General features: G+C 44.1%; 2 protein-coding genes across 6 annotated transcripts; one reads left to right on the top strand and one right to left on the bottom strand.

Annotated features, from left to right (window-relative positions):
- Positions 1 to 29,524: 29,524 nt before the first annotated feature.
- On the bottom strand, positions 29,525 to 99,386 carry ELMO2 (engulfment and cell motility 2). 4 transcript variants are annotated; one of them, XM_077251664.1, is made up of 22 exons: positions 99,201 to 99,386; positions 63,538 to 63,666; positions 63,106 to 63,146; positions 62,204 to 62,276; positions 61,928 to 61,978; positions 60,925 to 61,106; positions 58,369 to 58,468; positions 57,722 to 57,873; positions 57,538 to 57,616; positions 57,348 to 57,383; positions 57,096 to 57,146; positions 56,397 to 56,519; positions 53,204 to 53,338; positions 51,553 to 51,657; positions 40,254 to 40,362; positions 32,883 to 33,019; positions 31,895 to 32,058; positions 31,386 to 31,498; positions 31,190 to 31,297; positions 31,031 to 31,113; positions 30,857 to 30,934; positions 29,525 to 30,469 (listed from the first exon to the last, which is right to left on the bottom strand). In XM_077251664.1, the coding sequence occupies exons 2-22, from the start codon at positions 63,613 to 63,615 to the stop codon at positions 30,269 to 30,271; spliced, it is 2,199 nt and encodes a 732-aa protein (XP_077107779.1). In that variant the 5' UTR covers positions 63,616 to 63,666; positions 99,201 to 99,386; the 3' UTR covers positions 29,525 to 30,268. The 4 variants fall into 4 exon arrangements, with proteins under 4 accessions (XP_077107779.1, XP_077107780.1, XP_077107781.1 ...); XM_077251665.1 differs by lacking the exon at positions 99,201 to 99,386 and adding an exon at positions 98,983 to 99,124; XM_077251666.1 differs by lacking the exon at positions 57,348 to 57,383.
- Positions 72,585 to 77,260, top strand: LOC143765219 (protein kinase C delta type-like). 2 transcript variants are annotated; one of them, XM_077251669.1, is made up of 6 exons: positions 72,585 to 72,861; positions 73,942 to 74,192; positions 74,387 to 74,449; positions 74,617 to 75,168; positions 75,295 to 75,338; positions 75,489 to 77,260. In XM_077251669.1, exons 1-5 carry the CDS (start codon positions 72,616 to 72,618, stop codon positions 75,317 to 75,319), a joined length of 1,137 nt encoding a protein of 378 aa, XP_077107784.1. In that variant the 5' UTR covers positions 72,585 to 72,615; the 3' UTR covers positions 75,320 to 75,338; positions 75,489 to 77,260. The 2 variants fall into 2 exon arrangements, with proteins under 2 accessions (XP_077107784.1, XP_077107783.1); XM_077251668.1 differs by having other exon boundaries at positions 75,295 to 77,260.
- Positions 99,387 to 131,257: the final 31,871 nt, after the last annotated feature.

Below are 131,257 nucleotides of genomic sequence, written 5' to 3'. Positions count from 1 at the left end.
GCACAGAGGCTCGGGGGGCCCCTGCAGGCAGGGCCGGCGTTAGGGGCAGGCAGCTGCCTAGGTCCTCGCTCCCCCAGGGGCCCCCAGCTAGCGGCACATCACGCAGCTGCTATGGGGCCCCTGTGAGGCAGGGGGCCCGCCTGCCGCCAATGCCGACTCCCCCGCCGCATTTAACTATACCGGTACAGTTCAAAGCAATGATGGAGGAGAGAGCGTCAGCTGACGCTCCCTCTCCCTTCATCCTCCCCTCAGCCTCTGACAGACACTGCCGCACACTCACTGTGTGCCGGCAGGAGCAGGAACTGGAAGCAGAAGCAGCGCGGGCACGAGGAGAGGTGAGGAGTGTGCTGTGTTGTTGTTTTTTTTTACTCTATAACAGTGACTACTGGACTGTGGGGCCATTCTGGGGGGGGAGAGCTGCGCTGTATACTATGAGGCTGCACTGTATACCATGAGGCTGTGTGCTGTATACCATGAGGCTGTGTGCTGTATACCATGAGGTTGTGTGCTGTATACTATGAGGCAGTGCTGTATACCATGAGGCTGTGTGCTGTATACCATGAGGCTGCGCTGTATACTATGAGGCTGCGCTGTATACTATGAGGCTGCGCTGTATACTATGAGGCTGCGCTGTATACTATGGGCTGCACTGTATACTATGAGGCTGCACTGTATACTATGCGGTCAGTGCTGTATACTATGCAGGCTGTGCTGTATACCATGAGGCTGTGTGCTGTATACCATGAGGCTGTGTGCTGTATACCATGAGGCTGTGTGCTGTATACCATGAGGCTGTGTGCTGTATACCATGAGGTTGTGTGCTGTATACCATGAGGCAGTGCTGTATACCATGAGGCTGTGTGCTGTATACCATGAGGCTGCGCTGTATACCATGAGGCTGCGCTGTATACCATGAGGCTGCGCTGTATACTATGAGGCTGCGCTGTATACTATGAGGCTGCGCTGTATACTATGAGGCTGCACTGTATACTATGAGGCTGCACTGTATACTATGCGGTCAGTGCTGTATACTATGCAGGCTGTGCTGTATACCATGAGGCTGTGTGCTGTATACCATGAGGCTGTGTGATGTATACCATGAGGCTGTGTGCTGTATACCATGAGGCTGTGTGCTGTATACTATGAGGCTGTGTGCTGTATACTATGAGGCTGCGCTGTATACTATGAGGCTGCGCTGTATACTATGAGGCTGCGCTGTATACTATGCGGGCTGTGCTGTATACTATGTGGGCTGTGTTGTATACTAAGGTGGGTACATTATACGTTATCTTCTATGGGGGAGGCTGTGTTATATACTATGGGGGGTGCATTATATTCTATGGGGAAGGCTGTGTTACATACTATGGGGGCTGCATTATATTCTATGGGGGCTACATTATATTCTATGGGGAGGTGGACTGTATTATATTCCATGGAGGGCTACATTATATTCTATGGGGGGCTGTATTAGATTTTATGAGGGAGGATTGCATCATACTCTTTGATGGGGCTACATTATATTCTATTGGGAGGTGGGCTGTATTATATTCTATGGGGGGGTTGTATGTTTGGTATTTTTCATTACCCCTGTTCGTATTATCTTGTTAGTCTGTTTGCTATATTACGGTACACTATTAATCACCTTCTTCCTGCGTGCGGTAAGGGTGCAGACTGAGGGTGGAGCTAAGGCAAGGTATGTGGCCACAGCATCTTCATCATCAGAAGTAACCTGGGGAACAGGGCAAGCTAGGGGCCCCTAGTGCTAGGGACAGGGAATGAGCCCCTGGTCCCAGGACACCCGACAACAGAGTTGTGACAAATACACTCCTCAGTTCTCCAAATAGTATAGTACACTAATTTTAGTCCTCAATATTGCATAATGCACCCCCCATAGTCCTTCATGTAGTGCAATCCACCCCATAGTTCTTCATATAGTATAATGCATTCCCCATAGCCTTCCATACAGTATAATGCAGGTTCCATATAGTGCATATAGTATAATGCACTCCCCATAGTGCGATAGAGTGTAATGCAGCCCCCATAAAGGATAATGCACTCCATAGTCATAGTCATTGATAGAGTATGATGGAGCCCCCTCAGAGTATAATGCATCCCCCCCTCAGAGTATAATGCAGCCACTACATAGAGTATAATGTAGGCACCCCATAGAGCAGTGTTCCCCAACTCTGGTCCTCAAGAGCCACCAACAGGTCATGTTTTCAGGATTTCCTTAATATTGAAGAGGTAATAATTGCATCACCTGCACAGGCAATAATTCCATCACTTGTGCAATACTAAGGAAAACCTGAAAACATGACCTGTTGGTGGCTCTTGAGGACCGGAGTTGGGGAACACTGCCATAGCGTATAATGCAGCCACCCCATAGAGTATCATGTAGCCCAACTGTCCTGCAGTATTATGGCTGCACGTACTCACTAATATATGAAAAAAAATACAATACTCACCTCTCCTCCTAGTTCCCCCGCTGCTGCAGAGTGTCTCAGCAGCTCCACTGCCCGGCATAGCATGGTGCGCGATTAATTGACGTCATCGCGTACCCACTGCGTCAGAACTAGAGGGGAATGATGGGAGAGGGAGCTTCAGATGACCCTCTCTCCTCTATCATTGCGTTCAACTGTATCGGCATCCCCTGACCCACGGATCCCATAGTGGCCTCATGGTGTGCCGGTATTAGCGGCTGCGTGGTATGCCGCTATTAACGGTATACCACTGGCTGGGGGCCCCTGGAGGAGTGAGGGTACTAGGCAGATGCCAAGTCTGCCTACCCCTAATGCTGACCATGGATCTATGAGAGCTTTATGGCACCTCTGTAACAGTGGTAATGTGAGGGGATGTGTCATTACACCATGTACTGTTCAGGGTGTATGAAAGCTTAGTGATGTCCCCTGTAGGAGCGACAATGGCGGCCATTTTGATTGTCATCCTTTATTTCCACATACAGATCACTAGGAAATGACACAAAAGCTGTTACTATCACATCTCTTGCTGTGGACGCCTCTCTGCAGGGGATTCTCCTTCATTAATCTTTTCTGGAGGATCTAATCAGACTGGCTGTCTATGATATGGGGGTCTGGTATAGGAAACCCATTCTTCTCTGTCCTGTTAGGAAGTTCTGAGGTAATAGAGGATGGAGCGGCTCAGTGTTCTCATTTATTTGCGGAAATGGAGAAAGGCCCCAGAGTCTCCTGCTCTGGACCTGACACTCCCAGGAATCAGAGCAATTTCCTGATTTATCCCCATTGGATATAACGATATCGGGGCTCATCCAGCTTTATCTCATGTGTGACATTGATCCCCAAACTCCAGTCCTCACGGCCCCAACACATCATGGTGTCAGGATTTCCTTCATTTTGCACTGAGGATGGAATTATTATCGAGGCCTCAGAAGCTGCCGCAGGTTCTCTCCCCCGAGAAATACAAAGGAAATCCTGACACCATGATGTGTTGGGGCCGTGAGGCCTGGAGTGTGGGGGACACTGCTGTATGCGCCCACCAGACATAGGGGGCAGTATAATAATGACTACATGGCCGAGCAATGGAGTAAAGACAACACAAAGGTATAGGGGTAAAAAGAAGATTTTATTTATAGATGAGGTTATTATATATTATATATCATGTATATGTGTAAATTATTCATCTATCAGACTAAATCTATCTATGGGCCGTGTTGGTCCAGAGGAAGGCGAAAACCCCCTGTGAGGAATCGCCCAATTATCCTCATATTAGGGGGGAAAATTCCTTCCTGACCCCAAATATGGCGATCAGAATGAATCCCAGGATCAAGGGCTCATAGCTAATGTGTATACGTAAGTTTAATGTAAAAAATATATATTATTTAAAATTATTCTTATATTATTATTATATAAATGTTTATTATATAAAAATATAAAAGTAATTTCTATTTTTCGGCTAATTTACGTTTATATTTGTGTCGACTATATTATTGTAAATCCAAAATATTATATTATTATTTTACATAAATTATATATTTTTTATTATAAACGTAAGAAGCTACTTATTTATTCTATTTTCCTAAACCTATCTATGGGCCGTGTTGATCCAGAGGAAGGCGAAAACCCCCTGTGAGGAATCGGCCAATTATCCTCATATCAGAGGGAAAAATTCCTTCCTGACCCCAAATATGGCGATCAGAATGAATCCCAAGATCAAAGGCTGATACCTAACCTGTGTAATGTACCTAACCTGTGTAATATACCTGTCATGTAAAATAATATATATGTTTCTTTACTTGGACTAATTATTATTTATAGGAACTATTTTTTCTTTTAAAGTAAGAACATTTTATTTTATTATAACTTTTTTGTGCTACTAGTGTGTGATTCTACTTATTAATCTATTATACTAAACCTATTTAAGGCCGTGTAGATCCAGAGGAAGGCGAAAACCCCCTATGAGGAATGGGCCAATTGTCCTCATATTAGGGGGAAAAATTCCTTCCTGACCCCAAATATGGCGATCAGATTAAATCTCAGGATCAGAAGCCGATCTATGTCCTACATCTATGTGCTGATATGTACTGTGTGCTACGTGTGTGCCTGCACTGATGATGTAGTGTGGGGACCTGCACTGACCATGTAGTGTGGGTGATGTGTGATGGGTGCGATACTTACCAGGCCTGTGCTAAGGTGAGTTCAGGGATAATGGCCGCTCCTTACATGCTGCTGCTCAGCGGCCCCAGGACTGAAAGGTGCGACTATTGTTCCTGAACTCACCAGATGGAAACTTAGCACAGGCCGCTCCTGGGGTAGAAGATCTTCGGGCTGGAGGGATGTTAGATGCCAGCCCAGGAGGTCAAGGGTCTGGGGCAGCAATGGCAGTGGTCCAGCATGAAGATGGTATAGAGAGAGATGATGTTGAAGGGCAGCCGAGGTGATGTACAGCAGCAGAGACGTGAGGCACGGGTCAGGAGGCATGAAGTTCTGGGCAGTTGGCACGGGCTCATCCTGCAAGACATGAGGAAGACAGGAAATCTATCTACCGGATCTTATGTTATATTAGGGGAATGGTCTTTATAATGAACCATTCTGCTATATAACATCAGATACAATGTACTGACATAATAGGTGTCCTGTGTGTACATCGGTCACTCACCAGATGGTCGTGAATTCTTTCACAGCCCAGATCTTTTCATCCACCTAAGAAAAATAGAAACATAAAGTCACTGTCAGAAAAAGTGAAAAAAGGTAAGATCGATGATGATGATTACCACAATGAGAGAACAGCACCTGATGAGTGTTATCCACAGAGGAGGAGATACTTACCGGGTCCAGCTTGGTGACACGTACGTAAATCCGGCCACGGGGTGAAGGACTGTGTGCTCCGGCCACTGCAGATGGTGGTTCTCCAGAACTGGCCTGAATGGTGTAAATGGTGGCTCTACTCTCCTTTCCTCCAGATCCTCCCAGCCGATGGTGGTAAAGAATGGATGCGCATCTCTGATGTTCCCGCTCACACCCAGGCGTGTCTGAGGGTCTTTGCGCAGCAGCTTCTTGATGAGATGTTTCACGTCAGCATCAAGCCAAGTTGGAAATTTGGGCTTCTCGTTGATGATGGATTTGAAAGCCATTTGCTTGACGGGGCCGTTGTAAAATGGATATCGCCCTGCTGCCATCCTGGACACCACAATCCCCAGGCTCCACCAGTCCACTGCTGCGCCATACCGTTTTCTACGATGCACCTCAGGGGCTATGTAATGGAAAGTGCCCGTCACTCCAGAGATGTTTTTGGAGGAGGAGACGCCATCTTGGGCAAGCCCAAGATCGATGATACGGATGTGGCCATCTGCATCCAACATGATGTTATCCGGCTTTATGTCACTGCAATGAAAGAAGAAAACAAAATAAGAAATCTGTCCAGTGATACAAGAGATGGAAAATGGGTCACTACAAAATACGGCAGAATAGGCGGCAGGACACCAGGGAAGCCGGGGGCCATATCTACAGCTTGTAAAGGGGACAGAGAGAAGGAGGAAAGTTCTGCTTACCGGTGGACGATGTTGTGTCCGTGGAGGAACTGGAGGCCACTTACCATCTCTGCTGTGTAGAATCTGATGGAGAGAACAGAGTGCAGAATCAATGTCATGAAATCCTTCTCTGGCAATCCCCAAATACCATGGCACCCCACCTCCTGCTTCCAGCACCCTAAATATATGCCCTGCCAGTGCTCCCCTAGCTGCACCCCGACCTCAGGTTTTTTCCCTTTCTCTTAGTTCTCTTTTAGGTACATTCTCTGCTTTCTCACCTCACATTGCCGATGTTCAGGCAGCCGCACATCCTGATCAAGTCCTCCACGCTGCCACCGGACAGGTACTCCATGATGAAATATGCCCTGTGCTGAGACTGGTGTGCGGCATAGAGGTGGCACAGGAATGGGCAGTGTCTGGCCGCCAGGAGTATCCGCCGCTCTCTCAAGATGGTGTCCTCGTTGTCCCTTTTGGTGATCATTTTGATGGCCACGTTGATGTTACTGCCGGGGATAGATTAGATAGATGCATTTATTTGCACGGAAGATCATTTTGCAGAAAATGCACTACAGAACTGATTCAGATGAAACTTTGACAACTGAAGCTGAAAGGGAAGCCCTAAGGTGTCTAGAAGAACTTATTGAGGAAAATAACCAGGAAAGTTTGGGTAAGTTTCCTTTGCACTTACTGGGGAAGTCAAAAAAGTTCCCCAGCCTCAGCACATGCTCAGCAGTGGATATTTTTGTGAAGGTAATGGTTGAGGAGATTGAGAACTTGCCATTTGTACCTGGCTGGGTATCGAATTTAAATGCGGATGAAAATAGAGCATTGAGGGAACTGCAGTCTTGGGATGATGTCGTCATCAAACAGGCGGATAAAGGGGGCAATACTGTGTTATGGCCCTGTAAAATGTATGAAAAACAGGCATATAAAATCTTACATAACACTAGTTGTTATAAAAAAGTTCATTATAACCCGTTGACTAAGTTCCAACAGAAATTGGTCAACATATTAGAATCTGCCTTTGATGACGGCATCATCCCCAAAAGACTGGTTGAAGTGGTTTCTAAGTTACAACCGAGAATGGCCACATTTTATTTACTACCGAAACTGCTAAGAATCCATTGGACCCACCAGGAAGACCCATTGTAGCTGGCAATGGAGGTCTTTGTGAAATTGTTTGTACGGTCATTGATTACTACTTGCAGCCATTGGTATTAACCTTGCCCGCTTATATCAAGGATACTACCATGATGTTGAAAAGGCTTGACTCTATACAATTGGAGGCAGGGGCAGTCTTGGTAACAGCCGACGTTGAGGCTTTGTATTCCTCAATCAGGCATGAGGACGGTTTGGAAGCTGTGGCTCATTACCTGTATGAAAGTAATTTGGAGCCAGATCTAATTGAGCTTCTTCTGGCCCTGCTGAAATTTATATTGGAGCACAATGTTTTTTTATTTAACAATGAGTTTTTTATACAACAGCAAGGGACGGCCATGGGGGCCACTTGTGCCCCGGCGTATGCGAATTTATTGATGGGATACTGGGAGCGAACTGTTTTCCATGACGATGACGGTGATATTCATGCCATACAAGGATGGAGTCGTTACATAGACGACATCATGTTTATATGGGAAGATTCTATAGACAAATTAACTCTGGTCATGGCAAAATTAAATCAGAACAGGTTCAACATTAAATTAACCTATAATTACGGTAGGAAAGTTGAATTTCTGGATCTAAATGTCACGGCATTGGATGATGGCAAAATAATAACAAATGTATTTAGAAAACCTACAGCAACTAACACTCTGCTGCACGCTTCTTCTGCTCATCATAGGTCTACCATTAATGGCATACCCACTGGCCAATTCCTCAGAATTAAACGAATTTGTACGACCGCAGATGATTATGATCATCAGGCATCTGATTTAGCTAGAAGATTTGCTGATAGAGGTTACAGCAATCGTCAAATCAAAAGAGGTTTTAAAAAGGCTGCATCTATCCCAAGAGATGAACTGCTGTATGGAGATAAAAAACATAATGAAGATAATGGTAAAAATAATATACGATTTATCACAAGATTCAATAAACAGTGGCCGGAATTAACCCATTTGATGAAGAAGCATTGGAAGATTTTACAATCAGACCCGATTTTGAAAACTGTATTGCCGCATCGTCCTCTTATGGTTTCAAGAAGATCCAGGAGTCTTAAAGACATTCTTGTACATAGCCATTACTCTGCTGGGAGCTCAGTATCCTGTAGATCTGGAGGTAATGGTTTCTTTCCTTGTAAAATGTGTAAAGGGTGCCAAAACATGTTTATAAGTAAAACCTTCAGTAACCATGATGGTTCTCGTAGTTTCGAAATACGCAAGAGACTCACGTGTTCATCTAAAGGCGTAATATATCACGCCCATTGTCCTTGTGGTAAAATATACGTGGGTCTCACTACACGTGAGCTACGTGTCAGGACTAGAGAACACGTGAGGGACATCGAGAAATCTGTAACAATTACTGATGTTAGTCTTTTAAAAACCTTACCTAGACATTTCAAATTGCACCACCATTCGGATCCTAGGGGGTTAAAAATTCAGGCAATAGCCACCCCCTCATACTTACCGATCCTCCCGAAGTCGGTCCGTCTTCTCCCTGGGCGCCGCCATCTTCCAAGATGGCGGGCGCATGCTCAGTACGCCCGCCGAATCTGCAGGCTGGCAGATTCGTTACAGGTACATTTTGATCGCTGTGGTAGGTTCTACCACAGCGATCAAAATAAAAAAATAATAAACCCCCCCCTTTATCACCCCCATAGGTAGGGACAATAATAAAATAAAGAAAATATTTTTTTTTCTTTTTCCACTAGGGTTAGGGTTAGAACTAGGGGTAGGGTTAGGGGTAGGGTTAGGGTTACGGGTAGGGTTAGGGTTAGGGGTAGGGTTATGGCATGTGCACACAGAGCGGATCGGCCGTGGATCCGCAGCGGATCGGCAGCGGATCCGCAGCGGATCGGCAGCGGATCGGCAGCGGATCCGCAGCGGATCGGCCGCGGATCCGCAGCGGATCGGCAGCGGATCCGCAGCGGATTGGCCGCGGATCCGCAGCGGATTGGCCGCGGATCCGCAGCGGATCGGCAGCGGATCCGCAGCGGATTGGCCGCGGATCTGCAGCGGATTGGCAGCGGATTGGCCGCGGATCCGCAGCGGATCGGCAGCGGATCCGCAGCGGATTGGCCGCAGATCTGCAGCGGATTGGCAGCGGATTGGCCGCGGATCCGCAGCGGATTGGCAGCGGATTGGCCGCGGATCCGCAGCGGATTGGCCGCTGCGAATTCGAAGCAGTTTTCCATCAGGTTTACAGTACCATGTACACCTAAGGAAAACCAAATCTGCTGTGCCCATGGTGCGGAAAATTCCGTGCAGAAACGCTGCATTGTATTTTCCGCAGCATGTCAATTCTTTGTGCGGATTCCGCAGCGTTTTACACCTGTTCCTCAATAGGAATCCGCAGGTGAAATCCGCACAAAAAAACACTGAAAATCTGCTGTAAATCCGCAGGCAAAACGCAGTGCCTTTTACCTGCAGATTTTTCAAAAATCGTGCGGAAAAATCTCACACGAATCCGCAACGTGGGCACATACCCTTAGGGTTAGGGTTGGAATTAGGGCTAGGGTTGGAAATAGGGTTAAGAATAGGCTTGTGGTTAGGGTTACGGATAGGGTTAGGGGTGTGTTGGGGTTACAGTTGTGGTTAGGGTTGGGATTAGGGTTACGGTTGGGATTAGGGTTAGGATTAGGGTTGGAATTAGGGTTACGGTTGTGTTGCAGTTAGGGTTGTGGTTAGGGGTGTGTTGGGGTTAGGGTTGTGATTAGGGTTATGGCTACAGTTGGGATTAGGATTAGGGGTGTGTTGGGGTTAGTGTTGAAGTTAGAATTGAGGGGTTTCCACTGTTTAGGCACATCAGGGGTCTCCAAACGCAACATGGCGCCACCATTGATTCCAGCCAATCTTGCGTTCAAAAAGTCAAATGGTGCTCCCTCCCTTCCAAGCCCCGACGTGCGCCCAAACAGTGGTTTACCCCCACATTTGGGGTACCAGCGTACTCAGGACAAACTGGGCAACAACTGTTGGGGTCCAATTTCTCCTGTTACCCTTGCAAAAATAAAAAATTACTTGCTAAAACATAATTTTTGAGGAAAGAACAATTATTTTTTATTTTCACGGCTCTGCGTTATAAACTTCTGTGAAGCACTTGGGGGTTGAAAGTGCTCACCACACATCTAGATAAGTTCCTTCGGGGGTCTAGTTTCCAAAATGGGGTCACTTGTGGGGTGTTTCTACTGTTTGGCACATCAGGGGCTCTGCAAATGCAATGTGACGCCCGCAGACCATTCCATCAAAGTCTGCATTTCAAACGTCACTACTTCCCTTCTGAGCCCCGGCATGTACCCAAACAGTGGTTTACCCCCACATATGGGGTATCAGCGTACTCAGGAGAAACTGGACAACAACTTTTGGGGTCCAATTTCTCCTGTTACTCTTGCAAAAATAAAAAATTCTGGGCTAAAAAAATATTTTTGAGGAAAGGAAACACATTTATTATTTTCACGGCTCTGCGTTATAAACTTCTGTGAAGCACTTGGGGGTTCAAAGTGCTCACCACACATCTAGATAAGTTCCCTTGGGGGTCTAGTTTCCAAAATGGAGTCACTTGTGGGGAGTTCCTACTGTTTAGGCACATCAGGGGCTCTGCAAACGCAACCTGATGCCCGCAGAGCATTCCATCAAAGTCTGCATTTCAAAACGTCACTACTTCCCTTCCGAACCCCGACGTGTGCCAAAACAGTGGTTTACCCCCACATATGGGGTATCAGCGTACTCAGGAGAAACTGGACAACAACTTTTGGGGTCCAATTTCTCCTGTTACTCTTGCAAAAATAAAAAAATTCTGGGCTAAAAAAATATTTTTGAGGAAAGGAAACACATTTTTTATTTTCACGGCTCTGCGTTATAAACTTCTGTGAAGCACTTGGGGGTTCAAAGTGCTCACTACACATCTAGATAAGTTCCCTTGGGGGTCTAGTTTCCAAAATGGAGTCAATTGTGGGGAGTTCCTACTGTTTAGGCACATCAGGGGCTCTGCAAACGCAACCTGACGCCCGCAGAGCATTCCATCAAAGTCTGCATTTCAAAACGTCACTACTTCCCTTCCGAACCCCGACGTGTGCCAAAACAGTGGTTTACCCCCACATATGGGGTATCATCGTACTCAGGAGAAACTGGAAAACAACTTTTGGGGTCCAATTTCTCCTATTACCCTTGGGAAAATAAAAAATTGTGGGCTAAAAAATCATTTTTGAGAAAAGAAAAATTATTTTTTTATTTTCACGGCTCTGCGTTATAAACTTCTGTGAAGCACCTGGGGGTTATAAGTGCTCACTATGCATCTAGATAAGTTCCTTGGGGGGTCTAGTTTCCAAAATGGGGTCACTTGTAGGGGAGCTCCAATGTTTAGGCACACAGGGGCTCTCCAAACGCGACATGGTGTCCGCTAACGATTGGAGCTAATTTTCCATTCAAAAAGTCAAATGGCACGCCTCCCCTTCCGAGCCTTGCCGTGCACCCAAACAGTGGTTTACCCCCACATATGAGGTATCGGCATACTCAGGAGAAATTGCCCAACAAATTTTAGGATCCATTTTATCCTGTTGCCCATGTGAAAATGAAAGAATTGAGGCTAAAAGAAATTTTGTGTGAAAAAAAAGTACTTTCATTTTTGCGGATCAATTTGTGAAGCACCTGGGGGTTTAAAGTGCTCACTATGCCTCTAGATGAGTTCCTTGGGGGGTCTAGTTTCCAAAATGGGGTCACTTGTGGAGGAGCTCCAATGTTTAGGCACACAGGGGCTTTCCAAACGCGACATGGTGTCCGCTAACGATGGAGATAATTTTTCATTCAAAAAGTCAAATGGCGCTCCTTCCCTTCCGAGCCTTACCATGTGCCCAAACAGTGGTTTACCCCCACATGTGAGGTATTGGTGTACTCAGGAGAAATTGCCCAACAAAATTTAGGATCCATTTTATCCTGTTGCCCATGTGAAAATGAAAAAATTGAGGCTAAAATAATTTTTTTGTGAAAAAAAAGTACTTTTTCATTTTTACGGATCAATTTGTGAAGCACCTGGGGGTTTAAAGTGCTCACTATGCTTCTAGATAAGTTCCTTGGGGGGTCTAGTTTCCAAAATGGGGTCACTTGTGGGGGAGCTCCAATGTTTAGGCACACGGGGGCTCTCCAAACGCGACATGGTGTCCGCTAAAGATTGGAGCCAATTTTTCATTGAAAAAGTCAAATGGCGCTCCTTCCCTTCCGAGCCCTGCCGTGCGCCCAAACAGTGGTTTACCCCCACATATGAGGTATCAGCGTACTCAGGACAAATTGGACAACAACGTCCGTGGTCCAGTTTCTCCTTTTACCCTTGGGAAAATAAAAAAATTTTCGCTAAAATATCATTTTTGTGACTAAAAAGTTAAATGTTCATTTTTTACTTCCATGTTGCTTCTGCTGCTGTGAAACACCTGAAGGGTTAATAAACTTCTTGAATGTGGTTTTGAGCACCTTGAGAGGTGCAGTTTTTAGAATGGTGTCACTTTTGGGTATTTTCAGCCATATAGAACCCTCAAACTGACTTCAAATGTGAGGTGGTCCCTAAAAAAAATGGTTTTGTAAATTTTGTTGTAAAAATGAGAAATCACTGGTCAAATTTTAACCCTTATAACTTCCTAGCAAAAAAAAAATTTGTTTCCAAAAGTGTGCTGATGTAAAGTAGACATGTGGGAAATGTTATTTATTAACTATTTTGTGTCACATAACTCTCTGGTTTAACAGAATAAAAATTCAAAATGTGAAAATTGCGAAATTTTCAAAATTTTTGCCAAATTTCCGTTTTTTTCACAAATAAACTCAGAAATTATCGACCTAAATTTACCACTAACATGAAGCCCAATATGTCACGAAAAAACAATCTCAGAATCGCTAGGATCCGTTGAAGCGTTCCTGAGTTATTACCTCATAAAGGGACACTGGTCAGAATTGCAAAAAACGGCAAGGTCATGAAGGGGTTAAAGTGGCCACTTGCAAGTTGTTCTCCTGTTTGAATCTCCTCTGAAGAGTGGCATCATGGGCTCCTCAAAACAACTGTCAAATGATCTGAAAACAAAGATTATTCAACATAGTTGTTCAGGGGAAGGATACAAAAAGCTGTGTCAGAGGTTTAACCTGTCAATTTCCACTGTGAGGAACATAGTAAGGAAATGGAAGAACACAGGTACAGTTCTTGTTAAGGCCAGAAGTGGCAGGCCAAGAAAAACATCAGAAAGGCAGAGAAGAAGAATGGTGAGATCAGTCAAGGACAATCCTCAGACCATCTCCAGAGCTGCAGCATCAACTTGCTGCAGATGGTGTCACTGTGCATCGGTCAACTATACAACGCACTGTTTTTTTGCCGCCATGCATAACGCCTTTTTGTATTACCAAACAACTCAATCTTGGTTTCATGAGTCCACAGGACCTTCTTCCAAAAAGAAGTTGGCTTCTCCAAATGTGCTTTTGCATACCTCAGCCGATTCTGTTTGTGGCGTGCTTGCAGAAACGGCTTCTTTTGCATCACTCTCCCATACAGCTTCTCCTTGTGCAAAGTGCGTTGTATAGTTGACCGATGCACAGTGACACCATCTGCAGCAAGTTGATGCTGCAGATATCTGGAGGTGGCCTGAGGATTGTCCTTGACTGATCTCACCATTCTTCTTCTCTGCCTTTCTGATGTTTTTCTTGGCCTGCCACTTCTGGCCTTAACAAGAACTGTACCTGTGATCTTCCATTTCCTTACTATGTTCCTCACAGTGGAAATTGACAGGTTAAACCTCTGAGACAGCTTTTTGTATCCTTCCCCTGAACAACTATGTTGAATAATTGTTTTCAGATCATTTGATAGTTGTTTTGAGGAGCCCATGATGCCACTCTTCAGAGGAGATTCAAACAGGAGAACAACTTGCAAGTGGCCACTTTAAGTAGCTTTTCTCATGATTGCATACACCTAGCTATGAAGTTCAAAGCTCAATGAGGTTACAAAACCAAAAAAAGTGCTTTAGTAATTCAGTAAAAAGTAGGTAGGAGTATTTAAAACAAGAAAATGATAAGGGTGCCCATACTTATGCACCTGTCAAATTTTGTTTGAATGCAGATTGCACATTTTCTGTTAGTACGATAAACCTCATTTCAAGGCAGAAACATTACTGTGTCCAACAGTTATTAGATATATGAAACTGAAATAGCTGTTGCAAAAAAAACCAATTTTTATAAAACATTAAGCTTAAGATTAATAGGGGTGCCCAAACTTTTTCATATGACTGTATATAACATAGCCACGTAGTATATTGTAGAGCCACGTAGAATATTGCACAGGCACGTAGTATATAACACAGTCACGTAGTGTATTGCACAGCTACGTAGTTAGTGTATTGCACAGCTATGTAGTATATTGGTCAGCGACGTAGTATATAACATAGCCACGCAGTATATAACAGCCATGTAGAATATTGCACAGTTGACGTAGTATATAACAGAACCGACACAGCCATAGTATATTGCACAGCTACGTAGTATATAACACAGAGCACGTAGTATATTGCACGGCCACGTAGTATATTGGACAGTCACGTTGTATATTGCCCAGCTACATAGTATATAGCACAGTGATGTAGTACATAACAGAGCCCACGCAGCATGTAACACAGCCCACGTAGTATATAGCAATGTGGGCACTATATGCGTGGTTAAAAAAGACTTAAAATAAAAAATAAACATATACTCACCTTCTGAAGGCCCCTTGAAGTCCTGGCGCCTGGGTGCGGTGCACGCGGCAGCTTCCGGTCCCAGGGTTGGTATGGGCGCAGGACCTGTGATGACGTCGCGATCACATGACCGTGATGTCATGGCAGGTCATTCTCGCATAGCATCCTTGGCACCGGAACCTGCCGCTTGCACTGCCGAGGAGAGCTTGCGACGTCGGAAGGTGAGAATAACCTTTTTTTTATTATTATTATTTGTAACATTAGATCTTTTTACTATTGATGCTGCATACGCAGCATCAATAGTAAAAAGTTGGTCAACCAGGGTTAATAGCTGTAGCTGCGTTAATGGAGTGCGTTACACCGCGGTCCGTTAACGCTGGCCTGTGTGAGCGCTCAGCGCTGACTGCAGGGCAGTAAAGCAGCGGCCATTTCGCTGCCAGACTATGGCCATCGCTGATTGGTCGTGGCAATGGTCGTCGGCGTTTTGCCACGACCAATCAGCGACTTGGATTTCCATGACAGACAGAGGCCGCGACCAATGAATATCCGGGACCGACAGACAGAGGGAAGTGACTAGACAATTATATAGTAGATTTTGAGTAATCAAAAGCCCTCACTGACATATAGAGCTCATTTTACCTAGAGGCAAAAAGAGTGTCCCTTTGGCTACCATTGGCCATTATGCACGAGTATGTTTTATCCCTGCATTGCTGAATAGTGTATTAGACTTTACTACTTTATACAAAGGCATACAGCAAAATAAATATATGGTGCAGCATATCGGACATGATTGGCTCTGTTGATAAACAAAGCTGTCCTATCAGAAACCCTAACATTTGAGAGGGAAACAAAGGCAACGGTACTCCTCCATCCTGACATGCCCCGGAAGAAGTAAAGCAAAAAGCGCATCGGGGTAGAGGAATGCAGTATTACCTTTAACTTGGAACTCTGCATGACCTATTATATATTATCCATAGTGTATTTACCAGGTTTACTAATTTAGTCAGTAGCTGTCAGTTACTGTACCTTATGTACTGTATTGCTTATAAACGTTTTCTTACTGCGTGTCCTCTTGGCATGAGGTACCTTATTTTTATTTCTCTATTGTGTATTTGTATGACTGTTAATAAAGAATAATTTTTTAATATTTGTCACGATAATGTAAATATGCCATGGTCTGAGTCATTTTTTGAGAAGGTCCCATGGTTCCAGACACACGCTGCGATTTCACTCCCCGTCCCTCCCCCTCCCTATACAGCTGTAATGTGAGACCAGCGTGCCAGCAACCTTCACTGAGGAGTTTTATGGCTTCAAACTGAAAGTACAAGTAGAAGCACATGGAAAAACCAAGGTTCCTTTGTCCTTGCAAATGTAAATATCATAGCACCGATTAATGAAAGAAGTGGGACAAATACATTTTTGACATGTGCCCCGGTAGCAGTACCAGCCAGTGAGTTTTCTAGGCTCCAGAACCAGCACAATTGAGAAACGGATTACTATGTAACTGGGTCACACAGCTACCCCATGTCTATACTTAAACCAACCCGTGTCACGCTGAGCATAACGACACAGGTGTCATCTTTCTATGAGGTTCATACGCCGAGATATGCAGGATGATGGTTTTTCACATACTCAAGAAAGAGGAGTGCATTCCATAGCTCTGCCCACCCTATGAGGTCATCTGGGGGGGGGCCCTTAGTTTTGGGCAAAGGTATAAAAGTCCAAGGCCCAAACAAGGAGGGGGGGGGGGGTTTCCGGGGGATTCAGCTATGACAAGCTGTTCTATATGACCTGAAGATTTTGGGGAAGGTCCCTTCCCCCTCAGTCACCACATAAGGTACCATTGAATGACATGAAAGAGCTGTAAGTTTATTTCTTCCGTTAATCCCTGTTTATTTGTAATTGTTTGTACATACGATACTTGTCTTCTTTTAGAATATCTTTTTACCCTTTTGTAAAACACTGCCTACCTTTTAGAGTAAAATATATAAAATTATTATTATAAAAATTACTAGCTTCGTTTCTCCTTGCTCTCTAACGTACTGTCACGTCCTCTGAAGTGAAATACGCTAATTTGGGTTGGCTGCGGGCCCGTTATTAATTGGAGCTGGTGGCAGCTGATTTGTCCTGAGCATTTGGGGAACCTGGTAGCGACGGACGGTGTTATTATTGTTCCCGCCTGAGTGGGAGTAGTTATATCGCCCTCGCTGCAGTGTGCCCATTAGCCAGGTCAAAGTAAGGCAGCCTTTCTGGCAAACAATTATCCTAGGAGCAGAACCCTGTCTGACCTGAGGGTAAGGGGGGCGCCAGAGAGCTACAAGTTCCAAACCGGAACTGGAAAGTGGGATATAGATAAATTGCCTTCAGAAAAGAACTGGGCAATCAAACAACCCCGGTTCATGACTTATTAGTGTGAGCGGTGGGGATGATAAAGATATCCTCCCGGTAATTCGTGACAATACTTAATACATTTCTGTACACTTCTTGATCCTGATACAAAAATTGTCCTTGGAGGTTATCAGGTTTCTAATGATTGGCTCCATCTGCAGCTGCTTGTGCTCGTCCACTAATCGGACAGGTGCAGGAGCTGCCTACACATGGACCTGAGGTTCGTGTGTAAAATAGCCCTTGTGTTCAAGCACTTAAGCTAATGGGGATGTCAGATGGCTGTTTAAATAGGACCAAGATGGGAACGCAGTGCACGGATTGGCCAGCGGTTCTCCTGATAAAAGCGTGACAGTTTCATGTATTCCTATCAGTCTATTTACCAAACTGTACAGCATGAGGACAGAAAATATGTTCATATGAATTTGGTCTTAGGCAGGTTAGTCGAAGAAGAAACTTATAAATACCCAAAAAGGGCCAAAAATTTAAGGGGATACTCCCAACAACTATATAAATCCAATAAACAATGGAAGCAGAACATCGAATTCAAAAACAAAAATAATTTTAAATTATTTTAAATTACCGGTATGTCACCCCTGAAGAAGCTGATGCGAAATGTGCGTTGGGGTCTATACTCTACTTCCCCCAGGTTGATACGTTCCTTCATTAGTATATACAGTATACTACACTGTGTTCCAAATTATTATGCACAAAGAGTTTAGGAGGGATAAGGTTAGAATTTTTTTGTTTGTCATTTAAACTCATTGATGGTGATGTGTGTCAGGGCACTTTATATCACTGAAAGCAATTGCAGATACCTGTGCAAATTAGTTTGGCAGGTGTGTCCAAATAAAGGCAAGACTACTTAAGAAGGCTGTTCCACATTATTACGCAGCCTACATTTTTTGCCAAAATGGGAAAGAAAAAGGATGTGTCGGCTGCTGAGAAGCAACAAATTGTGGAGTATTTAAGTCAAGGCATGACTACAGTCAACATTGCCAAGACACTTCATCGTGATCATCGCACAATCAAGAAGTATGTAGCTGATTCCCAGCACAGACGTGTGCGTGCTGATAAGGAAAAATTGAGGACTCTTTCCAACAGGCAATTGAGTAAGGTTAAAAGAGCAGCTGCAAAAATGCCTGGTCATAGCAGCAGACAAGTTTTTGAAGCTGCTGGTGCCTCCAACGTCCCCAGAACAACAAGATGCAGGGTCCTTCAGAGGTGCGTAAGCCATCCTGTCGACCACTGTATCCACTGCACACAAGCAGAAATGGCTCCAGTGGGCCAAACGATACATGAAGACTGACTTCCAACCTGTTTTGTTCACTGATGAGTGCCGTGCAATGCTCGATGGTCAAGATGGATGGAGTGGAGGATGGCTGGTTGATGGACACCCCATGAAAACACGGCTAAGGCGCCAACAAGGAGGAGATGGAGTAATGTTTTGGGCTGGAATCATGGGAGAGAGATTGTCGGCCCCTTTATGATCCCTGAAGGGGTAAAGATGAACTCCATAATCTATGTGGAGTTTCTAAAACAACACTTCCTGCCATGGTTCAAGAGGAAGAACCGTGCTTTCCGCAGCAAGATCATTTTCATGCATGATAATGCACCGTCTCATGCTGCAAAAAACACATCTGCATCTCTGGCTGCTATGGGCATAAAAGAGGACAAACTTATGGTGTGGCCACCATCTTCCCTGACCTCAACCCCATTGAGAACCTCTGGAGCATCATCAAAAGGAGTGTCTATGATGGCGGGAGGCAGTTCACATCTAAGCAACAGCTCTGGGAGGGTATTCTGTCCACATGCAAAACAACTGAAGCAGAAACCATCCAAAAACTGACAAATTCAATGGACGAGAGAGTTCAGAAGCTTCTTTCCCACAAGGGGTCCTATGTGCAAATGTAACATCACCTAGAATAAAGTTTTCACTTGAAAAGTGTTTGATTTCATTTTTTAATAAGCTGATAATGCTTATAACTTCACAATTGACCTTTTTTTGTTCAAAATAAAAAAAAAGGTTGAAAATTCTGCTGTGCATAATAATTTGGAACATGCATTTTAAGTGTTTATTTTTTTTTTTAAAGATACTGTTTTCATAGGCAGTTTGTTCCAAAACATTGCAATTATACTAGAATAGTAGATGACTGGAAAATAACAATGACTGCAAGTCAGATAGATAATTTAGAGAAAATATGAGGAAATATTATTTGCATAATAATTTGGAACACAGTGTATATTTCAACTCGTCTTTTTAAGCTTATCTGTATTTGCAGTCTCATTGTTTGGCTTTTTTTATCTACTGCCTTGAGACATCTAGGTGTATGTTTATTCTGTGAAATTCTGATCCACGTTATTGCTGCCACTTTTTGGCAAGAAGATGCACATCATATAGACCTAGATCAATCAAGTCATTTTACCTGTATGTCTCTTTATTTTGTAATTCTGTTTTTTTATCTTAGTTTTATCTACAGTGGGGAAAATAAGTATTTGATACACTGCCGATTTTGCACATTTTCCCACCTACAAAAAATGGAGAGGCCTGTAATTTTTACCATCGGTACACACCAACTGTGAGAGACAGAATCTAAAAAATAAAAAAACAGAAAATCACATTGTATGATTTTTAAATAATAAAATTACATTTTATTGCATGAAATAAGTACCGTATTTTTCCGACTATAAGACGCACTTTTCCCCAAAAAAAATTGTGAGGAAAATGGGGGGTGCGTCTTATAGTTGGAATTATTATAGCAGGCTTACCGGCAGTGTGGCGGCGGCAGAGGTGCGGGGATGATGTAGCGCGGTGAGCGGTATGGCGTGAGCAGGGTCCCTTCCACATTTGAGGTGACGCTGTGGCCCGGTATTGAAGGAGAGCAGCAGAGCTGGGTGAGTCACGGCTTTCCCGATGGCGGCGGCCATCTTCCTGAGGCCACGCGTGCGCAGAGTTTTCTGCTTCCCGGGGCTTCAGGAAAATGGCCGCGGGAGGCCGCGAGTGCGCAGATTCAGACCGCGGTGGCCATTTTCCTGAAGCCGAGTTCGCAGTTTGAGATCACCTCAAATGTGGAAGGGACCCTGGCCGCCGCCACCTGAGGAAGTGAACGCACATCTGCCGCCGCCACAGCACTGCCGCATCCTCCCCATGGACACGAGGCCATGGCGTCGCCCACCTAAGCAGGAAGGGACCCTGCTCAGGTGCAGGCCGGACCACCCACCGCGCCTCAGCATCACCGCACCTCTGCTGACACCATGCCTCCTGTGACCCTGCTCTGCCACTGCCTGCCTTCAGATAAGAGATCTTAAATTCGGACAATAAGACGGACCCCCATCTTATAAAAAAATCTTTTTTTTCTGCAATTTTCACCTCAAATTTGGGGTGCGTCTTATGGTACGGTGCTTCTTAGGGTATGTGCACACGTTGCGGATTCTCTGCAGATGCGCAGCGTTTTTTGAGGTGCAGAAATGCTGCAGATCCGCAAGTGATTTACAGTACAATGTAAATCAATGAGAAAAAAAATGCTGTGCACACTTTGCGGAAAATCCGCTGCGGAAACGCTGCGGTTTAAAAGAAGTAGCATGTCACTTCTTTTTTGTGAATCTGCAGCGTTTTTGTATCCATTCCATTATAGAAAACCGCAGGGATAAAAAACACAGCAAATCTGCAAGAAAACCGCAGCAAAAACGCACAAAAAACACTGCGGAACCGCATAAAAAACACGATAAATCCGCAGGTGCATTTTCTGCCAGGAGAGGCAGAATCCGCACCAGAAATTCCTAAGCCTAATCCGCAACGTGTGCACATAGCCTTATAGTCCGAAAATATGGTATTTGATCACCTACCAACCAGCAAGATTTCTGGCTCCCTCAGACCTGTTAGTTTTTCTTTAAGAAGCCCTCCTACTCTGCACTCATTACCTGTATTAATTGCACCTGTTTGAACTCGTTACCTGTATAAAAGATACTTGGAACAAAATTGTAGACCAGCACAAGGCTGGGATAGGCTACAACACAATAGGCAAACAGCTTGGTGAGAAGGCTGTTGGTGCAATTATTAGAAAATGGAAGAAACACAAGAAGACTGTCAATCTTCCTCAGTCTTTGGCTCCATGCAGGATCTCGCCTTGTGGGGTAAGAATGATTCTGGAAAAGGTCAGAAATCATCAGCCTAGAAATAAACAGGATTAATGACCTGAAGAGAACTGGGACCACAGTCTGAATCATTACCGTTAGTAACACACTACGCTATCATGGATTAAAATCCTGCAGGGCACACAATGTCCCCTGCTCACACCAGCAAAGGTCTAGGCCCGCTTGAAGTTTGCCAATGACCATCTGCATGATCCAGAGAAGGCATGGGAGAAGGTCATGGTGAGACTAAAATAGAACTTTTTTAAATATCAACTCCGCTCGCCGTGTTTGGAGGAAAACTGATGAGTAGTGTTGAGCATTCCGATACCGCAAGTATCGGGTATCGGCCGATACTTGCGGTATCGGAATTCCGATACCGAGTTCCGATACTTTTGTGGTATCGGGAATCGGTATCGGAACCATATTCATGTGTAAAATAAAGAATTAAAATAAAAAATGATGACGTCGCGGCTTCTGATTGGTCGCGTGACCGCTCACGCGACCAATCAGAAGCCGCGACGTCAGCCGCGACGTCATCGAAGGTCCTTCACGGGCTCATTCTTAGGATCGGAGGCTCCCGATTACAGCGGTAAGGTCCAGGGGCCGCCGGAGAGGTGAGTATATGGATATATATGGATATACTCACCTCTCCGGTGGCCCCTGGATCTTACCGCTGTAACCGGGAGCCTCCGTTCCTAAGAATGAGCCCGTGAAGGACCTTCGATGACGTCGCGGCTTCTGATTGGTCGCGTGAGCAGTCACATGAGCGGTCACGCGACCAATCAGAAGCCGCGACGTCATCGAAGGCCCTTCACGCGCTCATTCTTAGGAACAAAGGCTCCCGGTTACAGCGGTAAGATCCAGGGGCCACCGGAGAGGTGAGTATATCCATATTTTTTATTTTAATTCTTTATTTTACACATGAATATGGATCCCAGGGCCTGAAGGAGAGTTTCCTCTCCTTCAGACCCTGGGAACCATTCCGATACTTTGCGTCCCATTGAAATGCATTGGTATCGGGTATCGGTATCGGCGATATCCGATATTTTTCGGGTATCGGCCGATACTATCCGATACCGATACTTTCAAGTATAGGACGGTATCGCTCAACACTACTGATGAGTAAATCCCAAGAAAACCGTCCCAACCGTGAAGAATAGTGGGGTAATTCTCATACTTTGGAGGTGCTTTTATGCAAAGGGGACAGGACGACTGCACCGTATTGAAGGGTGGATGGATGGGGTCATGTATCGCAAGATTTTGGCCAACAACCACCTTCCCTCAGTAAGAGTATTGAAGATGGGTCTTGGCTGGTTCTTCCAGCATGACTATGACCCGAAACACACAGCCAGGGCAACTAAGAAGTGGCTCTGTAAGAAGCATTTCAAGGTCCTGGAGAGGCCTAGCCAGTTTCCAGACCTGAACTCAATAGAAAATCTTTAAAGGGAACTGAAACTCAATGTTGTACAGCCCGGAAACTTGAAAGATCTGGAGAAGATCTGTATGGGAGGAGCGGGCCAAAATCCCTGCTGCAGTGTGTGAAAACTTAAAGAATGGGCAGTGTATCAAATACTTATTTTCCCCACTGTAGTGTGCACATACCCCAAGTATTCAACCTACCTGAAGAAAATAAGTACCAGTAAAGCTAAGGAATAAGTCAGATTAACACAATCAGGTTCTCGGTTGCATAGATTGGCTGCATCTCTGTGCCCTTGCCTCCTCCTTCTCCTCCATCCCATATTGCGCCCACGCTCAATTCAGGCACAGTTCCTTGTGGGATTTCCTGTATACCCAGGTTCAGGTTGTATGAAATCTTCTGACCCCTGCATTTAGGGGACACCTTTGCTGTTTTTTGGCAGAAGTTTTCCCTGATCCAAAGTAGGGAATACCTGCACCTGTATTCTTATGGGTATGTGGTGCATCGGCGCTATGCATTTATATTCTGGCTCTCTATCTTTATGTAGTATTTCTTCCAGAGATTTAGTCATCTTATTCTGACAGCACTACTCTGTGTTATCTGAACATTTTGCAAAGGTGCTAGTTGCATTAATATTCTTGTAATCATTCGATATAAGGAACACTGTTGTTGAATTTTGGGAAATACTGTGTTTTGGGGGGTTGGCAGGGACATGACCTTATTGTAGGTCCGTGTTAAATTTTGTCTGTATTATGCAGTTTTAATTGTTTTTATCTTTTGTAGTGCAGTGTTGTCTTTCTAATAAAACAATTTTGGATATTAATATTTTTTTGGTGATCCCTGATAATTGCATGCTACTTTTCATGTTTGTCTTCATATAGATTGGCTGCAAGTCTCAGGAGGCTGTTGAGTTTATGTTGGGAGACTCGCAGTCAGTCTGTGAATCTACAGACCGTGAAACACGGATGTGAGGGGTAGAGGCTTTTTAGACCTCATCTGGCAAATTCACATGGAAATTTATTCTGGATAAGAATAGCCACAGTACAGACATTAACCCCTTTACGACATGCGCCGTACATGTACAGCACATGTCATGTCTCTCCCTTTGTTGTGGGCTCCGGCTCTGAGCCAACATTTTTTTCCGGCACATGTCAGATGTTATGAACAACTGACGTCTGCCCCTAACAGCTGCGGGTGGAATCGCGATACACCCTCGTCTGTTAACCTGTTAAATGCTGCTGTCAGAGATTGATGTAATGTGATCGACCTGGAAGTGCGTCACTAATCCTGCCCATTGGTGCCTGTGTCACATGACCGCGGGTTGCCAATGGTTTGGCATGACAACCCGGGGTCTGCAGCAGACCCCTGTGGTTGGCATTGCCAAATTGCTATGAGCATCGCCCAGCAATCGGCGCACATAGCAAGTGAACATTTCTGCTACACACAAGCAATTTGGTCATCGCCTGTGTGCTGTTCCTTGTAAGTTATGTTCTTCAATTTTATGTGTATTTTCATGCTACTGTATGTATGTTCATACATTTCTGCTCTGCTGCCACCCAGTGGCCTTTTTTCGTATGGCAGTTTATTTATTTATTCTTGTGGGCATGTCTTTCATATCCGGTTCAAGGGTTAGGTCTTCTGCTTCCTGCTGGCAGCCATTTCATTTTTAGTTTACATGCTGTTGTGAGAGGACACACTTGATCCGGGTTTAGGAAGGCATCAGTCTTTCGACCTCTTGCTGCTCACTTGCTGTCACTAATACACTTTCTGTACCTTACTCAACTCTGGAGAAGTTACTGTATACCATCCTACACTGTATGTCCAGATTTCAAATAAACAAGTCTGGATTGCACAATCCCTGGTGTGCATCATCTGTCCGGACGCTGAACAGCATTGGTCCTGTCTGCCCTACAGTGAAGAAAACTGAAGGTACGATTCTCTCTCACAACCCTTATTAGTCAAATACACCTCCATTTGCCTCGTGGGGAGAGAACAGCCTGTGTGTAGCAGAGGCGATCGGATTATCGCAGCTTCTAGTCTCTCATGGAGACTATTGAAACACGTCAAAAGTAAAAAAAAAAAAAAAAAATGTTCAAATCACCCCCTTTTATCCCATTCAAACTAAAACAATTAAGAACAAAATAAAAAAATAGCGTATATACTCGTGTATAAGCAGGGGTTTTCAGCACATTTTTGTGCTGAAAATGCCCCCCTCGGCTTATACACAACTCATTGTCCCAGTTTATGGGGGGGGGGGAGGAACGGTGGAGCAACGGGTCACAGGAGGCAGGAACTGGCAGCTGCAGCTAAAGCCTGTGCCCGCTTCTGAAGAGAAATGAATATTCACTGCACTGGCAATGAATATTCACTTCTCTTATAGTTGCAGCCGCAGCCGTCGGGTTCCAGAAGCAGTGGGATCTAACAGGTGCCTGCTCATTAAGGTAATGAATATTTACCTCTCTCCACTCCCATAGGCTGGAGAGAGGTGAATAACAATGAGCGGGGACGCGTGATCGCCCCTGGACGGAAGAGCTGCTGGAAGCCAGAACCAGATGCTGCGAGGGCGCACAGGGAAGGTAAGTAGAATGTTTTGGGTTTTTTTTAATGCTTTTCTCATGGGGGCCATACATACAAAGATGGGGATGAGGAACCATACAGGCAAGGATGGGAATAAGGAGACACGCATACAAGGATAGGGATAAAAAAGCCACGCATAGAAGGATGGGAATAAGGAGCCATATGCATACCAGAATAGGGATTAGGGGAGAATGCATACCTGGCTTATACTTGAGTCAATAAGTTTTCCCAGTTTTTCAAGGCAAAAGAAGGTGCCTCAACTTGGGTCGACTTATACATGAGTAAATACGGTACACATATTTGGTATCGTCGTGTTCAGAATCGCCTGATCTATCGAGATATAAAAAGAATTAATCTGATCGGTATTGAAGAAACACCGTGAGCACTACTGAGATAGGTGCCAAAGTAGGTTCTCACACCGTACATGAATATAGAAAAAACCTTGCACTCGACTTTGTGATGAAGATTTATTTAATGCAGTCCAGAAAGTAGTACACAAAATGTTTCGGTCAAATTAACCTTCATCGGTTACCGACTGCTGAGTGAATGGTGGATAGAGGAGATGGTAAACTGTATCCTCCCGTATGAACCAGTGGTGGATGCCACGAAACGGGAGGATACGCGTGCACACTGTTATAAGATACTGTATAGCACTGGCAATACCCTGGTGTACCAAATATACACTTTAAGCGGATACTTACGCGCCTTGGTACAGTTTACCATCTCTTCTATCCACCATTCACTCAGCAGTTGATAACTGATAATGGTCAATTTGACCGAAACATCTTGTGTACTACTTTATGGACTGCATTAAATATATCTTCTTCATTACAAAGTTGAGAGCCAGGTTTATTCTACAGGTCCTTCTCAAAAAATTAGCATATAGTGTTAAATTTCATTATTTACCATAATGTAATGATTACAATTAAACTTTCATATATTATAGATTCATTATCCACCAACTGAAATTTGTCAGGTCTTTTATTGTTTTAATACTGATGATTTTGGCCTACAACTCCTGATAACCCAAAAAACCTGTCTCAATAAATTAGCATATTTCAACCGTCCAATCAAATAAAAGTGTTTTTTAATAACAAACAAAAAAACCATCAAATAATAATGTTCAGTTATGCACTCAATACTTGGTCGGGAATCCTTTGGCAGAAATGACTGCTTCAATGCGGCGTGGCATGGAGGCAATCAGCCTGTGACACTGCTGAGATGTTATGGAGGCCCAGGATGCTTCAATAGCGGCCTAAAGCTCATCCAGAGTGTTGGGTCTTGCGTCTCTCAACTTTCTCTTCACAATATCCCACAGATTCTCTATGGGGTTCAGGTCAGGAGAGTTGGCAGGCCAATTGAGCACAGTAATACCATGGTCAGTAAACCATTTACCAGTGGTTTTGGCACTGTGAGCAGGTGCCAGGAAGCATGAAGTGCTCCAAAATCTCCTGATAGCTAGCTGCATGGACCCTGCCCTTGATGAAACACAGTGGACCAACACCAGCAGCTGACATGGCACCCCACACCATCACTGACTGGGTACTTGACACTGGACTTCAGGCATTTTGGCATTTCCTTCTCCCCAGTCTTCCTCCAGACTCTGGCACCTTGATTTCCGAATGACATGCAAAATTTGCTTTCATCAGAAAAAAGTACTTGGGACCACTTAGCAACAGTCCAGTGCTGCTTCCCTGTAGCCCAGGTCAGGCGCTTCTGCCGCTGTTTATGGTTCAAAAGTGGCTTTACCTGGGGAATGCGGCACCTGTAGCCCATTTCCTGCACACGCCTGTGCACGGTGGCTCTGGATGTTTCCACACCAGACTCAGTCCACTGCTTCCTCAGGTTCCCCAAGGTCTGGAATCGGTCCTTCTCCACAATCTTCCTCAGGGTCCGGTCACCTCCTCTCGTTGTACAGTGTTTTCTGCCACATTGTTTCCTTCCAACAGACTTACCATTGAGGTGCCTTGATACAGCACTCTGGGAACAGCCTATTTGTTGAGAAATTTCTTTCTGGGTCTTACCCTCTTGCTTGAGGGTGTCAATGATGGCCTTCTTGACATCTGTCAGGTCGCTAGTCTTACCCATGATGGGGGTTTTGAGTAATGAACCAGGCAGGGAGTTTTTAAAAGCCTCAGGTATCTTTTGCATGTGTTTAGAGTTAATTAGTTGATTCAGAAGATTAGGGTAATAGGTCGTTTAGAGAACCTTTTCTTGATATGCTAATTTATTGAGACAGGTTTTTTGGGTTATCAGGAGTTGTAGGCCAAAATCATCAGTATTAAAACAATAAAAGACCTGACAAATTTCAGTTGGTGGATAATGAATCTATAATATATGAAAGTTTAATTGTAATCATTACATTATGGTAAATAATGAAATTTAACACTATATGCTAATTTTTTGAGAAGGACCTGTATATTAATCCAATCGGTAAATGGCATAGCGAAAAAAAAAAAAAGTCAAAACACCAGCATTACGTTTTTTTGGTCACCTCAACATGGCATTAAAATGCAATAGCGGGTGAGCAAAAGATCCTATCCACACCAACATAGTATCATTAAAAACGTCAGCTCGGCACTCAAAAAATAAGCCCTCACCTAGCCCCCGATTACAAAAAATGGAGGTGCTACGGGTCTCGGAAAATTATGCAATTTTTTTTAAAACAAATTTTGGATTTTCTTTTTCACCACTTACATAAAAAAAGAACCTAGACATGTTTGGTGTCTACGAACTTGTAATCACCTGGAGAATCATAATGGCAGGTCAATTTTAGCATTTGATGAACATGGTAAAACAAAATTAAAAAAAAAAAACAGTTGTGGAATTGCACTTTTTTGTGGAAAAATCAAAACGTTAAGGCTCTGTGAAGAAGGGAGCGAAAAACAGAAACGCAAAAACGAAAAAGGACTGCATTTTGAAGGTGTTAAAATTTAGGGACACAAGACACTAAATATAGGAAGTAGCACATATCTGCTTCACTTGCACTTCAGCCATCATTGATATCGGGCTCAATGTCAGGACTCAACCAAACGTCAGTGATTTTTATGGTAAGCAAAAAAAACTGTCGAGAGTTTTCATCAGTGTTTTGGATCAGAGTTTCATCAGCGTCAGTTTTTACCATCAGTGATCTTCTTATATGAATACAAAAATAAAATACAAAGCTTGCCATATTCATTGTATTGATCTGGATAGCGCACAGATTGCACACTGATGCCATTCATGTGCTGTCCATGATTTTTCAAGGACTCAAACATATATGGGACATTTTGATCTGTGGCCCAGGTCAAAAGCAGACATGTCTCCATGATTTTTTTTTATATGATGATATCCAGTGACCAATTGGATTACTCCAAACATTTTAGTTTAACCCCCTCCTTTAATTCCTCCTCAGCTGACACTTGGGGCTGATTTTCACGGATTTTTCACAGATGGCACTTGTACCTGTGATCGTCTATGGGGCCGTTCACATGTTTGATTTTTTTGCAAACCGATCAGTCTGTAAAAAATCACAGAGACAGGTCCGATTTTGACCCAAGGGTTGGATCATAATTGGCAATGGAAATCAATGGGTCTGTGAAAAATCGGAAAGCAACTGGATGACATCAGAGTGCGGTCTGATTTTCTCAGACTGTCAGAATGGAGGTGGAGAAATTGTTTTTTGTTTTTAAATTTTTCCACATACAAGAAAAATCTGATGACACCAATACCAAACTCTCATCAGAATAATCAGTCTGTTTTTGTAGTAGTGGAAAAATCAATTGTGTGAATGAGCCCATAGGGTGAATTTACACTGTACGAGTATCAGGGTTTCTAGAATCACTCATTTCCTGACGATTGGGCTGTGTAAACAGGCTGCCAGACACCTGATGAACGAGCAAAATGCACTTATTTTTACGTCTGCTTACAAACCATTGTTCTTGGCAGCACATAGTCAATGGAGACATAATAGAAATTTTACTGTAAATCTTTTCTAGCTTCATTAGAAAATACATGCATCTACCACCCACAATACTTATATACTGGCATGTTGTGAATACATATTCTTAATGCAATCTATGTCTTCTTATTTCTTTACAGTGGTGCTGACATAACTGGGAATAACCTGGAGGTGTACTTCTGATGGACTTACAGAGCGCCAATAACATGGAGACTCACATGTCAGTCAATGATTTATTAGTAACATTACATTACATATTATTTTGGATGTCAGCCTCCTGTACCTTGACATATCCCCAAACATTCAAATTCACCATCCCATTGGTCATTTACAGGTTTATGGGATGAGATTCGTACCTCGTGAAGAAGGCTTTTGTACAGAAATGAAAAAGTCCTCCATGTTTGCACCAACTTCTTAACAAAGAGGAAGGTATGACAATAAAATGAAAGGCTCGCTGAAATCCTGGTACAAGACAGAAAATGCCTCACTGGCAAAATGAAAGAGGAGAACCGATTGTGCTTTGACGAAGCGCATTGTGCACAAATGCCTGTGATTGTGCCACACTCCATTATGGAGGGGATGATAGGGAGCAGCAATCTGATTGGATAAGCAATCTCTAATATTAAGGCAAATATGGAATTCAACCGATTTGGACCCTACAGAACTACTGACCATAGAACAAGCAGCATCTTTCAGTACCTAGTAGAAAATGGAGCTGGAGAAACAGGGCAGCTGGTAGTTGGGAACTGTAACCCAGAATTTCATGGAAGACCCTCACTGCTCTTCTGCAGACATCTGTCCAATGGGAGCTCTTCTGAGGACTGGGCCTGTAGCTGGGTGGTGGGCATGGATCTGTAATACATAAGCCCCCCTCCCTCAGGGCAGACCTGGTGTGTAACACAGCTTGTTAATGAGAGGTGTCTCCCTACATAGGTGTGGACGTCCTCCATGCTGTGGTCCGGATCAGCCATAGTGGTAGACAAAGTCATAACTGCTGGGCTCTTTGGGGATTGGAGGAGGCACCTCAGGAATCTGTATGTTCTCCAGATCCAGCAAACGCAGTTTCATCTCCATACTCAGCAAAGTGTCCATGTCACTGCGGGTCAGCTCACTGCTCATCTCTCTGCCCAGGAGAGCATTCACTCCATCAATCCAGATGCAGTACTAGTGAGAACGAGAGTTGAAAGGTCACATATTTTGTCACAAAACAATTCTAAAAATGGGTATAAAAAAGGCAGTCCAATTATTGGGAAAACGGATTTCAGGACTCCTATTTTTCAAGCCAAGATAACCTCCAGTCTCTGTCTACAGAGAGGACTAAAGAGAAAGGTAGACAAACGTGCACAGTGCTTTCCAGGTCTATAGAAGTTAGTGAAACAGCCAAGCATATATGATGAAATGACAGTCACAATAGTTGTAGACCTCCTATAACAGCAGAGGAGCAAGCCAGGGGACCACCATTTTCCATAGGTTAGACGCCAATCAGACGTTTTTGGCATGAATATGGTGGATAAATCTCTTTAATTGAAGAGTCAAGACACAACCACTTACCTCATATTTATTTGGTGCAATGAAGTTTAACGTCTCGTCCGGATCGTACACGATGGAGAAAGCCAATTCCAACACCTCCTACAAAAAGGGAATAAAGTGATGTTGCAAAAATGTGTGTGAGAACTTGGCCTAAAGCAAGAAAGTCCAAATGTATAACTATACAGCAGCAGCCACCTTATTCTGCTTCAGGGCACTCTTTTCCTTCATGTGCGGGCAGTCCTTTCCTGTGAGCACAGCCTTAATATCAGCAACTGGGACTGCAAGGAAAACCATATTAGTGAGAATATGATGAACACTTCTGATCTAAGCAAACCAGCCTTTCCGGAGTCTTACTCTTCTCCTGCAGAGATTCATATGGCACCTCTCCTTGTGCATTCTCCTCTAAGTCTCCGTAGTGCAGAACCTTATGATTTAAGGCCAAACGGCAGAACCAAAACCTCTCTGTAACAAAAGTAGTCATTAGCCAATAGCCCCCAAAAAACCTGTCAAATATGGAGTTAATAAATCTGGATTTGACATTTCCAATTACCTTGCCTCCGGCGGTTGCCTACTTTGCGGAAGCTGCTTCCTTCACATAAACGGTTCAGTCGCTGCTGTTTGATTAATTCCAAAATTTCTGGTTGGATTTTCTCCCGTAACTCACTAAATGAGAAAAAAGACATTTGGATCCCATCCTTGACAAACTCTGTAAATATGTTGCTTTCCATTTGCTGCACTGTGCTTGAGTTGCAGGGGTTGTCAAGCATTGCTCACTTCGGCTTTGGGAGGCGAGTGGCACATGGAAAGTCACACCTGCATAACCCTGCCAGCATGAATGTACAATCAGACGCATGTTTCCTTATAGGTATGAGCAGACGCAGCATCATCGCCTTCCGATAAAGAAGAGAGGGGTACTAGACAACCGCATTAAAGACTATAATATAGTCCAATTCAACAGGCTTCAGAGCGGACAACCCCAATATTCTAGAATCTGCCAATAAGATTTAATACCTATGAAATGTCATGAGGACAGAGCAGCAGAAGTGATCGGTTACTCACACGATGGGTGGAGACTGGAAGTCATCCTGGCTCAGACGCTCAGACTGGCGCAGACGAAGAATTTCAGTGTAACTCAAACCACGAAGCTTGTTTTTCAGTTGCTCCAAAGAGTTGGGTTTTGAGGGCAAAGCACGGGTTATCTGCTCCCTCACTACCTGCATCACCTGAAAAAGAGTGGAGGAAATCAGACAATTTTGAAAGCCTTAACCAAGGTTGCTGTATGGGGGGCGTTCAGCCACTAAAATACCAGGGGAAGGACAATGAAATAGACAATTTGAAATAGGACTACGATTTCTAAGGAGGCAAATTGGCATTAGCCTATTGGTTTACTGGAATTTTAGAACATTCAACCGGAGCTACTGTACCGCTACTTCAGCTTCGGTGGACCGGACAAGCCGCTTACAGCAAGTTAGGTATTAAACGGTTATGAGAAAACTCTTAATGACGTTGTGATGTGATGTACACAGTAACACCACAGACAAGCTACATTGACCAGCACCACTATATAATTATTGCGGCTGATCTAAAATTACTTCTGTTCTTCAAACAGTCTTATAAAGACCTGCTTCGTATTTCATTTACATATCTAGCAGAGTGTACGGGTGCTCCAGCTGGTATAGATAATCCTTCAGGCAATGCTCCAGAACGCAAGTGAGCTATCCTCTGAAAGTAAGAAAATGGTCCTCCCAGTGCCACCTAGAGATAGCTACCCTGACCTATTAATACGCCTTAAAAGTGGTTGTCCAGGTATGGCACTTGCATTGAGCGAGCTGTGCATGTATACTCTGATTGTAGCCAGGAACATGCATATTGCATACCAGCCATCACATAACCGCCGGCTCCTGGCACCAGAGAACTGTGACACTACACTGTGTGCAATGTGAGGATTCACAGGTCTGCACACTGACAGAAGATTTTCGGGTCTAAACTGGACAATCTCTTTAACATGACTTGGAATATGAACACAGACCTGAATAGGACAACCTACTTTATTAAAGTCCTCCGCAGTGGCTCTCATTTCTTTCCATGTCTTGTTAAGTAACTGGATGCAGATACAGAAAAACTCCTCAAATGCCCTCTCATGTGTAAAGAACATGGGGTGGTAATCATTCCGACCTTCATTGGCTGCATAACAAAGATAAAAAAAGATGAGGTAAAGTGTCACGTCTGTATCTTTCTTATCCACGCATATCAACGATCTATCCATATTCAGCCGCTCAGCTTATAAAGACTAGAAAAAACAAAGGCGACTAGATACAGAAAAAGGATGTTTCCCGTAGGCCTCATTCAGACGTCCTTTTTTCACGTACTTATTCAATAATTTTCACAGATAGAACATGTACCCCTTAAGGGTATGTGCACACGTTCAGGTTTTTTCGCGATAAAAACGCTATAAAAACTCATTAAAACCGCATACATTATGCATCCTATCATTTAGAATGCATTCTGCATGTTTTGTGCACATGGTGCGTTTTTTTCGCGGAAAAAAAAGCAGCATGTTCATTAATTTTGCGGATTTTCCGCGTTTTTCCCGCAATTCTATGCATTTGGAAAAAACGCATGAAAAAACGCACAAAAAAGCATCAAAAACGCGAAAAAAACGCATGCTGATTTCTGGCAGAAATGTCCGGTTTTTGTCAGGAAAATTTCTGCTAGAAATCCTGACGTGTGCACATAGCCTAAAAGTCTGTAAGCTGTTCACATGCCCGGATTTTTTTTAATGATAAGTGTCTGCAAAAAAATGTAATGGCGACATACCCTTTGGTTGCCACACTTTCCCCTCAAATGGTATAAAAAAGATCAAAACACTATGTGATCCAAAAATGGTAACAACAAAAACAACAGCTTACCATGTTAAAATAAAAAACGGCTATCATACAGCTACATTGATGAAAAAAATGAAAAAGTTATGGGTCTTAGAAAATGGAAACAAAATCAAATTTGTTTTTCTCGGTTGCTTCATTGGGGATCACAAAAAACGATGGGTGTGCACTGCTGCCAACAGAACTAGAACCTAAAAAAAAAAACAGGTTCATCCTCAGCAGGCTATGCCAACCTATTGGTATCAAGCTACTCAGTTTAGCTTAGTGACACATAGGAGGCAGATACAGGTCTGGAGGCCTGGACCGGTCTCTGCCTATTGAATTTTTTTGCTAATTCTTATCTTCTCTAGATAGTGAAAGAAAGGGGAATGGCCTCTCTGTGGTCCCAACACAAAAGACAGGGGTCAGACTGTATCCACTCATTTGGATTTCAGGACCTTTTCTTTTCCTAATGCAATCTATTCAGGACAGTCGAGTAGATTGTAGCTCCACATCTGGCTGTGTTCCTCTGGCTCCTGGCCCACATCCCATGCTGCAGTCGCACATAGCTACCCAAGCGTTTTCATGTTCATCCAGGTGCCATTTCCTTTTCTTTTCTGGCTTCTTATGCTTTCCTCTTTCCTTTCCAGAGATCCTCTAGTCTCCGCTTCTTTTCCAAATTCCTCCCATGCCATCTAAGGCCCTTTCATGGTTCCCCTACTGGAGCTGAGGTTCAAATTACGGTAAGTCCCCTAATATTGTTCCGACCCTGTTCTGCTCCTCATTTTCTCTTGGCCAGTTAGCTTTCATGCAGGCTCTATACACACTCAAATAAAAAATTAGCCCAAATATTTATACCAAAAGGTCATAGAGTCACCCTATAGAATATGCAAATGTAAAAAAATATCTCAACCCAAGATTACTGGTTAGATGTGTTGAGTGAAAATAATTGAAATATATTAACCCCTTCATGACCCAGCCTATTTTGACCTTAATGACCTGGCCATTTTTTGCAATTCTGACCAGTGTCCCTTTATGAGGTAATAACTCAGGAACGCTTCAACGGATCCTAGCGATTCTGAGATTATTTTTTCGTGACATATTGGGCTTCATGTTAGTGGTAAATTTAGGCCGATAATTTTTTCGTTTATTTCTAAAAAAATCGAAAATTTGGTGAAAATTTAACAATTTTCAAATTTTGAATTTTTATTCCGTTAAACCAGAGAGTTATGTGACACAAAATAGTTAATAAATAACATTTCCCACATGTCTACTTTACATCAGCACAATTTTGGAAACAAAATTTTTTTTTGCTAGGAAGTTATAAGGGTTAAAATTTGACCAACGATTTCTCATTTTTAGAACAAAATTTACAAAACCATTTTTTTTTAGGGACCACCTCACATTTGAAGTAACTTTGAGGGGTCTATATGTGAGAAAATGCCCAAAAGTGACACCATTCTAAAAACTGCACCCCTCAAGGTGCTCAAAACCACATTCAAGTAGTTTATTAACCCTTCAGGTGTTTCACAGCAGCAGAAGCAACATGGAAGGAAAAAATGAACATTTAACTTTTTAGTCACAAAAATGATCTTTTAGCAACAATTTTTTTATTTTCCCAAGGGTAAAAAGAGAAACTGGACCCTGATAGTTATTGTCCAATTTGTCCTGAGTACGCTGATACCTCACATGTGGGGGTAAACCACTGTTTGGGCGCACGGCAGGGCTCGGAAGGGAAGGAGCGCCATTTGACTTTTTGAATGAAAAATTGGCTCCAATCTTTAGCGGACACCATGTTGCGTTTGGAGAGCCCCCGTGTTCCTAAACATTGGAGCTCCCCCACAAGTGACCCCATTTTGGAAACTAGACCCCCCAAGGAACTTATCTAGAAGCATAGTGAGCACTTTAAACCCTCAGGTGCTTTACAAATTGATCCGTAAAAATGAAAAAGTACTTTTTTTTCACACAAAATTTCTTTTAGTCTCAATTTTTTCATTTTCACATGGGCAACAGGATAAAATGGATCCTAAAATTTGTTGGGCAATTTCTCCTGAGTACGCCGATACCTCATATGTGGGGGTAAACCACTGTTTGGGTGCACGGCAAGGCTCGGAAGGGAAGGTGCGCCATTTGACTTTCACAAGGGTAACAGGAGAAATTGGACCCTAATAGTTGTTGCCCAGTTTGTCTTGAGTACACTGATACCCCATATGTGGGGGTAAACCACTGTTTGGGCACAAGTCGGGGCTCGGAAGGGAAGTAGTAACGTTTTGAAATGCAGACTTTGATGGAGTGGTCTGCGGGCGTCACATTCCATTTGCAGAGCCCCTGATGTGCCTAAACAGTAGAAACCCCCCACAAGTGAACCCATTTTGGAATCTAGACCCCCCAAGGAACTTATCCAGATGTGTGGTGAGCACTTTGAACCCCCAAGTGCTTCACAGAAGTTTATAACGCAGAGCCGTGAAAATAAAAAATAATTTTTCATTCCTCTAAAATTATGTTTTAGCAAGCAATTTTTTATTTTCGCAAGGGTAACAGGAGAAATTGGACCCCAATAATTGTTGCCCAGTTTGTCCTGAGTATGCTGGTACCCCATATGTGGGGGTAAACCACTGTTTGGGGGGCACGTCAGGGCTCGGAAAGGAGGGAGCACCATTTTACTTTTTGAACGCAAGATTGGCTGGAATCAATGGTGGCGTCATGTTGCGTTTGGAGACCCCTGATGTGCCTAAACAGTGGAAACCCCTCAATTCTAACTCCAACACTAACCCCAACCCTAACCCTAATCCCTACTCTAGCCATAACCCTAATCACAACCCTAACCCCAACACACCCCTAACCACAACCCTAACCCTAATCCCAACCCTAACCCTAACCCCAACTTTAACCCCAACACACCCCTAACCCTAACCCTAACCACAAGCCTATTCTTAACCCTATTTCCAACCCTAGCCCTAATTCCAACCCTAAGGCTATGTGCCCACGTTGCGGATTCGTGTGAGATTTTTCCGCACCATTTTTGAAAAATCCGCAGGTGAAAGGCACTGCGTTTTACCTGCGGATTTACCGCGGATTTACAGTGTTTTTTATGCGGATTTCACCTGCGGATTCCTATTGAGGAACAGGTGTAAAACGCTGCGAAATCCGCACAAAGAATTGACATGCTGTGGAAAATACAACACAGCATTTCCGGGCGGTATTTTCTGCACCATGGGCACAGCGGATTTGGTTTTCCATAGGTTTACATGGTACTGTAAACCTGATGGAACACTGCTACCAATCCGCAGCGGCCAATCCGCTGCGGATCCGTAGCCAAATCCGCACCGTGTGCACATAGCCTAATTCTAACGCTAACCCTAGTTCTAACCCTACCCCTACCCCTAACCCTAGTTCTAACCCTAGTGGAATTTTTTTTTATTTTCTTTATTTTATTATTGTCCCTACCTATGGGGGTGATAAAGGGGGGGTTCATTTACTATTTTTTTTATTTTGATCACTGTGATAGGTTTTATCACAGTGATCAAAATGTAGCCATTTTGGAAGATGGCGGCGCCCGTGGAGAAGACGGACGGACACCGGGAGGCTCGGTAAGTATGAGGGGGGGGGAATCGGAGCATGGGGGGGGGGGGTGATCGGAGCACGGGTGGGATCGGAGCACGGGGGGGGGGGGAGGGGGGTGATCGGAGCATGGGGGGGTGGGATCGGAGCACGGGGGGTGGGATCGGAGCACGGGGGGTGGGATCGGAGCACGGGGGGAGCGGACAGGACTACGGATGGGAGCGGAGCACAGGTTGGAGAACTGGGGAGGAGATCGGTGGCGGTGGGGGGTACAGATCAGGGTTTCCAGCCATGGCCGATGATATTACAGCATCGGCCATGGCTGGATTGTAATATTTCACCACTTTTCATAGTGAAGTATTACAAATCGCTCTGATTGGCTGTTGAAAGTGAAACAGCCAATCAGAGCGATCGTAGCCACGGGGGGGGGGGGTGAAGCCACCCCCCCCCTGGGCTGAAGTACCACTCCCCCTGTCCCTGCAGATCCAGTGAAATTGGAGTTAACCCTTTCACCCGATCTGCAGGGACGCGATCATTCCATGACGCCACATAGGCGTCACAGGTCGGATTGGCACCGACTTTCATGACGCCTACGTGGCGTCATGGGTCGGGAAGGGGTTAAAACATTTCCTGATAAAATTAGGTACCTCATCAATGAGGGACAAATGACAAGATCTATACATAATCCATATCCACATACAAAGGTAGAAATGTAATCACAACAACAGGTTGATGCCTCCTAGTTATATAGTAGCTATCATAGATATACATTCAAAGATAGAAGTTGAGCCCATGCTTTTAATATATTTACCAAGATGTGAATGACAGGGAAAGGCGTGCAGTCCTGTCCTGTGTCCGTCTACCCCGACACGCGTTTCATGCCTCTGCTTCAGAGCATGAAAGGAACGTCACGGGCAGGACTGCACGCCTTTCCCTGTCAATCACATCTTGGTAAATATATTAGTAACATGGGTTGAACTATCTTTGAATGTATATCTATGATAGCTACTATATGACGAGGAGGTAGCAACCTGTTTTTACTTTTCTTCCTTTGTATGAGCTGTGAGATAGCGCTCACTAACGGGTAGGGGAATACTCGCTTAGCAACGGGATTCAAGGTACACAGGAACACTTTTTGGACATAACAGTCTATGCGGTTTATTATAGAGTCATAAACCATACCACGAACAGTCCATTACACACTGTATCAGGACATGACATTAGGTTTCACATCATTAGTTTGCGGCAACTAAACACACTGGTCCTCCTCTAGCTAGTTGCCTTGGGTGACCGCACAGTTCATAGAACAAAATAAGCACCAACAGTCTGTAGAGTTACCTTACAGGAGCTCCTGCTCCACCTGCTGACTCCTTGTCAGTCCTCTCTCCCTGGGAAAGCTGCCTTACGGGGATCACCAACTTGCCTGACAGGCATACACCAGTCGGTTCCAGACCCACCCAAGGGTGGCCGTCACCGAATCTGCAGGTCCTTGGCCTCACCTCGTGCTCTTCAGGGATCCAGTCCACACACACACACAGGACCTCCCAACACAGAGGCCACTCAACACCACAGCCTCACCAGGTGCTCTTCAGGGACTCGGTCCCCACTCTGGACCTCCCAACACCCAGGCCTCTCAGGACCACAGCCTCACCAGGTGCTCTTCAGGGATCCGGTCCCCACTCTGGACCTCCCAACACCCAGGCCTTTCCTCTCACAGGATCTTCCAGCCAAGAAGCATTCAGATCCATATACAGGAACCATGTGACCAACACACTGGTCACATTATCAAGCTGTAACCACTCCCATAGATGGGTGGTTTGTGTGTGTGGCTAGTTCGACCAGCCCAGCTCTCAAACTAGCTCTGCCAGCCTCCCTCTAAAACAACACAATTACTTGTGGGACTACAGGTCCCTGAACAACCTTACTTCAGGCTGACAGCGTAGAGTATCTTCCTCTGCGACACACATACCGGCCAGTCACAATAATGACCGGACTTTGTCTCATCACCACAGTTATGCCTGTAATTGCCATGCATTCCTATGGCCTCAATATGCCTCCATGCGTATTCTGGGGAGACCATGCAGCGCCCCCTACCTGTAACAGGGGTAACTGCATCACAGTGCATATGGATTATGTCTAGATCCTGTCCTGTGTCCCTCTTTGCTGAGGTTGCATCTCTGATAAAGGACCATTTAGAAGGACTGATTTTGGCCATTAACAAGCCCCGATCATCGATATAGATATAGAAGATGATTGGCACTCATTTAATGGGACTATGAAAACTAATGGGGATGTAACACTTGTTAATACATGTGGCAATATGACAGTAATGTACAGAAAAGTTGGCAAAAAATTCCAAGCAGCTGGAAGCCGTGAAAATAAACGCAATTTAACTATTGTTTGTCTTGGGTATTGTTTGTAAGACGTTCATTATAAAGTTAAAATGATATGGCAGCATGGTATTCTTTATGTCAGTAAGATTTCAGCAGGATTATAGTCGAACAAACAATCATGTTCTATATCGACGATCGAGGCTTGTTAATGGCCAAAATCAGTCCTTCTAAGGCTGTGTGCACTCGTTGCTGATTTTTTGTGGTTTTTTTGTGTTTTTTCGCGATAAAAATGCTATAAAACCGCAAAAAACAGCATACAATATGCATCCCACCATTTAGAATGAATTCCACAATTTTTGTGCACATTATGCGTTTTTTTCCGCGAAAAAAACGCATCGCGGTAAAAAACGCAGCATGTTCATTAATTTTGCGTTTTTTTTGCGGATTTCCCACTATAAAATGCATTGGGAAATGTCCGGAAAAAAACACACCAAAAACATGGCAAAAACGCATGCAGATTTCTTGCAGAAAATTTCAGGTTTTTCTCAGGAATTTTCTGCAAGAAATCCTGAACGTGTGCACATAGCCTAAATGGTCCTTACCAGACAAGTGACAGTGCTGAGTTGTAAGAAAAAAATGCTCCAGAATTGGTATTTTACTTACGTAGTTCTCCAACCTGCAGAATTTCACATAACATTTTGGTCAGTTCTATGGCGCTGCGTCCAAAAGGACATTCGTGCTTATCTTCTCTACTACTGTTCTCCAGGACAATCTGCAGAACACAGAATAAGAATGAATATAGGTAGAAAAGTAAGACAATAGTATGAAATACAACAAAATATGTAAATATCAAGGGATTTCCCACGATTGCAATTTCACCCTCACAATTCCCTAAAATAAGGATATGTTCTTGCATACCTGCCCTTTGTAAACAGACTGTCATTGGATTTCCCATCACGGGTCCAGTAATTATTTTCTGTACTGATGATGCTCCATATACTGGTATACTGATTAGTTTCTTGAAAGACAGTCCCAAATGTACAGCACAGTGATATCATACACAGGGTATTGGGATCTTATAGTGGTATGCATGCACTGTTTTTTATATCTTTCTAAAATGGGCACAAAAACATGGCTATGTTTTTGTGCTCCCTTCAAAAAAGGCAAAAATTATGTCAGACAGCACAAAGTGATTCCATCTGCTTCGTTTTAGTCAGTGGTCCTGTTGACAAACACACCTGAACCCCATTTTTCAACGTTTCAGATAGAAGCCCTCACAGAGCCACTACGTGTGGCTAAAATGTGATGTGAAGTGAACATGGCCAAAAGGTAGAAATAAAAAAGGAAAATTGCAAAACTCTTCAAACAGCACACAGTTTATGACAGATTTCTGACTGATGAATCAGTCCCATAGATTTACACATAAAAGATATCTGGTTACTTGTGTCCCCCAATGAGGCGAGAAAGATATTTTTTTGATGCGGGATTTTTCACCGTTGTATATCCCCTCTGAATATTTTAAAATGAAAACCTGGATTTCAGCATGACTGCAATTAAAGGGGTACTCTAAAGTTTGAAAGTTATACCCTCATACATGGAACAGGAGATAACTCTCCAGCCACTGGTACCTCGACTGAACCGAGAAACAGGTGCTCTTCAGAATGGAGAGGTGGTTGGTCATATTTTGTCGCTCCACTCATTCCTAAAGAGACTGCCGGAGGTAGCTGAACGCTGAACTTGGCTGCTCATTGTGATGTTATCCCGTATCCATGGGATAGGAGATAACTTCCAAAGAGGACCTGTCACTTGCTCAAAAAATTGAGCTAAATAGCTTGTAAAAATCCCTAAGCTCCCCGAATTCTGCTGACATTATCCGTTTTGTGCTGCATCACTTAATTGAAAAGATACACTAGCTGCTTTAGATACATAGTATGTGAAATCTGTTTTTTTTTAAATCAGGTACATCTTCACTGATTTTCAAATAAACAATAACAGGAAAAGAAAACAGAAAAAAAAAAAAAAAAAAAAATTATGCAAATACTGACCCTCCCAACCCCCACCCGTTAAACCCTCCGTCACCCGACTTCCCCCTACACATAAAACACCATGAAATATTGAAGGCAAATAAAGTGTAAAAATTCTAACTGTGCATCCAGCGATTAGATTTACATAGGAAAACCAAGCACCACTTGTTTGATCAAGTTGAAATTACAGATTATAAACAATAAGGTGCTGTCGTACATAGCGAAATACACATTTGTTACCTACATACCCTGTCATAGAGACAACAGTTTAGAGAAGTACATACTTCTATTTCTCTTAAGATATATTCCCTTCTCCTTTTGCATACAGGAATTAACCTGCTTGATATGTTCCTTTCGATATGGAGGGCTTGCAGAGATCCAGTGTTTAGCAATCGGCTTCCTGGCTTCGTAAAGTAGCCGGGCAATGGCAATTTTGTTTACATCCCCTGTGCGCAGCCCCTCAACATAGGGCAGTATATAAATTACAGGGTCTTAGGCATTATACATATACACTGTGTTCCAAATTATTATGCAAATTGGATTTAAGTGTGATAAAGATTTAATTTTGTTTTTCAAATAAACTCGTGGATGGTATTGTGTCTCAGGGCTCTATGTATCACTGAATTCAATCTTAAACACATGTGATAATTGGTTTTCCAGATGATTCTAATTAAAGGAAAACTACTTAAAAATGATGTTCCACATTATTAAGCAGGCCACAGTTTTCAAGTAACATGGGAAAGAAAAAGGATCTCTCTGCTGCCGAAAAGCATCAAATAATGCAACGCCTTGGTGAAGGGATGAAAACATTAGAAATTTCCCGAAAACTTAAGCGTGATCATCGTAGTGTTAAGAGATTTGTGGCTGTATCTGAGCACAGATATGTTTATGCTGATAAAGGCATAATGAGGAAGATTTCTGCCAGGCAAGTTCATCGGATTAAGAGAGCAGCTGCTAAAATACCATTACAAAGCAGCAAACAGTTATTTGAAGTTGCTGGTGCCTCTGGAGTCCCTTGAACCTCAAGGTGTAGGCTCCTTCAAAGGCTTGTTGTGGTGCATAAACCTACTATTCGGCCACCCTTAAACAGTGTTCACAAGCAGAAATGGTTGTATTGGGCCCACACATACATGAAGACTAAATTTCCAAACAGTCTTGTTTACTGATAAGCGTTGAGCAACCCTGGATGGTCCAGATGGATGGAGCAGTGGATGGTTGGTGGATGTCACCATGTCCTAACAAGGCTGCAACGTCAGCAAGGACGTGGAGGAGTCATGTTTTGGGCCGGAATCATGGAGAAACAGCTTGTAGGGTCCTTTAAGGTTCCTGAAGGTGTGAAAATGACCTCCGCAAAGTATATAGAGTTTCTGACTGACAACTTTCCTCCATGGTATAAAAAGCAAAAATGTGCCTAAGGAGCAAAATCATCTTCATGCATGACAATGCACCATCTCATGCTGCAAAGAATACCTCATTGGCTGCTATGGGCATAAAAGGAGATAAACTCATGGTGTGGCCACCATCTTCCCCTGACCTCAACCCTATAGAGAACCTTTGGTATATCATCAAGCAAAAGATCTATGAGGGTGGGAGGCCATTCACATCAAACCAGCAGCTCAGGGAGGGAAGAAATACAAGCAGAAACTCTCCAAAAACTCACAAGTTCAATGGATGCAAGAATTGTGAAGGTGATATCAAAGAAGGCTCCTATGTTATCATGTAACTTGGCCTGTTAGGATGTTTTGGAGTTAAATAGATTTTTTATTCAGTGAATGTGACCTCCTAATGCTGCTAATTCCACAAATGAGCATTTTCAGTTCTTTAAAACATATTAAATGTTTAGAAATTCTACTGTGCCTCATATTTTGGAACAGTTCATTTTAAGTTTTTATTCATTTTGGAGATTATACTGTTATCATTGGGAGGTTTCTTCAATAAAATTCGATGTATACTCTAACGGGTGATTACTTTTATTAGACTGACTGTCATTTGCACCAACCATTTAGGAAAATCCGATAAAAATGTCAGTTGCATAATAATTTGGAACATAGTGTATATGCCAATTCAATAACATTTAAACCCACTACCCAGAAGGCATGTAATTCCTACTTTCTCCCCAGAACAGTTCTATTGCCTGCTTTAACCCATTCATCCTAGGGCGATTTTTCCAGTTTTTAATTTTTCCTCCCCTTTTTCCAAGAGCCATAACTCTTTTTTATTTCTAGCAGCTATATGGCCGTATGAGGGCTTGTTTTTTGCGGGACGAGTTGCACTTTTGAATGACCTCATTCATTCTGCAGATAGTGTACTAGAAAACGGGAAAAAAATTCAGTGGAGAAATAGTTTAGCTGATGTATACCAATGCTTGTTATTCCTCAACCCATAACTCGATCCAATATAGATTTAGCACTGTAATACCATAATGTCCATGATACCTTAATAGAAAGTTTGGTTGAGGGCGTCCAATTCTTATTTAGGGTTATTTTGGACCATAGTCCACTTCGTGTTTCACTCAATAGGGTTAAGGTCCCTTGAGAATGTAGAAGCTGAGCTCATAACTGCGCCCACGGTCCTGACTGGCGCTCGCTCTACATTGAGGCTGGCAGTCAGTCAGGGCTGGGGGCACGGTAACAGCGGCCGCTCTGTATACTCAGAGCGTTACTGAACCAGAGCCGGCCCCACCTCCATGACTGAATACCTAATGCAGGCAGGGAGAATACAGAATATTTTCTACCCGCTGCATTCGGCTACGTGCAGGCACCAGGCAACATCATAACGCTGTTAACCTGCAGATTAACTCCATATCTGCAGTTCAACGTTATTTCTGGTGACAGCTTCCATCAACTTAACAAAAGGACAGCGTACAGTTGTGGCCAAAAGTATTGACACCCCTGCAATTCTGTCAGATAATACTCAGTTTCTTCCTGAAAATGATTGCAAACACAATTTCTTTGGTATTATTATCTTCATTTAATTTATCTTAAATGAAAAAACACAAAAAGAATTGTCCTAAAGCCAAATTGGATATAATTCCACACCAAACATAAAAGGGGTGGACAAAAGTATTGGCACTGTTGGAAAAATCATGTGATGCTTCTCTAATTTGTGTAATTAACAGCACCTGTAACTTACCTGTGGCACCTAACAGGTGTTGGCAATAACTAAATCACACTTGCAGCCAGTTGACATGGATTAAAGTTGACTCAACCTCTGTCCTGTGTCCTTGTGTGTACCACATTGAGCATGGAGAAAAGAAAGAAGACCAAAGAACTGTCTGAGGACTTGAGAAACCAAATTGTGAGGAAGCATGAGCAATCTCAAGGCAACAAGTCCATCTCCAAAGACCTGAATGTTCCTGTGTCTACCGTGCGCAGTGTCATCAAGAAGTTTAAAGCCCATGGCACTGTGGCTAACCTCCCTAGATGTGGACGGAAAAGAAAAATTGTCTTGAGATTTCAAAGCAAGATTGTGCGGATGTTGGATAAAGAACCCCGACTAACATCTAAACAAGTTCAAGCTGCCCTGCAGTCCGAGGGTACAACAGTGTCAACCCCTACTATCCGTCGGTGTCTGAATCAAAAGGGACTGTATGGTAGGAGACCCAGGAAGACCCCACTTCTTACCCCGAGACATAAAAAAGCCAGGCTGGAGTTTGCCAAAACTTACCTGAAAAAGTCTAAAACGTTTTGGAAGAATGTTCTCTGGTCAGATGAGACAAAAGTAGAGCTTTTTGGGCAAAGGCATCAACATAGAGTTTACAGGAGAAAAAAAGAGGCATTCAAAGAAAATAACACGGTCCCTACAGTCAAACATGGCGGAGGTTCCCTGATGTTTTGGGGCTGCCTTGCTGCCTCTGGCACTGGACTGCTTGACCGTGTGCATGGCATTATGAAGTCAGAAGACTACCAACAAATTCTGCAGCATAATGTAGGGCCCAGTGTGAGAAAGCTGGGTCTCCCTCAGAGGTCATGGGTCTTCCAGCAGGACAATGACCCAAAACACACTTCAAAAAGCACTAGAAAATGGTTTGAGGGAAAGCACTGGAGACTTCTAAGGTGGCCAGCAATGAGTCCAGACCTGAATCCCATAGAACACCTGTGGAGAGATCTAAAAATGGCAGTTTGGAGAAGGCACCCTTCAAATATCAGGGACCTGGAGCAGTTTGCCAAAGAAGAATGGTCTAAAATTCCAGCAGAGCATTGTAAGAAACTCATTGATGGTTACCGGACGCGGTTGGTCACAGTTATTTTGTCTAAAGGTTGTGCAACCAAGTATTAGGCTGAGGGTGCCAATACTTTTGTCTGGCCCATTTTTAGAGTTTTGTGTGAAATGATCAATGTTTTGCTTTTTGCTTCAGTCTCTTTTGTGGTTTTTCATTTAACATAAATTAAATGAAGATAATAATAACAAAGAATTTGTGATTGCAATCATTTTCAGGAAGAAACTGAGTATTATCTGACAGAATTGCAGGAGTGTCAATACTTTTGGCCACAACTGTATGTCCTGATGGTATGGGAGTCTATGAAAGCATATATACGGTACTGGACTTATTTATTAAAGAAATAGCAAGGAGCAAAACTAAAAATGCAGGCCAGGCAATTTTCTAAGAACTTAACACTGAAAATCACCTGAAATTGCCACTCAGAAGCTCCTGCAAAAAAACGGAACAAAACAGATCCTTTTAAAGGTTAACATTGTTTGATGAAGGGGAGACAGTAGGGCATTTGTTATCACTTATTACCTCAGCTCAAAGAGACCCTGCCTATATCTATGATTCTTCGGTTATTTCTTCTTAGATGGTTTTCAAGGTGATCTGTCTTAGCAACCAATTCAGAGATAAATCGAACTGCCCTTGTTTGCACCTTTTCAAGCCCAGAAGATAATCTTTGTTAGTACTCACGCTTTCTTCTAGGGCACTGGTTTTTTGAGTGACTCTTTTCAGCTCTGATTTTATGTTGGATATATCCTCCTTTAAACTTCCCATTTGCTGAGTTAGAGGAGTTAATGTGGACTTACAGACAGTCACCACTACAAACAGGTCCTAAATGGTTCATTTGAGTCCATAGTCTCTGAGGCCTGTTGTATAGAGCATCTGCCTAGAGAAGGCTGCACACTAGGGTCTGCTGGAAGCTCAGAATGTAACGAGCACAGAGGCCGCAACCGGACACATCCGGGTGAGGGATATACATCCTCGGAAGAATATTACGGCGCACAAACCCATTGGGTCCGTGCAGCAATACATGCTGCCGGCCAGTCAGAAGCCAGCAGCGGACGTTGGCATGCATGTGACTGGGGGCGCATGGCAGTGATGTCATGCGCTACTGTTGCTTGCACTCTCATGTCAGCTGCCGGCTTCAGAAGAGGATGCAGCGCAGTGTGGGAGCAAATGGGAGGTGAATATAATAATTCATTTGTTTCCATGCTTTAAAGAACAGCGGCAGAACAGGGGACATATATACGAGGATGGGGCTTGAGATAAGGGACATGTATGCCAGAATGCTGGATATACACAGGGTGCTTCTCACTAAATTAGAATATTATCAAAAAGTTAATTTATTTCAGTTCTTCAATACAAAAAGTGAAACTCATATAGAGTCATTACAAACAGATCTATTTCACGTGTTTATTTCGGTTAATGTTGATGATTATGGCTTACAGCCATTGAAAGCGCATAAGTCATTGTCTCAGTGAATTAGAATAATTAACAAAAAAACACCTGCAAAGGCTTCTTAAGCGTTTAAAAAGGTCCCTTAGTCTGTTTCAGTAGGATCCACAATCATGGGGAAGACTGATTTGACAGATGTCCAGAAGGCAGTCATTGACACACTCTACAAGGAGAGTAAGCCACAAAAGGTCATTGCTAAAGAATATTAATAGAAAATTTAGTGGAAGGAAAAAGTGTGGTAGAAAAAGGTGCACAAGCAACCGGGTTTAACCGCAACCTCAAAAAGGATTGTTAAGAAAAAATTTGGGGGAGATTCACAAGGAGTGGACTGCTGCTGGAGTAATTTCTTCAAGAGCCACCATACACAGATGTATCCAGGACATGGGCTACAAGTGTCGCATTCCTTGTTTCAAGCCACTCGTGACCAATAGACAAACGCCAGAAGCATCTTACCTGGGCCAAGGAGAAAAAGAACTGGACTGTTGCTCAGTGGTCCAAAGGTGTGGTTTTCAGATGAAAGTAAATTTTGCATTTCATTTGGAAATCAAGGTCCCAGAGTCTGGAGGAAGAGTGGAGAGACACACAATCCAAGCTGCTTGAGGTCTAGTGTGAAGTTTCCACAATCAGTGATGGTTTGGGGAGCCATGTCATCTGCTGGTGTAGGTCCAGTGTGTCTTATCAAGACCAAAGTCAGCGCAGCTGTCTACCAGGAAATTTTAGAGCACTTCATGCTTGGACCACTGATCACTGCCAACAAGCTTTCTGGAGATGGAAATATCATTTTCCTGCAGGACTTGACACCTGTCCACACTGCCAAAAGTATCAATAACTGGTTTTCAGAAGTATCGTTTCTCCTTGCGGAGAGTGACATGTTAAGCATGTCGAGGTGAGGAGACTTAAAGCCGCAATGCTCCACTTGGAAATATGCAAATTGTCTCTTCAGAGAGGAAGAGGACTAGAACTCTAGTGCCACCTATTTGCATATTTCCCAGAAAGGTAGAAACTACCTTGCAGGAAAAACCCGCTTGGGTCAGAACCCAGGATTCAACAGCCAAGCCGTCAAACACAGAGCCCCTGAGTTCTGGTGGTAAATCGGACCCTGAGAAAGCAGATCCGGTTGATCTGAAAGTCGCCAAGGAATGTCTGCGACCAGTTGGACCAGCCCCGCATACCACGCTCGGCGTGGCCAATCTGGAGCAATGAGAATCACCAATACCTCCTCCGCCTTTATCTTCCTGATGACCTTCGGAAGCAAGGGTAAGGGGGGGGAACAGATAAGGAAGACGCAAGCGACTCCAGGGGACGACCAGCGAGTCCACCATGATGGCTCTCGGATCCCGGGATCGGGCCACAAACTCAGGTATCTTGGCATTGAACCAAAAAGCCATCAGGTCTACGTCCGGAGTCCCCCAGCGAAGGCAGATCTGCTGGAAATTTTCCTGATGGAGAGACCACTCTCCCGAGGCCAGGCCTTGACGGCTGAGGAAATCCGCGGGTCAATTTTCCACTCCTGGAATGTGAATGGCCGATATGACTGAGTGGTTCCTTTCGGCCCAGCGAAGGATGTGTTCCACCTCGCACATTGCAGCTTTGCTGCAAGTGCCTCGATGATTGATATAGGCCACAGCTGTGGCATTGTCCCACTGGATACGGATGGGGCGGCCTGTTAGGAGATGATGAAACTGCCGCAGGGACAGCCATATCGCTTGGATCTCCAGGACATTGATGGGAAGACAAGACTCCTGAGGACACCAACTCCCCATGGCAGTGTGATGACGAAAAACCGCTCCCCAGCTGAGGAGGCTGGCGTTGGTAGTGACCACTAGCCAATGGACCGGGAGAAAGGACTTCCCTTGGAGGAGGGAGGAACGGAGTGTCCACCACTGGAGTGCCTGTTTGACCCGAGAGGTCAGTCGACACGGTTGATCCAGGGAAAAGGGACTCTTGTCCCATGCGTCCATAAAGTGCGTGTTGTAGGCAACGAAGATGCAGTTGCTCAAACGGAATTGCTTCCATTGCGGCTGCCATCTTCCCGAGAATCCTGATGCCGAAATGGATGGAACAAGGAGACTATTGACAGAGCTCCCTGCCCTCCTGCTCAGATATGGCTTTTTCTTTGCCACTCTGCACTGAATGCCAGCATCCCGGCGTCGCCTCTTCACTGTAGACGATGACACTGGCGTTTTGCGTGCACTATTTTATGAAGCTGCCAGTTGAGGACCTGTGAGGCATCGATTTCTCAAACTACAGACTGTAATGTACTTGTCTTATTGCTCAGTTGTGCAGCGGGGGCCTCCCACTTCTCTTTCTACTCTGGTTAGAGCCTGTTTGTGCTCTCCTCTGAAGGGAGTAGTACACACTGTTGTAGGAAATCTTCAGTTTCTTGGCAATTTCTCGCATCATGGAATAGCCTTCATTTCTAAGAACAAGAATAGACTGTTGAGTTTCACATGAAAGTTCTTTTGTTTTGGCCATTTTGAGAGCTTAGTGGAACCGACAAATGTAATGCTCCTGATTCTCAACTAGCTCAAAGGAAGGTCAGATTTATAGATTCTCTAATTAGCCAAACTGTTTTCAGCTGTGCTAACATGCTTGCACAAGGGTTTTCAAGGGTTTTCTAACCATCCATTAGCCTTCTTACACAGTTAACAAACACAAAGTACCATAAGAACATTGGAGTGAGGGTTGTTGGAAATGGGCCTCTATACACCTATGAACATATTGCATTGCCAACCAGACATTTGCAGCTAGAATAGTCATTTACCACATTAACAATGTATAGAGTGTATTTCTGAATCATTTAATGTCAGCTCCATTGGAAAAAACTGTGCTTTTCTTTAAAAAATAGGGACATTTCTAACTGACCCTAAACTTTTGAACGGTACGTATAGTTGTGCTCAAAAGTTTACATACCCCTGCAGAATTTTTGCTTTCTTGGCCTTTTTTTTCAGAGAATATGAATGATAACACCAAAACTTTTTCTCTACTCATGGTTAGTGGTTGGGTGAAGCCATTTATTGTCAAACTGTGTTTTCTCTTTTTAAATCATAATGACAATCCAAATGACCCTGATCACTTCCAGCCTTTTTGCAAGGGCTGCATCAGTTTGATTGGACGCAACCAAGGCGTCGGCGCCATCTTGGATATGTACACTTATCCCGACCCCGAGGTTCTTCTGCCATTTGCGGGTTAATACAGCTGTCTTGATGCTCTGAAAAGCAGTTCCCTAGCCTCCAGGGACGTTCATACCACCTTCTCCAGCTATATTTGGTGAGCTTTGAAAAGCAGGGAACGGGGTAATTTATTGGGTTCTCGACGGGAGTTCTCTATGCGGTGTCTGATTACATGCTGCGCTAGGCCACACACACCAAAATCTCTGAAGAAACACCCAGTTACACTTCAAGCAGAGTCTTAACTGGGGACATGCACTTTCACCCTTTCATCTTAGGCACGGTCAATCACAGCTTTGTAGCCAATTTAGCAGTTCCCAGAGAAGACTGAAGAACTGCTCTGTTGGTCTGCAAGCTGAGATTTCACATATTGCATAACCTTCTATCCCTGACTTAAAAATATATCTGTTCTCAGGTACAAATACATTTTTTGATTCCTTAACCCATAAGAGTTGCTATTGTCTTCATTACTTGTGACTACAGCTTTGTGTGAGCATATTGACCAATAGCCCAGCTTCATCCAGGTATCTCCCACCACATGAGCACTGCAGGCTACCAGAGCTCACTAATGGGCTGCTTCTCTACTTTGAACAAAACTTAGACGTCAGAAGGAAGTGTGAGAACTGCACATTAGCAGCTGCCGATTTCAGTATTCACCTGGCAGTACAGTGTCACATGAATCTCAGTGCCAACATTACTAGGATGGATCCGCTGCAGGAGGTGAGTAGTGGATGACCCTTTAAAACTGTGCTTTACCCACACGACCAACTCCTTAGCTGTATCCTTGCAGATACAGGATATTTTACTGCCTGTAATTGTGCATACATTGCATGTGTTCTGAGTCCGCGCAGAAGGGGACAAAGTAGGAAGACAGCCGAGAAAGTGGACACGGGTAAATTATGTGACTTCCTCGAATACTTTGGATAGGGAGAGTGCCTTGTCCAATGTTTATAGTTCTATTCAGGGGGCCTGAGGTAATTTGATAGTGTTCTAGCACTTAACACAAAAGGTTTACAGTATACTGGAAATTTGCCAAAAGTAGCTAAGCTCTCTATAAAGGCTCCAGTTTGGGGAGAAAAATGGTCACCATTAAGGGAACTTACCCTAACGTAGGTGTCCTGATGAAACTTTGCCAGATACCGCATGTTGTCCAGAGCCAGCATGCCAGGGGGTGTCTGAATGAAATCCATAGCTGGGTTGACATGATTCTGAAATAACAGCATATACAGATCTATTGTGAAAGTTAAAGTTTGATGATACCAAATATGCCATGTTGATCTGAACTTGGCTTCATTAAAATGGAAATCATTCTTCGCCATTTCACTCCAAGAAGAAAAACTACATTATACTTTCAAATCATCTGACAACATGAAGTCTGCTACTGTGAGGACGACTTGTCTGCACTATCCCGGATGTGGAAAAGGCGCAGAATGCTAAATAGTTTATAGAATCTGGGATCAGAACATATCCAGATAGATTAAAAGGGGTCTGGCTCTGGACATTTTATTACAAATGAGGTAATGAGAGGATATCCTGCTGCTGGGACCCCCAGAAATCAGCCATGAACTGTGGCAAATGGTCACAGAAACCCTCATTCATTAAAGGGTTCGTCCAGGACTTTTCTACTTTGGGCCTAAAAACTAACAGGCAGGTAGCTGTTACCGTAAATGGCTGCCTGTTCTACCTGGTGCCGGATCAGAGCGGCCAAGGACTGCTCCTGCTGGCGATTCAGCTGCTCCATGTCAATAGAGCAGCTCTTCCTCTTCTGGGCTCCTCTGTCAACATGGCATGACTGTCGCCATCATGCGAATTGACAGCCAGCATCACAGAGGGAGCAGAGAGCAGGCTATCAATTAGCAGGATGTTGACAGTCATGCCACGCCAACAGAGCGGAGCAGAAAAGAAGCCGTTGTTCTGTGGATATGACATCAGTGGAAGTAGCTACTGTAAATGGCTGGCAGGTGCGGTCTGTGACTACTGAGCCAGCAGAGATCGGAGCCAGGCACAACAGGCAGGTAAGTAGCACTGACCTGTCTTTTATTTTTCAGGTCCATAGTTTATAAAAAAAAAACCTGTCTTGGATAAACCCTTTAAGGGACTCATGGGTGAGGTGTGAAGGATATGTAGAAAGTAGATAAAAAGGACCCAAAGAGAACGTAGTAATGGAGACGAGGGAAGGACAAAGTGCGGGGCTGGATGCACCCATCTGTGGCAATTATGTGGAATAACCGGAAAGTTGTGTACAGGACTTAGATCATGCTTGACAGAGAACGTTTGGGTTCACTTAAAATTGTATTTTTTTTAGACGGGCTTCACATTGGTTTTAGAGATGTTATATGATATCCTGTTAAAGAAAATATCACTGGAAATATCCCGCCATCTCCTATCTCAGTAATGGCAAAGTCTGTTCTCACTGAATACAGATTTTATCTCAGAACTGAGAATTTTGATAATAACTGATCAATTCTGGCAGAGAAAGAAGCTGATCTCTCTGATAAGATATATTACAAAGTTGCTTATTTTCATGTGTACTACTGATTTTGAAGTAAAAATTAAAACAACCATTACACTTTAGGCACTTCCCTAGTATACGTGAGCATTTGCATGTAAGAAGAGTCTACAATACAAATTCATGTAGAACAATGGTAAAACCAACCACAGAATGGCCATTCCCACCCCAATCTCCTATCATAGATCATTTGCTAGAACTTCCCGAGGCTTCGGTAGCATGGAAGTGATGCAGACTGTACTCACAGTGAAGCCCAGCATCTTGTAATCCTTACTGTACATAGCTTTGCGCTTTTCAGTCCCGGTGCCAGACACACCACTCCCATCCGATTCTGCGTCAAACGCAATTCGCCTCAACTCGAATATTATGTCTCTCTGAGCCTAAAGAAATAGGTCAGAAACCATTATTATATTGATAAGTAACTGTGCATTTAGAAAAAAAAGAGACTTGGTGATAAGGCAACACATAACTAAGAACAAGTCTGTCAAAGATTAATTGAGTCTTCAGTTCAAGGCAGAGTTGCCTAAAGGAGTCTTGGCAAAATATAACAAGAGCCTTTCCCTAATAATTTCTTCCATATGAGCCAGTTTTGTTGGAAAAATAACGCGGGCTGACTCGGGGGGCTATGGAAGCCCATGTGAAACGCACGTTGTGGCTGCCTATTTACTCCCATCTACACGGGACACTATGGGTAAGATGGCCTTTTAGGTGTATGCTCTTCTCCATTCAGTATTGCTATGACACTACTTTGTGTGCAAGTGGTACAGCACTATAACACTGCATCATAGATATTCTTTTGGCCATGGACATTTACTCCATCTGCCTTAACCTCTTAACGACTAATGACGGATCTATCCATCATTGGACGCCTCTCCTTGTTTGGTGAGGGTTCCAACGAAGAGCCAGCACCTTTTCCGGCACATGACAGCTGATCTGATCAGCTGACATGTGCCCATAGCAGCTGCGGGAGGAATCGCGATCCTCCCGCGGCTGTTAACCCGTTAAATGCCGCTGTCAAAAACTGACAGCGGTATTTAACATGCATTGTGTTAGTGTTCTACATAACACTGGACACATATCTGTTGGCCTTCATTACCTGTACCCGTTACAATTTTGTGGATTTGTAGCATCCTAACATCTTGTGTCATCGCTGTTGACTCTTTTATGTTATTTACTTCTGCCAGTGTTTTGGCATTTTTGTAATAAACATATTGTTACATCTATTTACTTTGTCGGACTCGGACTCCGTGGATCTTATTAATTATATATTTAAGGGAGTGTCCATTGTAATTATTCTAGGCTATTTACTGGAATTCACCATGATATAATAATATACCATCATATAATGTCTTCTGTTCGGTTGATATAGGTCTTTATGTATTTCTATGTAGCGGTCTGTGCACTGTGTTCTGATGTCATTCAGATTTATACGGCCGTCTGATTGCGCCCTAGCGCTGTAGCACAGTATGGCTGTATCATGGCTACTCAAGTTGGCCAATGTTTTTGCTCATTCATCCTATACTGAAGAGGCTGTGGCGATCGTGTATGAGTCCAGTGAGCCAAACAATTGCTTATGGAGTCGGGAGCGCTCATTTAAAGTTTGAGGAATTTGTCTAAGGGAAGAATTCTTTTTCTATTACAGGGAAAGAGAACAATAGAAAACTAATTACTCCCTGCACCTAATCAGGACATTGCTAACTTTCTGTGTATTAACTTAGTGTCAGCCGCCTAGTGGCAGCAGCATAACACCCATGGTCCTGTGTCCCCCAATGAGGTGAAGGAGAAAACTAATTACTCCCTGCACCTAATCAGGACATTGCTAACTTTCTGTGTATTAACTAAAGGTACCTTCACACGAAACGACGCTGCAGCGATAGCGACAACGATGCCGATCGCTGCAGCGTCGCTGTTTGATCGCTGGAGAGCTGTCACACAGACCGCTCTCCAGCGACCAACGATGCCGAGGTCCCTGGGTAACCAGGGTAAACATCGGGTTGCTAAGCGCAGGGCCGCGCTTAGTAACCCGATGTTTACCCTGGTTATCAGCGTAAAATGTAAAAAAAACGAACAGTACATACTTACATTCGCATCCCCCGGCGTCCGCTTCCTGCACTGACTGACTGACTGAGCGCCGGCAGTAGCAGGGCACAGCGGTGACGTCACCGCTGTGCTGTGCTTTCACTTTCACTTTACGGCGCTCAGTCAGTGTGGGAAGCAGACGGCGGGGGACGAGAATGTAAGTATGTAGTTTGTTTTTTTTACATTTTACACTGGTAACCAGGGTAAACATCGGGTTACTAAGCGCGGCCCTGCGCTTAGTAACCCGATGTTTACCCTGGTTACCAGTGTAAAACATCGCTGGTATCGTTGCTTTTGCTGTCAAACACAACGATACACGGCGATCGGACGACCAAATAAAGTTCTGAACTTTATTCAGCGACCAGTGACATCACAGCAGGATCCTGATCGCTGCTGCGTGTCAAACTAAACGATATCGCTTGCCAGGACGCTGCAACGTCACGGATCGCTAGCGATATCGTTACAAAGTCGTTTCGTGTGAAGGTACCTTTGGTGTCAGCCGCCTAGTGGCAGCAGCATAACACCCATGGTCCTGTGTCCCCCAATGAGGTGAAGGAGAAAACTAATTACTCCCTGCACCTAATCAGGACGTTTGTCATTTCTGTAGGTCTAATATGTACAGTCTTTACTGTCAATGATTTTGTGAAGGGATGTGGATGCAGACAAAGGTAGCATCTATGAATATTGCCTCCACATTCATGCGTTGTGTGGCTCGGGCTAATCATACTTTCATACATAAAATGACTGTATATGTATATTTTACTAAATGTTAAATTCCAGCCATTTACTTTCAGATAATATATCAATATGGGGATATGATTTTATGCAAAAAAAAATTAAATGTCATCAGAGCGCTCAACATTGTCTGGATCTCCTGGAAGCAATAACGCTAAAGTTATTTTGAAGGTAAAACACTAAATTCCTAAATCCCTGCATTAGCAGTTGATACATCTCAGAAAATTCTTAAAGTTTGATCCTTGAGTCCAGTGGGAAGTCTAATAATAATCTTTATTTTAATATAGCGCCAACATATTCCGCAGCGCTTTACAGTTTTTTTCAGTGACTGACAGCCATCACTGCATGCATGCCCGCACAAGGAAGGCTGTCAGTCACTCAGTTGCTCCGCCCACTGAACTCATATGCCCACAATGATCAGTTATTTCAACCAATAAATTACAGGTTATTTGTAGGGTTTGTGACTAAATCTATATAAATCTACTCAGCTCCTCCTACTCTATATCGGCAAATTTGACGGTATGTTTAACCTGACAGGTTCCCATTAAGGGTCCCAGGGGAGCTTGCTTGCTCCATAACATTCAATTGCTATGGCAAGAAAAAGATGGATGTTTTTTGTGTCACCTGGTCATTGGGGTCCATTTTAGTCATCATCCGTTCCTCCAGAAGGTTAAAGGTTAGCACCTGCAGCACATACAGCTGATGCGCCATCTCGGTCTTGATTGGTCGATTTCCTCGGATAATATGCTGGATAAAGCAAAACAGAAAGAAGTAATGGCTGAAAGTATAATGGCTAACTGAGGAATAGCAGTATTACTGCAGCAATGTAAATCAGGTAAGAAGAATCGGCTTTTGTATGACTAATCTTAGTAGTAAGATAAAATCACATGACCAGAGGTTAAAGAGAATGATGTGGTACAAAAAAATGTCTCCTATAATAACGTGAGCCGGACGCTTGTGCTGGCAATGTCCGATAATCTGGTGCCGCAATAAGTGCAATCTCAAGAACAATTCTTCAATCACCTCCGCACATGTAAGTAGTAGTAAATCCATATACTAAATTGGTACTGGACATTTATTTTTATTTTTTTACAGCCCTACTCATGCCAAAGGTGGGCACTAACAAAGAAAACAGAAGAACCAGCTAATGGGTCAGGCGTCCTTAAAGGGATGTGGATAAAAAACGGCTCAGTGTGGATGGATTTGGAAACCAGCACAGGAATGGGATGTCGGGATGTAAACTTTTGCTCTGGGGTCCTTGCTAATCTATTCTGGGTCAGCATTAATCCCAATGTCTCAGGGAATTAGTTTCCCATTACTTACATTAAGAATAATAGATCGGAGGTGCTTCTGTACAAAAACGTTTGCCATTTCCTAAACAAGAAAAAAAAAGGAAAACAATTATCTATACGTCGCACCAGCACAGAAAACAAAAGTAAAAAAAAAAAAAGAAAGTATCACGTGGAAGAGAAAAAGCTTGGAATAACTGAGGAACATCACTAACAGCAAAGGTGGAAGGAGTATCCATGGGTGAGGAACAGGAGGACAACAGAAACTCCCACGCGTGGTACTCACACTAACGGGAACTTCCATGAGATTCTGGGGCTTCTCCTGAGTGCACCACGCACACAAACAGAAGCAGAGATGGGAGTTAAGAGCAGACAGCAACCAAAAGGACGCCACGGGATAATTACACAAGACAACACACAAGCACACAGAGCGCCGCTTGTCACATGCTTGCAGAACGTGAGCAGCGGACACCCACCTGCCGCTTTTCCTCTGGTGCCTTCAGAAACAGAGCATTGATGAGTGCGATGGCATACGTCTGGATTTCTTGGTTACAGCTGCACAAAAGATAAAAAGCAGAAAATCAGAGTTAAAACGATGCTGCTCGTGCCTTTTATGCACACACGGAGCATGCTATGCCAGGGGACGGTTCTAGGACTTACACTTGCAAGTGGCAAATAAGTTGGCCCACGGTGATTTCCTCTGCGATTTTATGGTACAAAGCCTGGCTGTTTAATACCATGCTCTCCAATATAGCTAAAGACCGCTGAAGAATAGAGACATCCACAGACTGCTGGGATACGTAGCCGCAAATCTGTAGAAAGAGGAGATGCATGAACACAGGCCCTTATGTACACAGTACAGATTCCAAGCCTATACAAAATTAGATGTATGGTCTCCACGGTAACAGACTACAAACCTTCTGTAGTCTGATGCTGCAGCCATATTAGCATACATCGGCAGGATTAGGAAACAGGTGCTGAATGACTACAGGATCAGACTATAAAGAACAGAGACACATAGGTCTGTAAACTCTACAATTGCCTGGTAGTCGGCAGTGGCTCACAAATCCCAAAGTCTAGTCTACAACAGTTCAGCAGGATTGGTCATTTGCCATTTGGTTAACACTTCCCCTGCTGGACCACAGTAACCATGTCAAGTATATTACCGGTCTACAATACAGAGGTAATTGCTATATATGAAGCATAGCAAGTAGTGCCTGTTATATAGGGGAGACGTCTCCAATCTGAAGGGAATACTCTGTTCATTTCCGCTCACTAAAATTTGGTCATTCTGGCATTAGACTCACCTGTTTTATAAAGATCGGAGAGACCATGTCCCAAGAGACTATTCCATGATCCATCAACTCCAAGAAAGCGGTCAATGTGAAGGCCAACATTTCACTGTAACTGAGAGGAGAGCGTGGTCACACCGGGAACTGTGGTCATATCACCATTACTAATGTTGGTGTGCGAGTGTTTCGGCGATAACCTAGTCCCACTGTGCACCGATGAGTCCTGCTCCTTCACATTATACCTTTGTTCATATAGAAACTTAGAAATTTGTTTGCACAATTAATAAGCATGTAGTAGACTGAATAATTAATTTTCCGCCTTTGCTCATCAAGCCTAGGTTTTTCATTAACAAGTAACGGTGATGCATATGCCTGAAAGCAGGAACGACATGTCCTGAAGCCAGAACTATGATTTACCAGCCTCCAGTAAAGTTGACCGCTTTATGTGCAGCATCAAAATTCTCCAAGAGAAAGAAGAAGCAAGAGCTGAGAAAGGATTCATGAAGCCAATGCATCTATGGCCATGAGAACAGCGTAATGAAAGGGTTGAAGAAGTCTACGATGCTGTATACACCCAGAACACCCATTAATCAGTTAAGTTCTCATTTACTACAAGGGGAGATGAGCTGCAGTATTCAACAACGACCACTACACAATACATGATGTTGCATTATTCTAGACCCTATAGCCCCGATTCATCAAGACTGGTATTTTTCACACCTCTCTTGAAGAGGGAGTAGAGTGCAATGCAAGATGCCCGATTCATTAAGAGCCTTTTAATGCAGGGCTGTGGAGTCGGAGTCGTTGAGTCAGAGCCCATTTTGGTGAAGTCGGTGTCATGGAAATTTAGGAGTCGGAGGTTTGGCTTACCATATCCACAGCCCTGTTTTAATGTGTGCATGCCAAAATCTAATTCCAATGAACGGACCAGAGTAAGATTTATGGTGTAAACTCAACGCTTGAAAAGCCGGGGTAAGATATGCCATCCACTTTGTCAGAGCTGTGAAATGCCAAAAGTCAAAATTTTTTTTGCACAATTGCATGTTGCGCAAAAAGTGTGCAATTTTTCAAAGCTTTTTCTTAGGTAAAAGCTTTGTTGAATCGGGGCCCCAGTGACATTTTCCCTGTAGTGCCCTAAATGTATGACTGCGGTATGACTGTATGTCTAGCTGATCTCCAAGGATTCCTAAAGCCAGACCAGTGGAGATCATTTGATTGCTGGGACAGCTTCAACAAACCTCAGGTAGAATGGGCAGCACAGGAAGGATATGTTCTTTCCTGAGCCAGATGGAAGAATATATTACCCTATATCTCTATCCTCCTAGGATTAAATTATAAAAAAAAAAACACCTGGGATCTGCTTCAGTGAACCATAGGCCATGTGCACACGTTCAGGATTTTTCGCGTTTTTTTCGCGTTTTTTCGCTATAAAAACGTGATAAAAACGCGAAAAAAACGCTAACATATGCCTCCTATTATTTACAGTGTATTCCGCATTTTTTGTGCAAATGTAGCGATTTTTTCCGCGAAAAAATCGCATCGCGTAAAAAAAAGCAACATGTTCATTAAAAATGCGGAATTGCGGGGATTCCGCACACCTAGGAGTCCATTGATCTGCTTACTTCCCGCACGGGGCTGTGCACACCATGCGGGAAGTAAGCAGATTATGTGCGGTTGGTACCCAGGGTGGAGGAGAGGAGACTCTCCTCCACGGACTGGGCACCATATAAGTGGTCAAAAATAAAAGAATTAAAATAAAAAATAGTCCTATACTCACCCTCGATGCCTTCCCGCCTCACCACTGCATGCTGCCGCTTCGGTTCCTATAGCTGCTGTGCGGTGAAGGACCTGTGATGACGTCACTGTCTTGTGATTGGTCGTGAGCGGTCATGTGACCGCTCACGTGACCGCTCACATGACCGCGACGTCATGGAAGGTCCTGTGCGCACACACCAGCTATAGGAAGAGGAACGGACGCCGCTGAGGAGATGTCTGGGTGAGTATAACCATTTTTTTTATTATTTTTAAACATTCTATCTTTTACTATAGATGCTGCATAAGCTGCATCTATAGTAAAAAGTTGGTCACACTTGTCAAACAGTATGTTTGACAAGTGTGACCAACCTGTCAGTCAGTTTTCCAAGCGATGCTACAGATCGCTTGGAAAACTTTAGCATTCTGCAAGCTAATTACGCTTGCAGAATGCTAAAAAAACCGCGAAAAAAACGGAAAAAAAACGCAAAAAAAAAAAGCGGATTTCTTGCAGAAAATTTCCGATTTTCTTCAGGAAATTTCTGCAAGAAATCCTGAACGTGTGCACATGGCCTTATAGCAATCCTTAGGCATTTGAAGTTTGAGACAAAAGGTAGATTAGATTTTTTGCAAATCTAGGTTTTCTGCAGATAGTAAAGTGCACAAAGCTAATGGTACAAGTGATTAACATTGTTAAGTGTAGAGAATGTTTATTAGAGCCAAAGGCTTAATTCAGTGGCAGGAAGCCCAGAAAGACGAATGTGAAGATCATGTGTAAGACTTAGTAAGAAAGCTAGATCCATTATACAAGGTACTGACTGTGACAAGAGCTTTGTGCCTCCTTCAACCAGTCGGGTGAGAACAGTCACTCCATCCATATTAATGAACTCCGTAGCAAAAGTAGTGTCGGCAGATAGCTTAGCCAGTTCCTTCATAGCATCGAGCCTGGAATCCATGCTGGAGCACTGTATCCTCTCCAAAAGCTGGCGGGCTGCCCGGGACTAATGAAAAAAGTCACAGCTAGAGTAATTGCAAAATGGAAGACAATATTTGGGACAATTAGTTAAAGCGTACCTGTCACCCCCAAAATCGATGGTGAGGTAAGCTCACCGTCATCAGGGGCTTATCTACAGCATTCTGTAATGCTGTAGATAAGCCGCCGATGTAACCTGAAAGAGGAGAAAAATAGATTAGATTATACTCACCCAGGGGCGGTCCCGCTCCGATGGGCGTCTCAGGTCCGGTACAGCGCCTCCCATCTTCATTCCATGACGTCCTCTTCTGGTCTCCGCGCCGCGGCTTCGGCGCAGGCATACTTTGCCCTGTTGAGGGCAGAGCAAAGTACTGCAGTGCGCAGGCGCCGGAAAGGTCACAGAGGCCCGGCGCCTGCGCACTACAGTACTTTGCTCTGACCTCAACAGGGCAAAGTATGCCTGCGCCGAAGCCGCGGCGTGAAGACCAGAAGAGGACGTCATGGAATAAAGATAGGAGGCGCCGGAGCGGACCTGAGACACCCATTTGACCGAACCGCAGCGGGACCGCCCCTGGGTGAGTATATTATAACCTCTTTTTCTCCTCTTTCAGGTAACATCGGGCGCTTATCTACAGCATTACAGAATGCTGTAGATAAGCCCCTGATGACAGTGAGCTTACCTCACCATCGATTTTGGGGGTGACAGGTTCCCTTTAACTTACAGCAGTCGTAAAAGAAATCTGTCACTAGGTTTATGCTACTCAATACAAGCAGAATTATGAAGGGGTAGAGAGCCTGATTCCAACAGAATCCTTTAATCAAAAGTTGATAAGTTATATATAAACCTACCGGTGACACAGCCAGGCGTAAAATAGTTCCATTCTTGATATCTCCACGAGTCTGAAATATTACAGAGAGTCAGTACAGAGAAATGGCCCAAAGGACAACTACACAAAAAGGTAAAACACAGACAAGTCCATCAGAGGCTCCGACCTGTGCCATTTACATCTCTGCCGATGCGGCAGAGGGCCTTTGGGCTTCTTCAGGCACCAGGGTACGACTGTACCCCACACATCCTAACCCTATGTCCCAGAAGAGGCTTCATAGTAATGCACAGTCACTCACCTGCTCAGTGATGTACAGCTGGGGTCCATCCGCATAGCGGAAGGCATAATACTCTGGGTTTGGCAAGGACCACCTGAGGAGAAATGAAAAAACAAGACGGTTTTAAGCAACAGCTAAATAAAACGATTTTAGATCATTTGTAACCATGCTATGGTCAAATTTATAAAATAATCGCGCATCATTTCTAGTGTATGTACTGCACAACGCCATGCCTCTATGTGAACGCCATTACTGACTTTTCACATTTATGTAGAACAGGAGGAAAAAAAAACAGGTTGCTTTCTTCATTACTGTGGACTATCCTCTCACTTGGAGATTGGTTTGGCTGCCTTTTTAGTCCTCTGCGGTCGGCTGTAATTTTACTAGTTTACTGTGGCGATTTTTATCTTGGTTCTTCTCAGAACTCGCCAACCTCCTTTCCTCATCCATCTCTCTTTCCACTCTTCTATTACATCTCTGCTGTGTCAGTCACTCCTTTGCCAAATAACCAGCGAATACAATTCATATCCCTGATGAGACTGCATAACCTGGCTCCTCCATTCATTCCTTCGCTCTTGCTCACACGCTTTCGTTCTGCCCTAATCAGCAGTTTCCATTGTTGCGTCTTTACCCTACAACAACCTGGCCACCACTTTAGATAAAACCTACTATACAAACTCTGTCGGATCAGGTTAATACTGCAGCAAAGATGAAGGACTAAGTATTTAGTTCCCCTGACCTCTGATTTGTCCCACAGACACTTTAGATTGCTCATTAATCCATCTTATTCTTTACCATGCTGAATAACTAAACAGCAACTGTCTATCAGATGCATATGTCAAGAAATATTCCTGGCATATATGTCTGACGTAATGTCATGTGCATTATCACACCAATATGAATATTAAATTTCCAGTACTGACCCGTCACACACCTCCTTGATAATTGATGCCAAAGGCCGTTTCTGCAAGAGAAATATCAATCAGGGGAGGATAAAACATCTGACTTGTGCCTACTACTGTGGAGTCACCGCCATTGGTGGCTCTTTCATTAGTGATGTAAAGAAATCAGAGACCGCGACAAAAGAAATATGGCCGTCCACAGCGGATAACAGCTGCTCACTAACGGATTCAACCACTGGGCCCGTACTGATGAGCTGATCACCAGCAGGTCCTCATTTAGAGAAGGTGTTGTCCAGATGAGCTGATCTAGGAGTACCACCTCTGTGACCATGCAAGACTTGTGATAGGTAAGAGCTCATTCCTGCTGCCGACAGACTTGTAGGTTATGGTGCGGAAATGGAATAACCAGTAATTAAGGGTAAATGGGGGTTTACATGGGGGGGAGTTGCTTACCTGATCTATTTCAATCAGCTGAGCATTTGCTCCAGGCCATTCAATGGCTACCTTCACTATATCCGGAGGTGGAGGCATATTGCCCGGTGGCTTTGCTGGCCAGCCTTTCGCTGGAGCTCTCACTCAGCTCTGAAAAAAGAATGAAAAATCACAATAAAAGTAGCTCAACTGGGGAAATCACGGAATAAAGCTGCTCTAAAAGTCTGATAAAAAAGCCAGCTCATCACAGACAGCTGAAGAGGAAATGGCTGAGGAGAGGATCGCATGCCATTGTATTTGAGGAATGCTCATCCTCATGCCAGGAATCAACAGATGCCAGGAGAGGAGAGGCAATACTGCCAAACGTCATGGCGTTATCCCTACGGATTCCCCGTTACTAAGAAAATCCTGCTGTCAAGGCTATAGCAATGATTATTGTGTAGATCCATCCCAAACTGGGGTACAAGTAAAAAAAACCTGCATAGGAGTCTCATGAGGACAGTGTTAGTTCATGTGCCCACTAAGCACATATGGACATCATACAGATGGAATAACTGGCCTACTCTGTATAAGACAAAATGGCTATGCCAAGATCGGTCCCATCCACGGATTACATGGTGGATACCTTCCCTGAGCCACATCTGCTTTTATCTTGCTTTCTCCACCCTCGCATTCTCTCCCATGGTGTTCTCTCGTTTCTTTCTTCATTTGTTTCCCTCTCCTTCCATATACAAGACGTATCAAACGATTTACCTTTTCTCTAACCGCACGCACAGATGTCACCCCCCCTCTTGTCCAGATTCCTGACCGACAAATGTGCCTGTTCGTGTAGCGGAACATATATCTCCAACACTCCTGTATACAATAATAGTCACAGTGGTCATAATAGTGGTCACTTCCTACTATAAATCAGAGGACCCAAATAATCGGTAACTGCAAAACCCCAAGCTGCGCAAAAACTTTGTGATTTTGGCCATATTTACACTCGTCCTGGCCAGGACAGGACATGGCAAAGCCTGCATATCTAGTTCATCATAATTTGCTAAACAAAAGTAGCGTCCATGATGTCAGAAACATACAAGTCCCTGGCTGGAGTAACTTTTCTGGCAAAGGGCCACACCATTTGTAAGATGTGCCTAGTTCATTAAATGGAGGGCACTTCTTAATGAACACGACGCATTTTACGCCAACGTACTTTTTATCAAGAGTGTCGTGATAAACACCAGTCCTAATGAATCGGGACTTATATGTTTCATTTGACAAACAAGAGGATAATTTGGGGACAATTCTGTTTTACTTTAGTGAGGCATTCTGTATAGTATCATGTAAAATATAAAATGTGGTGACTGTGTGCAAATAGGTAAAAAAAATAAAATAAAATGGAAAAATACAATTCCTCAAAATAGGCCTTCCAGGCGCAGGATCTTGCGGAATGACGGTGCCCGCCTGTGCCAGGGCAGCTACACCCACAACCAGAGTGCCACAGATCACACTTACCCTGAAATAAACAAGACTACAGTGCAGATGAGAGAGAATGTCGCCCACACGCTGCTCCCACTGCACACACACTTCCCGTCTATTCACACAAAGGGGAGTACGACTATGGAGAAGCTCCCATTGTGGAGCCATGTATGTGCAGGGCACATATGGACAATGATTAGGAGCTATGGGATCCAGTCTTCTGTTTCTATGGTGACTCTCAGGGAGCACATCTATCAGTATAAAGCAAGCGATCGGAGGCGATGGTATACAACAAGCTCCTCCAACCCTACAGTGACTCTATAGACATTCATAACTGTAGAAAACGTATCTTAGACCCAAACACCATTCTCTACACTTTGGCACAGATTCATCACGTGAGGGTTTTTTAAGTCACTTATTTTGTGGGATTTGTTGCCATTTTATTGCACCAAGATCTTCAAAATGGCGCACTCTGTCATGAATTTTGTGCAAAGTCAAAAACGGTCCTTATTTTTCTTCTTAACCTTTTTTGCGACTGTTTAGCAAAAAAAAAAAAAAAAGTAAAACGTGTTCCAAAATGACCCAAAAATTGCACCAAACATCTTGGCGTACAAGTAATCACTCTGAAGGGAATTGGCATACATTTGTGTCAAATTTTCTCACTTTTCGAAAAGTAAACAATTATGAATCAGGTAAAAACATCTGGAAACTGGAATCTAAACCCTAAATTGTTCATAATAATGTTTACCCCTGTGAAACTGCATGACAAAAATGCCATTCTGGTACAACCCCACCATACAAATGTTCCTGAAAGTTTGTGAACCGTCCAGAATGTTCCATATAGCTGCAAATTTACTGAAAAATGATTTTAGATTTTCACCACAAGTCCTAAAAGTAAAGAGAAGCAAATAATACAAATGAGTCAAAAATAATAAGGCTCATTCAGACAGTCCAAAATCAGACCACAATGCACAGACTGGCCGCGGCTCTCCCAACCCAAGTGGGACAACCTCATAGAAATGCATGAATCCGTCATGCTCGAGTAAGGAGACCCACGGATAGACCGTGCATTAGTGGTCTGATGTCAGACCTGAGCTCTTTAGGCCACCTGCACACATTGAGTATTTGGTGAGTTTTTTACCTCAGTATTTGTAAGCCAAAACCAGAAGTGGAACAATTAGAGGAAAAGTATAATATAAACCAGGGGCGGACACAGACTGCTTGGGGCCCCTGTGCAGGAAATGTGCCTGGGCCCCCCTCCTTTTAAGGCGACAAAGCTAAGGGACTGTGCTATACATAAGTGAGTACACTTTATACTAAGGGACTGTTAGACATAATAATAGATAATAATGTCTTCCTCCACCTCCCCCTGTTCTTAAACCCATTATAAATTCCCCGCATCCCATTATTGCCCTCTCCCCCACCCCCCATGATTGACCTCTTCACCACCTCCATTATTGCTTTCTCCCCCACCACCCCATATCATTGCCCATTCCACCACCTCCATCATTGCCTCCTCCCCACCACCCCCATCATTGTCCTTTCCACTGCCACCATCATTTCCTCCTGCCCCACCACCCCTATCATTGCCCTCTCCATCAACCCAATCATTGCCTTCGGCCCCGTCACCCCCATCATTGCCCTCTCCTCCACCTACACACACACACAGCGCCATTCACCTCTCTGCACACACACCTCACCTCTGCTCACACAGTATCCTGAAGCCGCACCATAGCTGGCAGCTTCCTGTCTCACACAGCCGTGGCGCTAAATGATTATGTCATTCTGCCGCTGCTGTGTGGCAGGAAGCAAGATGGATCCATTCTCTGCAGCTCCGCTGCCTTTTTCTCTTGCAGGCAGCGGAGCTGCAATCCCATGATGGCAATCTGGCCAGGGGCCCCCCGGAGACGGATAAACTGGCCAGATTGCCCTCATTGTTAGCCACACTGCAGGCAGGGATGGTTTTAGGCAAAGTGGGGCCCTAGGCAAAGTTTAAAATGGGGCCTCAAATCCTAACATATTGCACATCACACAGAAGCATTTCTATTGTATTTACAAGCGCTGAGTTCAGGCCACTAAAGGAATGTGATCGACAATACTGAAGTTGTTCAACGCTTGTTTCCCAGCCTCTTTACACCGTCTGAGAAAAAATGATGGGAACAGAACAATCACTAATAGATCACTAACAGATCACCATACAGTATCATGTTACCAGCAGCACACCTACAGTTTACAACGGCGATGTGCTGCTGAGAACAATTTCTGTTCCGGCATAACCAATCCAATCAATGGATGAATAGGCAGCATTTTACTTGTTTAGTATAATACACCTCATAGTCCTCAATATATTATAATGTGCACCACAGTCCTCCATATTGTAAAATACACACCGCATAATCCTCCATATAGTATAATACACTCCTCAGTCCTATAATTCACTTCCCACAGTATAATGCACCCCATAGTTCTTCATATAGTATAATGTATTCCCCATAGTCCTTGATACAGAATAATGCAGCCCACATATAGTATAATGCAGCCACCCCATAGAGCATAATGCAGCCACCCCACAGAGTATGATGTAACCCCCATGGAATATAATGCAGCCACCCTCATATAGTATAATGTAGCCCCCCATAAAGTATGATGTAATCACCCCTCATAGAATATAAATATAATACAGCCCACCTCCCCATAGAATATAATGTAGCCCCATCAAAGAGTATGATGCAATCCTCCCTCATAAAATCTAATACAGCCCCCATAGAATATAATACAGCCCACCTCCCCATAGAATATAATGTAGCCCCCATAGAATATAATGCAGCCCCCCATAATATATAACACAGCCTTCCCCATAGAATATAATGCACCCCCCAAAGTATATAACACAGCCTCCCCATAGAAGATAACGTATAATGTACCCCTTAGTATACAACACAGCCCGCATAGTATACAGCACTGCCCGCATAGTATACAGCGCAGCCTCACAGTATACAGAACAGCCTCATAGTATACAGCGCAGCCTCATAGTATACAGAACTGCCCGCACAGTATACAGCGCAGCCTCATAGTATACAGCGCAGCCTCACACTATACAGCGCAGCTTCATAGTATACAGCGCAGCCTCATAGTATACAGCGCAGCCCCATAGTATACAGCACACAGCCTCATGGTATACAGCACACAGCCTCATGGTACACAGCACACAGCCTCATGGTATACAGCACTGCCTCATAGTATACAGCACACTGCCTCATAGTATACAGCGCAGCTCTCCCCCCCAGAATGGCCCCACAGTCCAGTACTGTTATAGAGTAAAAAAAAAACAACTAACAACACAGCACACTCCTCACCTCTCCTCGTGCCCGCGCTGCTTCCAGTTCCTGCTCCTGCCGGCACACAGTGAGTGCGCGGCAGTGTCTGTCAGAGGCAGAGGGGAGGATGATGGGAGAGGGAGCGTCAGCTGACGCTCTCTCCTCCATCATTGCTTTGAACTGTACCGGCAGACGCCGGTATAGTTAAATGCGGCGGGGGAGTCGGCGCTGGCGGCAGGCGGGCCCCCTGCCTCACAGGGGCCCAATAGCAGCTGCGTGATGTGCCGCTAGCTGGGGGCCCCTGGGGGAGCGAGGACCTAGGCAGCTGCCTGCCCTAACGCCGCCCCTGCCTGCTGGGCCCCCCTGGAGCCTCCAGGCCCCTGTGCAGCTGCACAGGTTGAACAGGCGGTATGTCCGCCCATGCCTCTGTCTCTCTGTCACCAATCTACGAAAATATGGGGAAAAAAAATCCACAAAAATGCTTTTCTATGTAAAAATCTAAAAAAATTAAATATTATACACAGAACAAGTTACACATATTTAAAGACATGCACCCGTAAAGGGAATTTCTCAGTAGTTTTTTTTGTAATTTGAGAGCAGCATAATAAAGAGCTAGAAACCCTGATTCCAGGGATGTGCAACATCAAAAAGTTAATTTATTTCAGTTCTTCAATACAATAAGTTAAACTCATATATTATGTAGAGTCATTACAAACAGAGTGATGTATTTCATGTGTTTATTTCTGTTAATGTTGATGATTATGGCTTACAGCCAATGAAAACCCAAAAGTCATTATCTCAGTAAATTAGAATAATTAACAAAAAAACCACCTGCAAAGGCGTTTAAAAAGGTCCCTTAGTCTGTTTCAGTAGCTCCACAATCATGGGGAAGACTGCTGACTTGAAAGATGTCCAGAAGGCAGTCATTGACACACCACAAGGAGGGTAAGCCAATAAAGGTCGTTGCCATAGAAGCTAATGTTCACAGAGTGCTGTATCCAAGCATAATAAAGGAAAGTTGAGTGGAAGGAAAAAGTGTGGTAGAAAAAGGTGCACAGCCTTGAAAGGATAGTTCAGAAAAGGTCATTTAAAAATTTGTGGGAGATTCACAAGGAGTGGACTGCTGCTGGAGTCATTGCTTCAAGAGCCGCCACACACAGACGTATCCAGGACATGGGCTACAAGTGTCACATTCCTTGTGTCAAGCCACTCATGACCAATAGACAATGCCAGAAGCCTCTTACCTGGGCCAAGGAGAAGAAGAACTGGACTGTTGTCAGTGGTCCAAGGTGTTGTTTTCAGATGAAAGTAAATTTTGCATTTCATTTGGAAATCAAGGTCCCAGAATCTGGAGGAAGAGTGGAGAGGCCACAATCCAAGCTGCTGGAGGTTTAGTGTGAAGTTTCCACAATCAGTGATGGTTTGGGGAGCCATGTCATCTGCTGGTGTAGGTCCACTGTGTTTTATCAAGACCAAAGTCAGCCCACTCATCTACGAGGTCATTTTAGAGCACTTTGGAGATGGAAATGTCATTCTCCAGCAGGACTTGGCACCTGTCCACACTGCCAAAAGTACCAATATACCTGGTTTATAAACAAAAGTATCACTGTGCTTGATTGGTCAGCAAACTCGCCTGACCTTAACCCCATAGAGAATCTATGGAGAATTGTAAAGAGGAAGATGAGACACCAGACCCAACAATGCAGATGAGCTGAAGGCTGCTATCAAAGCAACCTGGGCTTCCATAACACCTCAGCAGTGCCACAGGCTGATCGCCTCCATGCCACGACGCATTGATGCAGTAATTGATGCAAAAGGAGCCCCGACAAAGTATTGAGTGCATTTACTGATGACATATTTCAGTAGTTAAACAAGAAGTTTCCCAAGATAAATATCAAAAATAACAGGTCCAAATTCAAAAAGCATTATGAACACAAAAAAACCCCAATAGGTGTAATTAAAGTAACAGGGGAATCAAAGAATATGTTCAACCATAAAATCAATTTTATTAATAGAAATTAACACTTAAAAATCTGAGCATATTATCACTACCAAAGCAGGAAAGTTAGGGGATCATAAGAGAAAGTATAAAAAGGGGTAAAAATATATAATATAAATAAGTGTATGCAAAGCATAAGGCTCTGCCAAAATTGCACAAGTGAAATTGATGTAAACAGGGGTAAGTTACAAAAGGTTAAAAGATGTGAAAAAGGCAGAGCAACAATAGGGAAAAGTATAAAGTGAAAAGTATGGTACCCAATAACACAGATAAAAATAGGTCTAAATGTGTCAACATACCATATGGCCATATAATAGAGAAAATAATTTTGTAGAAAGCTAATAATATCAATTATCAATTCATTAAATCAAATGATAAAATCCGTAACCTGATTGTCCACAAGCATCTATCATAATTAAATCAAGTCCATAAAGAGGTTCACAATCCCGGCTGTTCAACAGTCTATCAAGGCTCCATAATGTCTCATAGAAAAAAATAATAAAGAATTCACAGTCTAGCCAGAGACCATTTCTAGAGTTCATATATTCTGCAACAGATCCATGGAGTACAATAGCAGAGAAAAACAAGCTTGTTTGTAGGAAGACTTTCCTCCCCCAATTCTCCATCTCTTTATAGGATGAAAAATGTTCACAAAGTAGAAATCATCACATACATGGATATAGATAGGTGGATTAAAATCCGGCCTTCATGGCTGTATACTGCAGAGCAAACAAATATGAGTTCAAATCAATAAAAAAACACAAACCCACCTCCCAAAAGATGCCTCCATATTTCTAAAAATGAACCAAACCCCAGATTTTCATTAAGCCTGGTCGGTACCCAATCTAAAAGTCCACTTGCTCTCAACGTAAGCAAGAGTTTTCTTGGGATCACCACTTCTCGGTCCCAAAAGAACTCTGAGAAGACTTGAATCCCTATGATGGAATTGTTGAAAATATCTTAGTAGGGTTTTAAATTGTTCAAGATCATCCTCTGTCCTAGATTTGTCCATGTCTCTTACATGTTCCTTGATACATACGTGAAGTTCTCTAGCAAGGAGACCAATGTAGATTTTCCCACCTGGACATCGGGCGTGATAGATCACCCATGAAATGGTGTCTGATGTCATATGTCTAATTTAATGACATTCCCCTGAAGGTAGCCCTCTCAGGTGTGTTCATAGTTGTCAATAATTGTGTCCTGTCCTGTTTATGAGACTAGGACACCTGCTGATTGTGCTGTCTTCACATGTCTGTGTGGATGTGACGTCATAAGTCGTCTGCACCACAAATAATATGGGAGTGAGCGGTGACATCTTACTCCTTTAATCCCCATTCTCCTGATGATGCCTGAGAGCGGGCGAAACATGTTGGGGGATTAATGTTTATAGATTTAGGGCATTACAATAACGGTGACAATCCGCCAGTATATAACAAATCGCTGACTGCAGCAGTAAATGGTACGGTGTATTCACTGCCTGTGACTGTGACACAATAGCACAAAGAAGCCGTAATAACAGGGTCATTTTCATTTATGGGGGTTTTAATTGTTTTCTTTGTGTTACATGTAAATAAAGCGATATTATAAAGAGGAAGAAGAAGATTTCGGTGACCCCAGAGATGAGCAGCAGTGACCCGTCCTTCCCATGGGTTGTGGTGGGATTACTGTAAATCACATGTGATGGGTTATTGGGAACGGTACAACCTGTATTATATATAGCACTGATGGCTTTATTATATACTGCCCCAATATCACCATATTCCTGGTAAGAGGTAATAATTGGTAGAAAGTGTTGGTTATACAGAGAATATAAAAGCTCAGGAAGAGTTTACAGCTCCGTGTATTCTGTCCATGAGGTGCAGTAGAGCCGGCTGGGTGGCACTGGGGGTAATAGGTGCGCACCACTTTGGTGGAATAGACTCTTGGGAGAAATGATAAAGGGAAATGGGACATCGAGGAAATATGTGATAAGAAACGTAGAAAAACTAATAAAAATATTAACTTTACAATACAAAAATAATGTAAGTTATAAAATGGAACGATGATGAAACACATAGAGGGATTAATAATCTAATAAATAAACCACTGGAAGTCGCCATGAAGTCCTCTGCCGTTCCTCTGGACTCTAAACTGTCACCCATGATGCCCACATCACAGTGTATAGGGCAGAGCAGGGCCAGGAACCGCTGCCTGGCAGGAGCCACCTGAGGGTTCCGTCACCTCTGACCTCTGGTCACCTGCACACGACCAACTGCCATTTACTTTCAACTGTCGGCTGAAGTGATTGGACCGAGGTCTACAGGCGGGAAGAGATTACGGAGAATGGCGACTACTGGACGAGGAGAAGAGAGCGAGAAGAGGAGCGAGGAGAAGGGGCGCGAGGAGAAGAGGAAGAGGGAAGAGGACAGCGTGACCGGATTAAAGAAGAAAAGGAGACGAGACAACAGCGGATTGGAGGAGCCAACACCTGGATGCAGCGGAGACCCTGGATCATCCGGCCCCTATGCCAGGCTTAACATCAGCCGCTTCAACATCCACCAGGTCCTAGGTAGAGGTGCCTTTGGCAAAGTAAGGCCTACATATTTGTTATTTGAAATCTGAGATTTTTCATATATCCCCATGTATTGTTCTCTGTTATCAGCCATGTCTTGCTTTGTTATTGCTCATTGTAGTGTTCTTCTGTGAGATGAGGTATAAGACATCACCATAGTTAGGACTAGTGCTGCTATAACCTGGTATTCTTCTATACTGGAGGGTTCATCTCAGGGGTCACAGCTGTAGAGGGCAGGGGACATTATTTTTTTCTCCTATCAGGCTGCCATATTGTACATACATTTGTCTCTGTGTTTTTATTAAATCCTAGATAATCAATGATATTTGGACCATACTAATGCCAACTCAATGCCTCTACTAATGCTTACTCTGTTTATTTCCATATGGTAACAGAGGAAAACCCTTTAAAAAGTCATCGTCATTTTAATTTTCATTTCATAAATCAATAGCAAACATGAAAAGAAGCAGCTTTGTAATAATTCTAATCAGATAAATCTTCTTTCTCCACCAAGACTGATTTTTCATATTCTATATTCTCAATTTCTGGGTAAACTCTGTATTTAGTGAAGACAGATTGTTACATTACTGAGAGGAGATGACAGTTGGTGCTGATAATATTCTATGTAGTGGAGAGGAGGGGCTAAATGCAAAACTCCTCCCTCCTCCTCCCCCCTCCCTTCTGCATAGAATATTATCAGCACCAACTGTCATCTCCCCTCAGTAATGTAACAATCTGTCTTCACTAAATACAGAGTTTACCCAGGAACATAGAATTTTGAAAATAAAAATCAGTCCTGGCGGAGAAAGAAGCCGATTTGGCTGATAAAATGTATTACAAAGTTAAATATTTTCATGTGTATTATTGTTTTATGAACTAAATATTAAAATGACGAATATTTATTAAGACCTCTCCATAGCCCATCCATGGAGCAGGCAGTGCATTGTTCTGATAGATAGATCTGCTCCTCTATATGGTCCTGGTCACTAGCAGACTAAGCGATCACTCAGTTTTCTCATGCGCCTTGTGGACCATAAAATCCAGATCCTTCCACCCCTGCAGACACCTTCTAAGTATTCTTCATTTGTGTTTTTCAGGTGGTCCTGGCATCTGTCCCCGGCAGTAACATCAACGTGGCCGTCAAAATGATCACCAAAAGGGACAACGAGGACACCATCTTGAGAGAGCGGCGGATACTCCTGGCGGCCAGACACTGCCCATTCCTGTGCCACCTCTATGACGCACACCAGTCTCGGCACAGGGCATATTTCATCATGGAGTACCTGTCCGGTGGCAGCGTGGAGGATTTGATCAGGATGTGCGGCTGCCTGAACATCGGCAATGTGAGGTGAGAAAGCAGAGAATGTACCTAAAAGAGAACTAAGAGAAAGGGAAAAAACCTGAGGTCGGGGTGCAGCTAGGGAAGCACTGGCAGGGCATATATTTAGGGTGCTGGAAGCAGGAGGTGGGGTGCCATGGTATTTGGGGATTGCCAGAGAAGGATTTCATGACATTGATTCTGCACTCTGTTCTCTCCATCAGATTCTACACAGCAGAGATGGTAAGTGGCCTCCAGTTCCTCCACGGACACAACATCGTCCACCGGTAAGCAGAACTTTCCTCCTTCTCTCTGTCCCCTTTACAAGCTGTAGATATGGCCCCCGGCTTCCCTGGTGTCCTGCCCCCTATTCTGCCATATTTTGTAGTGACCGATTTTCCATCTCTTGTATCACTGGACAGATTTCTTATTTTGTTTTCTTCTTTCATTGCAGTGACCTAAAGCCGGATAACATCATGTTGGATGCAGATGGCCACATCCGTATCATCGACCTTGGGCTTGCCCAAGATGGCGTCTCCTCCTCCAAAAACATCTCTGGAGTGACGGGCACTTTCCATTACATGGCCCCTGAGGTGCATCGTAGAAAACGGTATGGCGCAGCAGTGGACTGGTGGAGCCTGGGGATTGTGGTGTTCAGGATGGCAGCAGGGCGATATCCATTTTACAACGGCCCCGTCATGCAAATGGCTTTCAAATCCATCATCAACGAGAAGCCAAAATTTCCAACTTGGCTTGATGCTGACGTGAAACATCTCATCAAGAAGCTGCTGCGCAAAGACCCTCAGACACGCCTGGGTGTGAGCGGGAACATCAGAGAGCATCCATTCTTTACCACCATCGGCTGGGAGGATCTGGAGGAAAGGAGAGTAGAGCCACCATTTACACCATTCAGGCCAGTTCTGGAGAACCACCATCTGCAGTGGCTGGAGCACACAGTCCTTCACCCCGTGGCCGGATTTACGTACGTGTCACCAAGCTGGGCCCGGTAAGTATCTCCTCCTCTGTGGATAACACTCACCAGGTGCTGTTCTCTCATTGTGGTAATCATCACCATCGATCTTACCTTTTTTCACTTTTTCTGACAGTGACTTTATGTTTCTATTTTTCTTAGGTGGATGAAAAGATCTGGACTGTGAAAGAATTCACGACCATCTGGTGAGTGACCGATGTACACACAGGACACCTATTATGTCAGTACATTGTATCTGATGTTATATAGCAGAATGGTTCATTATAAAGACCATTCCCCTAATATAACATAAGATCCGGTAGATAGATTTCCTGTCTTCCTCTTATGTCTTGCAGGATGAGCCCGTGCCAACTGCCCAGAACTTCATGCCTCCTGACCCGTGCCTCACTTCTCTGCTGCTGTACGTCACCTCGGCTGCCCTTCAACATCATCTCTCTCTATACCATCTTCATGCCGGACCACTGCCATTGCTGCCCCAGACCCCTGACCTCCTGGGCTGGCATCTAACATCCCTCCAGCCCGAAGATCTTCTACCCCAGGAGCGGCCTGTGCTAAGTTTCCATCTGGTGAGTTCAGGAACAATAGTCGCACCTTTCAGTCCTGGGGCCGCTGAGCAGCAGCATGTAAGGAGCGGCCATTATCCCTGAACTCACCTTAGCATAGGCCTGGTAAGTATCGCACCCATCACACATCACCCACACTACATGGTCAGTGCAGGTCCCCACACTACATCATCAGTACAGGCACACACATAGCACAGTACATATCAGCACATAGATGTAGGACATAGATCGGCTTCTGATCCTGAGATTTAATCTGATCGCCATATTTGGGGTCAGGAAGGAATTTTTCCCTCTAATATGAGGACAATTGGCCCATTCCTCATAGGGGGTTTTCGCCTTCCTCTGGATCTACACGGCCTTAAATAGGTTTAGTATAATAGATTAATAAGTAGAATCACACACTAGTAGCACAAAAAAGTTATAATAAAATAAAATGTTCTTACTTAAAAGAAAAAATAGTTCCTATAGATAATAATTAGTCCAAGTAAAGAAACATATATTTTTTTACATGACAGGTATATTACACAGGTTAGGTACATTACACAGGTTAGGTATCAGCCTTTGATCTTGGGATTCATTCTGATCGCCGTATTTGGGGTCAGGAAGGAATTTTTCCCCCTGATATGAGGATAATTGGCCGATTCCTCACAGGGGGTTTTCGCCTTCCTCTGGATCAACACGGCCGATACATACATTTAGTGTCATAGGTTAATAAGTAAGTGCACACTTTTAGAGCATAAAAAAAGATACAAAATAAAATATTATTAGTTGAAAAAATGTTTCCTAACCAAATATAGACATAAATTAGTCCAAACATGCTACCAGATTAGTAGGAAAAAAATAATACAACACATTTTTTTACTTTAATCTCATCGGTTCATTATCAGCCCTTGATCCTGGGATTTATTCTGACCGCCATACTTTATTTGGGGTCAGGAAGGAATTTTCCTCCCTGATATGAGGATAATTGGCCGATTCCTCACAGGGGGTTTTCGCCTTCCTCTGGACCAACACGGCCCATAGATAGGTTTAGTAAAATAGAATAAATAAGTAGCTTCTTATGTTTATAATAAAAAATATATAATTTATGTAAAATAATAATATAATATTTTGGATTTACAATAATATAGTCGACACAAATATAAACGTAAATTAGCCGAAAAATAGAAATTACTTTTATATTTTTATATAATAAACATTTATATAATAATAATATAATAATAATTTTAAATAATATATATTTTTTACATTAAACTTACGTATACACATTAGCTATGAGCCCTTGATCCTGGGATTCATTCTGATCGCCATATTTGGGGTCAGGAAGGAATTTCCCCCCCTAATATGAGGATAATTGGCCGATTCCTCACAGGGGGTTTTCGCCTTCCTCTGGACCAACACGGCCCATAGATAGATTTAGTCTGATAGATGAATAATTTACACATATACATGATATATAATATATAATAACCTCATCTATAAATAAAATCTTCTTTTTACCCCTATACCTTTGTGTTGTCTTTACTCCATTGCTCGGCCATGTAGTCATTATTATACTGCCCCCTATGTCTGGTGGGCGCATACAGCAGTGCCCCTTACGCTCCAGGCTTCAAGGCCCCAACACATCATGGTGTCAGGATTTCCTTCGTATTTCTCGGGGGAGAGAACCTGCAGCAGCTTCTGAGGCCTCGATAATAATTCCATCCTCAGTGCAAAATGAAGGAAATCCTGACACCATGATGTGTTGGGGCCGTGAGGACTGGAGTTTGGGGATCAATGTCACACATGAGATAAAGCTGGATGAGCCCCGATATCGTTATATCCAATGGGGATAAATCAGGAAATTGCTCTGATTCCTGGGAGTGTCAGGTCCAGAGCAGGAGACTGGGGCCTTTCTCCATTTCCGCTAATAAATGAGAACACTGAGCCGCTCCATCCTCTATTACCTCAGAACTTCCTAACAGGACAGAGAAGAATGGGTTTCCTATACCAGACCCCCATATCATAGACAACCAGTCTGATTAGATCCTCCAGAAAAGATTAACCCCTTCATGACCCAGCCTATTTTGACCTTAATGACCTGGCCGTTTTTTGCAATTCTGACCAGTGTCCCTTTATGAGGTAATAACTCCGGAACGCTTCAACGGATCCTAGCGGTTCTGAGATTGTTTTTTCGTGACATATTGGGCTTCATGTTAGTGGTAAATTTAGGTCGATAATTTCTGCGTTTATTTGTGAAAAAAACGGAAATTTGGCGAAAATTTTGAAAATTTCGCAATTTTCACATTTTGAATTTTTATTCTGTTAAACCAGAGAGTTATGTGACACAAAATAGTTAATAAATAACATTTCCAACATGTCTGCTTTACATCAGCACAATTTTGGAAACAAAATTTTTTTTTGCTAGGAAGTTATAAGGGTTAAAATTTGACCAGCGATTTCTCATTTTTACAACAAAATTTACAAAACCTTTTTTTTAGGGACCACCTCACATTTGAAGTCAGTTTGAGGGTTCTATATGGCTGAAAATACCCAAAAGTGACACCATTCTAAAAACTGCACCCCTCAAGGTGCTCAAAACCACATTCAAGAAGTTTATTAACCCTTCAGGTGTTTCACAGCAGCAGAAGCAACATGGAAGGAAAAAGTGAACATTTAACTTTTTAGTCACAAAAATGATCTTTTAGCAACAATTTTTTTATTTTCCCAAGGGTAAAAGGAGAAACTGGACCACAAAAGTTGTTGTCCAATTTGTCCTGAGTACGCTGATACCTCATATGTGGGGGTAAACCACTGTTTGGGGGCACGGCAGGGCTCGGAAGCGAAGGAGCGCCATTTGACTTTTTGAATGAAAAATTGGCTCCAATCTTTAGCGGACACCATGTCGCGTTTGGAGAGCCCCCGTGTGCCTAAACATTGGAGCTCCCCCACAAGTAACCCCATTTTGGAAACTAGACGCCCCAAGGAACTTATCTAGATGCATAGTGAGCACTTTAATCCCCCAGGTGCTTCACAAATTGATCCGTAAAAATGAAAAAGTACTTTTTTTTTCACAAAAAATTTCTTTTAGCCTCAATTTTTTCATTTTCACATGGGCAACAGGATAAAATGGATCCTAAAATTTGTTGGGCAATTTCTCCTGAGTACACCGATACCTCATATGTGGGGTTAAACCACTTTTTGGGTGCACGGCAAGGCTCGGAAGGGAAGGCGCGCCATTTGACTTTTTGAATGGAAAATTAGTTCCAATCGTTAGCGGACACCATGTCGCGTTTGGAGAGACCCTGTGTGCCTAAACATTGAAGCTCCCCCGCATGTGACCCCATTTTGGAAACTAGACCCCCCAAGGAACTTATTTAGATGCATAGTGAGCACTTTAAACCCCCAGCTGCTTCATAGAAGTTTATAACGCAGAGCCGTGAAAATAAAAAATAATTTTTCTTTTCTCAAAAAATGATTTTTTAGCCCGGAATTTTTTATTTTCCCAAGGGTAACAAGAGAAATTTGACCCCAAAAGTTGTTGTCCAGTTTCTCCTGAGTACGCTGGTACCCCATACGTGGGGGTAAACCACTGTTTGGGCACATGCCGGGGCTCGGAAGGGAAGTAGTGACGTTTTGGAATGCAGACTTTGATGGAATGGTCTGCGGGCATCATGTTACGTTTGCAGAGCCCCTGATGAGCCTAAACAGTAGAAACCCCCCACAAGTGACCCCATTTTGGAAACTAGACCCCCCAAGGAACTTATCTAGATGTGTGGTGAGCCTGTTCAACCCCCAAGTGCTTCACAGAAGTTTACAACGCAGAGCCGTGAAAATAAAAAATCATTTTTCTTTCCTCAAAAAAGATATTTTAGCAAGCAATTTTTTATTTTCCCAAGGGTTACAGGAGAAATTTGACCCCAAAAGTTGTTGTCCAGTTTCTCCTGAGTACGCTGATACCCCATATGTCGGGGTAAACCACTGTTTGGGCACACGTTGGGGTTCGGAAGGGAAGTAGTGACATTTTGAAATGCAGACTTTGATGGAATGCTCTGCGGGCGTCACGTTGCGTTTGCAGAGCCCCTGATGTGCCTAAACAGTAGAAACTCCCCACAAGTGACCCCATTTGGGAAACTAGACCCCCAAAGGAACTAATCTAGATGTGTGTTGAGCACTTTGAACCCCCAAGTGCTTCATAGAAGTTTATAGCGCAGAGCCATGAAAATAAAAAATAATTTTTCTTTTCTCAAAAATGATTTTTTAGCCTGCAATTTTTTATTTTCCCAAGGGTAACAGGAGAAATTTGACCCCGAAAGTTGTTGTTCAATTTCTCCTGAGTACGCTGGTACCCCATATGTGGGGGTAAACCACTGTTTGGGCACACGTCGGGGCTCGGAAGGGAGAGAGCACCATTTGACTTTTTCAATGCAAGATTGGCTGGAATCAATAGTGGCGCCATGTCGCGTTTGGAGACCCCCTGATGTGCCTAAACAGTGGAAACCCCTCAATTCTAACTCCAACACTAACCCCAACACACTCCTAACCCTAATCCCAACCCTAACCCCAACACACCCCTAACCCTAGTCTTAACCCTAATTCCAACCCTAACTCTAATTCCAACCCTAACCCTAAGGCTATGTGCCCACGTTGCGGATTTGTGTGCGGATTTTTCCGCACTGTTTTTGAAAAATCTGCAGGTAAAACGCACTGTGCTTTACCTGCTGATTTACCGCGGATTTCCAGTGTTTTTTTGTGTGGATTTCACCTGCGGATTCCTATTATGGAGCAGGTGTAAAACGCTGCGAAATCCGCACAAAGAATTGACATGCTGCGGAAAGTACAACGCAGTGTTTCCGCGCTGTATTTTCCGCACCATGGGCACAGCGGATTTGGTTTTCCATAGGTTTACGTGGTACTGTAAACGTGATGGAAAACTGCTACGAATCCGCAGCGACCAATCCGCTGCTGATCCGCAGCCAAATCTGCACCATGTGCACATAGCCTAATTCTAACCCTAATTCCAACCCTAACCCTAATTCTAACCCTAACCCTAAGTGCAACCCTATCCCTAAGTGCAACCCTATCCCTAAGTGCAACCCTATCCCTAAGTGCAACCCTATCCCTAAGTGCAACCCTATCCCTAAGTGCAGCCCTATCCCTAAGTGCAGCCCTATCCCTAAGTGCAGCCCTATCCCTAAGTACAGCCCTATCCCTAAGTGCAGCCCTATCCCTAAGTGCAACCCTATCCCTAAGTGCAACCCTAAGTGCAGCCCTATCCCTAAGTGCAGCCCTATCCCTAAGTGCAGCCCTATCCCTAAGTGCAACCCTATCCCTAAGTGCAACCCTATCCCTAAGTGCAACCCTAAGTGCAACCCTATCCCTAAGTGCAACCCTAAGTGCAACCCTATCCCTAAGTGCAACCCTAAGTGCAACCCTATCCCTAAGTGCAACCCTAAGTGCAACCGTAAGTGCAACCCTATTCCTAAGTGCAACCCTAAGTGCATCCCTAAGTGCAACACTATCCCTAAGTGCAACCCTATCCCTAAGTACAACCCTAAGTGCATCCCTAAGTGCATCCCTAAGTGCAACCCTAAGTGCAACCCTAAGTGCAACCCTATCCCTAAGTGCAACCCTAAGTGCATCCCTAAGTGCAACACTAAGTGCAACCCTAAGTGCAACCCTAAGTGCATCGCTAAGTGCATCCCTAAGTGCAACCCTAAGTGCAACCCTAAGTGCATCCCTAAGTGCAACCCTACCCCTACCCCTAACCCTACCCCTAATCCTAACAGAAAAACAAAAATAAATATATTTTCAGTATTTTATTATTGGCCCTACCTATGGGGGTGATAAAGGGGGGGGTTTATTTACTATTTTTTTTATTTTGATCGATGTGATAGAACCTATCGCAGCGATCAAAATGTGCAAAGAACGAATCTGCCGGCCGGCAGATTCGGCCGGCGCACTGCGCATGCGCCCGCCATTTTCCAAGATGGCGGCGCCCATGCGAGAAGACCGAGGACACCGGGACTAGGTAAGTATGGGGGGGTGCGATCGGACAGCGGGGGGGGCAGAGGGGAGGGCGAGGAGGGGCGGATGGGAGAGGAAGGCGCTTAGGACAGGACGGAGGGGTACGGAACACTGACGGCGGCTGCAGATCGCCGCCGTCAGTCGGTGGGGTGGGCAGATCGGGGTCTCCAGCCATGGCAGATGATATTGCAGCATCGGCCATGGCTGGATTGCAATATTTCACCATTTTCATAGGTGAAATATTACAAATTGCTCTGATTGGCTGTTGCACTTTCAACAGCCAATCAGAGCGATCGTAGCCACGTGGGGGCAAAGCCACCCCCCCTGGGCTAAAGTACCACTCCCCCTGTCCCTGCAGATCGGGTGAAATTGGAGTTAACCCTTTCACCCGATCTGCAGGGACGCGATCCCTCCATGACCCATACGGTGCGTCACAGGTCGGATTGGCACCGACTTTCATGACGCAGCGTATGCGTCAAAGGTCGGGAAGGGGTTAATGAAGAAGGAGAATCCCCTGCAGAGAGGCGTCCACAGCAAGAGATGTGATAGTAACAGCTTTTGTGTCATTTCCTAGTGATCTGTATCTGGAAATAAAGGATGACAATCAAAATGGCCGCCATTATCGCTCCTACAGGGGACATCACTAAGCTTTCATACGCCCTGAACAGTACATGGTGTAATGACACATCCCCTCACATTACCACTGTTACAGAGGTGCCATAAAGCTCTCATAGATCCATGGTCAGCATTAGGGGTAGGCAGACTTGGCATCTGCCTAGTACCCTCACTCCTCCAGGGGCCCCCAGCCAGTGGTATACCGTTAATAGCGGCATACCACGCAGCCGCTAATACCGGCACACCATGAGGCCACTATGGGATCCGTGGGTCAGGGGATGCCGATACAGTTGAAAGCAATGATAGAGGAGAGAGCGTCATCTGAAGCTCCCTCTCCCATCATTCCCCTCTATTTCTGACGCAGTGGGTACGCGATGACGTCAATTAATCGCGCACCATGCTATGCCGGGCAGCGGAGCTGCTGAGACGCTCTGCAGCAGCGGGGGAACTAGGAGGAGAGGTGAGTATTGTATTTTTTTTCATATATTAGTGAGTACGTGCAGCCATAATACTGCAGGACAGTTGGGCTACATGATACTCTATGGGGTGGCTGCATTATACGCTATGGCAGTGTTCCCCAACTCCGGTCCTCAAGAGCCACCAACAGGTCATGTTTTCAGGTTTTCCTTAGTATTGCACAAGTGATGGAATTATTGCCTGTGCAGGTGATGCAATTATTACCTTTTCAATATTAAGGAAATCCTGAAAACATGACCTGTTGGTGGCTCTTGAGGACCAGAGTTGGGGAACACTGCTCTATGGGGTGCCTACATTATACTCTATGTAGTGGCTGCATTATACTCTGAGGGGGGCTCCATCATACTCTATCAATGACTATGACTATGGAGTGCATTATCCTTTATGGGGGCTGCATTACACTCTATCGCACTATGGGAAGTGCATTATACTATATGCACTATATGGAACCTGCATTATACTGTATGGAAGGCTATGGGGAATGCATTATACTATATGAAGAACTATGGAGTGGATTGCACTACATGAAGGACTATGGGGGGTGCATTATACAATATTGAGGACTAAAATTAGTGTACTATACTATTTGGAGGACTGAGGAGGCTCATTCCCTGTCCCTAACACTAGGGGCCCCTAGCTTGCCCTGTTCCCCAGGTTACTTCTGATGATGAAGATGCTGTGGCCACATACCTTGCCTTAGCTCCACCCTCAGTCTGCACCCTTACCGCACGCAGGAAGGAGGTGACTAATAGTGTACCATAATATACCAACCAGACTAACAAGATAATGCGAACAGGGGTAACGAAAAATACCAAACATACAACACCCCCATAGAATATAATACAGCCCACCTCCCCATAGAATATAATGTAGCCCCATCAAAGAGTATGATGCAATCCTCCCTCATAAAATCTAATACAGCCCCCCATAGAATATAATGTAGCCCCCCATGGAATATAATACAGTCCACCTCCCCATAGAATATAATGTAGCCCCCATAGAATATAATACAGCCCCCATAGTATGTAACACAGCCTTCTCCATAGAATATAATGCACCCCCCATAGTATATAACACAGCCTCCCCCATAGAATATAACGTATAATGTACCCACCTTATTATACAACACAGCCCACATAGTATACAGCACAGCCCACATAGTATACAGCGCAGCCTCATAGTATACAGAACAGCCTCATAGTATACAGGGCAGCCTCATAGTATACAGGGCTATATAGGGGTTTGCGGAGTCTGGCGTGCCACGTGTGGTTGGGAGCAGGGAGCATTACTCTGTCAGGTAATACGTACATTACAGTTTTTTCTGTCTCAAGATCTTGTTTAATTTAAGAGATTGATGCATGGTCGCATATGATCAGGAGGTCTGAGTGTCTACTGTGAGTTTAGGTGCATTGCACAGGTACACAGTGAGCACTGCGCTGAATTGCCGTCTCACATTGAGAACATCGTTTGGAGCACTTAGCTGTGACTCCTTTTCAAACTAATACATGTACTGAACTTGTTACTAGCTTGTTGAGAGAACTATATGAAGACTGGTCATAGCTACCTTTATTGTCTGGGGCTACTATTTATTTAATATAGTTGGGACACAATAAACACTTATTCTAATTCATTTGGGTTTGTATATGGTTATATTTTCAGTCTTGACCAGCATTATTTGCAGCAATGTTTTCTGTACTATTTCTCCCTAGTAGGTAAGCTGAGCCATATTGTGGTTTACAGCTGAACGCAGTTATAAGTTCAAGTCTTTATTATTAGTATTTATTATGATGGTTCTGTGTACTGTCTCTTCTCAGTAAGCAAGCTGTATTATACTGAGTTTATTAGCTTAATGCAGCATTTATTATCATAACTTTAAATATTTAAGATTTTACCCCAGCATGCACTACTGGTTGATTCAGTACACAAATAACTATTTGTATTACCTTGTGCTTTCTATCATCCCAAGAATTATTTCTACGCCTATCTGCTATTTATAATTATATGGTTCGAGGCATTGTTTTATATGTATGTATTGTTTGTCTTTAAATAAAGTTATAACTGTTTTATCAAAAAAATATAAACACTTTTTTCTGCGGACAATTTAATAATTGTGGAGCGGATTGGTATGTTTAAATAGTTGATCAAAGTGTTGCCCATCCCTAGTAGGTGGTAATGGGTGTGGGTTATATGTTGACAGCCCCCATAGTATGTAACACAGCCTTCTCCATAGAATATAATGCACCCCCCATAGTATATAACACAGCCTCCCCCATAGAATATAACGTATAATGTACCCACCTTATTATACAACACAGCCCACATAGTATACAGCACAGCCCACATAGTATACAGCGCAGCCTCATAGTATACAGAACAGCCTCATAGTATACAGGGCAGCCTCATAGTATACAGGGCAGCCTCATAGTATACCGGGCAGCCTCATAGTATACAGCGCAGCCTCATAGTATACAGAGCAGCCTCATAGTATACAGCGCAGCCTCATAGTATACAGCGCAGCCTCATAGTATACAGCGCAGCCTCATAGTATACAGCGCAGCCTCATAGTATACAGCGCAGCCTCATAGTATACAGCGCAGCCTCATAGTATACAGCGCAGCCTCATAGTATACAGCACACAGCCTCATGGTATACAGCACACAGCCTCATGGTATACAGCACACAGCCTCATGGTATACAGCACACAGCCTCATGGTATACAGCACACAGCCTCATGGTATACAGCACACAGCCTCATGGTATACAGCACACAGCCTCATGGTATACAGCACACAGCCTCATGGTATACAGCACACAGCCTCATGGTATGCAGTGCAGCCTCATAGTATACAGCACACTGCCTCATAGTATACAGCGCAGCTCTCCCCCCCAGAATGGCCCCACAGTCCAGTACTCATTGTTATAGAGTAAAAAAAAAAACAACAACACAGCACACTCACCTCTCCTCGTGCCCCCGCTGCTTCCAGTTCCTGCTCCTGCCGGCACACAGTGAGTGCGCGGCAGTGTCTGTCAGAGGCAGAGGGGAGGATGATGGGAGAGGAAGCGTCAGCTGACGCTCTCTCCTCCATCATTGCTTTGAACTGTACCGGCAGACGCCGGTATAGTTAAATGTGGCGCGGGAGTCGGCGCTGGCGGCAGGCGGGCCCCCTGCCTCACAGGGGCCCCATAGCAGCTGCGTGATGTGCCGCTAGCTGGGGACCCCTGGGGGAGCGAGGACCTGCAGGGGCCCCCTCGAGCCTCTGTGCAGCTGCACAGGTTGAACAGGCGGTATGTCCGCCCATGATAAAAACATGTCACCACTTCCGTATTTATCACCCACTGCTGGTTTTGGCTGACAAATACGGAGGTAAAAAACCTCACCACATACTCGACGTGTGCACATGGCCTTAGACTTTGTCATATTTTAATTGAGAAAATTATCCAATATCCCATGCTTGTGAGTGGCAAAAGTATGTTATCCTTCAGGGCTATAAATTAATTTGAAGGAAAATTAGAGTTTCATCCGTTTTTTTGCCGGATCAGTCAAAAATGATTTTTCCGGCGGACGGAGAAAACGTATAGAGGAACATTTTTTCTGTGCGGCGAAAAAACGCACAGCGACGGTTCCAGCAATAAACGGATGAAACGTGAGGTGAAATGAGTGAATCCGACTACAGTTTCTGGTATTTTTACACTGAGCATGCCCCGTAGCATCGTTTTCCATTCTGGAGTCTCTCTCTCTTCTGGAACAGGAAGTCCAAACTCTAGGCCCAATAAACAAAAACAGATGCAGCAAATTAACGGATCCGGCGCATCAGTTTTTCACAATTTGCACTAGATCCGTTTGTTTGTTTTTTTTTACAAATGGACGGATTATGCCTGAAGGCTAATAACTGATGTGTGAAAGTAGCTTAAATGCAGCAGGTTACAGAAAATTCAAAAAGTCAGCCAGTATTATAAAGTGCCCATGACATGTGAATAATGAGAAAGATGGTCAACACCAGGAGATTTTTTCCAGTCACCAAAATCAACAGGTTTGGGCGTTTTATAAATTGTTGCAGACTTTTGGGCTAAAAAAAAAAAAGAGAAACAATAGTGATTGGGATGAATGTACCTATAGTTCATCATGATCATCAAAAAGGGTTTGTGTTACTTTTTATGTGATTTTGCACGGTTTTTGTGAGGCAGATAAGTCAGTATGTGTGGTCCAAGCTGCAGCAAGACAGACGCGGACAGGCTCTGCATTCAGATGTCCATTTTTCGATTACTATGCCCAAAAGCCCGGCTGAGTAGTGAGACACTGCTGACCATGCTGACTACACAGCTGTGGCTTCAGGCCAAGTCCAAGAGCAGACTCAAAGTACATGCACACACGAGCTTGGCAGAAGTAATCTGTTCTCCACCAGCGTTTGTCACATCAGTGTCTCTTACAAGCACCAGTGCCCTATGGCTACGGGCACATGACAAGTTTCTCCTGCATGCCAAAATACGTTACACCTCTGGAGACTGCCATAGAGCAGTGTGTGCCAGCTGGGACAATCAGATTAAAGGCTTAATACATAGTTACATAGTTAGCAAGGCCGAAAAAAGACATTTGTCCATCCAGTTCAGCCTATATTCCTATATTCCATCATAATAAATCCCCAGATCTACATCCTTCTACAGAACCTAATAATTGTATGATACAATATTGTTCTGCTCCAGGAAGACATCCAGGCCTCTCTTGAACCCCTCAACTGAGTTCGCCATCACCACCTCCTCAGGCAAGCAATTCCAGATTCTCACTGCCCTAACAGTAAAGAATCCTCTTCTATTTTGGTGGAAAAACCTTCTCTCCTCCAGACGCAAAGAATGCCCCCTTGTGCCCGTCACCTTCCTTGGTATAAACAGATCCTCAGCGAGATATTTGTATTGTCCCCTTATATACTTATACATGGTTATTAGATCGCCCCTCAGTCGTCTTTTTTCTAGACTAAATAATCCTAATTTCGCTAATCTATCTGGGTATTGTAGTTCTCCCATCCCCTTTATTAATTTTGTTGCCCTCCTTTGTACTCTCTCTAGTTCCATTATATCCTTCTTGAGCACCGGTGCCCAAAACTGGACACAGTACTCCATGTGCGGTCTAACTAGGGATTTGTACAGAGGCAGTATAATGCTCTCATCATGTGTATCCAGACCTCTTTTAATGCACCCCATGATCCTGTTTGCCTTGGCAGCTGCTGCCTGGCACTGGCTGCTCCAGGTAAGTTTATCATTAACTAGGATCCCCAAGTCCTTCTCCCTGTCAGATTTACCCAGTGGTTTCCCGTTCAGTGTGTAATGGTGATATTGATTCCTTCTTCCCATGTGTATAACCTTACATTTATCATTGTTAAACCTCATCTGCCACCTTTCAGCCCAAGTTTCCAACTTATCCAGATCCATCTGTAGCAGAATACTATCTTCTCTTGTATTAACTGCTTTACATAGTTTTGTATCATCTGCAAATATCAATATTTTACTGTGTAAACCTTCTACCAGATCATTAATGAATATGTTGAAGAGAACAGGTCCCAATACCGACCCCTGCGGTACCCCACTGGTCACAGCGACCCAGTTAGAGACTATACCATTTATAACCACCCTCTGCTTTCTATCACTAAGCCAGTTACTTACCCATTTACACACATTTTCCCCCAGACCAAGCATTCTCATTTTGTGTACCAACCTCTTGTGCGGCAGGGGAATCAAGTGCTTTGGAAAAATCGAGATATACCACGTCCAATGACTCACCGTGGTCCAGCCTATAGCTTACCTCTTCATAAAAACTGATTAGATTGGTTTGACAGGAGCGATTTCTCATAAACCCATGCTGATATGGAGTTAAACAGTTATTCTCATTGAGATAATCCAGAATAACATCCTTCAGAAACCCTTCAAATATTTTCCAACAGTAGAGGTTAGACTTACTGGCCTATAATTTCCAGGTTCACTTTTAGAGCCCTTTTTGAATATTGGCACCACATTTGCTATGCGCCAGTCCTGCGGAACAGACCCCGTCGCTATAGAGTCCCTAAAAATAAGAAATAATGGTTTATCTATTACATTACTTAGTTCTCTTAGTATTCGTGGGTGTATGCCATCCGGACCCGGAGATTTATCTATTTTAATCTTATTTAGCCGGTTTCGCACCTCTTCTTGGGTTAGATTGGTGACCCTTAATATAGGGTTTTCATTGTTTCTTGGGATTTCACCTAGCATTTCATTTTCCACCGTGAATACCGTGGAGAAGAAGGTGTTTAATATGTTAGCTTTTTCCACGTTATCTACAACCATTCTTTCCTCACTATTTTTTAAGGGGCCTACATTTTCAGTTTTTATTCTTTTACTATTGATATAGTTGAAGAACAGTTTGGGATTAGTTTTACTCTCCTTAGCAATGTGCTTCTCTGTTTCCTTTTTGGCAGCTTTAGTTAGTTTTTTAGATAAAGTATTTTTCTCCCTATAGTTTTTTAGAGCTTCAATGGTGCCATCCTGCTTTAGTAGTGCAAATGCTTTCTTTTTACTGTTAATTGCCTGTCTTACTTCTTTGTTTAGCCACATTGGGTTTTTCCTATTTCTAGTCCTTTTATTCCCACAAGGTATAAACCGCTTACAGTGCCTATTTAGGATGTTCTTAAACATTTTCCATTTATTATCTGTATTCTTATTTCTGAGGATATTGTCCCAGTCTACCAGATTAAGGGCATCTCTAAGCTGGTCAAACTTTGCCTTCCTAAAGTTCAGTGTTTTTGTGACTCCCTGACAAGTCCCCCTAGTGAAAGACAGGTGAAACTGCACAATATTGTGGTCGCTATTTCCTAGATGCCCGACTACCTGCAGATTTGTTATTCTGTCAGGTCTATTAGATAGTATTAGGTCTAAAAGTGCTGCTCCTCTGGTTGGATTCTGCACCAATTGTGAAAGATAATTTTTCTTGGTTATTAGCAGAAACCTGTTGCCTTTATGGGTTTCACAGGTTTCTGTTTCCCAGTTAATAGCCGGGTAGTTAAAGTCCCCCATAACCAGGACCTCATTATGGGTTGCAGCTTCATCTATCTGCTTTAGAAGTAGACTTTCCATGATTTCTGTTATATTTGGGGGTTTGTAACAGACCCCAATGAGAATTTTGTTACCATTTTTCCCTCCATGAATTTCGACCCATATGGACTTGACATCCTCATTCCCTTCGCTAATATCCTCCCTTAAAGTGGACTTTAGACAAGACTTTACATAGAGACAAACCCCTCCTCCTCTCCGATTTTTACGATCCTTTCTAAACAGACTGTAACCCTGTAAGTTAACTGCCCAGTCATAGCTTTCATCTAACCATGTCTCGGTTATTCCCACTATGTCAAAGTTACCTGTAGATATTTCTGCTTCTAGTTCTTCCATCTTGTTTGTCAGGCTTCTGGCGTTTGCGAGCATGCAGTTTAGAGGATTTTGTTTTGTTCCAATCTCCTCGCTGTGGATTGTTTTAGAAATGTTCTTACCTCCCTTCTGAGTATGTTTTCCTGGGTCTTCTTTGTTCGAGTCTAATGTTTTTCTTCCCGTCCCCTCTACTTCTAGTTTAACGCCCTCCTGATGAGTGTAGCGAGTCTTCTGGCGAATGTGTGTTTCCCAGGTTTGTTGAGGTGTAGTCCGTCTCTGGCGAGGAGTCCATCGTACAAGTAATTCACACCGTGGTCCAGGAATCCGAATCCTTGTTGTCTGCACCACCGTCTTAGCCAGTTGTTCGCATCAAGGATCCTGTTCCATCTCCTGGTGCCATGCCCGTCTACTGGAAGGATAGAAGAAAAAACTACCTGTGCATCCAGTTCCTTTACTTTCTTCCCCAACTCTTCAAAGTCCTTGCAGATTGTCGGTAGGTCCTTCCTTGCTGTGTCATTGGTGCCAACATGTATCAGCAGAAATGGGTGGACGTCCTTGGAGCTGAAGAGCTTTGGTATCCTATCGGTCACATCCTTGATCATCGCACCTGGAAGGCAGCATACTTCTCTTGCGGTTATGTCCGGTCTGCAGATGGCTGATTCTGTGCCTCTCAGTAGTGAGTCTCCCACCACCACCACTCTTCGTTGCTTCTTGGCTGTACTTTTTGCTGTCACTTGTTGCTGTGTACCCTTTTCTTTTTTGCTTGCTGGTATTGCTTCATCCTTAGGTGTGCCATCTTCATCCTCTATAAAGATTTGATATCGGTTCTTCAGTTGTGTGGTTGGTGATTTCTCCATGGTCTTCTTGCTTCTTTTGGTCACATGCTTCCACTCATCTGCTTTTGGAGGTTCTCTGACACTTTTTTCACCTTCTGTGACCAGTAGAGATGCTTCTGTTCTGTCTAGGAAGTCTTCATTCTCTTTGATGAGTTTCAAAGTTGCTATTCTTTCTTCCAGACCTCGCACCTTTTCTTCTAAAAGGGCCACTAGTCTACACTTCTGACAGGTGAAATTGGATTCTTCTTCTGGTCGATCTGTGAACATGTAGCACATGCTGCAGCTCACCATGTAGCTTGTCACATCTGCCATGTTGCTCCTAGATCCTGCTGACTTGCTGTGTGTTTTCCTTCTTGTGTAATCTACTCAGCCAAGCTTTCTTGCAATAATGTCCTACAGGTAAAAATTTGCGCGCCGTAAGGCCTCATGCAGACGTACGTTTTTCACATACGTTTGATCAGTATTTTTCATAAAACACAATTATGTGTTTATTATTACAATTATTAGACAACGTACACATGTTCCTTATTTGGTGAGTTTTTTACCTTAGTCTTTGTAAGCCAAAACCAGGAGTGCAGCAATCAGAGGAAAAGAATAATAGAAACACGTCATTTTTCTCCCACTCCTGGCTTTGGCTTACAAATACCGAGGTGAAAAACTTACCAAATACTGAACACGTGCACATGGCCTTATTGCCTATAGCCATGTTTTTGTATACGGTACCTTGTTTCTGCAAAAAAACCATTGAAACATGTCTGTTTTTGAACCTAATCATGGATGAAAATGATCCATACAGATCTATAGATAGATGCGTAAACAAAATTACATACAGTGCATGCTGTCAGCCCGTGTGTGTCTGTTTGTTAACATTGGGATAAAAAGATGGATTAACTCCGCGCTGCTTGAAAGATAGAAGTCCAAATGGATATTCAGATGAAAAAGTGGCTTTATCCAACGCGTTTCGGAGTACTATGACTCCTTCATCAACCACATATACTTTTGTGGCTTCCTGATGAAGGAGTCATAGTACTCCGAAACGCGTTGAATAAAGCCACTTTTTCATCTGAATAGCCATTTGGACTTCTATCTTACAAGCAGCACGGAGTTAATTCACCTTTTTATCCCTTTTTTATCTCTGGCTGGTCACAAGGAGACTGGTGGATCTGCAGCAGCTAATATTTCTATGAGCCTGTGTTTGGGCTCTCTCTGGTGAGTAAAATCTGATTAGAGGTATCTCTTAATACTCAATTAAGACCCTATTGCGCTTTTACTTTCCTTCCAGCTTTTTATTGTTTTGTAACATTGCAGTGGGCAGGATACAATTTCCATTTTTTACAATTTTGCAAGCACTGGTAAGACCTTGATGGTAAACCCTGACCAAATACAGATGAAAATTAGATCCAAGACACTGATGGAAATCTGCGTAAGAGAAAAATCACTGAGGTCTGAGTTTGGCTTATGTGTGAGACTGATGCAGGCATTTCCTACAAATGATACCACTTCTATATATGTGTTCCTTCCTACTTTTCAGACCTATTTCTATCTCCACTCCCTGAACCGCGCACTGTGTGACACCTACTTCTCCTCTTCATGCAAGTAGGAAGCGAAAGTATAAGTGGCGTGGACCAGGAGCCTGCAAGGAGGCGGCCATGTTTATCCAAGCACTATGGTCCAGCAGGGGGTTCTTTCACACCATCTTTTTTTCCGATGGTCACGGAGCAGAAGACTCTTCAGGAATCACTCCTTTTCTTTGCAGTTTTGAAAACTCGCCTTTTTTTGTCATTTTCTGATGTTCTTTAAATAAATTAATCACTGAAGAAAACACTAGCATTTTTTTTTTTAAAGCAAAAACACTGACAAAACGCTTTTCAGCCATCCAATTGACTTGTATTGTAAATTACTGAGGGTCTTCCTAACGGAATCCCCCAGAAAAATTAACATACTGTATTTCTTTTCAGCACTTGACGGCTTTGAAAGCCTATATATGTGCACAGCAAGTAGTTTTTCCATTGAAACCAATAAGACTATCTTTTGAGCGGCTTTTTCTGGCATTTGGGGAGTGGAAAAGATACAGTGTGAACTTCCCCTGAGGGTATTTGAACAACATCTTTTAGATGCCGCCGTACCCGCTGTGTTTCTGAATCAGAAGATGCCCTGGTGTTTTTCCTGAAGCATCCTCTTTGGCAGTTCCTTGACTGTTTTTATGGTGCCGTTGGCATCTTTTTTTTTTTTTTTTTTTTTAAACTGTATATAAGAACTAGTGAGCAGTTTCCAAATGAAAGGCCCCTGATGACTGGTCAGGTCACTTCTTTATGCTGCTTCATGGCACTCGAAGCCTGAAGAGGGTAAAAGAAGCTGTAAAACACTGAGCATGTGCACAGCAAGCCGCTTTGACATTGCAGTTCATATATTCCTTCTTTTTTGCATTTTTTATGCACTTTATCAGGCGCAGAATCCACATCCCAAACCCTAAGGGTCACTATCACGAAAAGGCCGGGGTCACACTTGCGAGAAACTCGCACGAGTCTCGCGTCTCAATACCTGGCACTGCCGCCGGCACTTTGACCGGAGCGCTCAGCTGCATAGAAATACATGTAGCCGCACACTCTGGTCCCGAGTGTCGGCGGCAGTGCCGGGTATTGAGACGGGAGACTCGTGCGAGTTTCTCGCAAGTGTGACCCCCACCTTAGACTGACATCAAAGATATTAAAGGTCATATTAGTATGTGTGAAACCAGTGTCCCCTGATATATCTCCTTATACGACCTGTCCGGGACTGACTCAGATGTACATGGACTTCAATCTACACAGTTCACCATTACTGGTAAAAAAAAAAAAAAAAAAAGGAGAAATAAGCGTGACACACTGATAAGAAATGTGTGGCCATACATCTGAAGGGCGATCGGAAGCCATTGTGGGTTATAGATAAGTACCCACCAGCAGATAAGCCGTCATCTCTCCACATTTGGTGCCGGTCCAGGTTCTTGCTCTTATCAGAATGTGTCACATTTGATTGCTCACAAGTACCAGCCGCAGTCACAAAATCTGAGCCGTCTAATTAGCTAAATGTTTCACACAGGGAGCACAGATGAACAATCTGCTCTGCGCACAATGGGATTTGCTTCTTTCTTACAAAACCACATTTTTTATATGCACATTTAAAGAGTAACCGTTGTTTTAATTTTAATTTCATAAATCAATAGTACACGTGAAAATAAGTACCATATTTTTCGGACTATAAGACGCTTCTAGATTTTAGAGAAGGGAAAAAAATTGAAGCAAAAAATGTGGTCAATTCTGTACTTATAGACCCCATCCTGGTATATGTGTCATATATATATTTGTCTAAAATCCAGATATAAATGGCTCCCTCATCACCATCATTGTATACATCATCCCCCTAATACCCATTCTGGTATAGATGGCTCCCTGGTATGCATGGCACCCCCCATCCCTATTCTGGTATGCACGGCCCCCTCATCCCTGTCCTGGTATGCACGGCCCCCTCTTCCCTGTCCTGGTATGCACGGCCCCCTCTTCCCCGTCCTGGTATGCACGGCCCCCTCTTCCCCGTCCTGGTATGCACGGCCCCCTCTTCCCCGTCCTGGTATGCACGGCCCTCTTCCCCGTCCTGGTATGCACGGCCCCCTCATCCCCATCCTGGTATGCACGGCCCCCTCATCCCCATCCTGGTATGCACGACCCCCTCATCCCCATCCTGGTATGCACGACCCCCTCATCCCCATCCTGGTATGCACGGCCCCCTCATCCCCATCCTGGTATGCACGGCCCCCTCATCCCCATACTGGTATGCACGGCCCCCTCATCCCCATACTGGTATGCACGGCCCCCTCATCCCCATACTGGTATGCACGGCCCCCTCATCCCCATACTGGTATGCACGGCCCCCTCATCCCCATACTGGTATGCACGGCCCCCTCATCCCCATACTGGTATGCACGGCCCCCTCATCCCCATACTGGTATGCACGGCCCCCTCATCCCCATACTGGTATGCACGGCCCCCTCATCCCCATACTGGTATGCACGGCCCCCTCATCCCCATACTGGTATGCACGGCCCCCTCATCCCCATACTGGTATGCACGGCCCCCTCATCCCCATACTGGTATGCACGGCCCCCTCATCCCCATACTGGTATGCACGGCCCCCTCATCCCCATACTGGTATGCACGGCCCCCTCATCCCCATACTGGTATGCACGGCCCCCTCATCCCCATACTGGTATGCACGGCCCCCTCATCCCCATACTGGTATGCACGGCCCCCTCATCCCCATACTGGTATGCACGGCCCCCTCATCCCCATACTGGTATGCACGGCCCCCTCATCCCCATACTGGTATGCACGGCCCCCTCATCCCCATATTGGTATGCACGACCCCCTCATCCCCATATTGGTATGCACGACCCCCTCATCCCCATACTGGTATGCATGGTCCCCATGAGAAAAACATTTAAAAAAAACCTAAACCATTATACTTACCTTCCTGCGCTCTGTCGCAGCATCCTGTTCAGCAACAGATTTCAGCTTGTAAGCAGCGCATGCTAGTGATGTTATGCGCTGCTTACAAGCAGAGGACAGCTGCCGAAATACTCACCGCTCCCCACGCCGGGACTATAGCGCACTATTAGCTGCAGCTACCGGCTGGAGGAAAAAAGTGAGTCTTATAGACCGAAAAATATGGTAACTTTGAAATATATCTTATCAGAGAAATCTGCTCCTTTGACAGAATTAATCATTCATTACGAAAATTCTCAGTTCTGAGGTAAAATCTGTACTCAGTTAAGACACTTTCCCATCACTGATATAGGAGATGGCAGGTACTGATAAGACTCTATGTAGATGGGAGGAGCTACAGGCAGAGCTCCTCCCCCTCCTAGCTGCATAGAATCTCATCAGCACCAACTGCCATTTTCTCTCTCAGTAATGGTAAAGTCTTCACTGAATACAGATTTTACCTCAGAACTGAGAATTTTCATGTCTGATGCTTATTTTAATCTGTTCTATTCATAAATGACGGTTACACTTTAATCATTTGAGCACTCATGCCATAAGTGCCAGTGACACACTTGTGTTTAAGATGCGTGGCATGGTTGAAGTGAGCCCTCAGGTCGCCACAGGATAAGTCTGTGTTCACACAGGGTTTTTCGGAGGCGGTGTTTGAAGCGGATCTCCTCCAGAACTGATTGAAAACCTCTTCCTATTCATCTCTATGAGAAATCAACTTTGCTATACATATGAGTACAACTCCGCAAATTTTTCATCTGCCAAAACAACTCCATCTGGAACATACCCCTAAGGTTATGTTCACACTGAGTTTCTGAGGCAGACAAATCCAATAATTCTTTTCTAGAGGAAATTGCTTCAGAAAATATTCTTTTATTAGAGATTTTTTTGTTGGAGTTTATCTTTTGAAGAGTTCAGAAAAACTTGTTGTTACTGAAACCTTTTTTTTTTTGCAGTCCAGGCAATTTTTAAAAGATCTTCCGTGAAAAAAAAAAAAACTCTCACTAACAGAAAAGTAGATTTCCCATGGGAGTGAATAGGAAGAGATTTCCAACTGTTTGTAGGCTACGCGCACTGAGGTTTTCAAGGAGTTTCTGGAGCAGACACTGAGCAGAGTCGTGTCCCTAATTTCTCATACAAATCTCAAAGCTCCCCAAAAGCTTGGAGTCTCCTCTCAGTTTCTGCTCTAACAGCTCTGCAAGAAGACAGAAAACGCATGTTAGGAGAAAAAAAAAAGGGTGTCCATTGCCAATAACCTTGACTGACGCTTCTATGCTCTTATAATGCCTCTCTCAAAGGATTGTGTGGTTTAGGGAGTCCCTTAATAGAGGGTAGTTCACAATGAAGACTAGCCCTGGGGCTCAAGAAGAGCAAGACCAAGAAAATCATTGATTACTATAAGCAACTGATAGACTAACATGTCCGTGCAAATCGAAACAGACAAATTGTGGACCAAGTACAATTCCGATCATTCTCCCAAGGAACCCTCATGTACACATATAGCAGACAGCACCCACACCGGGTGATGAAAATCCAATATATCCTTTATTCGGCCATATATGGGCTACTACGTTTCAACCTGTAACAGGCCTGTTTCCAGCACAACGCACGGACTGGCCATGGGTGCCCCCAATCGGCCACGCACGAGTCCGTGTATTAGCGGTCCGTGCCGACACCGAATGGCACAGACGTGTGACTGAGCCCATAGCAGACTGACAAGAACTCAAAAAGATTTCCAGAATTACAATTTTTCTAATGCAAATCTAATCCCTAGACCGCCACTACGGAAATAACAATGTAGTAATACAAGAAATGTAACATCAAATAATGTAACAGGTCTGTGCTCCTCTCATGGACGAGGCACATGGCGACAGAAGGAAGCACCGCCAGAAAAACAGCTACCGGCAAGGGAAAACCCCAATCTCTACACCAGTCAGTGACCCGTTAGCTGTGACATACAATCACAAGCATGTCCCCCTCCGCCAGAACCGCCTCCCTCTTCCCCTCCATGACACCCACTGACGACACCGGATCAGTGTATGGAGGAATATGGCTCCGTGTACGCTGCAGGCAATGGCCGTACACTAGGTAATTAGCCCCCCCGTGTTCAGGACACTTGTCAATATGGGGAACGGTCTGTAGGCATCTAAATCCCCATCTTCATACACCCCGAGACCACCTGCACACGTTCAGTATTTGGTGAGTTTTTTACCTCAGTATTTGTCAGCAAAAACCAAGAGTGGAACAGTCAGAGGAAAAGTATAATAGAAACACATCACCACTTCTGGATTTATCACCGAATCCTGGTTTTACCTTACAAATACTGAGGTAAAAAACTCACCAAATACTGAACGTGTGAACATGGCCTATTAGAAACACGTCACCACTTCTGGATTTATCATCCACTCCTGGTTTTTGCTGACAGATACTGAGGTGACATACTGAATGTGTGAACGCAACCTAATATGGAATTTTGAGCTAATAAATGGTAGTCAGTAATCCACTGGTATCAATAGGCACTGTGTAATGCTTCACTTCCCCTGTGGAGGCGCTGCAGGACAACAGAGCACACAGCAGTACAGCTAGTGGTCAGTTAGGGGCGTGACCACACAGTCCGACGTCCAATCAGAGCTGACTGTGTAGGGACACATCTTTCTGATAACGCCCAGTTGTCGATTTAGTCAGAGGAAGGGTACAGCACAGATATAAGAGGGTCTTCAGATCCAGATGTTTTGCTATTTGAGTCCAGAGGTCAGATACCTTGGCCTCCTGGCCTTACTGGGGTCAGGGCAACCTTGTAAAGGGAACGTACGTTTACATCCGGTGTATAGGGTCTTGTGGCCAATAGAAATGGTACCTTTCATGTAGAGATCCAGTGTAGGAGCCGTATGTAAATCAGGCTGGATGTGCACTGGGGGTGTGGATGAAGCAGGCCACTGACACACCCCAGTGCACTGCCAGCCTGATTTACATATGGTTCCTACACTGGGTTTCTCAGATCTCTACTAGAAAAAAAATGTGGTCCCGATTGGCTGCAGCGCTCACACGTCCCTGGGACGAAACTCACGGCGTGACCACTGCAGCCCCCGATTATGTCGCATGAACACCCCAATACTGGACCGGCGCCAATGAGGCTACAAGGGGGGTCTGTATCTTACATGGGGTCTACAGCTTCTGAGAAGGGGTCTCCATATGGCGGACAGCCCCTCTAAGTCCTGGAGTGCCAGGAGCTCCCCCATGCCACTGGGCAGGTGACAGCTACCACACAGGTGCCCGGATGGCCGGGGGTCGCCCTGCCCCCTGGGTTATTGGGGAATGGTCCTCTGCCCAGACTTTCCCGGACTTCCCATGTGTGGCCTCCGGCGGCGGACGTGTTAATCCGTTAACCCTTCCCATGCCCCCTCCGCAGACACAGACCCCTTCACCACAGACTGCGCCAATTACAGAGCCGGGTGCGATCCCCGGACACCACACAGAGCCGCGTTCACACGCCTCGTCCTGGCCACGCTCCATCCTCCCGGCAACCAGGCGGGGCCCTGTGCACCACCCGCCGGACATCTCTGCCCAGGACCGCACGGCACCCCAGTAAGTGACCCGGATTTAACCCATTCCTACATCCCCAGGCCCTCTCTCACCTCTTCCCGGCTCCGCCGCTCCCTTCAGTCTTGTTGCCGTGGTAACGCCCAGGGGGCGGGCTTTCCCAAGTCGTGTGCTCATTGATGCGATGAATCCGTCACTCAGAAGGTAAAGCTGGAGAGCGCCTGGCAGATGGGGCGTGGTCAGTCATGTTCCCAGAGCCTGATTGGCTGTCTTCGCTGTCACACACGAACGCGCTGTCCCGGACTCTGACTTTTATCACTGTGGTAAGACTGAGTGGTCCCATAATGCACAGCGGCAGTGACCCTGCCGGCCCGGTGTCCCAGTCATAGAGGGAGCTGGAGTGGGGGCTGTGGGGCAGGACGTGTGCCCTCTGCCCCAGAGAGGAGAACTGCCTGACCTCCAGCCGCAGAGAATGACTAGCGGTGGGCACGGGCATCTCAGTGATGGAGAAGCCATGCTGACCTTGGTTTCTTAGGCTATGTTCACACGTTAATTAACTCCTAATCACCAGAAAATAACTGGTGAAATACCGAGGCTAAGGCTACTTTCACACTAGCGTCGGGAACAACCCGTCGCTGCGCGTCGGGCCGACGTTCCCGACGCTAGTGTGGTCTCCGCCGCACAACGGGGGCAGCGGATGCATATTTCCCACGCATCCGCTGCCCCATTGTGATGTGCGGGGAAGTGCGGGGAGGTGGGGGCGGAGTTCCGACTGCGCATGCGCGGTCGGAAAAAGCGGACCGTCGGGAGCAAAAAACGTTACATGTAACGTTTTTTTCTCCCGACGGACCGCTACCATACGCCCAAACGCCGCCAAACGCATTCACCGTTTGGAAATGCGTCGCAAATGCGTCGCAAATGCGTCGCTAATGTTACTCTATGACGAAACAACGTATCCAGCAAAAACTTTTGCTGGATGCGGCGTTTCGCAAAAACGACGCATTTGCGACGTATTGCAGTTAACGCTAGTGTGAAAGTAGCCTAAGACAGAAATATATAAAATAGATATCTTTATTAACACACAAAATGTAAAATTACATATAAAACAAGACAAGGAGATTTCAAAAAAATAACGAAATAACTGATGGTTACATGTTTACAAAATTCCAATGGTCCACACACTACACAGGTTAAAGGTATATACCGGTAAGTTGCTCATTTAAATACAATGTATCTCAAAGATATATTTCTTTTTATTTCATATAGGGCAAAGCAAAACACCTTTATTGTCTATAGAAAACTCTCCTTTAGCCCAGTGTAAAGTGTAAAAATGCTGTGCAAATATGCTCATTAATTAAGTCCTGTAACAGCAATGGTAACTGGCACTATATAAAGTGCTCTGTGCTGTGAAAAGGAATGTAATTTATAAATGGGCCCACGTGACGTTTACTATATCTTACCCTAGTATATAATCCTATGCACATATGTCCATTAGTTATATCCTATAGCAGCAATGGTCACCGGCACTATATAAAGTGCTCTGTGCTGTGTAAGGGAATACACCCTATAGATAAACCAACGGGACACTTAATATATCTTGGCCCAGTATAAAATCCTATACAATTATGCTCATTAATTTTAGCCTATAACAATAATGGTCACCGGCATTAAGTAAAGTGCTCCATACTGTGCAAAGGAGTGCATACTCTGAATGAACCAACAAAGCACTTCATGTATCTCCACCCCATATATAATGCAAATCCTGTGCAGGTATCCTATGGTAGTAATGGCCGGCACTAACTAAAGTGCTCTGTGCTATACTCAGGAATATATATACTGAATCAACAGGGCAAAGAACGGGGGAGGAAAAATCAAAATATAAAGTGCAGTGCAGCAAAAAACAGGGACCTATACCGCAAACCGTGGATATTATTACTTACATGTAAGAGACCATCAGAAACCCCGACAGCGCCGTTTCGCCATATTGGCTTCCTCAAATGGGGGCGTGTCACACCCCCATTTGAGGAAGCCAATATGGCGGTTTGCGGTATAGGTCCTGTTTTTTGCTGCACTGCACTTTATATTTTGATTTTTCCTCCCCCGTTCTTTGCCCTGTTGATTCAGTATATATATTCCTGAGTATAGCACAGAGCACTTTAGTTAGTGCCGGCCATTACTACCATAGGATACCTGCACAGGATTTGCATTATATATGGGGTGGAGATACATGAAGTGCTTTGTTGGTTCATTCAGAGTATGCACTCCTTTGCACAGTATGGAGCACTTTACTTAGTGCCGGTGACCATTATTGTTATAGGCTAAAATTAATGAGCATAATTGTATAGGATGTTATACTGGGCCAAGATATATTAAGTGTCCCGTTGGTTTATCTATAGGGTGTATTCCCTTAGGCCGGTTTCACACGTCAGTGGCTCCGGTACGTGAGGTGACAGTTTCCTCACGTACCGGAGACACTGACACACGTAGACCCATAAAAATCAATTCATCTGTTCAGATGTCATTGATTTTTTGCGGACCGTGTCTCCGTGTGCCAAACACGGAGACATGTCAGTGTTCGTGGGAGCGCACGTTTTACACGGACCCAATAGAGTCAATGGGTCCGCGTAAAACACGGACCTCACACGGACATTCTCCGTCTGGGGTCCGTGTGCGTGCAGGAGACAGCGCTACAGTAAGCGCTGTCCCCCCCACATGGTGCTGAAGCCGGTATTCATATCTTCCCTGTAGCAGCGTTTGCTATAGAGAAAATATGAAGAATAGTGTTAAAAATAAAGATCCATGTGTCCGCCGCCCCCCCACCCCCTGTGCGCCCCCCCGCTGGTCAGAAAATACTTACCCGCTCCCTCGCTCCTTCCTGGTCTGGCCGCGCCTCCTACTGTATGCGGTCACGTGGGGCCGATCATTTACAATCATGAATAGTCGGCTCCGCCCCTATGGGAGGTGGAGCCACATATTCATGACTGTAAATGATCGGGCCCACGTGACCGCATGCAGGAGAAGCCGCGGCCAGACCAGGAAGGAGCGAGGGAGGCGGGTAAGTATTTTCTGACCAGCGGGGGGGCGCACAGGGGGTGGGGGGGCGCCGGACACATGGATCTTTATTTTAAACACTATTCTTCATATTTTCTCTACAGCAAACGTTGCTGCAGGGATGATATGAATCGCAGCTTCAGCACCATGCAGAGTGGGTACCACACGCTCCGTGTGGTACCCACTCGCCATACGGGCGGCACACGTGTGCCGCACGTATGGCCTCCGTGAGTTCCCAGGCACACGGACACGGATAACTCCGGTACCGATTTATTCCGGTACCGGAATTATCTGGACGTGTGGGACAGCCCTTACACAGCACAGAGCACTTTATATAGTGCCGGTGACCATTGCTGCTATAGGATATAACTAATGGACATATGTGCATAGGATTATATACTAGGGTAAGATATAGTAAACGTCACGTGGGCCCATTTATAAATTACATTCCTTTTCACAGCACAGAGCACTTTATATAGTGCCAGTTACCATTGCTGTTACAGGACTTAATTAATGAGCATATTTGCACAGCATTTTTACACTTTACACTGGGCTAAAGGAGAGTTTTCTATAGACAATAAAGGTGTTTTGCTTTGCCCTATATGAAATAAAAAGAAATATATCTTTGAGATACATTGTATTTAAATGAGCAACTTACCGGTATATACCTTTAACCTGTGTAGTGTGTGGACCATTGGAATTTTGTAAACATGTAACCATCAGTTATTTCGTTATTTTTTTGAAATCTCCTTGTCTTGTTTTATATGTAATTTTACATTTTGTGTGTTAATAAAGATATCTATTTTATATATTTCTGTCTTAGCCTCGGTATTTCACCAGTTATTTTCTGGTGATTAGGAGTTGATTATATTGATTGGAGGTGGCTGTTCTACTATTGGGACCCCCTTTTTTGGTAATGTATGTTCACACGTTGCGGATTTTGCTGTGGATCCGCAGCAGTTTTCCATGCGGTGTACAGTACAATGTAAACCTATGAGAAACAAAAACCGCTGTGCACATGCTGCGGGAAAATCCGTGCGGATTCGCTGCGGAAAAAAAGGAGCATGTCACTTCTTTGTGCGGATTCCACAGCGGTTTTCAACTTGCACCAATAGGAAAGTGCAGTTGAAAACCCGCAGAGGAATCCGCAGAAGAAACTGCAGGAAAATCCGCAGTGAAAACCGCAGTGGTTTTGCACTGCGGATTTTCAAAATCCGCTGCAGAAAAATCCGCAGCAAAATCCGCAACATGTGCACATACCCTTAGTCGGTAATTTATTTTTTTCTGTTTATTACAGTATAAAAAAAAATATTTAGAATTGAGAGTCCTCAGTGGTTGATACCTTTTAATGGCTAACTGAAAAGATGGTAACAAATTGCAAGCTTTCGAGACTACACAGGTCTCTTCATCAGGCAAAGACTAAATGAAATTCTGAAGAATCACATATTTGTGCACAACATAGCACAGAAAAGAGAAAAAAACCATGGATAAGATAGGTGACATGAAGCAGAATTACCATCAATGATAAACAGTTATGTCCATAAATATTGGGCCAGTTCTTAAGATAAGGAATGTTTTATTGTCCTCTGATTGGAGTTCGTTCTGTTGTGATGACCCCACATGGTCTGAGGGGCAAGTTCCTTAGTTGATGTAAAAAGACCATGCGACACATTCATTCCTGCAGTGAGACTGTCAAAGGTCGTCATCAGTTTATTTTCCCAGACTCTTCTGTCTCTCTTATATTTGAAGCTACCTTTTAACACAAGTAATTTCATGTCCATAATATTATGATTTGGGAGACAAAAATGTATTGCCACAGGTAGATCCATTCTTTTTTCTCTTATTGTGTGGTGGTGAGAATTCATTCTCGTTCTAAGCTTTTGCCCTGTCTCCCCCACATACAGACCCCCAGTTGGACATTTAGTACAAATAATTAAGTACACCACATTAGAAGTGTCGCAGCTGAAAGTACCTGGTATATTGTAGTCCTGATGTGAATTGGGGATCTTTATCTTGTCCGTGGTCATTAGAAATGGACAGGTTTTACATTTTTTTCTGATTGCAGGGAAAGGTACCTGCAGCTGTTGGAGAGGACAGGGAGCTCTTGACAATGATGTTTCTTAGATTTGGGGGCTGCCTAAAACACAGCAGTGGGGGGGCCTGGAAAAATGGATTGTAATCGGGCATCTTTTTGTAGTAAAGGTTGTAATTTCCGTGCAGCTCCCCTTAGCACCTCCAGATTTGGATTGTAGGAAACTACTAGAGGTACCCGGTTATTTTCTTCTTTAGCTTTGTAATGTAGCAGGTGATTCCTTGATATTCTGGTGGCTCTTGTAATCTGGTTTTCAATTGTTCTTGGATGGTAGCCTGATTCAAAAAGATCTTTCTGAGGCGACCAAGGTGTTCATCTCTATCCATTGGGTTGGAACATATACGATTGTATCTGATGGCTTGGCTGTAGACAATGGAGTTTTTTATGTGTTTTGGATGGAAACTGTCCCATGTAAGGTATGTTGGACGGTCGATTGGCTTCTGATACACGGATGTCTCTATTTTATTGTTCTGCAGCTTAATGATGGTGTCCAAAAAGTTAATTTCAGTACAGGAGTAGTTGAGTGTCAAGTTGATGGTTGGATGAAATTGATTAAACTGTTCATGGAACGTCTTTAGCTGTGGCTCAGACTCCGTCCAGATGATTAAAATGTCATCAATGTAGCGGTAGTAGGCCAGAGGCCTGATGGGACATGAGGACAAAAAGTCGCTTTCAAGCTTGGCCATGAAAAGATGTGCATACTGTGGGGCCATTTTACTTCCCAATTCAAAGTAATTGTGGGTGAGGATGAATTTTATAAGCTTCACCACAGAATTTGCATCAGTCCCTGTGTTTTCCAGGAAGAATTTGCAGGCATTTAATCCATCCATATTGGAGTACAAAGATTCCACATCCATGGTGGCCAGGATGGTTCCTTCTGGTAGAGGACCTATTGCTGATAGTTTATTCAATAGGTCAGTTGTGTCCTGAATGAAGCTGGGTGTATCCTTTACCAGGGGTTTAAGAATATCCTCTACCCATCCAGACACCTTCACCTGGACGCAACCCTCATTTGGATAAATATATAGACTCCTTCAGACATTTGATAAAATCCACCATCATAGATACTAATAGGAGACAAGCATCCAACATCAGTGCCCAGGAGAGAAAGGCCATACAGTCTCTGAAAACCAACACAGAAATGATCATCAAACCTGCTGACAAGGGAGGTGCAATAATCATGAAGAACACATCAGACTATATGAAGGAAGCAAACAGACAACTTATGGACACACAATACTACAATAAATTGGAGTCAGATCCTACACAGGACTATTACAAGGAACTAAACAAGTTGGTATCTTGTCTGCCCGACGAATCCATAAGAACCAATTACCTGATACCAGAAAGTCCAAGAACAGGGATATTCTACATGCTTTCCAAAATCCACAAGATCTGGAAATCCAGGAAGACCAATTATTTCATGTGTGGGCACCCTTACTGAGCAGGTATCTGGATGGGTAGAGGGTATTCTTAAACCCCTGGTAAAGGATACACCCAGCTTCATTCAGGACACAACTGACGAATAAACTATCAGCAATAGGTCCTCTACCAGAAGGAACCATCCTGGCCACCATGGATGTGGAATCTTTGTTCTCCAATATTCCACACCAGGATGGATTAAATGCCTGCAAATTCTTCCTGGAAAACACAGGGACTGATGCAAATTCTGTGGTGAAACTTATAAAATTCATCCTCACCCACAATTACTATTAAGCTGCAGAACAATAAAATAGAGACATCCCTGTATCAGAAGCCAATCGACCGTCCAACATACCTTAAATGGGACAGTTTCCATCCAAAACACATAAACTCCATTGTCTACAGCCAAGCCATCAGATACAATCGTATATGTTCCAACCCAATGGATAGGGATGAACACCTCGGTCGCCTCAGAAAGACCTTTTTGAATCAGGCTACCATCCAAGAACAATTGAAAACCAGATTACAAGAGCCACCAGAATATCAAGGAATCACCGGCTACATTACAAAGCTAAAGAAGAAAATAACCGGGTACCTCTAGTAGTTACCTACAATCCAAATCTGGAGGTGCTAAGGGGAGCTGCACGGAAATTACAACCTTTACTACAAAAAGATGCCCGATTACAATCCATTTTTCCAGACCCCCCACTACTGTGTTTTAGGCAGCCCCCAAATCTAAAAAGCATAATTGTCAGAAGCTCCCTGTCCTCTCCAACAGCTGCAGGAACCTTTCCCTGCAATCAGAAAAAAATGTAAAACCTGTCCATTTCTAATGACCACGGACAAGATAAAGATCCCCAATTCACATCAGGACTACAAGATCCCAGGTACTTTCAGCTGCAACACTTCTTATGTGGTGTACTTAATTATTTGTACTAAATGTCCAACTGGGGGTCTGTATGTGGGGGAGACAGGGCAAAAGCTTAGAACGAGAATGAATTCTCACCGCCACACAATAAGAGAAAAAAGAATGGATCTACCTGTGGCAATACATTTTTGTCTCCCGAATCATAACATTATGGACATGAAATTACTTGTGTTAAAAGGTCACTTCAAATCTAGAAAGACAGAAGAGTCTGGGAATATAAACTGATGACGACCTTTGACAGTCTCACTGCAGGAATGAATGTGTCGCATGGATTTATGTCTTTTTACATCAACTAAGGAACTTGCCCCTCAGACCATGTGGGGTCATCACAACAGAACCAGACCCCAATCAGAGGACAATAAAACATTCCTTATCTAAGAACTGGCCCAATATTTATGGACATAACTGTTTATCACTCATGGTAATTCTGCTTCATGTCACCTATCTTATCCATGGTTTTTTCCTTTTTTTTTTTGTGCTATGTTGTGCATAAATATGTGATTCTTCAGAATTTCTTTTAGTCTTTCCCTGATGAAGAGACCTGTGTAGTCTCGGAAGCTTGCAATTTGTTACCATCTTTTCAGTTAGCCATTAAAAGGTATCAACCACTGAGGACTCTCAATTCTAAATATTTTTCTATCTACTGGCTAACACGGTACCAAGATATATATTATCACAGGTTAAACGTCAAAGATAAAAAATGACAATAATAGACTACAATGCAGGTCCGCCGTAGTCAATCGTGTGAATACGAAAGGCATAAAACTGGCACAGACCTGGGCATCAAAGTGGGCACTGAAGGGTGTTGCTGAAAGGGTTAAATGACTTTGGGCCACTGATCTCACACACTAAGAATACACAGATAGTGATGGCCCGCATCAAATTCAGGTCATTCCCGCTTGGCCCAAATGGGTTCTGGACATCAGAACTGGCATCAAAGTGGGCAAATGGCCGGCATCAAATTCAGATCAGGCTGTTTGCCCACTTTGATGCCAGTTCTCATGCCCAGACCCCATTTGGGCCAGGCAGGAATGACCTGGGTTTGATGCGGGCCATCTCTATCTGTGTATTCTTAGTGTGAGATCAGTGGCCCAAAGTTATTTAACCCCTTAAAAACACAACTTATTCAAATCTGTGAAAATTGGCTGTTGGCTTACTTTGATGCCAGTTCTGATCACCAGACCCCATTTGGGCCATCCTGGAGGGACCAGAATTTGATGCAGGACATCACTATTTGTGTATTGGTGGTGTTAGGCTATTGGCCCCAAATCATTTAGATTGAATCCATTATAAGTTTATGCTTAAAACATTCAACTCTGCCCTTACTTCACCTCTGCAAACAAACCTATTTCAACACCCTCATCACCTCACTATCCAAGAATCCTAACCATCTCTGTGACACTTTTCATGCCCTCCTCAATCCAAGGGTGCAGGCGCCGACCATAAATTTCAGCGTTGAAGATCTATCCAATTATTTCAAATAAATAATTGACCACATCCGACAGGAAATTATCTCCCAATCCCTTCTTACCATGCACTGTCCTCCATTCCCCACTGCATCTAGCTCACTGTCTTTGAACCAGTCACGGAAGAAGTGATCAGGCTCCTTGCATCCTTCTCAATCTACTATTTGCACCACACCATCTCACATCTCCTCCAGTCTATTTTCCCAGCTGTCACCACTCACCTAACAAAAATATTCAACCTCTCTCTCTTCTGGTATCTTTCCCTCCTCATTTAAACATGCCAGTATACATCCATTACTTAAGAAACATCCCTCAACCAAAACTGAGCTGCTAACTATAGACCTGTCTTTAATTTTCCCTTCATCTCTAAACTCCTCGAACGCCTGGTCCACTCCTGTCTAATCTGCTATCTGATAACTCTTCTTGACCCTCTACAATCTGGTTTCGACTCTACTGAAACTGCCCTCACTAATGTCTGTAAGGATTTACTAACAGCTACATCTAATGGTCACTACTCTATGCTGATTCTCCTGGATCTCTCTGCATCATTCAACACTGTGAAATTAGTGATGGGCAGTCCAGCTCTTTTTGGCGATCCGGCTGCCATGGCTCTGCTCACCAAATGGAGTCGGCTCTTTTTGGATCCTAAATGGATCCCTATTGAATATGTGTTCAGGCGTCCAAAACCCCGCCCACCTACCACAGAAAGTCCGCCCACTTGCTAGGAACCAATTAAATTAAAGAGTGGGTGGAGTTTTGCTCAGGTGGGCGGAGTTACACCTGCCGAAGTTCGGGATTTTACACCCAGTGAGAGCCATTCAGAGAATACAGTGGCTCTCACTGGGGTGCCGACTCCCATCGATCACAGCAGGGAGCCAGCTCTTTGTATCTGATCGTTCGCCAACAACCGATCACTACTGTGGATCATCAGCTCCTCCTCACTATGCTCTGCTCTATCGGCCTCAAGGACACCGTTCTCTCCTGTTTCTCCTCCTACCTCTCTGACCACTCATTCACTGTATCTTTTGTTGGCTTCTCTTCTCCTTTTCCCCTTACTGTTGGGGTTCCTCATGGATCAGTCTTAGGCCCCCTCCTCTTCTCCTTCTATTCCACCCCTGTTGGACAAACAATCAGTAGATTTGGTTTCCAGTACCATCTCTATGCTGATGACACCCAATTATACACCTCTACTCCTGACATTACGCCTGCATTATTACAAAACACCAGTGATTGCCTTACTGCTGTCCCTAACATCATGTCCTCCCTCTATCTGAAACTGAACCTTTCAAAAACTGAACTCCTTGTGTTTCCTCCCTCCATAACTTACCTGTGCCCGATATTTTTATTTCTGTATGTGGTTCTACCATTACTCCCAGCAACATGGCTGCTGTCTTGGGGGTCATACTTTTTTTTTTTAGTTCGTTTATTTATTAATCACAAATAAAATACAGTATACATATTCGTCTTTGTTATTGGCTTGCATGGTTACATTTGCAAGAAACGAAGAAGACAGAGCATACATATGCTAATCATTTACATATATATATATATATATATATATATATATATATATATATATATATATATATATATATATATATATATATAAAACATACATGTGAAATTATGGAACTGTCAGTATGTAAAGTTCCTAAACTACAACTAAACTAAGCCTCTAGAACTACTACTACGCCACCATTTAACAGTAACATTATGCTCTCCATTGCGCCATGTCTGCAGAACAAGAGATCAAATAAACTATATCTTTATCAATTGGTTAGGTCACAGAGTGAGATGGGAGGTATTCCATCTATCCCAGATTTTATTAAATTTGCCCGGGCATCCCCTATTCTGATAAAGTGTACGCTCATATGGGACAATCGAATTCACCAACTCGATCCAGGACCCAAGGGAGGGGGGTGAGTTTCCCATCCACCGCATCGCCAACATCTTCCGTGCTAAAAATAGCGTTTCTCGTAGAAAAATCCCAACATAATGTTCCCAAGCCTCCTCTTCCCAATCTCCGAACAGACAAACCAAGGGTTCAAGAGGAACTGGGATTGACAGCCGAGAAGTCAATAACGACGTTACCTCCCTCCAATATTGAAAAATAATGGGGCACTGCCATATCATATGTATGAAATCGGCGTCTGGCAAATGGCAACGCAAACATTCCGACGTCGAATATCGACCCATCCGAAAAAGTCTCACTGGAGTCAAATATGACTGATGAATTATGTACAAATGGGTCATCTTATTATTAATTGACGGGGATACTTTAAGGGGGGAGTCTAGAATTTCTTCCCATTCTTTGTTTTGCATATCAGGGACAAGTCCCTCCCACTTGCCTTTAACCGAATCTATAACGGAGTTCGTTCCCATCGATAACAGATATGTGTACAGAGATGAAATAAGACCCTGAGGTCCCTGTGATTTAAGAATACCTATCAGGGGCAAAGATGAAATGTTGCGGTTTGCTCCCTCATTTCTAATATATGACTGAATGGCTGATAATGCAGGTAACGAAAAAATTGATATCTTGGAAAAGTATATCTAGCTTGCAGCTGTTCAAAAGACATAAAGACCCCCTGATCATATAAATCTCCCACCGAGAGAACCCCGTAGGAAACCCAAAAACCTGCAGATGGGTGATCCACCAACATCGGGAAATAATCATTATCCCATAAAGACATTTCGGCAATCATATCCCCAAACCCAATAACTTTTTTAATTTGTCTCCAAGTTGATCGCGCCAATCAGAGCATGGGTAACAAGCGGGGAGCGGTTATTTTTTCTGATTCCAGAAGACCCAATGGACATTTAGCACCAGCAGAACCAACCAGGTGACTTTCAGAGTTAGGGAGACAGTTATGAGGCATCCATTTGCATATTGCCCTAGCCTGTCCCACCAGATAGTATAAAAAAAAATCCAGCAATGCCGCTCCTCCCCCTGCTTAGACCTCTGCAAAGTAGTCAATTTAAGTTTAGGCCTGCTCTTCCCCCATATGAATGAAGCAACTTGAGAGTTTAAGTTGGTGAAAAAGAATTTCGGTACAGGTACTGCGCTATGTTGAAGACAATAATTGAATTTAGGGAGCAATATCATTTTAATGAGGTTAATGCAGCCTGCTACAGATAATGGAAGCTTACTCCAAGAGGTAAATTTCGATTTAGCGTAGTCCAGCAGAGAGAGAATATTGAGTTGTAAGTCCGACCTACTATGTTGGGACATATATATACCCAAATACTTAAAGTCAGATGCTATGGGTAACGACGAGGAAAGAGTATTAAGATTAGATGCTGGGGACTGAGAAAGAGGTAATAGGGCAGATTTATCCCAGTTAATATATAGACCTGAGAACCCACTAAATTTATCTATGGTAGCAATCACACTCGGCAACGTCTCTTCTGTTTTATCCATGAATACTATCATGTCATCAGCGTACAAACTAATGGTATCAATGCGGTCCGCTATTTTGATACCATCAATACCAGGGGAAGATCGTAGACGTATAGCTAATGCCTCTATTGCTAGAGCAAATAGGGCTGGGGAAAGGGGGCACCCTTGACGGGTTCCCCTATATAATGAAAATGGTTCGGAAATGGAACTGTTTACAATTATACGGGCCTTAGGTTTCATGTACAATACACTAACTCATTTCAAAAATTTATCCCCAAAACCATATTTCTGCAGGCAAGCAGACAAAAAGGGCCATTCAAGAGAGTCAAACGCCTTAGCTGCGTCCAGCGATGCTAACGCCCAGTTATCTGGTAGCAAAGAACTATATTGGATTATTGATTGAACCCGCCTGATATTTATAGAAGTGCTCTTACCAGGCATAAAGCCAGTTTGATCTGGAAGTATAATATCTAATATAATGGAGTTCAACCTAGTGGCCAATATTTTAGTAAAAATCTTATAGTCTACGTTTACTAACGATATGGGACGATAGGACCCGCATTCCAAAGGATCTTTCCCCTCCTTTCTGAGTACAATAATATGTGCCTCATAAAAAGTATCAAGCAGACATCCTCCTCCCCCTATCTCTTTGAATACTTTCAATAAAAGCGGAGCTAGTATTTCCCGGTATTTCCTATATAGTTCAACTGGAAAGCCATCTGGCCCAGGGGCCTTCCCAGAGGCCATATCCGTTATAGCCTGCTCCACTTCTTCTAAGGTGAATTCAACATCCATAAAGGCCTGTTGTGTGGAATTCAGTGTAGGGAATTTTATATCTGATAAATATCCTAAACAATCTGAAACACTGAAACCACTCTTAGGGTACTTTCATACTAGCGTTTTTTGCAATACGTCGCAATGCGTCGTTTTGGCGAAAAAACGCATCCTGCAAAAGTGCTTGCAGGATGCGTTTTTTCACCATTGACTAACATTAGCGACGCATTGCCACATGTCGCAACCGTCGTGCGACGGTTGCGCCGTGTTGTGGCGGACCGTCGGCTGCAAAAAACGTTACATGTAACGTTTTTTGCTGCCGACGGACCGCCATTTCCGACCGCGCATGCGCGGCCGGAACTCCGCCCCCACCTCCCCGCACCTCACAATGGGGCGGCGGATGTGCTGGAAAAATGCATCCGCTGCCCCCGTTGTGCGGCGTATACAACGCTAGCGTCGGTACGTCGGCCCGACGCACTGCGACGGGCCGAGTACGACGCTAGACGCTAGTGTGAAAGTAGCCTTAGATTCATATAACCCTTTATAGTAATTATAAAAACACTGAAGTATTTCCTCAGTGGTGGAGTTCAATGAGCCATCTGGTGAACGAATTTGTATTATCATATTGGACGTATTATGTTGACGTACCAAGAAAGCCAAAAATTTCCCCGCCTGGTTCCCCATCTCAAAGTACGACTGACGGGTAAAAAACAGCTTGCGTTTAGATTTAGTGTCTAGGTGCTGGGTGTATAATCTTTGCAGAGTTAACCACTCAACCCTATTATTATTAGTTTGGCTGGCTGTATACGCGGCCTCAGCATCCTTCAAACGTTGCTCAATCTCATCGTCTTCCCTCGATGTTACCCTTTTAACATAAGAGATTGTAGAGGACAAGCAGCCCCTTAGATATGCCTTAAGGGCGTCCCAAAATAAGTTGACATTTTGAGGTTCTGGGTGAGACCGAATATAACAGTTCAATTGGTCAACTGTCCTGTCATCTGAATCTATTAGTTTAAGCCAAAAGGGATTCAGCTTCCATATTCTACCATTATTTAGTTTCCCAAACGTAAGCGTAAGTATAATCGGACTGTGGTCTGAGATTCCTTTATTACCGTGCTCTATACTATCTACCCACTGCACCAAGCCGCTGGATCCAAAAATATAGTCTATACGGGACAGGGAGCTTTTAGTAGATGAGTGGCAGGTATATCCTTTTTCCCCTGGATGACGTATTCTCCACAGATCCATCCAGCCACTATTTTCTATGAACAGTGCCAGCTGGGTCGGGGCCAAAGAAGGAGACGAAGATAGAGGTTCCCCAGATGACCCATCTCCCAGTCTCAACCTATCAAGACCACTGTCCATGACTAGGTTAAAATCACCCATACAGATAACATGTGCGTCCGAGTAATTCAAAGCAAAACTCATTGCCATCTTAAGTACTGAAACATTAGCTGGAGGGGGGTTATAAATGCACAATATGACATATTCACGGGAATTAATCAATGCATGAACAAAAACAGAATGGCCCTCCATGTCCCGCCGAGTCGTCCGGGATTCCCATCGAACATCTTTGTGTATTAGCAATGATACCCCTCTCGAGTAGCTAGTATGAAACGCGTGAGCATGCCACTGTACCCAGGGTTTCTGTACACTTCTGGCCGTATCTCTAGTCAGATGCGTCTCTACCAGGGCCACAATATGAGGATGATACCGTCTGATCTGGGAGAACACCTTAATTTTCTTCCAAGGTGATTTAATACCCCGTATGTTCCAGGTCATACATATCAACTCAGACCCCATATTCACTCGTTAAAACATGGTATACATTGATGGTTAAGAAAAATCTACAGATTACGCATAGATAATGATAATAATTTCGGAGGCGGCTTTTACCCAAATACCCACTAAGGCTAGTTAAACTTAACAAGAAAAAAAAAACAACAAAAACTGAACAATCCAGGAGCATAGTTTAGCGCTCCCATCATCAACTAAACCTGGGGATACCCCCGCTGACTCCAGCGTCCGGTATTGTTGGTATATTGAACGCTCTCAGAGAGAGCTCCATTTCTGAAATTTAAGAGATATTAATTGGTCGGAAACTTATCAGGGTTCCGTTGCATTAGACTTCCCACGGGATCGCAGCCAGTCCGCTGCCTCTGATGGGTCAGTGAAAAACAAGGAGGAACCGTTGCAGACGACCCGGAGACATGCTGGGTAGATCATGGAGTAGATAATATTCTTGTCTCTGAGTTGCTTCTTAACGTCCATGAATCTTGCCCGCTGTTTCTGAAGCTCAACGGAGAAATCTGGGAAAATCGAGATTGTAGCGTTGTTGAGCTTGATGGGACTCTTTTGTCGTGCCAGTCGTAGGATAGCATCTCTGTCTTTACAATTAAGGACGCGTGCCAGGAAAGGTCTGGGTGGGGCTCCAGGAGGGAGAGATCTTGTAGGGACTCTATGGGCTCTTTCCACAGAGAACATTGGAGAAAATGTGTCTCCCAAAGAGGATCTGAGCCAATCCTCCAGGAATTTTTCAGGCTGCTGGCCTTCTGAGCGCTCCGGCAGACCAATGATGCGAATATTGTTTCGGCGCAGTCTATTCTCCAAATTGTCAGCCTTTTGTTTCCAGGCGTTTGTAGAACAAGCAACTTTCGCCAATTTTGCCTCCATAGGTTTAATAGTGTCCTCCACCTGAGACACCCTTGTCTCCACTTCCGTTATATGTCCCTTCATAGTCTGCATGTCTTGCCTCAGACACCCCCCCTCAGTGTGTACGTCCTCTATTTTTTCAGAAAGGGACGTTCTGGTTAAAGATATAGCTTGCATTAATTGTTCAGATGCTTGCTTAAGAGTCAAATCATCTTGCTCGCTCTCGTCGATACTATCAGAAAAATGTTTTTTCCCCCGCTGAGCTTGTGAGGAATTATTTCTAAGAGATCTTGCGCCATCTGGGGTGTCACTCCTAGCGAATTCTTTTAGCCTGTCACCTGCAGCCGTATTCTTTGGCCGGTGCCGGTGACTAGTAATTATGTGGCACAGCAAGGTAATTTAAGTCAGGTCTGTAAAAGTGTCATACGGCCACACCAAGGTTGTTGTATATGATGTATAGCACGGTTGGGCACCTCTATAATCAGGAGGTGCACTTATATATAATCAGGAGGTGCAGGCTGGAGATATGGTGGTGATCCCTGTTACAGGGAAACTTCTCAGCAGCAGCGGCAGCAGAGAGGGGGCCCAATAAATCTCCAGTCAGAAGTGCAGCCGGCTGAGTTATAGTTAATAGGGGAGCGTGGGGCTCTATTTTTCAGAGCACTCACCACGTTTCCCCGTAGTATGTGCAGAGTAAACGCTCACCTCCCAGCCACGCTGCGGTGATAATGAGCCGCGCCGCGTCTCCTACTGCAGGAGCGCGCGCTTCAGTAATGGCCGCCGCCCACTCAGCCGTCGCCGATACAGGTCTCTCCTCCTCTCCGTTGGGCCCAGGTCCCGCAGCTCTCACCCACAGGCGCCAGGTACCTTCCAGGGACCAGGGGGGGGTTCCAGCAACAGCTACAGACAGCACCGCGCTGTCTGCCAATGGAGCTTCCTCCTGGAAAATGGCCGCCGTCACACGTGGAGCTCACCGCTCCGCTATGTTTCCCTCCTCACCGGCTCCCTCCAGTCACCGCTGTGGTCCTCTCCAGGGGCTGGTAGCCTCCAGGTCTCCAGGGGCCCCAGCAGCAGCAAATTGTGTACTTAGAAGGGGGTCTTATATGCAGGATTCTAGGAGCTCTCCTAGTATGCGTCCTTCCTCTCTCACTCCATAGCCACGCCCCCCTTGGGGTCATACTTGATTCAGATCTTTCATTCACTCCCTATATCCGATCACACGCTTGCTCATGTTAGCTACACCTCAAAAACATTTCTAGAGTTCAAACTTTTCTCACTTTCGACTAGTTATTACTCTCATTCATTCTCGTCTGGACCATTGTAACTCTCTACTAATCTGTCTGTCTCTTACTCTCCCCTCTCCAGTCTGTCCTGAATGCTGCTGCCAGGATCATATTTTTCACCAACTGTTACACCAATGCCTCTATCCTGTGCCAGTCATTACACTGGTTACCCATCTAATACAGAGTCCAATATAAACTTATCACTCTCACCGACAATGCACTCCATGGCTCAGCACCGCCCTACATCTCCTCTCTGGTCTCAGTCTACCACCCTACCCGTGCCCTCCGTTCTGCTAATTACCTAAGATTAACATCCTAAATAATCCAAACCTCCCACTCCTGTCTCTAAGACTTCTCACGGGCTGTGCCAATTATCCAGGACAGGAATTCATTACCCAGGACAATTCAACTAATCCCCAATACCCGCAGTTTTAAGCATGCCCTAAAAACACATTTCTTCAGATTGGCCTGTCACCTCAACATACTTTACTAGCTATCCGTGTTTTGCCCATACAAAATTTTCTTAAAAACCAGGACCCTCCTATCATCTGTTCTCACACCCTCCATGCACTTACTAACCCTCTGTGTTTGTACTCTTACACATACAGGTTGGTCACCGGTTCATGCAGCATTACATGAACACCCAATTTATTACATTGATGGCTGGTCCGTACAATACAAGCAATTGTTACCATCCACCTCTTGTGTCTCCCCTATTTCCTCATAGACTGTAATCTTGTGAGCAGGGCCCTCATTCCTCTTGGTATCTGTTGATTTGTGTGCTTATTGTTATGCTGTGATGTCTATTGTATGTACAAGTCCCCTCTATAATGTAAAGTGCTGCGGAATATGTCGATGCTATAGAAATAAAATTATTATTATTATTATTAACCCCTTTAAAACCCTAGTTATTTATTCCAATCTGTTAAAATTGGCTGTTTGCCCACTTTGATGCCAGTTCTCATGCCAAGATCCCATTTGAGCCAGGCTAGAGTGACCTGAATTTGATGCGGGGCATCACTATGTATGTAATGGTGGTGTGAGATCGCCCAAAGTTATGTAACGCTTTCAGTAACGCCCTACAGTGCCCACGTTAATGCACATTTTTGTGCCAGTTTTATGACTTTTGTAGCTGTTTAAGCGTATTCACATCAGGGCACCTCGCTGCATTGTGTTTTGTTTTTGTAATTTGTTATTTTTAAACCTGTAAAAACAGAAAAAAAGAAATTGCCAAATAAGAAACCAACTTCAGCATCGTTATGGATAATGGAAATCTTCCATACTACCCATTTACAGGGAATCTGTCAGTGGGATTAACCTTCCTAAATCATCTATACTGTACGTAGATATAGGTTATAGGAAGCTGAATAAAGTGATATCTTGATACACTGGCGGACAAAGACAGAAAAGGGTCCCTGTGCAAGATCAATATATGGACCTTTTGCAGCCCAAAAGCTCCTAAAAATGCAAAATTGCACCTGAAGTAGAAAAGAGACTGCACATGTTGCACCAATGATATGTCAGCCCATGTGGTATGGACTGACCTAAGTTGGAGTAGTGAATTTGCAGCCACTAGGGGCAGCACTAGCAGGTAGTGTAGTCAGGGAATCGCCAGAGATTGGTAACGGAGCAGCAGTGTAGTTGGGAGGATAAGCAAGAATCATAGTCAGGAGATAGCCAGAGCTCAGTACACAGGAGCAGCAGGGTAGTTGGGAGGATAATCAGGAATCGTCAGGATATAGCCAGAGGTCGGTACACGGAGCAGCAGTGTAATTGGGAGGATAGGCAGGAATCGGGGTCAGGATATAGCCAGAGGTCGATACACGGAGCAGCAATGTAGTTGGGAGGATAATCAGAAATAATAGTCAGGATATAGCCAGAGGTCGGTACACTGGAGCAGCAGGGTAGTTGGGAGGATAAGCAGGAATTGTAGTCAGGATATAGCCAGAGGTCGGTACACAGAGCAGCAGTGTAGTTGGGAGGATAATGTCAGGGGGAGACTAGGTGAGCGAGAGCTAATAACCCGGGCCCCTGCAGTTTCCCTCAGACTAGGGAAATCCTGACTGACCCTCTACCTGGAGTTTACACTGAAGGTGTGCATGTCTAGGCCTCGAACCTCACCCTGTCTCCTGAGCTAGGCTGAAACCTCCGCCCACCACCCAGTGAAGATGTTATTCCCCAATACCCACAGTTAGCACAGACAAGGATAAAGGAAAATATACACCACGCCGCAGTCACTCAGGAATACACTATAAATGTGCAGGGCAAAATAAATACAAATATAGGAAGGAGTAAATAAGACAAAGGAAAATACACCACCAGCAACGAATCTCCAACCACCAGCTCTCCTCACCAGACCGAGATAACAACGCACAAGACAGAAGCTATAATCGGCGACACCCAAAGATCAGGAGATCTATTTAAAGGCAGTGGGCATGGCCCAGCTTCCAATCCAAGGATTAGGTAAATTAACCTCGGAACAGCTAGATAAAATCTAGCAGACGCCAATGAGCAAATAGTGGTCAAAAGCGGAATTACCGCTGTCTGTCGGACGACCTGGTCTGAACAGCGTCCGACATGACAGATAAGCAGGAATTCTAGTCAGGGAATCGCCACAGGTCGGTACACGGAGAAGCAGTGTAGTTGGGAGGATAAGCAGGAATCGTAGTATGGAGATAGCCAGAGGTCGGTACACAGGAGCAGCAGGGTAGTTGGGAGGATAAGCAGGAATCATAGTCAGGATATAGCCATAGGTCGGTACACAGGAGCAGCAGGGTAGTTGGGAGGATAAGCAGGAATTGTAGTCAGGATATAGCCAGAGGTCGGTACACGGAGCAGCAGTGTAGTTGGGAGGATAAGCAGGAATCGTAGGGAGATAGCCAGACGTCGGTACAGGGTAGCAGCAGTAGAATCTTGAGGATCAGCAGCAGGTAGAAAGAAGATAGACTAAAGGCTGGGAGCTCAATAATCTTGCAAGGGAGTGCAGTGCCAGGTTTAAGTGAGGTGTTCAATCAGGAGATCACAATCAAGAACTCGTGGAGACCATCAGGAACAACACAGGTCCTAGTACCTGGTTTAGCAAGAACTGTCCAGCGAGCTGAATAGCTCAGAGGGAAGAGATTCTGCCTGGTGCACAAGAGCTGCTGGGTTTGAATCCTGGCAATGAGGCTCTGATGAGTGGTGTAGTTGTTAACGTCACTGCTGTTCAGAGCCGCTGGGTCTCATGGGAGTTGGCAACCTTGATTAGCAGTGACATCAGTAACCGGAACCTGTAAATACCAGTATCGTTCCTGCTATTCACAGTCACCGAACCTGGATTCAAGATACCCTAGACTATGTTAGATCTGCTTGCCAATGGTTTTGGGAATAATTTAGTGAAAGAGGGAAAGTGTATTGTTTATTTTTCTTGCTTTTTATGTCTTTCAGGTGTCTATTTGTGGATTACAGCGGATTCCCTGGACTACGGCGGACCTGCATGGCTTTTTCTATTTATTTTGTGTGTGGGGGAGTCTTTATTCAAATAAAGTTTTTTTCTGTGTGTGTGCCTTTTTATTTTTAAATACTGGGTTAGTAATGGGGTGTCTGATAGACACCTCTCCATTACTAACCACAGGGGTTGATTGCAACTGTTATTTTTTACAAATCACAGCTGGCATCAACCCCAACTAACATTACCCCGATTGCCATCGCACCAGGGCAGTTGGGAAGAGCCAGTCAAAGTGCTGGAATTGGCGCATCTCGTGATGTACCAATTCTGGAGCTTGTATTTTTAGTCTGGGTAGGGCCCAATAGCCAGGGACATTCCTAGTCTGATAATATAAGCCCGCAGCTGTCTTCTTTACCTTGGCTGGTTATAAAAAATGGGAGCAACCCACATCATTTTTTAAAATTATTTAATAGGTTAAATAAGGCTAAACACCCTTTAGTACCAGCAGGGGATCACATCTCATTCTTTTTGTGAGTTAAAACATTTCCCTGCCTGTTTTTAAACAATATTTTACTTCGCAGAAAGACTAAGCTGTGATCCCTGTATATTATTTTGCTTCCTCCCCTGGCCAGTAGCTGTGGTATGTCTGACCTGTTTCTGCACAGTCAAACACAGCCATTACACAGTACACAGCAGGTGCACATTTGTAAGATTATCTCATGTAGTGCTCAGTAGCACTCTGTACAGTGATGAGGCAGTAACCCAGCAAAGTTCAAAGCAAAACGTCTCTTTAATGTTCAACTAAAAAAAATACAGCACATGATATCCTCCAGACCGAAGCCGCGAAACAGGACAGTCCACCTTCAGATTGCAGCCAGGAAACAGGACAGTCCACCTCTGTTTCGCAGATGGGCACATATCCTCTGGATTACAGTCACTAAACACGCCAGTCTACCTCTCCACCACCGTGTTAATGTCTCTTTACTCATAGCAACACACAGTACACAATATTATTATTATTTATATAGCACCATTGATTCCATGGTGCTGTACATGAGAAGGGGTCACATACAAATTACAGATATCACTTACAGTAAGCAAACTAACAATTACAGGCTGATACAGAGGGGGGACGACCCTGCCCTTGCGGGCTTACATTCTACAGAATGGTGGGGATGGAGATAGTTGGTTGAGGGTTGTAGGAGCTCCGGTGTTGATGAGGCAATAGCTTCGGTAGTGGTGAGGAGGCAGCAGGGTCAGTGCAGGCTGTAGGCTTTCCTGAAGAGGTGGGTTTTCAGGTTCCGCCTGAAGGATCCGAATGTGGTTGATAGTCGGATGTGTTGGGGCAAAGCATTCTAGAGGATGTGGGGATATTCTGGAGAAGTCTTGGAGGCGGTTGGGTGAGGAACGGATAAGTGTGGAGGAGAAAAGGAGGTCTTGGGAGGACCAGAGATTACATGAGGGAAGATATCGGGAGATTAGTTCAGAGATATATGGAGGAGACAGGTTATGGATGGCTTTGTAGGTCAGTATTAGTAATTTGAACTGGATACGCTGAGGGAATGGGAGCCAGTGAAGAGATTTGCAGAGAGGGGAAGCGGATGAGTAGCGAGGAGAGAGATGAATTAGTCGGACAGCAGAGTTAAGGATGGACTGGAGAGGTGCGAGAGTGTTAGCAGGGAGGCCACAGAAAAGGATGTTGCAGTAGTCAAGGCGGGAGATGATGAGGGCATGCACAAGCATTTTAGTAGATTGACGGTTGAGGAAAGGACGGATTCTGGAGATATTTTTGAGCTGGAGGCGACAGGAGGTGGAAAGAGCTTGGATGTGCGGTTTGAAGGACAGGGCCGAGTCAAGGGTTACTCCGAGGCAGCGAACTTCCGGAGCGCAGAAGGGAACCATATCCTCCAGTTTACAGTCACTAAACACGCCAGTCCACCTCCTGAGACCAGTTGCCGTGGGTGACTATACCACTGCGTAAGCTGTGGTTGAAAGGCTTCTCAGCTGCCTTGGCCATTTGGCTCCGCTGGCCTGTGTTGCCTCACAAACGAGCTCTGCAGAGCCTCCTGCTCTGTACTCCTGCCAACACCAGACTGCCTCTGAACCTGACACACCCAAACCCTATACTGCAGGGTTCTTAACTTGAATCTTTGTCCTTCAGCCACATGGAAAACCCGGCCCGAAATTAAACAGACTGCACGACTACCATCCTGCAATCTGTTTCAAAACAAAAGCCCAGAACAGGTTTTCCCTAAATCTGCTTTGGACAACCAGCATGTCCAAGACCTATACTCACTTTAGTCTGCATTGCAACCACAGCTACGCCGGTGACTGCAATGCACTCTCATGGCCTCAATACGCCTCTGATCACATCCTGGGGGGAACATACAGTGACCCTCACGTAACACAAGTCACTGCCTCACACTCCGCACAGGAACATTTTTTTTTTAACACATCTAACTGTGGAGTTTATTTTTATTCCAAGATCTATTGATTACAATGTACCCTTGTTCGTGACACAACCCGTTTAATTAATTAGACACATCTCTTAACAACACTAATAAAGTGGTGAAACTTTTCATGAATGTGAAGGATGGGAAATGTCCATATAGGTACACAGAATCTGGCAAAAACACCTGTATGAATCATCTCTATATTTTGATATGTTGGACTTTTACAGGGGTGTAATGATCGTGGATGGGTTGTAACATAAATACCATGTGCCAACCCACTTCCATCAGCTGGCAGTGGAGATGTTATGATCCCAATGGCAGAGGATCTCAGAGATTACAGCAAAGTCTATGGCAGAGGATCTCAGAGATTACAGCAAAGTCTGCAAACATAAATACCAGCTCATAGGGAAGTGGTAACTAGGCTGACCATATACCTGATCCTAGCACAAACAACTAACAGTAGCCGGGGAACAAACCTACGTTGATCCTAGACATCTCGCGCCAGCCGGAGAACTAACTAACCCTGTCAGGGAAAATAAGACCTCTCTTGCCTCAAGAAGAAAGACCCCAAAGTTATAGTACAAGCCCCCAACAAATAATAACGGTGAGGCAAGAAGAAAAGACAAACGTAAGAATGAACTAGATTTTAGCAAAGAGAGGCCCACTAACTAATAGCAGAATATAGTAAGATGACTTATATGGTCAGCAAAAAACCCTACAAAAAATATCCACGCTGAATATCCAAGAACCCCCCAACCGACTAACGGCGAGGGGGGAGAATATCAGCCCCCTAGAGCTTCCAGCGATATCAGGAATCACATTTTGTGCAAGCTGGACAAAAATAAGAACAATGCAAATAAACAAAAATAAGAAAGCAGGACTTAGCTTATCTTGCAAGGAACCAGGACCTGAAGACAGGAGCAAACAGAAATGAACTGATTACAACGATGCCAGGCACTGGACTGAGAATCCAGGAAGTTTAAATAGCAACACCCCAGGCCTAACGAACCAGGTGAGTACCAACCTGGGAAAAGACAATCCAAGTGCCAAACCACTAGTGACCACAAGAGGAAGCCAAGAAGTATAGTTCACAACAGTACCCCCCCTTTAAGGAGGGGTCACCGAACCCTCACCAAGACCACCAGGGCGATCAGGATGAGCAGCGTGGAAGGCACGAACCAAATCGGCCGCATGAACATCAGAGGCGACCACCCAGGAATTATCCTCCTGACCATAGCCCTTCCATTTGACCAAATACTGAAGCCTCCGTCTAGAGAGACGAGAATCCAAGATCTTCTCCACCACGTACTCCAACTCGCCCTCAACCAACACCGGAGCAGGAGGCTCAACAGCAGGAACCACAGGCACAACGTACCGCCGCAACAAAGACCTATGGAACACGTTGTGAATGGCAAACGACACCGGAAGATCCAAACGAAAAGAAACCGGGTTAAGAACTTCCAAAATTTTATAAGGACCAATAAAGCGAGGCTTAAACTTAGGAGAGGAAACCTTCAGAGGTACATACCGAGAAGACAACCAAACCAACTCCCCAACACGAAGTCGGGGACCCACACCGCGGCGGCGGTTGGCAAAACGCTGAGCCTTCTCCTGTGACAACTTCAAGTTGTCCACCACATAACTCCAAATCCGCTGCAACCTATCCACCACGGAATCCACCCCAGGACAGTCAGAAGACTCAACATGACCCGAGGAAAAACGAGGATGAAAACCAGAGTTGCAGAAGAATGGCGAAACCAAAGTAGCGGAACTAGCCCGATTATTAAGGGCAAACTCAGCCAATGGCAAGAAGGTCACCCAATCATCCTGGTCCGCAGAAACAAAACATCTCAAATAAGCCTCCAGTGTCTGATTAGTTCGCTCCGTTTGGCCATTAGTCTCAGGATGAAAGGCAGATGAAAACGACAAATCAATGCCCATTTTAGCACAAAAAGATCGCCAGAATCTGGACACAAACTGGGATCTTCTGTCGGACACGATATTCTCAGGAATGCCGTGTAAACGAACCACATTCTGAAAAAACAAAGGAACCAGATCGGAAGAGGAAGGCAACTTAGGCAAGGGCACCAAATGGACCATCTTGGAAAAACGATCACACACCACCCAGATGACAGACATTCCTTGAGACACCGGAAGATCAGAAATGAAATCCATGGAAATGTGTGTCCAAGGCCTCTTCGGGACGGGCAAGGGCAAAAGCAACCCGCTAGCATGAGAACAACAAGGCTTAGCCCGAGCACAAGTCCCACAGGACTGCACAAATGACCGCACATCCCGTGACAAGGAAGGCCACCAAAAGGACCTAGCCACCAAATCTCGGGTACCAAAAATCCCCGGATGCCCTGCCAACACCGAGGAATGAACCTCGGAAATAACTCTGCTGGTCCATTTATCAGGAACAAACAGTCTGTCGGGTGGACAAGAGTCAGGTCTACCAGCCTGAAATCTCTGCAACACACGTCGCAAATCAGGAGATATGGCCGACACGATGACTCCCTCTTTAAGAATACCAGCTGGCTCCGAGACTCCAGGAGAGTCAGGCACAAAGCTCCTAGAAAGAGCATCAGCCTTAACATTCTTCGAACCAGGCAGGTACGAGACCACAAAGTCAAAACGAGAGAAAAACAATGACCAACGAGCCTGTCTAGGATTCAGGCGCTTAGCAGACTCGAGATACATCAGATTTTTGTGATCAGTCAAGACCACCACACGATGCTTAGCACCCTCGAGCCAATGACGCCACTCCTCAAATGCCCACTTCATGGCCAACAACTCCCGATTACCAACATCATAGTTCCGCTCAGCAGGCGAAAACTTCCTAGAGAAAAAAGCACATGGTCTCATCACAGAGCAACCAGAGCCTCTCTGCGACAAAACAGCCCCAGCACCAATCTCAGAAGCATCCACTTCAACCTGAAAGGGAAGTGAGACATCAGGCTGGCACAAAACAGGCGCCGAAGTAAACCGGCGCTTCAGCTCCTGGAAGGCCTCCACGGCTGCAGGAGCCCAATTAGCCACATCAGAACCTTTCTTGGTCATATCCGTCAAAGGTTTAACAACGCTAGAAAAGTTAGCGATAAAACGACGGTAGAAATTAGCAAACCCCAAGAACTTCTGAAGACTCTTAACAGATGTGGGTTGAGTCCAATCATGAATAGCTCGGACCTTGACTGGGTCCATCTCTACAGCAGAAGGGGAAAAAATAAAACCCAAAAAGGAAACCTTCTGCACTCCAAAGAGACACTTTGAGCCCTTCACAAACAAAGCATTATCACACAAAACCTGAAACACCATCCTGACCTGCTTTACATAAGAATCCCAATCATCAGAAAAAACCAGAATATCATCCAGATAAACAATCATAAATTTATCTAGATACTTCTGGAAGATATCATGCATAAAGGACTGAAACACTGAAGGAGCATTAGAGAGCCCAAAGGGCATCACCAAGTACTCAAAATGACCTTCGGGCGTATTAAATGCAGTTTTCCATTCATCTCCCTGCCTAATGCGCACAAGGTTGTACGCACCACGAAGATCTATCTTGGTGAACCACTTGGCACCCTTAATCCGAGCAAACAAGTCCGACAATAGTGGCAAAGGATACTGAAACTTAACAGTGATTTTATTCAGAAGCCGATAGTCTATACAAGGTCTCAAAGACCCGTCTTTTTTGGCCACAAAAAAGAATCCCGCACCAAGAGGGGAAGAGGATGGACGAATATGCCCCTTCTCCAAAGACTCCTTGACATAAGAACGCATCGCGGCATGCTCGGGTACAGACAAATTAAATAATCGTCCCTTAGGAAATTTACTACCAGGAATCAAATCTATAGCGCAGTCACAGTCCCTATGAGGAGGAAGAGCACTGGACCTGGACTCACTGAATACATCCTGATAGTCACACAAATACTCAGGAACTTCTGAAGGAGTAGAAGAAGCAATAGACACCGGCGGAGGATCTCAATGAATTCCCTGACAACCCCAACTCGACACAGACATAACCTTCCAATCCAAAACTGGATTATGGGTCTGTAACCATGGCAGACCTAAAACGACCAAATCATTCATTTTATGCAGAACAAGAAAACGAATCACCTCCCGATGTTCAGGAGTCATGCACATGGTCACTTGTGTCCAATACTGCAGTTTATTTTCCGCCAGTGGCGTAGCATCAATTCCTCTGAGAGGAATAGGAATTTTTAAAGGCTCCAGGACAAAACCACAGCGCTTAGCAAACGACAAGTCCATAAGACTCAGGGCAGCACCTGAATCCACAAACGCCATAACAGGGTAGGAAGACAATGAGCAAATTAAAGTCACAGACAAAATAAATTTAGGCTGCAAATTACCAATGGTGACAGGACTGACAACCTTTGTTAGGCGTTTAGAGCATGCTGATATAATATGTGTAGAATCACCACAGTAAAAACACAGCCCATTCTGACGTCTATGATTTTGTCGTTCGGTTCTAGTCAGGATTCTATCACATTGCAATGAGACAGGTGTCCGTTCAGACAACACCGCCAAAGGATTAGCGGATTTGCGCTCCCGCAAACGCCGATCAATCTGAATAGCCAGCGCCATAGAATCATTCAGACTTGTAGGAATTGAGAAACCCACCATCACATTCTTAATGGCTTCAGAAAGGCCATTTCTGAAATTTGCGGCCAGAGCACATTCATTCCATTGAGTAAGCACGGACCATTTCCGAAATTTTTGGCAATACACTTCAGCTTCATCCTGGCCCTGAGAGATAGCCAGTAGAGCTTTTTCTGCCTGAATTTCAAGATTAGGCTCCTCATAAAGCAATCCGAGCGCCAGAAAAAACGCATCAACATCCGCCAATGCCGGATCTCCTGGCGCCAACGAGAAAGCCCAATCCTGAGGGTCGCCACGCAAGAAGGAGATAACAATTTTAACTTGCTGAGCTGAATCTCCAGACGAACGAGGTTTCAAAGATAGAAACAATTTACAATTATTCCTAAAATTCCTAAATTTAAATCGATCTCCAGAGAACAGCTCAGGAATAGGTATCTTAGGCTCTGACATAGGACTGCTAACAACAAAATCCTGAATGCCCTGCACTCATGCAGCAAGCTGATCCACACTAGTAATCAAGGTCTGAACATTCATGTCTGCAGCAAAGCTTCAAGCCACTCAGAGACAAAGGGGAAGAAGAAAAAAAAAAAACAAACTCAGAACTTCTTTTCTTTTAATCCCGCTTCAGCAATTCACTCTTAGGCCTGGCATACTATTATGATCCCAATGGCAGAGGATCTCAGAGATTACAGCAAAGTCTATGGCAGAGGATCTCAGAGATTACAGCAAAGTCTGCAAACATAAATACCAGCTCATAGGGAAGTGGTAACTAGGCTGACCATATACCTGATCCTAGCACAAACAACTAACAGTAGCCGGGGAACGAACCTACGTTGATCCTAGACGTCTCGCGCCAGCCGGAGAACTAACTAACCCTGTCAGGGAAAATAAGACCTCTCTTGCCTCAAGAAGAAAGACCCCAAAGTTATAGTACAAGCCCCCAACAAATAATAACGGTGAGGCAAGAAGAAAAGACAAACGTAAGAATGAACTAGATTTTAGCAAAGAGAGGCCCACTAACTAATAGCAGAATATAGTAAGATGACTTATATGGTCAGAAAAAAACCCTACAAAAAATATCCACGCTGAATATCCAAGAACCCCCCAACCGACTAACGGCGAGGGGGGAGAATATCAGCCCCCTAGAGCTTCCAGCGATATCAGGAATCACATTTTGTGCAAGCTGGACAAAAATAAGAACAATGCAAATAAACAAAAATAAGAAAGCAGGACTTAGCTTATCTTGCAAGGAACCAGGACCTGAAGACAGGAGCAAACAGAAATGAACTGATTACAACGATGCCAGGCACTGGACTGAGAATCCAGGAAGTTTAAATAGCAACACCCCAGGCCTAACGAACCAGGTGAGTACCAACCTGGGAAAAGACAATCCAAGTGCCAAACCACTAGTGACCACAAGAGGGAGCCAAGAAGTATAGTTCACAACAGGAGAAGAGGACGGCACTCGCCATGGGAGGAGCACGAAAAAATAACTTTTTTTTAATGTGTTGGAAAAAGACTACCTGGTCAGAGGACAATATTAAACATTACAGCCAGGAAGAGTGACATTAAGAAAGGAGCACATGGGACATTATTACAGGAAGGGGCCTGGATGGCTGGCATTATTAAACAAAGGGGCCAATATAAGAAACATTATTAAAGAAAAGCACCAGGACGGGTGATATAATTACCAAATGGGAGACATAGTTACTCTATGGGGGACAGAATGAGGAACATACATTATTAGTTTATGGTAGTAAGTGGGGTACATAATTACTGTATAGGGCTAATTGAGGGACATTATTAATGTATGGGTCAAACTGGGGGCATTATCCCCGGCAGCTGTGAGCGCCACCCTGTGGTCGGCGCTCACAGCACACCTGATTTTCTGCTACATAGCAGCGAACAGCAGATCGCTGCTATGTAGCAGAGGCGATCGAGTTGTGTCAGCTTCTAGCCTCCCATGGAGGCTATTGAAGCATGGCAAAAGTAAAAAAAAAAAAGTTAAAAAAAATTTGAAAAAAATAAAAGAAAATATAAAAGTTTAAATCACCCCCCTTTCACCCCAATCAAAATAAATCAATAAAAAAAAAAAATCAAACCTACACATATTTGGTATTGCCGTGTTCAGAATCGCTCGATCTATCAATAAAAAAAAGCATTAACCTGAGCGCTAAACGGCGTAGCGAGAAAAAAATTAGAAACGCCAGAATTACGTTTTTTTGGTCGCCGCGACATTGCATTAAAATGCAATAACGGGCGATCAAAAGAACGTATCTGCACCAAAATGCTCTCATTAAAAATGTCAGCTCGGCACGCAAAAAATAAGCCCTCAACCGACCCCAGATCACGAAAAATGGAGACGCTACGAGTATCGGAAAATGGCGTTTTTTTTGTTTTTTTTAGCAAACTTTGGAATTTTTTTTCACTACTTAGGTAAAAAATAACCTAGTCATGTTAGGTGTCTATGAACTCGTACAGGCCTGGAGAATCATAATGGCAGGTCAGTATTAGCATTTAGTGAACCTTGCAAAAAAGCCAACCAAAAAACAAGTGTGGGACTGCACTTTTTTTGCAATTTCACTGCACTTGGAATTTTTTTCCCGTTTTCTAGTACACGACATGCTAAAACCAATGATGTCGTTCAAAAGTACAACTCGTCCCTCAAAAAATAAGTCCTCATATGGCCAAATTGACGGAAAAATAAAAAAGTTATGGCTCTGGGAAGGAGGGGAGTGAAAAACGAACACGGAAAAACGGAAAATCCCAAGGTCATGAAGGGGTTAATCTGGTGCAGTGTAGAAGTGTGGAGAAAAGTGAGGAGGGTATTCTATAAGTGATCAGCCACACAAAATCTATAGTCATAGCGGTCTTTGCCAGATGAAGAAGAAAAGCAAAAATAAATTACTTCATTTGGATGCATTACCGATAAGTCACTGAATTTACCTGTACTATATGCACTTATACAATGTACAGAACTCTTGTGTATAATGTTACTGGTAGTAATATTAGTGTGAGTTGTGATAGTGATCACTATGGTGAAATGTGTTTTGCCTATAAAAACACATGGTCAATAACAGCACAAAACCACAGCAACCTGTGGAAAAACTAGTTCGGTTTTGCTATGCTTTTCTTAACCACTTGACACACTAACACAAAAATGGCCTGTACACGGAAAAGTACAAAAAGGAAAGTTTTATGACTAAAATTGAAATGTACACAGAGATCTGTTGCATTCTCCACAACATTTTATTTTTTAAGTAAGCTAAGAACATAGAAGTTATTTTGACAGGAGCCAAGCAAGATCTTTTTTTTTTTTATTTCCTCCAAAAATTCAATGAGTTGTTTAGACTCTGAGCTGTACAATGGAGTTTACAAATATTATAAAATCCCTGTGATTACAGAATAGGAGCAATCTGGATTGGATTTCTTACTAGTTGCAGAGTCTATTAAAATCCAAGCTAAGGCTACTTTCACACATAAGGTTTTCGCCGTCAGGCTGAATCCGTCGGATCCGTTGCAAATTGTGAAAAACTGATGCAACGGATCCATTTTTTTTGCCGGGTCCGACTAGCTGATATCCAGGCACCAACTGGTCTGGGGAGGAGAGAGCTCCAGAATGGAAAATGCAGCAACGGGGCATGCTCAGTGTAAAAAAACGGAATCGGTAGCCGGATTCACTCATTTCACCTCACGTTTCATCCATTTATCGCCAGAACCGTCGCTGTGTGTTTTTTCGCCGGACAGAAAAAATGTTCCTCTGTGCCCTTTCTCCGGCCGCCAGAAAACTAATTTTGGACAGATGAAACGTTATGCTATCCATCGCAATCTGGCACTAATACAACTCTATGAGAAAAAAAGGGATCCGAAGGAAAAAATACATCCGTTTTTTTCAAAATTCGCCAGATTGTGTCTGACGGCAAAAACCTGATGTGTGAAAGTAGCCTTACTCTCATTTCTGACAATCTATTTCATCCCACAGCAATTCTAAAATCTGCCCCTTTGAAATGACCAACCCTAGCCCAGTGCATATATATAGGATCCTTCATTCCAGGTGAGAACAATGGGTTTAAAAAACGAAGAGCAAAGGTGAGAAGGATTCCCCGGTATTGGCTACAAGATTTAAACACAGTTATAGGGGAAATAGGAAATCTTTGGGTGTAAACTAGGCTTGTGTTATCAGTCCTATCTAACCCCAGAAGACCCTTTAAAGGAATTAAATAAATTTCAAATCATTAGATTTCAATTATTTTGAAGAGAAAATTGATAACATCTGGGAGGAAATTATTTTGACATCCTCTATTAAAGGGGTCATCCTGTACTTTAATACTGATGGCCTATACTTAGGATAGATCATCAACACCAGGTCAGTGGGAGTGTGATACCCTTCATGCCTGCCGATCACCTGCTACCTGTATCAGCCGGATGTACCTGACCACAGCCACTATACAGGTGACAAAGCTGTTCGGTGTAGCTCCACAACTGATCACTTCGGGCCGGCACCAGGAACAGCTGGTTGGCGTGGGTGCCAACTGCCATCCTCCACCCATCAGGTATTGAGAACTTATCCTAACGATAAGC

This window comes from Ranitomeya variabilis, chromosome 4 (assembly GCF_051348905.1).
Source record: "Ranitomeya variabilis isolate aRanVar5 chromosome 4, aRanVar5.hap1, whole genome shotgun sequence".
In the NCBI taxonomy this organism is placed as follows: domain Eukaryota; kingdom Metazoa; phylum Chordata; class Amphibia; order Anura; family Dendrobatidae; genus Ranitomeya; species Ranitomeya variabilis.
This window is presented reverse-complemented; position numbering and strand designations above follow the sequence as displayed.

What these genes read in the sequence shown, in the direction of transcription:
- ELMO2 (XM_077251664.1), bottom strand. Translation starts at nt 63,615, where the DNA reads ATGCCTCCACCTCCGGATATAGTGAAGGTAGCCATTGAATGGCCTGGA. An exon ending in CTTATTTGCCACTTGCAAGT is followed by an intron (nt 57,617 to 57,721) that starts GTAAGTCCTAGA and finishes TCTTTTGTGCAG; the next exon opens with CTGTAACCAAGAAATCCAGA. An exon ending in ATCAGGACACCTACGTTAGG is followed by an intron (nt 40,363 to 51,552) that starts GTAAGTTCCCTT and finishes TGTGTTCTGCAG; the next exon opens with ATTGTCCTGGAGAACAGTAG.
- LOC143765219 (XM_077251669.1), top strand. Translation starts at nt 72,616, where the DNA reads ATGGCGACTACTGGACGAGGAGAAGAGAGCGAGAAGAGGAGCGAGGAG. An exon ending in GTAGAGGTGCCTTTGGCAAA is followed by an intron (nt 72,862 to 73,941) that starts GTAAGGCCTACA and finishes TGTGTTTTTCAG; the next exon opens with GTGGTCCTGGCATCTGTCCC. An exon ending in CTGAACATCGGCAATGTGAG is followed by an intron (nt 74,193 to 74,386) that starts GTGAGAAAGCAG and finishes TCTCTCCATCAG; the next exon opens with ATTCTACACAGCAGAGATGG.